Raw genomic sequence first — 112,660 nt, 5'->3', positions numbered from 1 at the left:
ACAACCTCTAATACGTGCCCTGCATGCTGTTGCCACGTCTTGTTGCTATGGTGACAGCATCCGACTGCAGGTGTGCAGCAGCGAGAGATGGAGTTGGCCGAGCGCTCTCCCTCTCTCTCTCTCTATACACAGCGCTGTTATCAGCACAGGAGTGGACATGAAAGGACATCGCAGTTGTCGGGAGAATAATTGTCAGCAATTAGAAGGATTTTAATAGGATGAAAGGATGTGTTTTTACTGGCACTGTCGATGTGCTTATTAGAAATTGAAATGCCTGAAACGGTGGGAGGAGGGGGAGGAAAGAGAGGGGCGGTGGGGGTGTTTGTTCAGCTTCCTTTCTCAGCTCACGTTGCTGATCAGTACAGCAGGACAGGAGACACTTGTGCACGCACCTCATAATTAATTCCTATTGGCAGTTCCCTTAGAGGTGCATGCATGACTCTCCCACCCAATCCATGAGGTGATCTAATGTGGTTTGTGATTCATCTTCTGAAATACTGTGGGAAGCACTTTGGAAAGCAAACTTGTGATTTACAGTTTTGAAACTTGCCATGATAAACTGGGGGAAATCCTGAAAAAGCAAACTCATGGTATAAGCTTATTACAAGCATGTGTCAAAATTCTATGTGAATACAGTGTGCTAAACATTCAGGAGGATGAATCTCTGAAGACCTGGCACAGCACAGAGCGGAGTCACCCACTGTCTCACCCAGACCCACACAAGTATTATCTCAGTGCTGTTACAAATCGTTCGTGCACTAACCTTCATCCAGCAGTGGTGTGTGTTAAGAGGTTTTGGGCAGGGTCTTTAATGCAAAGACTTTTATTACAGGCTGACCCAGGGGCTGTTCAGCTGTGGGTCTCTTTTTTGTCCCAAATGGAAAGGGAGCGAACCCTGACTGGCCCTCAGCAGAGAGGAGATGCTGTAATAATAATGTGGAGTCACTGTACTTTACAATGCTATTAGCCCTTAGGCACCACACAAAGCTAAAGCCTGGAAATTGAAATACTCTATGTAAAGAAAGTGCACAAATTATTGCAGACATCTCCCAGCGAACCATATCTTTCTTTATTCTGCTTGTGGAAATCATCCCATATCGAAGCTATAATCTCTCCAGTTATGTCATGTCTTCTTTATGTACTACAGCCATGGCTGGATATCCTGGGGTGAACAAACAGAACTGAATACATTAGGATCGCGGCTCTGCAGTGCAGAACATGTACAGTAGCTCAGATGCAGTAGTGGATTGTTTTTATAACATGAGCAAGCAGATAGGCTCATAGAATTTAGAGGTGTCCTCTTATTTTCTCAGTAATTCATCTGGAAGGTACTGAAAAATGTTGAACCTGCTCTTCCTGAAGTTAATGCTGTTGACTTTTAATGCAAACCTCAGGTTTTGGAGTGGTGTGCTGCTCCAGTGAGTGCACACATGTGTGCAGAACCTGTGTGTGCGTGCAGGGCTCCCCGCTCTCAGGGTGGAGCTGAAAATGAAAGCAGCCTGTCCCTCTTTCATGTGGGAGTCATGTCTATTGAATGAAATGGGTGGCAATGAAGTTGAAACCTTTTCCATTGTCCGTGATCACAGCTGTCTGATTTTCTGCTACTTCATGTCAGTTCCTATTAAAGGGGATCAGCTCCAGCTTCTCATGTTTTCCTTTCATACATCACGCAGCCAAAGTGCTGTCATAAACTAGAGCCCATTCTCTTGGCTGGGGACGCCCTGTTATCACCTGCAAAGCTTCAAACAGCCTTGAAGCCTTTCAAACTTTAAATATCAATTTAAATATTAACAACAATGCACAGGTAAAGATGCACAGGTTGTTTTTAGAATTTGGCATGATGTACTGCTCTTGGTAGGAGCATGGCACTTTGAACTTCTTGTGATACTGTGGATGCTGAATGTGCTTTCCTCCCCCAATCAATCCCAGTGAAGATGCTGCATTTACTCAAGACTGAGAGCCCTTTATCACCACCATGAGTAAGGAGCTCTTTTTAATTGGGGAATAGCTAAACCTGCAGGTACTGCAGCACATATGTATAATACATTTACATATACTGTAGAACTTAGAACTATTAACATGCTATAATATTTCAACAACAACAATATTATACACTAATTTATCAAGTGCAATCACAATATTGTTTCTAACACCATATGTACTCTTACTGTACTGTATGTTCCTCTTTTTAATGGTGGATATTTTTCCTTGTATTATTTCTACAATCTTATTCATACAGATGTTTCACCTTCCCTTCCACATTGTCTTCAATAGCTTAGGTTTCTGCTTGAAGTATTCCTGTATTCCATCCATCCGCTTTCTAACTGCTTCTTACAATTCTGGGTCGTGGGAGATCTGGAGCCTATCCTGGCATGCAGTAGCTCCAAGCCAGGGTATACCCTGAATGAGACCTCAGTCCATCGCAGGGCAGACAGACAGAAACACACAAACTCACACAAGGGCCAATTTTCCCAGAAGCCAGTTCACCTACCAGTAGGTCTTTGGACTGTATGAGGACACTCCTGTGAACACGGGGAGAGCATAAAAACTCCAAACAGATAAATCCCCAGGTCTGGAGTTGAACACAGGGCCCCAGTGCTGTGAGATAGCAATGCTAGCCACTTCCCTCCACCATGCTGCCCTTGCTTCAGTTTGCCTTGTTTTGTATTCATTTTGCTGTCTTCCTGTATTTTTTGGTTTGTACCGTCCGCGATGCCCAGAACTCCAGGCCACCTGAAATGTACAGGAGCTGGAAATGAAGCCGAGCCTCAGAATCCCTCTGTCTTTCAGCTTCGCATATTGGCTTCAATTTTCCATCTTTGTCCAGGAAGTAGCAGATAGTAGTAGTAATAATAATAATAATAATAATAATAATAATAATAATAATAATAATAATAATAATAATAATTCCTTACACTTACAGTATATGGTAATTTTCTGGACATTCCACTCAAACACGCATTTGGTGTCACAACACTGTAGCCAGTCTTAATCCATGCATGACAAAGATGCACCACAAAGGGTTGTGCAATGTCACAGAGGATTGTAGGATGTGATTTGCCATTAAGCCGTGAGATTTACACATTCCGCTGTCGCAATAACGCCTCATCATTCGGGATCCCAGGCATCCTGGCCACAAACTGTTCTCTCCCCTGCTCTCTGGCAAGTGGTACTGCACTATTAAAGCACAGACCACTAGGCTTAAGAACAGCTTCTACTGTCGTACGCATCTTCAACAGCTAACAGCAATACCTGACTCAATGCATGTCTGCACCGTACACTTTTTGCATGGTCTACCATGTTTTTTTTCTTTCATTACTTCATATTTGTGGTTCTTGTTGTATTATTTGTTATGTTGCAATGTATTGTCTACATTGTGTGGTGTTGTCTGTTGTACTGTGTATGTCCTGAGAGATCAGAGCAAATAAAAATTCCAATGTACATACTGTATGGCTATATACTCCACCACCACCAATGTGCAGCACCCACCTGGATAACAGCAGCCATAGTGCGCCCATACACTCCCCACACATTAGCTCTCAGTGGGGAGGAGAACAAAGTGATGAAGCCAGTTCAGAGATGGGGATTACTGGGAGGCCCTGATTGATAAAGGCCAGGGAGTAATGTCAAGATGCCGGGGTAACACCCCTTCTCTATTCGAGAAACACCCTGGAATTTTTAATGACTACAGTTTTACATCTCGTCTGAAGGATGGCTCCTTTTTATGGTATAGTGTCCCCAACGCTATACTGGGGCATTAGGACCCACACAGACCGCAGGGTGAGCGTACCCCCGCAGGTCGCACTAACACCTCTTCCAACAGCAAGCTTAGCTTTCCCAGGAGGTCTCCCATCCCAAAGACACTCCACTGTTATCTGAGCATTAATTAATAAAATGAATTCACCAAACTTGCCCCCACTTGCATAATACACACTATTGTGTAGAGATCACTGACACATGTTCAAACACACACTTTGTTCTATCCCATGATGCTCTTCATGTCAGCAGCTTTCTGTCACGAAATTAGTTCCCCCTCCTTAAGGGTGCTCCAGCCCTATCACTCTAGACTTTATTCCATGCACCTGCGCCCTATTCCCTGCCCACCTTAAAAGCCAGGCGCTGACGCTCTTCCCGGCTCTGCATCTGATTTCCATATCGTGCGAGTCCGGGACCAGGAAGCGCCTGGTCCCGTTAAGGTTTTAACCCCCCTGTTCCTGTTCCTTGTCCCTGTCTGCCGGTTCCGACCCGGCCTTCGTGGTTTTTAATTCCTTCGTCGGATGGATCTCCTGGTTTTGGACTTACCCTTGCGTTTTGGATACTCTATGGATTACTCTTGGATCGTTCGCCTCGGCCACACCTCCCCCGTGCACCAGCGCACCTTGGACACGCCCCCTGTCTTCTGCCCCGTTTTCCTGCATGACATTTCCCCAATGTTTCCCCACTCCGTCGGACTGTGTCGTCCGCATAGGGTCCGGAAAGAACTGTTCGTTACACTTTCTACATGTCTGAATTAATAAATCTCCTTACAAATCTGAAACAATAGTACACAATGTAGCTATATTCCACATTAGGTAGCATAATAAATGAAAAGTGTTATGTGTGAAATGTAAGCTATCATAGACGCATAGTTCCATCAGGTGACTGATTGCTCAGATAGGACCAAAGTCTACTGTATGCAAGAAGGAAGTTGTATACTCCAGGTCTATCTAGATGCAAATAAAAATGTACATCAGTAGCTAATAGTGCAGAATAATTGTATACATCTGATTGATCCAACTGAACAAGGGAAACTGCAAAGGGTTATATTGTAATCCACTATTACAGGTAGAAATTTAAGTCTTTTTTAAAATGTAATTTTCTTTCCCTAAAATCAGTAACTCTATACATTGTACAATCAAACTGTCCAAACTTGTCTCTCCACTCCCATGATGGCTGAAGTAGCCATTCAGCTAATTTGAAGCCAGGAAATTTAATCCAGATATGTAGGGTTTGACCACAGGCTAAATGGTCTTTGAGGTTAAAGGATTAACCATCAGCTTTGTCTTAAGTGTACTAGATACCACATTAGGTCACATCTCTGACCCCAGGCCATTATCTGATTGATAGGTTTATTTTACAGAAATCGGTCAAAGTGATTGGGGCATGCTACTTGTTGGTGTTTTACTGGGATCTTTCTCATTTCAAAATCTATTTGTTCTTCCCTTGAATTTGTTGAGCATTTGTCACAACCCTCTTCTCTCACTAACAGTTTCCAGTGTTGTTAAGGCTGAAAGAGACAGACTGCTAAGTCAACAAACAAGGAAAGAAGGTTTTCTGCGACTCCTATTCTGTCTTTGTCGTGTTCGGCTTTCCTGCAGTGGGGATTTCAGGGGTTGCTGTGTGTCAGGTAAATCTGTGCTCTTACATTTTCTAACTCCAGCAACACAACCTTATTTAAACGTTGTCCCCAGCTTTCATGTGTAATTAATGTCATTCACATTTAAAGCATCTTTTAATGGTGCAAGAAGCCCAGGTCTCTTTGGAGGTTTATCAAGATAATGACCCTGTGTAACTATTCTGAAATCAGATGTTAGTCATTGATAAGTGTTACTTTGGGAAATAACCATCTTATTTCGAGGAAGAGGTGTTTAATTTGTATTAATTTACTATTGTCAATTTAGCTACTTTTATTACCTCTCATAAGAGACTGAATTTCACTAGCAGGGTTTCACAGGCTATAACAGTATAATCTGTAAGTTACTTGTTTTGTTTTAGAAGGCCTTTTCTTCTTGTGTCAAATGACTGGTGATTTGTTATTATATTAAGGTCCTGATAATCCGTACTGAAATTGTAAATTAGCGTTGACTGCAGGGAGCTTTGTAATCACATTTTATACCTCATAACTAAATGATTATACTTCACCATACTATTTAACGCTCCAGTTCAGAGTGCCACTCTGTTTACATATAAATTATAATATTGTAATTCATTTCATCATAAAAAAATAGAAGCATCCATTTATATTTTATGCAAGTTTAAACTCATGGGTACACTGGCTCTTGGAATTTCTCAACTCCAAAAGCTGTATTTACTGTTACACTGGTGTCAGTGCAGCTGAAGCTGCCTGAAAACTGTTACTGTTCAACAAATTCGAAATTTAAACTACGGACCCATTTTACTGAATTTCCAAGGAATATATAATCCAATACCAAGCATTTTTTAAATTATACTGAGGCATAATGGGACTGTTCCCTCCATTTTAAATTGTGAAACCTTTAAGTAACATAATAAGTAAAAATCAAACATGTAAATAATACTTTCTGACATTAACGGGCATACTTTTTAACGACTAAAAGCAACCACAGAAAGCAAGAGTCCTTGCTTCACAATCATTTACATTTCCCATGCCAAGGGAAACATGAGATATTAACTACACTTTTAGGCTACTGTGCAAAAACTGTTTTGAGGGTGTAATGTAAGTAGTTTTTTTAAAAAAAAATACTTTGCAAAACCTGTTTTGAGGATGTAATGTAAGTAGGTTTAAAAAAAACAAACATTAATACAATACGGCCGCTGATTTTTTTTCTCTCTTGGAGTCTGGGCGACGCGCGTCGACTTGTCCAGTTCAATCAGTTTGCGAAAGAGTGCCGCGCCCCGCGGTCAGCGAAGGCTCGGGTCTCCTTCGGCTCTGAGACTAACCGGCGGAGCCTGCAAGAGGCTCATGATCGCCCTGCTGCACGTCCCCTCCTCGGGCTGCTGGGACAGGGAGGCAGAGGGGGCACGGAGCCCTAAATAGCACTGTAAATGGAGATGACCGTGTAACATGCAGAATAGAGATCTGAGTGATCCTGCTTAGGAAAGAGGGGCGGAGGGGGTTGATTTCACGCTAACTGAACGTGGCATTTGCAACACATGACTTCTAGCTTTGTGTTTGTGTGAGATCGAGTGTGTGCTTGTATGAAGCTGACTCTCAGTCTTACTCTCCTAACCTACCCATTTTGTTTCATGCCAGTTAGGACCGTTTATGCAGACTTTATATCCTTTAGATATCTAAGAGGTATCTCTTGGATACACACTTGGATGGGATTAAGTATTTTGTTTGGTTTAAAATATGTTTTATGCAACAATGCAACAGGGTGGTGGAGTGTTTAAGTGACTTAGTGGGCAAGTCTCTGTACTCATGACTATCAGGATGTGGACTCAAGTCCCTGCTGTTCTGACTTGAATGAGAGATTTTATCCTCGTTGTTCCAGTCCACCCCGCTGTATAAATGTGGACCAGTGTAACTGGGGGGTGATCGCTGAGATTGACCTGTGTCCCGTCCAGGGAGGGAGTCGTGTGCTCTCTAGCCCGTTTAACAGTACTGAAACCAGGATGGACTTTGCCCAGTGAGCCTCTTTGGCTCTGGTATGGACTTTGCCATACCAGACTATTAACTCAACAGTGAAGTTCATAGATTAATGGAGAACAAGCACAAACAGAATTTGTTATTTCAAATACATTGACAGACTAACAAGGTACAGGATCCAATTATTGGTTCAGAACAGACAGTATATGCATTATTTAAATCAAGGGATCCCAATTCTGGTCCTAGGGGCCCAGGCACCTGCTGGTTTTCATTCCAGCCCACCTTAATTACTTAATTGGAGCCTTAATTGAACTAATAGTTTACTTGACTGGAACATTTTATATATTTTTTTCAACTCAAATGTTTGGGATTTTCGGTTACTTATGAAATGCCATAGATAAAAGGCATCTGTTGAGAGCTGAAAACAAACAGTTCAAATTAATCCTGGTATTAAGTCAATTAAGGGATTGATTATGTAACTGAGAGCTGGGTTACAACAGGTGTGTTCAGTTCACAAACAAGAAAACATTCTTCTTCTGCAATTCAACTGAACACTGACTAAAAGAGAGACAGGTTTGAAACAGCACACAAATTAATGTTAGTTGTCAGTTGGGCATGATAAAGTTTTCCTCTAGAATACACCAGCAGTAGTAGGATTTTTCTGACTTAGCCTCACATGCAAAACCTGTGAAATGTGACTTTACCCCTCCAAGATACCAGACCATTAAGACTTTTTAGGCTCCACTCCACTGATACTCTGATAAAAGCTTGGAGAGGTGATAGCAGAAAACAAGGTCAGAACATGAGTCCTGATTTGACCTCGCTAACCCTGCATGATTGACAGCTTCTTTCATCGCTAAAGTGATTTGATTTCCTAGCGATTGAGTGCTTGTGGTTGTAGAGTGATAATAACTGCAATTGGTCCATTCTAGTATGCTGGAAAGAGTAAACCTGTGGCCGGTACAGATGAATTGTGTCTCATACTGTACATACCTCTTTACTTATTTGGTGTGCATTGTTTAAGATGTGTTCAAATTCTAACATATATTGCAGCAGAAAAAAAGTAAGATTTAACAGATGCACACTCATACACTCAACAAGTGCTGGGTGTTTCAAGACTCCTAACTGCTATGAAATAAATGTTGTGTAAGGAGACTTACACAATTAAAGGAAGGGTAAAATACTGCTTTGTCAGTTTGGACAAGTTCTTGATTGTTATAAAGACTAAAATGGATTAAATTACAGTGCAGTAGGAACCCTTTCTACTTCCCATAGCCGTTGGGGAAATGTATAGCTATTTGTTTTCCACGTTTGCAGAATAGCATGTACACTTAATTTATTCCTTCAATTTGCATGCAGATTTTATGTCAGTGGAACACAAAGGGCTTTACTTATAGAAAAAAGGTCCCACATTATCCACTAGTGAAGAGCAGTACCCAGCTGGTTGACATGTGGCAGGGGAGTTTTTAGGTACACAAGATTGTGTCTGAAACACACACCTGATCACACTAGAACAAAACAGTACTTTGTGTTGTGTGGACACATTGATTTACTAATAAAGTATCTATCTAGTAAATTTCAGAGTGTAAAAGTATTTAATTGCATTTCCTTTTGAAGCAATGATGGTCATGACTCATGATGCCATTATGACGTTCACCTGTTATGATGTTCATGACCCATGGTGCTCATCATGTTTTGTGCTCACCATCCTTTTGCATATTCAAGCATTTGGGATGTTTTGCTGTTGCCACTTTGAGTCCTTGCCTGGCTGTGGCATATTCTGACCTCAATTGTTTCTTCAGCATGTATTGCATAATGTGTGCTCAGTTGAATTTAAATCTGGAGGTTGACCTGGCCAGTTTAAGATTTTTCTGTTTTTTTTTTCCTAATGAACTTGTTGATTGCATTGGCTGTATGTGTTGGGTCCTTCTCATGCTACATGGTGAGCATTACCCAATACATACGGTAGCATTTTCTTCTACCTAAGCATATTTTGTTACGTTCAGAATTTACTCTGTTGTTGCCAATATTAGTTACATCTTTAGAAAAAAATGAGCCAATTCCAGAGGTGGACATGTATGATCAATCCTTCACATTATTACCACCACGACTGAAAATTTACTTTTTTCAAAACATGTTTTGTGGACAGATGAGACCAAGATAAGCTTCGACTAAAGTAATGGAAAGGCTAAAATGTGGAGAAGGAAAGGAACTGCTGATGTTCAGAATGCCACCTCATCTGTGAAGCACGCTGAAGATAATACTTAATGAAGAACAAACATTCTCTTTCATTAGAGTAAATTTAATATTCCTAAATTACATGTAATGTGGAATTTTAAGATGTCCTTCAATTATGAAAAAGTACTTTTTGCAAAATAAGGTTTGCATGATCTTATACCTTGTAAATCCAGTGGTATTTTGAGAACCACAGAGAGATAAATAACTGCAAATAAAAATCTTTGATTTCTAGACTCTTTGTTTGAAAGTCTGATATCCTGAGTTTCAGTTTTTAGATCAATGCACCCTCTCAAAAAGACCTTTCAATAATTCTGCTCCATGTATCTACAAAACTGTCTTCTTTGCTTCTGCGATCACTGGGGTGCCTTTGGAAATGGCAGAGCCTTAGATGACCCATAGGAAGCACACAGAGAATGTATAATGCAATTACATTTCACAGCCCATCTTCCTGGGAAAATCAATGCAATCTGTAATAGCATTTGATCAGCCAGCTGGAAATGTAGCTCAACTGTCACTAAAACAGAAAGAATTTTTCTCTCATGCTGAAGAAATCCTACCTATTTTCACTGCACACAAACTTACTTGTCATTCTTAGTTGGAGTTACTAACGTTTAGCTATCCAAGCATGTGCGCCATGATTTTTTTCTTTATTACCAGCTGCCCATCCCCAGTTGTATATATACAGAAGGTTGGGGGGGTCTGCACAAACTGCCTAGCTTTGTTGTTGAAGTTAATTCCTTGGGGTACGTCAAGAAATGTCTAGCTGAAATTCTTGGGTTAGTCAGATACTAGCAACCAAACAGACTGCACCTGTAATGCAAAGAGTGAACCATGCATATGTCTTCAGCCATTTCATCAAAAATGCAGAGGTGATTTTTACAAAATAACTTTCAGTCTTTGATAGTTTATTTATTCTTGCTGGTGTGGTCACAGCCTAATAAGAAACAAAAATATCGCAATCACAGAGCCATAGACGGTAATGCTACTAAAATGAAGCAATTCTTTTTTTTGTGTCTACAAAGAAAATGGGTAATTTCTTGACTCTTTGTGTTGACAGGAAACTGAAAACGTTTGGTTAAATACAGTTTACTGCCAACATTTTAGTGGTCCTGTTTTGTCCAGACCCTTCTTTTTTGATAGTAGGTTTCACCTCCTGCTCTCTAAATGAAATCATTAGCATTTCATTAGCATCTATCACGGGAGGAACCATTTGTTGCTGCAGTGGTAAGAGTGTACACTGGGCATGAAAACACCTGTTGCATAGAAGCACATCTGCTGGCCCATCATGCCTGGGTTCTCTCACTTGATTTTCGAGTGGTCAGTGGGGGCCTGGCAACCTCAGCCACCGGCAGAATTAATTTGTTTTAATATGGAAAAGAGCCTCTTGAACGATTACCTTTCTCTGTTCCCGCTTTCTTTTTGTGTGTGGTTTATTATCGGAGGGGAAGGAATGTGGTCTTGGCGAATGTGTTCATACGCTCTATGGAGAAAACAAAGGATAAATAGTGTTGACATAATGGTGCCATGGGGATGAAAGAAAAAATCCATAAAAGATACTGGAGGAAATCTATGTATCCCGATTTTTTTAATGTACTGCAGGGACAAAATAATAATAACAACCATGAAATACATATCTACAGAGTCACCAGCTTATGTATTGGCACCCCATCTGAAGTCAATCAATTCAACAACCATCTTTACTGGTGCTTTCCTGGGTGTTCAATACATGGTAGTCTGGCAATATTTATTATAAAGAGTAGAAAATTGTCATCATTTAAAATCAGTAAGATTAAGATAGAATAGTGACATAGTTTCCAATAAATTCTTGGCATGTCCCCAGGACTCAAGGGCTGCCCTTGTTATAGTTCTTTTGAGCTTTTCTGCATGTCAGCAACAATAATTTTACATACGTCACTAGAAGTTCTATTTACAGTAGCAGTGGAAGTATGATCTGTGAACTAAAAGTCATGTTTTTATGTTGCAATTCATTGTGCAACACAGGTACTCACTGTAGGTTATGGATCTGAGACAGAGAAAGCACCTGGCAGATGATATTGAATACGGACAAGTGCAAAGTGTTATATACAAGTTGAAAAAACAACCTTTAAATACAGCATGAGAAATGCCGAGCATGAAGAATTTACCTATGTAAAATGTTTAGGTATTTATACTGACAATGTCATTTTCTTCTCTAGAAACAGATAGGATGCTATAATGCTGAACAGGACATTAGGACATACATACAGTGTAGGATACAGAATTAGTTAAAAGTGTAGAATGTAAATCAAGATATGTAATGTTAAATTTATAATAACATGATCATTTTTAATATTGTGTACAATACTGGTCACCGCTTTACACAACAATATATATTGTTGCTCTGACATTCAAAGAAAATATACTGCCTTCTTTCCTGGGCTTAAAGGAAGGCCTTACACTGTCAGGCTAAACGAAAAGCTTGTCAAATATTTCGCAGGAGGGTAAAGCTAAGTGAAAAATACAGTACAGGAATCCAGAGTGTGGTGCATTAGTGAATGATATAAGTCCAGAAACAAGGAAAATTTAAAATCAGTATATTATCTCTTGATCACCAGTGGATCAAATTTGAATTCTGCTAGTTATTCTCTAAGTATAATGTTCATTTCTTAGCAGAGTTTAATTCTACAAGATTTCCAGATTGTTACACCATCAGTGCTTAGGGTTGACCACTACAAGGTAACCTTGTGATTTTAACTGTATATACAGTATATATACTTAATATATGTAAATATACTTTTTGCAGTGGCAACAGCTCAGATCTTGTAACAAAGACCGAAGAAAACACAAAGTATCCTCATTCTGATGTTTTTGTTTTTCATTTTTGTACATGACAAATTAATTTTGTGCCCTGTACAGCTTGTTTTCAAAAGATAATTTAATTTGTAAACCATTTGTGGTATTTTATCTCTCACTTGAGGCCCCGGAATTAGCAATTTAAATGTAGCGCACCATTTAATCAAAATTCTCTTTGATGGTTATGAGGAACACAGTTAATTAAAAAACACTTTTGCTTTTTGTGCTAATTTCAGGACATCCACTGGAACTAAAGCCTGCACACTGGATTATCACTCTGTTTATCTCCTCACAATGGCCAATGTAATCAGAGACTTGTTATTCATCTGTTTCATGCAACAGTACTAGTGGGTAAAGGAGGAAACTTCACACAAAGACTCTGAACCTCCCAACCAAATGATACATATCTTTCATAAGTATTTATAGCATTAAATCAAAGATTTATATTTCCTTCTTTCTGCAACTTCTGAAATAACCAATTGAGTGGACCTTTTGATGATCCATTTTGAGATAGAAACCAGAGGATCCGGGTGGTATTGGAAAGAAAGCAGTTATACTGGTGAGCCCAAATAATATTGAAGGATCAGTCCATGGATTCTCATTTTGACTTATATAAACAAAAGCAGAATCAGAAGGTTAGATGGTTGTCTCCTCCTAGTGTTGTGAAACAGTGAGAGCGAATTAAATTTTTATTTCTTATAATTTATGTTGATTGCTTCCTGTTAAAACCCTGAAAGGTGTCCTTGTAAGACACAAATAAATGACTGGAAAAATGATAATGTTTCAATGTTGGCAACATGATCAAATGTTTCAAATAATTTTTGTGGGAATATTTAACAGAAAATTAAAAAAGAAGAAGGCTCCACAACCCGAAATGATGTGTTTCTTTTCTTCTCTTTTCAGCCTGGAATAAACCTTTACTTGTTCCATAGATAGATATATCTAACAGATTCAACTTTGCAAATAACAGATTCTGTATCTGATATCTAAAGAGAGAGAGAGATAATTATAGAAATGTAATGTTGTACAGAATTCCAGTATGAGGTCTAAATTGTGTTCTATTTACGGAAGGGTATGTAAGTCAGCGATATTGAGAATTTAAGCTTAGACCTTCACTTCACAGGGGAATCAAATGCCAGCCCCAAGTGTAAACTGCCTTGTCTTTTGTGCTGTCTTAGTATGAAATCCCCTACAGCCTTGCTCTCTTTTAAAGAGAGGGAATTGTTGTAACATGAAGTCCAAACACTGCATCCTCCCAACACTGTTTGTAAATGTCTATTGTGCTCAAGCTGATGGCTGTGAAAGAGAAGGAAAGGAAAAAAAGCCACCAGTTCTTGTCAAGTGGCTAGAGGTTTTATTTATAGCTTACAGATCAATATCTCATTTTAAATTTATAAAGATGCCTTGTCTCCTTCTGTAAGTAACTTCGTTGTGGCAGGGTTTTGTGCTAATTTCAGGACATCCACTCTGGGGAACAAAATGCCTAATATACAAAAAGTGAACTTCACAATTAATGGATACAGTTAGTTGCTCCTTGAAAAGGCTGACACAAAGAGAAAAAAGCAAAAGCACAGGAAAAGCTGTTTTTTTACTGGGGCTGTCCCCTGTTCACTTCAGACAGTAAGGTGATGGCCTACGGTCTTTGGTCAAGACGATTTTGCAATAAACATAATCTTCACATCCGCCAACCTGATGATGAAATACACCAGCCTGGTTTGATCTCTATGTGTTTTGCAAGAGATTTAAGTATGTGTATCTCTTTTCTTTTTTGGGAAACCTGTTAAGTGCTTTGTAAGGCACGGTATAAGTGAAATATAAGTGCCCATATTCTGTCTCATGGAAACTGCCAAGAAAGGCATCTATTCCCTGATACATGCTGCACCATGCTGCACCCTGCTCGGCACATTCATGAGGGTCCAAGAGATGTCTGAAAAAAGAATCAGTGTATTATATAACTGAGGAAAGGCTTTTGCCCGAGCTATGCTATATTCGTATTAATAGTGGCTGATGTAGAGAAAAAGGCTTTAAGACACCCTGTGTATCTCGGTCTCAGGCTATGCCACTTTGCATTAATGTCAGACATCACGGTCACTAATAATTGGCCTAGTTAGTTTTCATCTTCCTCATTTTCTAATACTGCATACTGTAGAAAGGGAGTACATGTATTGCAATACAGCCACCAACCCCCACCACCACATGCATAAGCTGCACATAAAATAACAATCACTTCTTGTGTTTCTGCAATGCTTTTCATCCCAAAGTGCTTCCTTTACGGAACAGGATCCACTAATCCACAAATCCAGACCGCGCAGAACCCATTTGGTTGACCAATGGAAGCAGCTCCACTTCACAGTCATCAGATGAAAAAACTAAACATTTAAAGGGAATAAAAGAACATGCTCACCATTTTTATTTTTTCTGTCAAAAACCTTTATTGGTCAGCCTACATTAATTGACATGCAAATCAATGGCCACAAAAGATCTTTTAATGAAGGATTCCAACACACAGAGCAGAAAAATACAATTTTGGATTGATGAAAAGTTAATAATAAAACTCTCTCTGACCAGGGCCACGCATCTTCTAATGTTACTTTTCAGTACTGCAGACCCCCCTGTCCCTGGAGCTCAGACATGCCCACAGGCTGCAGGAGTGGTTTACACAGCACAGACTGGGACCTTTCCTGAAGGGACAACTGTGCGGCTGTGGAAGTACAGAGGGAAGGATCACCTGCTTCAGGACGGAGTCCAATTATCAATTATCAAAGCAAAAAAAAAAAAGGAAAAGATATAGAAGTTTCTGATTTTTTTTTTTACCATGTACAGTACAAGGTTTTCCTTTAGTTTTCTGAACAAGGTGCTTTTGAATGGTCATTAACCATCACAAAATGCTTCGGAACCTATTGATATAATTCTTATAAGATGAACATGCATTGAATTCCATTTTAAAAAGCATAGAAAAATCATTTGTAGAGAGCTGGACCTAGGAAGCCCAGGCCAGGTGGACACCCAGCAGGTCATCTGCCATGAGAGTCTCCTCTTGACAGTCTGCCAGGGCAGAGCGGTCCTGGCTTCTGCCTGACTCAGCACAAGGCCCAGGCCTGTGTGTAGGCCTCTGTGCGCAGTTGTGGCGAAAGCTGTCTTTTTGTTTTCTGTGGACTAATATTCATCCGGGGTGAAATTGGCCTGCCTTACTCAAATCATTAGTAACACGAGCCAAATTAGATTCCTTTCTTTCTTTGTTTAAAAAAAAGAGCACCTCGGAATCTTTCTAATGTTGTGTATCATTTAGATTCTGAATTAGTTTTTTTTCCTTTGCCGATTCAAAAAGCTCAGCTCTGCTGTTACGTACGGTATTCTGGTTTACAGTTTAATGGTCTTGCAAAAGCACCCTTTTTGTACTGTATTTTATTAACATCACCAGTGCGTAGTTTCAAATTCAGTTTATATGAGAGAGGAGTGGAACCAGATCAGCTGTATCTCTTGGAAAGCCAAATACCTGATTGAGACCCAATACCTGAAGCGCATGCCTTTTCAAACCCTATTATCTTAAACGTGAGTTTGGCAATTTACTGTATCTTAAGTGGTAAATTCTTTTTTACAGAAAGTCACCCACTTGGTGGCACTGTTCTAGTAAATCAATTCTGCACTGGCATCAACACCTCAAAGAGGCTGTGACTGCAAATCAGCTTTGATTGCTTGGGATTGCTTTGGTTCTGATAAGAAGCTACCGTATAGAAGACAGAGTACTTTGTGTCTAGAGATGGGCTCTTTCTGATTCCTGTGACCATCAGCCAGTGCTTGGCAGTGCAACCAGGCACTGAGATCATTAGAACAACCCCCTGTTTCACAAACACTGCTGTGCAGGAAATGAAGCACGAGTTGGCTGTGTTGATTTAAATGGGGCAAAAAAAAAGTGACAGATACACTTTCTCAGTTTGTGTATGTGAACAAAATTCTCAGATGTATCTGTAGCCTGTCAGTCCTCACCAGCTGCACAGGAGCTTTGTTGCTGGGTGTTTATTTTGCAATGCAGTAAGAAGGAAAGTTCAGAATTGTGTTACATGTGAGGCCACTTCATAGACTACTGTAATCTTTAGTGTTGTGGTAAGTCCGGATTTACCACACTGTGTTTGTTTCACTCCCTTCTGGATTCTGCCGTCTGCATAGGGTTGTCATGACCGTAAACCCCTCCTCTTAAGGACACTCCGCCTTTCCTTGTTTATTCTCGATCTCCTGCACTTGCCTCCGGTTCCTGCCCCCATCCTATATAAACTAGACATTCCTGCCAATCTGGGCTCAGCTTTGGAAGATGAATGCCAGGAAGCCCACCTACCAGCGAGTCCAGGAGCTACTCTATGGCATCGGCTTCACAACAGCATCCTGACCATCTGGGTCCGGGGCTGGGAGTGCCTGGCCCCGTTACCCTCTTTTATTCCCACGACTCATCGCCAAATCCCACGCCGGCTTTTAGCTCTTGTCTTGTCTGTTAGGATGGATCACCCGGCTTTGGACTTTGGCTCGCTCTGGATATTCTCACGGACTCCCTTGGACTAGTTCGCCTTGGAACACTCCCCCCTGAACACCAGCGCACCTTGGACATGCACCCTGTTCTTCTTCGAGCCCCTATCCTAGTCTTTTTCCCTCATGTTTTCCTCACTCCTCTCCAGGCTGTCTGCATAGGGTCCTGAAAGACGCTTCGTGACAGCATCCTGATCTCTGCTTCATAACAATAACCAAACAACATTTCTCCAACTTAATGTCCACTCCAACCTCCCCTGAAATGCAACTCAAAACTGTCACCCAAAAGGGAAGGACACACTCCCTTTTTTACAGATGATGGTCAGCATGTAATTCTGCTATGGGCAGAGATTAAATTTGAGCCTTGTACTTATTTTCAGATGGATTAAAACATATTAAGATATGGTTACATCTGTTCATTTCTGTCTATGACAATGTGTCTCACCAGCTGTCCACAATTATCAGGATAATCATTTCACCAGAGCAGTACCGTTGGTTTCTATGCTGCTACAAGCATTATGAAGTGGCTAATTTTGGTAATGTAATTTAGCTACATTTTTTAACTGCATGCCGAAAAGGTTTTGACCTCCCAAGGGGTAATTTTTAATTCTTAGAATAAGTATACTAAAGACCTTGCCATCTTTCCAACCTTCCTTCAAGCTCTTCTTCCTTCTGTAACGTTAAAAAACCTATTGACTGGTACAATGCATTTGTCTTAATGTGTCTCTCAACAATTCAGGTTAACAGCTGTAAAGCACTGTCCAAAAATAGTATTCTGTGACGTTAAAAGGAATTATTAGCCAGACCACTTGGATTATTGAATGTGTTTAATATGCACAAAGGAATCCGTCTGATCGCATCTCTGAGAAAGAGAATGACAGCACAATTTAAATTCCCTTGTGTTTTTGCAATTGAGCACTTTTTGAGAACTGGAGGTACATTATATGTCTGGCTGCCGGATTTTCTGGCAGGTTATCAGCATCATTATTGCATTAATAACACATCTTTTCAGAGTTGAGTACTGGAACAGTAAAAAAAAATGTTTATTGTAATAAATAGAAACCTGCTAGTTCTGTGGTTTCTATTTAATGTGGTTTAGCCAAATACAAAACAAATATGAATGCATTGAGTCTCTGTTCTTAGATGGAATTAATAGCATACCACTTCACCTATAATCCATTTCTTGTTTTGTTTTGTCTTATTTGTCTGTCTGGAGCTAAAATGGTGAGTAATTCTTATGCTTTGTGATTTGCTTAGGTGTAAAAAGTCATGAGATGAGAGAATCAGGTCTTCCAACTGATAAGCTGTATAACTTACCTAGTTGAAGGATGGGTTATCAGTACACTCATAAAACACCCAGTCATCAAAACATGCATGAAATCAAACACAACTAAAGTGACTGTCACTTCTATAAATAAGGAAACTGACATTAAAAGAAGCCAAGAGATAAGAGAGAAATGGACTCCATAGTATCCATAGATCTGTTACCAGTTTTACAGATAACATATCAGAACAGCTGCATCTTGTTGAAGATGTCTGTCCATTGTGACACTACACACGAGGGGCATGATCAGTGTGAAGGCGGAGCCCTGGAGGAAGGGCCACGCCTTGCCTTTGTGCACCAATCAAAGATGAGCGGCAGCTGTGGGAGCTCTGTAAAGAAACGCTGAGAACCCCCCCGAAGAGGACGAGCAGGGCTAACCCCGGAAAGAGAGGATCAGTCCACTGGCAGTCCCAGAGGGGGTTAACCCCGGAAAGAGAGGATCAATCCACCGGCAGTCCCAGAAGGGTGTTGTACGCGAGCATGTAGTTGTCATGCTCATAAACCCCTCCTCTTATGGACACTCCAGCCCTTCCTTGTTTTGTACTGATCCCCTGCACCTGCCTCCGGTTCCTGCCCCCCATCCTATAAAAGCCAGGCATTCCTGCCAATCTGGGCTCAGCTTTGGAAGATGGACACCCATCGGCTTCAATGGCGTCCTGACCTTCTGAGTCCGGGACTAAGGAGCGTCTGGTCCTGTGACCCCCCTTTTATTCCCCCGACCCTCCGCCAGATCACGCTCCGGCTTTTAACTCTGTTCGTCTTTGTCATGATGGATCACCCGGTCTTGGGCATTGCATCGTACTCGGATTTGCCTCGGACTCCTTTGGATAGTTTGCCTCGGACACACTCCCTGAACACCAGCGCACCTTGGACACACCCCCTGCTTTCCTTCCAGCCCCTTAGCATGCCTTTTTCCTCATGTTTTCCTCACTCCTCCCTGGATTGTGCTGTCTGCATAGGGTCTCGAAAGAACGCTTCGTGACAGTAGTGCCACACCATGCGGTTCAGCGAGGACATACTGGTTAACACTGCTGCCTCACACCAGTAGTGTCCTGGATTTGAGTCCAGCTGTCTGCATGGAGTCCACCTATTTCCCCATGACCACAGGGCTTTTTGTCAGAATGTTGCACTTTCTTCCAACCCCAATGACATTCTGTCTAGTTTTGATTTGGCTATATTTAATTGTTTTTATATATGTAGCCTAAAGCGTCTTATACAAAATAGACTCAACTCCAATACAATAGCAGTTCCACTGGTGGAATCTTAGAACTGGTCTCCTCTATTTATTGCTGCATGATTCCAGCTAAAATGAGCCTAACAACAGTCCTGACTTTTGTACGGTCTTCCGGAGTGACAGGCCTTCTAATTTGTTTTTACCCCATTGTTTTTCTAGTATGATAACATGTAGTATATCATCAATATCATCTCACCAGATTAAGTCTTTTTGCAAATATTTTTACACTTTCATCGTAGTAAGTTTATATGTGTGTAAGAGGGAGTAAGAGACATACTTGAATTAAAATTCATGAAGCAGATTGTTTGGTGTCATTGAACTGAAAGCTACAATACTTGCCTGTCACAGACAGTCACTTACAAAAGCTATAGAGCATTACCTCAACTAAAATACATTAAATACTGTACAAATTTAAGACAATAGAATACACAAGGCTTTTCATGGTATTTTTATTTTTAAACATGATTCCTCCCAAGGTATCAGAATGGTTCCACACATGAAGAGTCCTCAATTTTTCCAGTTGTTATTGTTTGCTTGTTGTGTGTGTTTTCCTTTTCTACCCTGTTATTTACTGTCTTCAGCATCTTCCAAACGCCAGCTCTGCTACAGAATGGTATTAATCTAGGTGTTGTAGCTCTGCCAGTTCTGGTTCAGCATGTAACTTGTCGTGTTAGCTCATGCTGAGTTCCTGCTATTATCCTCTGCTGTGAAAAAAAAATGAAATTCTGTCTTTCTTTTTGGTTCCGGCACTGCGAATGTGGAAAAATAACGACTGACTGGGAGATTAATTAATTGGCTCAAACAGTGTTAATATGTGGTAGGAAACAACTGTGCCCTCCGATACGCAAGTGAAACCAGGGTGTCCTGAAGACAATGCTGTTTCCTTTGCTTCTGAAACCCTGTGCTGTTTAAGATTTGACAAGGGCCAAGGTGCTTGCAGCAGTCACTTCAGGATTGCTGGTATGTTTCAGATAGAGTGCAGGGAAACAGATTATGATAGGAAATTATTACTGCCATGCCGCTCTCTCTCCACCTCTCTCTCTCTCTCACACACACACACAGTGTACTTCTTTCCTGTCTCCCTCTCCCCAGCTCTCTCCTTCTGTCTCTCAAAGTAGAACAGGTTTCTCTTAATATTCTGGTAAAAGTATATGTCTTACGCATTAGCTGTGTTTAATCTGCTGACAAAGGAGCTCTATTCTTTTAATGTACCGTACGTGTCTGGTCCTTCAGAGCAGGCCATGGTCCTCTGTCTCCAGCTGTTACAATCTCAAAAAAAGAATGAAACAGGGAACCAAGAGCAAACATGACTGTAGAACCAGTTAGCAGAAACAGTTTAAATAAGGAGCTGATGAAATGGAGGACAGCACTGTTACTATAAAAAGCAGGTAGCAATTACAGAATGTTGTCTGAGAAGAGCAGGGGAAATTAGAAACCAAGTGGATCATGTAATTAGGGATAGACCAGTCTCCCACAGCACTAGGGAGCTCTCATATGAATAATTGGGTGATACAATGTGTGTCCTTCGAGCTGTCATGGGTTTATAATATAATCTCGGGTCTTCTAGATTAAAACTGAAATTCAACGTCTTGTGGTTTGAGGACAGCCAGCACACAATTTTACAGATTTTCAATTTGGAATTATTATCGTAAGAGTACTATGACATTGCAATTACACATTGATAGCTTGCCCCTGTAGCCATGGCTGGAAATCCCTTCCGTAATTCCCAGCCCCTTTTGAACTCAGAAAATAAGGTACACTGCCAATGTTTAAATATAATAAAACTTAAAACAATTCAAAACAAAATGCCTTATTCTCAATGGTCTGTGACAGCAAGTGACAAAGGCTGTAGTCGTATAAGCTGTATCCCTTTTTATAGGTGGATGGATGAGGGTTGATCTTTAATCCTGAAAGAAAATAGTGTCAGGCTGTTGGTCAGGGAGTCTGGGAGTGCAAAATCCTTCAAGACTTTCTCTAGTGTTCATGTTGCAAACCTAAGTTTGTGTTTGCTTTTCCACTTTGTTTTTGCAATGACGTTTTGGCTGCAAGACCAGAACTTACTGATTTGACCTCTCTCTAAGGAGTTCTGGATGTTTTGAAAGATTTGGGCCAGGCTGAGAATGTACAGTCTCCCCTCCTTGAGACGGAGCCTTGTGAAGGAGCATTGGGTTTTCACAGGTTTCACCCTACTCTTTGATACAGAGTAGCTGCTGATTCTGTGATTTGAAAAAGTCAGGGGTGATGGCAGCCATTCCCTCAGCCCAGAATGACTAGGAAAGATAGGTTTATGATGACTGGGTTTCAAGGCTTGAAAAAGCTCATATCCTGACCTGTTCCCACATAGATCAACCTGGTATTATGCACAACACCCACCTGCCCAGCTGAGTGGGTATAGAGGACCACCAGGATATCGGCTGCACTGATTAAACAGGCAAACACAAAGACAATTAAAATGTTGAAGAGGACACCGCAATCTCTAATCTATTAGATTTAATAAAAGGCCTTACAGCCATTGAAGCATTTTCATTAATGAATTACACCTACATTGCATGATACATATCGCGCTTCACTTATTTTTCACAATTTTGGAAAAAAAACATATTCACACAGCAATGTTATGTCTTGGTGTACTCCTGTCACCTCTTCATTTAGACAGAACCCACCTGTCAATAGGAAATAGACTGCCAGTGTAGCACTACCATGTTACAGGTACTGTGGAAAGGAAAAGGCTCATGTTAATGAGCGTGTATGAGCCTGCCTCACTAACTGATTAGTAGGGCGTGTTTTGTATAATGAAGATCATTGGTGTGTAAATCTTGTCCAAGTCTAATTATTGTTTTTATCAGCATAAGGAGATCGTTATGGCTTTGCTGTTCCTACGGGGATAAAGAATGGGATAGGAGTGTTAGTGATCCCTGTTGAAATGGTCTGTAAAACAGGCTGAGAGGAGGTCGCACAAGCTAAGCTCTGCCCTTTACTTTGAGTACCTTGCAACCGTTTGAATGAGTTGAGCAGAAGACCAGGACAGAAGGTAAGAGACCAGGGGGCTCTGCTCCATCCTCTTTACCCCACATACCTCACACAGATTTCCAAAGTAAAAGTTGATATAGAAGACTGTGCAGTACATTTGAAACAGGAAAGAAAAACGAGGTAAATCGAAAACTTAAACCACTCATCTGACCCCATACCGTTAGAAACTGCAGTGTTTTTAAAATGTGTTGAAAATACTGCATGGTCATGTAGGCATGGGGAATGACAGATCTCAAGTACAGCTGCTTCTGCAACTTGTATAATTACCCTGAAATAAAGCTTGCCTGACCTGTACATACAGTCACATGTGCTGTTCACTTTGCCATGTGGTGTGCAGTACAGTATATTGAGAGGGTTGCTGAGAGGTTCCAGTGAATTACCTCAGCCCAGGCCCTGTGAACGATTCTTCCAGCCCAGCAGTAAAGAAGGAAGCAGCTCCGTTAGCAGCCGAAAGAATGCAGATTCTGACTCTGTGACAAATGTTTTTTTCCTTCTAACTGTTAAAGGCAAACAGCACATGATGTAAGACAGGGATGAGAATTCCTCTCTCTACTAATTCTACCCCACAGGTTCCTGGCAGAAGCCTACTAAATTCCCAGAGCTTTGCCTCTCCAGTCTGCTAGGTTCTTACTGAGGCTGAAAATAGTATGTTCTGTTTTCAGATTCTTACAAACCTGGATTTCAAGATACAAGCAGGGACAAAGGAATTAGTCTAGCCTAAGAAGTGGCCTGAAGACAATAAATACACATCGGTTTAAAGGTTGTGCTGACTTTTAAACAAATTGGATGGGCTAATGCCTATAATTTTCTTTACGAAGACACTTTTTGTTGTGTGAAACATAGCCTTGTAGTCACTCATTTCTAAGAGTTGTACACATATAGTATGTGCTAGTCCTGAGCAATGCAACTCTTGAACACACAAATACGCGTTGAGACAATCATTTTTCTGTCTCACACTACCATTTTTTTGCTTTAATGTCCATTGCATTTTAAAAGATGTATTAAATACGAAGCCTAGTATTGTTTTATGTACAATATACAAAGGGTCTTGTTCTGGAAGAAGATTAGTGGTGCAAGGTCCTTCTTCCATAAAGCCTTCTCCTCTACTTGTTTTACTGGACCTAATGAATTTTTCCAAGAGCTAAAAAGATGCTAAATTGACTGAATTAGGTAATTAATTAGTCCATTTAAGTAATTTCAAGCACAGATGGAGCTGAAAAACAAGGGTGCTTGCAAATTTGGCTTCTAGCCACTATCTCCTTGCTCTATTTCTTTATCAGTTCAACCCACCACTAAGGATGTCTATACACACATGAATAGAGTTAAGCTCCAATACTCATCTCCCAGTCCTTGTGAGGGGAAAAGCTACTGTACGATCCATCGCCAGGATCCAGGAGGGTTGATTTCCATTAACCAGCTGCTCTTCACAAAAGGCAATACGGTACAACTAACCTATTTCAACACCACACTTGCCCTGCAGGGAGCTGGGCTCAATTGTAATTAAATTTTACAGTATACTGCCAGAAAGGGGGGTGGCACCAGATTTTCCAGCATCATTCAACAGCTGGCTTTACCGTGAGACAGAATTCAGAAGTATTCTGAATTCTTCTGGAAGAATTTGAGATTCGGTCTTTAGAACGGTCTTTTTCAAGCAGTTATACTTCTGTAAAATGGCTCTAATATTGTCCTGTTTGCTGGTAATTCAGCTTTAGATTTTCTTTTCTATGCAGTGAATTACTACTGCACCCTTGTCGTTCCTTCTATAGTTCCCTAGAGCGATGGGAGTTTGCTGTTGTAAGTAGCAATCATTTTAAAAGCAAATTAACACCTCACAAGTGCAATGTTTTTAATAGGAGCAATTAATGTATCAACATACAGTACATGTCAACATACATGATACTCAGCCCCTGAAGCATGAAAATAATATTTTGCTGCACAGCAGTGCAGGTACATGGTGTGATACAAACCTGCACAGAGTGTCACTCTAATGAGCAGAGTGTGGCACTCCTGGAGGGGGACAGGCAGGCTGGGAGGAGAGTGCCTGCAAACCTTCTCTTTGTCACAAGCATCTGTATGGCTGTGCCATGATGTCAAAATATGTAAGTCAGTGTGTAAGGCAAGCAATGTGGTTGCAAAAAACATAATTGACAGTTCCCTGAGTGAAAAATAATCTCCACAAGATCCATGCATAAAAATCTTGCAGGACATTTTAAATGCCTCATGGATTCATGCAGTAGATGCTCCAGGCACTGTACTGTATATCCTTCAGGATTCTACCCAAAATCCTTATATTAAATAATCCACTAATGGGGTATGTTCGGTATAATTATTCATGGGCAGACATGGACAGAAAGCATTCTATACACAAATACTAATGTATTATTTGGCTTCTATGAGAACTTGTCGAAACAATTCTGGTGAGTTGCTTTTACTGTTTCTTTCTTTTAAACACCTCATACTGTAAGTTTCCATAACTAGCAGAGAAAAATATCAAAGAATGCAAACATGTACAGTAAAATATATAAGGTGACTTAAATTAGATCATTAAACCATGGCTCCTATAATGTTCTGGATCCACTGGTAAACTGATGGACCTGGTGCTGTCAGCTGACATTGGGCTAAATATGTTGTCTCTACTCTTATGTACAATCACTGTGCTGGCTCAGGGAAAGATGGGAGAGGCTGATGGATGGTTGGCCATTAGCATAAGCTTAAGTACAACCTCTGAGGGAGGCAGCACCATAGCAGAGAAGGCAAGCAGAAGCTTAGAATTCAATGCATCTTCTGTGAAGTGGAAAATAAAAATCCCTTCATTCTATCAGAATAAGTCATTTGATTTGCAACTAGTATATTACTAGAATATTACGTCCAATGATAATGACTTACAGTACATATAGAAGGTTTTTGATGTCTAAGATGAATATTCAGATTTGTCAAATGGTCCTGGTGAAGTGTTATTTGCTTTCAAAAAGGCCTTTCTGCTCTGCTGCTTTGCTTGTGATTATTAAATCAGATGTTTCCAAGGACAGAGCAGAAAAGCTGACATGGAATAAACTAAAGTTCATTGCCTGGTGCAATGCTTCTGCCTCCAAATAGGAAAGTGTCACAGTTTTAATAATCCTGTCTGCACATTAGTATCTCTCTCTGCACATCTCTTCTTATTTAAAGTCAGATTATGTCACTGTTGTTGTTATAACATGGCATCTAGGTTTGGAAAACAGTGTGCTTTCATGACAAAATAAAACTGCATTCCTCTCTGGCTGTACAGGCATTGCATGATGGTCAACCTCAAGTGAGACACCAAAAAGATCCTGGGAACATGGCCAGGAAACAGACAATGAAGACAATAAGCCAAGAGGGCACTGAGGGCTTGTATTGGTATACAACTGCAGCACCTGGTGAAATCAGCAGGCAGATAAAATTGTTTAGGAGGCTTTACCCGCTTGTGCTTAATATGGAAGATGTCAAGATATGATGCCACTGATCTCCACTAACACTGATATAGAACATTCACGCCGCTAACAATTCAATACTATTTAGAATTTTGCTTCATACATTTAGCTTATAGTTAAATGCCAGTTATACAGAACTGATAGCCCTCCGGGCAATGATCTAAAACATGGAACAGGTTAAGACGCATACAGTGTATGTGTGGAGCAGTCCTGAAGACTCTGAGGACCATCTAGGTAAGCTCATCCTCTTCAGAGAATACTAAACTTCTACACTAGTATATGCTATTTTTTTTAACTACTCTAGATTTCAAACATTGTTAAATTAAGAAATTTATTAAGAAAGCACGCATCGCTGTACAAACTTTAAGAACATACTTCAAAGGAAAGCAGAGGCATCTGCGGTTCAGTCCAGAGATTCATCAGAAAGGCTCTAATTTCTAGGAGGGGGTCAACTTTGTCCAGTCGGTGAGTATCCCATGATTAGCCACACCAAATAATCCCACACTGGCCAATATCTGCCTGTTGTCATTGGGCACTAATTTACTGTGGCAAACACTAGCTGCTGTGGGATCGATTCTTACATGGATACAATCAGCTACTGTATATAAAGAATGACTCAGAAATAATTAAACTGATAAACCCACGTCGAAACAGTGTTTTTGATGATAACAAGAGTGTTTTCAATTAGAGTATTCGAACGTTACACATGTACTCAAGCTCGTTCCCATTGGGTGTCGAAAGCCACAGTATATAACACACCACTTTTATTATCGTCTCACACACGTGTATCGTTCTCTCTGTGCATGTAAAAATCTGATTTGGAGCTACAAGTGTAATAAATAATTGATATACATTCTATATTCAATCTCAAGTTAAGTAGATGTCACAATTTCTCAGGTCTTGTAAGAAACCTTTAAATCCAATTTGCTTCACTATCACAGTGCGATTTAGATCAGACGTTATCATATGGACGAATACATTATGACTAACATATGTTCACATAAAGGTGTGCTGGATCTGGACTGTATGTACAGTATATAAGAGGATGACCGTTTGTTGGGCGTAGCCAGCAGCCCGTGTCGCGCAACAGACTGGAGCTCTACATCTTTCGAGCAGTTGGTTCAGGGACGGATGGTGCTGTAGGGGAACATGCGCGTCAGGCTGAGACTGTGACAAGGCAATCTACAACGGGACGTTACTCTTCGAGTTCAATTTTCCGTCGTATAGCCTAGATTTACCTGTCCCTGCATTTGTGTTGGTAAAATGACAGAAATTGACAAGCAAAGAGAAGCATGCTTACTCACGTCTAAAAAAAAAAGTATTATGTAATTAGTGCGAACCGGATACCTAACAGATAACTTACTTTCCCCAGTGCAACTTCTACAATCCGCAGAATCTGTAACAGTCTCCAAGTTCTAACACGTCTGTTACCATTGCATCTCTACAGAGCCAATGTACAAACTAGGATATAGGAACTGGACAAAGTTTTGCAGTCCAAGACATTGAATACAGATAAGACCGTTTGTATCAGAAGAACACCGCCTCCTAGTTCAGGCCAGGCACCCTGGTCACGGAGTGGAGCATTTGTTTCTGGTTTTCATTCAAGCTCAGACTGTATTGTCTCAAGAGAAACAATTGCTATGGGGTCAAATCAACTGTATTTCACCCCATGTCAGAATATTGTGCAGATTTTATTATTATTTGGACTTTGATTCATTTCTTATTAAAGCGGGCACGCGAAACCCAGTAACTTAAATATCATTGATTCAAGTGCTCCTAAAACCCCTAGTGTTTTCACACCTCCCCAGCGATTAAAATCAGTTTTAATTGATACCAATTTAATGCAATAATTGATTGAAATAACTCAATACTTATATCGAATGAAAACTAGAAAGGTTTGTGACTCTTCGGGACCTGGAGAATCGGTATCATCGTAGTACAGTATTTACAAAACACCAAATCTTGGTTTTACAAACTCTTTAACTGAAAAGGTGCAAATTTCCACAGCTAACCTTGTTGTCGTCATGGTGCTGGTTTCAGGCAAAGCGCCCAGAGAATGTAACAATTACAAACTAGATAGTAAGAGGAGTGAAACGAGCAATAAAGGTCAGACAATTACTTTGGAAACACATTTTACAACAGACGTGTGCGTTATTAAGCCCCATCGTTTGCATACCAAATATTGACCTATCCACTTCCATGCAATTAATTGTTTGCCGTGGATATCTAAAATAAATATTACAGTTCCTGCTTGGAAGTAGATATTCAAGCTCTATTTTTTTAAAAAAGTATTGAGGTAAAATCTTGATCATCGTCACCCCCCGATATTTTACCATATCGGGATACTATTACGGGCTGTGCAGAACGAGGAGACAGAACGCCTTTAGCAACAACACAGACATTATTCTCCTTGAATCAGATAGGACGAAGAGTAATAAAGGCAAGGCAAATACGTGGGCGAGAAGCTTCTAAAAATAAAAACGGAATAACTGTCATTAAGGTTTCCCACAGCCTGTTAGGCGTGTAAGCTAATGTTCTCCTTACCTGAGGTTCGCTTTTCACGGTGTTTATATAAAGTATTAAACATCTGATAGATATTGAGTTATAATACTATATGCTTTCTCTAAAATAAATTTAGTTTTATTGTAGCTCTCCGATTATAGAGAGACACGTTGTTTTATAATGGGGATCATATCTTTTAAAAACACGTATGAAAAAGTCCCGTAATTTTTTTTACATAAATAAGCGTTATGTGGTATTCATCACTTAGAAATGCGATATATATATAAGGACATATGACTGAGATAAATGTTTTTTTAAACAACGAAGAGACAAGTGAAATGATGCGGATTTTAAGTGTATTCATCCTGAAAGCTCGACTGTTTTCTCCAATGATCGGATCCAGCACGTAAAAATGCATCACGTCAAAATCAGGCTACCTCGAGTGTGCCTGGATCAGATTTTTAAAGTTTTCCTTTTCGTTGGTGTTCGATCGAACCAAGTCCGTGACATTTCGACACGCCAAGTTCACGCCAATGTGGATTTCGCTGTCCGAGGTACTGAAATTCGCTTTTCCAGAGACATATCACATGACTGCTCTGCTTCTCTCAATACTGTAAGCTCTGGATTCTGTTAAGACTTTAGCAAGAGAACGACAAGCCACCCAGCAAATTATTCTGCTCAGTGGCACGGTTGTACTGCAATTGTGAGCGTTATGATCTGGCCAGAGATGTGGAATTTGGAAATTCAGCCAATTCAAGTCTCATATTTTGGATGGTAGAATCATTTTTTTTTTCCAGTGGCGTGATTCCAGTGGATGGGTACAGCAGGCTATAGTTTCCTGCTAATTAAGAAAGTGCACATCTATTTGGAGATCTGACACGGAGAAGATGTAAGGATCAACAAGCCTTTTTCCCCAGTGGCTCCAGAACAAAAATGCAGAAAGGAATTCGACTTAATGATGGCCATGTCACCTACCTGGGTCTTTTGGCAAAGAAGGACGGCACGAGGCGAGGATGTTTGAGCAAGAAGAGCTCGGACAACACAAAATGGCACACCAAATGGTTCGCTTTGCTGCAGAATATGTTGTTTTATTTTGAGAACGATTCCAGCTCTCGGCCCTCAGGATTATACCTGTTGGAAGGATGCGTTTGTGACAGGGCACCGTCGCCGAAACCGTCTCTCTCAGCCAAGGAATGTTTAGAAAAACAGGTAAGAAGGCGTCGATGCAAGAAACCTAAACGTTTTTTTATTCTGTATATTTCTACTTTCTTGAGGGAGGAGGAGGGGGTGGCCAGCTTTCAAGAAGTATATACATTCAATAGATCATAGTTTATTTTCGTGAATATAATATAGAGCCCGTACGTCTTGATCTCCCCCCACCTTTAATTGCATGTGGGACAGATGATCTGATGCGTGCGTGTGTGTTGCAGACACCTGCAAACCGCTGCCACTGCAATGAAATGCGAGGAAGGCGCAGGCAGAGCAGCCCAGAAACAGGTCCACAGGAGACCTTTGTAATTGTGCCGCACTTAGACGTGTACCTGTGTTCGTCCTGAGTGATGTGCGTTGAGCTCACTGGGTTTCCGGCGGCCGCGCGCTCTGATTTTCAAGGCGACGCAGAGGAACCGCAAACCTCGCGCCTGACCTCAGTTCAGCAAATTCATCTGTGGCAGAACGTAATTACATCAACTAATAGAAAACCAGACCCGCTAGGAAACGTGTAGGAACTGTATAAACGTACAAATAATTTCAGGTTAAAAGCTCTTATCAAAACATCGATGAATGTGACATCTCATCTAATTGCTTGGTTCAGTGCGTTAACTTACACGGACACGTTTGGATAAAAAAAAACACTCGCCTATCTTTTCCAACGAACATAATCGATTTGTTTTTAATTAGCATAATTTAACTGTAAATAACTTAATTCAAAAGTATTCTCGACACAGTGAAGTCAAAAGAACGTATGTAAATCATAGCTTCAGATATCGTAAAAATAAACGTTGCTTAGCTAATTAAGTTCTGATTTTTCGGGAAATAGTTGTTCCCCTATTTTTTACGGGTAATAAAGTCTAATTATGCACTTGGACGAGTCTCTAGAGTGCCATCTGGCGGGAAATGTGCAATGATCTCCCTTTATATCGTTTTCCAGTCTTAATAATCCTCTATATTAATATCGTCCTACAGTACATGGACATGGTCAATCTAGAGCCCAAAACAAGAAGCCGTTTATTCGAGATGTTAATAATCAGTGTGTTTCTTTTAAACCAGCCAAGCATGTAGTGGTCCTTTTCTGAGATGGCTTAATTTTAGAAAATGCTGCTATCTGCTATAGGGTCCACGTACTCATTTCTCTAGTCTGTTGTCTTCAATTGTCTTCGACAGAGATAGACTACCATGTGTTAAAAGGCTTTTGCAGGGCAAATGTGAAACGCTCAACAATAGGTTCCAAAACAATAGGTTTCAGGACACTGTAAAAAGTGTAGCATTAAAGTACATAAAAAACTTAAATAGGTACGATATCAAGTAGAGGGGTACACATAGCTCTTGTTTTTAATAGAAACTAAAGGAAATGTTTGAATAACAGAACCTTAAACTCCACACATTGCACTATTTCAAACAGCCATTGTGTGAAATGTTACACAATAAATAAATGTAAAATACACTTTTATAAAGTGAAGCAGTGCTTGTGTGACATTCTTAGTACATTATACATTATGTAACAGTTTTCAGCTTACATGTATATAATATTTGTATGCCCCTAATATAACAATATCAATTCTAATAGTGCTTCTTTTCAATAAAATGCCTTTCAGATCCTGTCTGCCTGCTTCACTACACGCAAAAACATCCATTTAAATGCGGAGTGTGAAAAATGTGTCTCCTGTAACAATCAGCAGAGGCTGTGATGACACATGGTGAAAATGAATCCAATATTGGGACAGAATCATTCGTTAGATAGGTTATTAAGGGCTTGTTTACCTGATTATTGGAAATTGCTCTGGTCTCATTTTGCAACAGCACACAGACCACGGACTCTTAACTGTGTGTCTGCCTGTGTCCTGGGCCTTTTTAAAGGGCAATAAAGTGTCTCTCCCTCCTTTAAATAGCAGGTGACAGCACACCCTGATGTTAGTTATATTTTGCCACAATCCATCTGTACTTAAACTGGAAAAAAAAGTGAAAGGCTGCCCTGAGATTACCGATTGATTTCTGTTGTCTCATATCATGCAAGGCTGTGGTTTGACATAATCCAAGGAGCTAGTTATAAGCTGGAATAATACAAGAGGGGATCAGTGTTCATTGGGAGTTTACTTGACATCAAGGTCTGCACAGACAGTTTGTTTATATGCGGTAGTCTGTTGTGAGACAGGCGAGATGTTGGACAGTGCAGACACAGCCTGACACAAGGAGCGGCTCCCCCTGGAGGTGCCCCTCTGCAGCTGGCTGCAGGGACTGGACGATGGGAGAGACTGAGCAGCGAGGAGGGAAGGAGTTGCTGCCCCACAGGTTGCAGAGCGTCGGGAGTTTAGAGGACTGCAGGGGGCTGGAGATAAGAGCCCTCGACTGATGCTCGAGGGACAGCAGTGCTGAGAGCAGGCGGCACGGTCCCTGCCCGTCTCTCCTAGAGGCAAGGGGCACCAGGTGTGAGGCCGGGGGTGTGTGGAGAGGCGGGGGGGCTGTTCACCCAGAGAGGCCAATGACAAGGAGATCCCTCAGCCAATGCACTGTCAGCATGTGGGCTGAAGGGCTGTCAGCATTTCTAATTAAAAGGGCATTAGAGCAGCTTCCCAGGAGCAAAAGAATAATCACCCTTCCATTGATTGAGTTGTACAATTAATTGATAAATAAAGTAAAAGAAAAAGTATATTTTCTGGTCCCTTGTACACACACACACATCCACCACCCACTCCTTCTCTTTACTGAAAGGAACAATGTGAATATTCAGTTCTGTGACAGTGATTATTTTATTATTAATATTATTAGCATCTGTAATGGTCTGCACTGAAAACCACCTTTAGCAGAACATTTTATCTAGAAGGCAGGAAACCTTAACAGACCAGTGTGTTATGGAGAAGCTAGCTGACTCGCTGTCCCAGACATATTGGAAAAGTCATTCAGTGTGGGACTTTTTTTGTTCATCCACGTACAAAACATAAACTGGAGAAAAGACAGACCCCAAGACATGGAGCTCGAAAAAATCAGTGTGATGTTTTTGTTTTTTTTACTGCAAGTGTATACAAGCACGTCCATTAATCGCGTTGATCTGCCCAGTGTATAAACAGTTTCATTAGAAAGGCTCATCACGAGCAAGAATACAAACAAATCAATGCCTTTTTGGCAAATGAGCAACCTCACCCCTCATCTGCAATGAGAATTTAAGCTAACACCAAGAACCTATTGCTGACAGCATCTCTTTTAAGCATCAGAGTCCTTTTAAATTAAACCTGATTAAAAGTGAGAGAGAGCTATCTTGCTATAACACCAAGGGCCATGTTTCATGTTCCTATACTTGTTTCCTCTGCTTTATCAAGTCTTTAAAGCGTATTAGTATTAGCTTGTCCATGGACATAGTGCAGGTCTTGTATTGATGCTGCAATAGGGATGCAATCAGTCGGGAAGCAATACGTGAACAGAGACCTGTTAGGATAAATGACATGCGATGGCAATACTGGTAATAAAAAGTGCGGAAAAGTGCACAAGTGCAGATCTCCACACCATGCCAATTTGGTTGCTTGCATCTTTCTCACATAATACTCAATAATCTTTTTTACTTCTAAGAGTATATCAAAAACCTGGAAGTGCTGTTTGTCAGTGCATGCATAAAACACATAATTAAAACAGTAAGAGAGGTAAAACATCACACCGTAAACTGGCCAGATAAAACTTAGAGTAGAACAAAATGTTCATTAAACCCTGTCACAAAAATACAAATCTTTAAGCCATTTGTAAAAATGCCCACAGCTACTTTGTAAAAATGCCCATCCAGTCTTCTAATGGATTCAAGTAATGCATTTCACAATCATGGAGCTGAACAAGGAGGCTTTGCCTCTCATTGTGTGGAGATTGGCTTTTGTTAAAAAATGACCTGTAGATGAGCAGAACTATGATTATGATTAACTTGTCTTGTACTCATCAAATAAGACTTCAAAAATACATGGAGCTAAACCATTCAGTGCCTCAAAGACGAGTATGGACATCTGAAAATGTACCTTAAATTTCATAGTGTAGCCAGTAGTTTTAGTTATCAGTTCAGGTCTGGATATATTGAAGCTTATTTAACACCCTAGCAATGGCAGTAGTTTAACGGTGATTATATAAAAGCATTTATCAAGCCTTTTGTTCGGAGAGGGATACAATACTTCAATTTTCACAAAATAAAGATGTTGATAATTGTTTTAGCATCAGATAGAGATATAACTCAAACCTGCCAATGTTCCACACAAGGAAAAATGTTTCTGGTACGGAGAACACACCAAGCTGACAAAAATAATCATATGTTAATTTAATACATTCATCAAAATAATGATGTTATTAATAACTGAAATAACTTCAGTCCAGAGTTTCAGGTCAGCATCCTCAACAACAGTACTGATGTCAACTTCATTTCAGATGAAGAAAATCCTGATGAAGTTTCTATCCAAAATTAATATGCACTCCATCCTCTATGTAAACTACTCAACAAAAGGATTTTATAAACCTAGTTATTATGTCACTGCAGCAATCACTTCATAGTATATAGTGTTTCCCAGAATTCCAGAGAAGAGCAGGGTCTCTAGAAGGCAAAAAGAGAAGAAGCAGAGAGGAGTGTAGTGCTCACTGGAGGCTGGTGAGCCATGTTCCAGCAGCTCTTGGGTACCACAGACTGCTCTTCACGGGTTTATGGTAAGAAAGAAAATGACCAATGTGTCAACCAATGGTGGTTGACAGTGGTTACAATCAAATCAAACATTTATGTACAGAACACAGGACTCAGAACAGACGACTACTTTCAAAGACTTCTTAGAAAGTGTAAACTTACAACACATGAAAAACTAAACAAGCTTTCAAAGTTCAAGGGAGTGGTGATTATGGTCCTGAGGAGAGTGTCATTGGTTCAAATTCCAGGTAATGTGCTGCTTTCAAACTGCTGAGGGAGATCCTTCCTTCAGATTGCTGTAGTAAATACAGCTGTAATAAACACAACCGATTCTGCGTTCCAGCATGGTAAACGAGAATTTATTGTTGATTGAGCTAGACTACTCGGTAAAATAATGAGACAAAAACAAGCTGGAGAATTAACTATAGGCTCTAAAATTCTTTAGCATGGTGTGTGAGAAAGAGGGTGATCTGAACAGCTGAAGTTTCAGTGAATATCGAGCCATCCCCCCCCCCCCCCAGCGCATCCAAATACCACATCAAGAGACAATGAAAACTGGCCCCAGTATAGAAATTACAAATCGTCTTGTTTTGTGCAACCTGGGTAATCACTGGGCTGAAGAGCCAGTATTATCTCTTTGGCTAATGGGGGGCAAATGGTCAAAGGCTGAGACTGTCAGGAGGCTCCCTCCAAGGTGCTCTGTTCCTTATGATGTCGCAAAGGGTTTCTTTTTTTTTGTTGTTTTTTTTGGGGGGGAGGGTTATATGCTTGGACTGAATGTTCCACTTTTTAAATGTCTTTTTTCCTTATTTAAAAATAACTGCATTAGAGACTACAGTTACTATGGCAACTCCTATTTGCATCTGAAAAAGCAATGTGGAGGGGCCAATGAGTGTGCAATGTGGCTTTGCATCGCGCCTCAGCTATTAATGCAAATGCAAGCTGGGTTAAAGATGTTCTGCCTCTTCAAGGGGACTGTTCCTGTTAGGAAGTGGGTACACTATGCTTTTCCTCCTACCCTCCCTCTGAGGGTGGGCTCACTGCTCTCTCCATGCCTGTAATTTAAAGTCCATTTTGTACAGCGAGGTCCAGTCATTTCTGAGTTTGTTTTTTGTAACATTGAGAAATATGAACTACTTTATAACACTTTAACATAAAAGGAGACAAATTAAATATACTGCCATGAAATTTTTAATCGTCTAATATTACTCTTCTGCTCATGCTTTACTCACCTCTAAGCATTAGGTTTTGAAAAAGGCTTTTCAATAAAACAATCGTCTTTGGTTGTGTTCTTCTTTTAGATGGATATTCTCCAGACCTTTTCAATATTTCACATTCCGAACCATTGTCTCAAAGTTGATTTCCACTAGCAGAATTACCATTGTACCATGCTGTACCATGTGCAAGTCCTAATTTATTTGGCTCAACCTGCCTGGCTGAGGGCTGACCTCCTGGCCAGAGGACAAGGAGACCGGGCCCCCATGCTGGGTGACCAAGGGGCAGCTGCAGAGGTGGAGATTGGGTGGAGGTGGGATGCAAAAGATGTACGTGAGAGAGAGAAGGGGATTAATTACAGTATTTATAATGATTTAGGTGAGGAAATTACTGTATGTCAGGATTGAATATGAATTATTGACAGCTTGAACATGGCTGTTGTCCTCCTTCACACACATTTGTTAAAAACTCCAGGAAAATGTAACCACAACTTTTCACCAAAGGAAAAAAAAACCTATGTTATGGTCCAAAGACTGTGATATACTCACCACCCAAAAAAAACAGAACTTGAAGACATATTTAGCAACGTTGGTACTTAAGGGAAATCTAGAGTCAAAAGTGTCCTTATAAGAATATACATTTGACATGAGAGTTGGCCATTCGGCCTGTCTGGGCTGTTTGGTAGTTAGTAGATCCCAGGATCTCATCCAGCCATTTCTTGAAAGAAGCCAGAGTATCAGCTTCATCCACATGGCTGGCTAGCTTAAATCAGACTCCCTCTACCATTTGTATGCAGGTCAACGTGTGAGAAAATGGAGGAGGATTCTGCAATATAATTTTTTTTAACATCCAAATGGTTTCTTCTAATAAGTCTAAGCATCAACAATTAGCTGCTTTACTTAGTTTTAGTTTTCAATAGAGAATAAAACAGAATGAATGAGAGACAGTGGAATGTTGCTACACATTAAGAGATCCAGACATGTGTGTGATATTTGTGTGTGGGGTGATATGCTATAGAATTGCCACGTCCACATGCACCCTCAAAGCTCTATGGAAAGGCAGTGTCCCTGGCTGATATCTGTGACTCTGGATTCCTCCAGTCCACACATTTTATCATCTGAAAATTTACAAACTCACCACTTAAGCTAATTCCTGTACCAAATATGATACTTAAAAACTCTTGATCCTTTACAACTGAAAAGTACAGAGCTAAAGATACTGTGATTCAGGAAGTTGTGCAACGCAGGTGTGGAGGGAGAGATACAGTAAAGCAGCAAAATTCTGAGCACAGCGTGGTGCATCATCTCGTCAATACAGCCTGAAGGCGTGACACTAACAGAAGCCGTGTAGTTACTGTACATGATGGGCTTTTTAAGGGCTTTCTAAAGCTCCACTCGTTCACCTCACCGCATAGAAAGACAGGCTGTGATCTACACTTTCAAACATATACTTGGACCAGAGAGACTGTTTTATGCTCAAAACCAGGACTAGGCCTCTGACAATGATCACTATAAAGCATGACTTGGGTCCTTGGGTTTAGGGTCCGCCCTGGGATACAGTATACAATGAAAACTGGATAATTTTCATATGTTATCTAGAAGAGCTAATTCTGACTTTACTTTACTTTAGTCACTTATAACACAAGTACCGTACATAAGTACTGACCTTGGAAGTTATTTCATTCACTCTACAGATGTCCCTAAATTGTAATTCAAGCTGTTATTAATCAGATTAATTATTTATCTGTAAGGACCTTACAAACTGGCATACTGTAGTTGTTTTTAAAACTGAAACAACAAGCTCTTTCCCTTGTTGCCATCCTGATCTGTGTGTATGCTCACTGGATTTACTGTTAGCTCAATACAATTAGTCATCATCTCAGTTAGATATGGTTTGATACATGGATTTAATTAATTCTGTTGACCAGCAGAGCTGAGCTATAAGGAATTCACATCTTTCTTACTCCACTCTGCTGGACATGCTCATGTGCTGTGATACTTTTTCCATTATTTCTTTAGTAAGACATACATACTATCAGAAATTATTTTTTCCCTCTTATTTTAGCTTAGTTGTTTAACCAGGAGGACCCTAACCATTTGAGAACATAACCTGACACGGATGCTTAGCACTTAGCTACAGGGTTGTGGGTTCAACTCAGACAGGACACCTGTACCATGCTTGCAGGGTCAGCATGTTGGCTACTTAAAAAGGGGAACTGCAGTCCCAGTTCTTTAGACTGGTGATAAATCTCGGTAACAAAATGAATTAATTGACGTTCTGGGGAAAAAATGACAAATTTCAAATTAAGCACCGAATCGCAAACTTTGTGAAAGTGCTGTAAATGTCTTTTGTGACTTTGTCGTTGCGAACTCGCATCTGAGTTCCCATGAATAGTGCCATGATTTGGCCCTTCCATGGGTTCATTACCATCCATCCCAGTGAGGAAAGGAAGCTCATCACCACACCTCATTTCTCTGCGCTGTTAGGAGTGATTCTGGTGAGTCTCTGCATCTTTAATGCAATAGAAAGAAGACAGGATATTTTAAGATACTGCTTTTTATTTGAGTAATCAATTTGTTGTTGCTGAGTGACTCTGTAACGGAGGCGTTCTTTCCAGACCCTATGCAGACAACACAATCCGGGGTAGAGTGAGGAAAACATGGGGGGAAAAAGAGGGGGTCAGGAATGAAAACAGGGGGCGTGTCCAAGGTGCGCAGGTGTTCTGGGGGGTGAATCCAAGGCAAACTGTCCAAAAGAAAGTCCAGAGGGAAATCCAAGATGTGGCAAATGTCCAGAGTCGGGCGGTCCATCGGAGACGAAGACAAACGGGATTAAAATCCGGAGCGGGATCCTGTGGAGGGTCGGGGGGAACGGGACCAGACGCTACAGGTCCCGAACTCGCCTGGTACAGGAACTAATGCAGAGCCCGGAACAGAGTGAGCGTCTGGCTTTTAAGGTGGGCTGGATAGGAGGCTGGAACAGGGGGCAGGTGCACAAAATCAAGTCAGAAGTGAAAGAGCCGGAGCGCCCTTAAGGGGGAGGGACTACAATCATGACTGACTCCACGGCACTAGAACAATACTGTTTCATTTACAGCACCTTGAGATGTGCAAGGAAAGGTATTGTATAAAATAAAGTTAATGACTTGGATGAGGGTAGTATGATTGTAGAAAAGATGCAGCTGTGCTGATAGTCGTCCTAGTATATTGAGGTCTTCCAAGGAGAAAGCTAGACAGAAGTGGATGATGCTCGAGCAAGGATCTAATAAAGATTAACAAGCAAGGGGCCTGAAAATTGAGTAATGGGGACAACACACTTACAGGCCTTTGTAACATTGGGTGTGCTGAACTGAAGAGTAAGGTAACTGCTTCCACTGAGCAGTGCTAATTCATAGTAGACGAATCATGCTTTCTCACCAGGTTAGTTAGACCAAACAGCAATTTTCCTAAAACAGTAATTTTGATCTGATAAATAATTTCACATTTTAAAGACTGTAATGAAATAAAAATGAAAATGGTATGTTTTATATTGCTATACACATAACATGCACTTAAGAGTTTGGATTTCTTGTGTACTTTATTTAATGTACAGTATTAATGTATGTCAGAATAGGATTTAAGCTTGTGTTCCATCAGCACTATTTGTTAATGGATATGTCATCACAAAAACAAGTTTTTTTAAAATTTATGTTTGAGCCAAATATGGGACATTGTGATGAGTGTTAAAGCAGTGCTATGAAAATGAAGGAGAAGAAACATGTCTGTTATTATGTGTATTACTTGAGGTGATCCTTCTTTGAAGTTAAAAGAGTGTTTTCTGGTGAACTCTCATTAGATTTGAGCAAATCCAAGAGGGAAATTGAAAATAGGTTCGTGTGAGCCTTCGTGCTCTGAAGCCATTGCTCAGGTGTGTGTTTTGTTTTATTTGGGGCTGGCAATGGGCATATTTAAATGCTATGATATCTCCTGATAAGCCACCAGCAATGAGACCAACAAGATGGGTTGAAAGGTCATTTAAAACAGTCCTTATGCTTTTAAATTTGCACATGGATAATGCTGAAAATAGTCTTTGAAATATAAATAGGGCATGCAGAGTCTAAGTCAATATGAAACATCCTTGAGAAGCTTTCAAAAAGCACAAGGACTCAATATAAAGGCATTGTTGTATCACTGTGTGATTGTATCATGTGCACAGACAGATTTGCAGGAATGTGGAATGGAGTCACTTACAGTATTTCAGTGAAAGAATATAAGGTGAAAATAGATCATGTTATCATCTTCAAACACTGTGCGTGCTCACTGTGGAATACTTCCCATACAGAGGATATTCAGTCTTATGTGACCCTGAAAATATACAGACTTTTCCTTACCAGGTTAGTTAAATTGAACAGCTGATGTGGAGCTCTACCAGTAAAGAAATAGTAATAAACTTCTATTCATCCAAAGTTTGATGGAATATGCGAATGTTATTGACTGTCCTTTCTGAAAAGATTTAAACCCAAAGCAATCGATGATAATGACAGGTTTGTGCTGTAGAGGTACATTAGTATAAATAATATTTCTTTATCGGAACAGGATCCCATCATGTTAATTCATACTTCACTCCAGCTGGCCTTTCAGAGCAAGGGTGACAAAATATTTCTGCAGTATCCAGCCTAATTCAATCAAATTGTAGTGCAATTTACTTGCCTCTACATAAAAATAAAAACAGGAAAATGGATCCTGGAAAGCATTAACCAAATTATGTTTAGAACACAATTTAGAAAAAATCCTGCTTAACCTACTGTTATCTTTCTGAAAAAGAAATAGGAAACCTAGGTACCATACGAATATGATTTATTAGCTGTAAATTTAATCTTCATTTCTAGAGGCATGATGAATATTAGCTTGAAGGCGAAGATAAAGAGATACATAGTACTTGCATCATCATCATTAGTTGTTGTCAGTCCGTTCCTGGATGAAGGAATTCTCAGCCTGTTTTCATGTGCTATCATCTAGTTTATGAACTTTGATTTCGCTTCTTTAAGGGAATCCTGGTGATGGTTGTTTCTTATCTTTTGATCCTCTCCAGTGTTTCTTTAGTCCATTGATGATTCATTCTTCTTGGAATTCTCTTGCCCGTTCCAATTTTAATTTCTTTCCTCTTTTGGTAATTATACTTTGTTCCACACTTCTTTTAGTTATCTTTTACACCTGTAAAATTGTATGCATTCTGAATCTGTGTTCTACAGTATGTCTATTTTTTAAGAAATATTGTCGAATTAGGCCCATATAACCATCCATATCATTATCCATCGTCAACAATCTAGTTGTCCTGGTGACAGAAGTAGGGTTTTGTCAATCACAGGGCCATTTTTGCTCACTAGTCTACCAGAGAAAACCCACAGGAACATGCAAGCTCCTCACAGACAAAATCCACTTTTTAAAGCAAGATCCCTTTCTGATCCATGTGCATGAAACATTATGAGAATCCTGGGTGGTTCATTAGTAGGCTGGGAGTGAGGAGGAAGGTGGGTGGCTGTAGTTAGTGCAGGTGTGAATCTGTGACTGCTTCAAAATTAGGCTCCATTTTGTGCGGTTGCTGCAGGCAGTGCAGATAATCTATCAGAGCAGCCACATTCAGTGAACTGGACTAGTTAGATGCACATATAGGAAATTGCACTTGAAAAGGTTAAAGCTGCACCGTGAGTAAGGAGCAGTCACCGTTTTACAGAACAGGTTTTATACAGAAGCTGAACTGATAGCTGGAGAAAACTTTGAGCGGACACCTGAGGAATCTCTAAATGATTTTATAATGGTACGAGATTATTTACATTTGTTATTCATCTTTCCAGATGAAAGTCTATCAAATACTGTGTGATGAATCTCTATGGATATAGGCATACAACTGACTGATATCAAGGACTACCAGGGCACTAATGAGGTTACAGGGGGCAAAGATCATTTCCACCCAGCCCAAGAATGATGCTACAAAAGGCTGTGCTGGAGTGGAGCTGTGATTTCATTTTTAACTCTGTGGCTTCAAATTTTATTTACATGTATGAAATGCACAGGGATGTATTGTGCAATATAATATATGGACATACAGTATACAACATGAGTTGTACATGAATTTGTATTTGCTTTTCATACACACTCACACGTCCCAGAGTGACAGTCACTCTAAGGAAGTAAATTTATGCCTGAAAAAGACTTTTCAGATTTCTTTTAACTTAAAGACTTAACACATGATTTACATCTTCTAAACATTGTGGAGAAGCAATAAAAAAGTAAACAAAATGCTAATATATATAGTTAACAGAGTAGAATTTATATCAAGGGATGTTATGTTTAAATTGGATAAGGCATTAGTAGGGCCTCATTAGAATATTGGGTACAATTTTGATCACATTATAAAAAATATATTGCTGCTCTAGAATCCATCCAGAGAAAGGCAATTCAAGGGCCTTCAGTAAAAGTCCTACACTGACAAACTGAAACAACTGAACCTACTTAGTCTGAACAAGAGATGATTATGAGAAGACCTGATACAAGTATTGTATCTTCAAAAAACTGGCAAAGTCATCCCTGCAGACTTCTTTGGACTTTTTTGGAATGAAAAGTAAAACACTGACCAAGGGGCACAAGTGGAAACTATATGAAACTGCATTTAAAATTAAGAACAGGAGTCACTGCTTTATCCAGAGGGTTGAAGGTGTATGGAACAAGGTAACCACTCATGTGGCTACTGTAAGTGCGCAGAATGGCCCCTTCTTATCTGTAACCTCGTCAATTGTTAAGAAATATATAATCCCAAAATGTCATAAAAATGCTGTTTCCCATTTTTCTCTACTATTTTCTCAGTTAGCTATGTTTTAAATTCAATGTTAATGAAGCGTCGATCCTAACTCATAGATTGTGTGTGATAGACAGATATGGTTCATTATTCACAGATGTCTTGAATAAGTCTACTTTGCTGTGGTGACATTTCTTTTGAAACACTGGAAGATTTGTAGATACAGCTTGTATTTTCAGCACAGTAGGTATCAAAGTAGGATTATATTTTTTTCTTTTCACCTAAAAGATCGCATGCCTGCTACAAAATGTTTAAACTAGAATTGAAAGAAACATACTAATAAGTAATAATAATTAATTGGGGAAAGGCAATTGTAGAACATAAAGAATTAAGACTTGCTCAAAATGGAGCAAAGCATGATCTGCCAAGAAATAAGTTGCTAGGTAACAGGTAGCATATAGTTATGTAATGTATTTCCAGCTTATGGATCTAATCACTTTCCCTCACGGGAGATGAGCAGGGAGACTGGAAGGAGATATTTTTTTTTCGTGGCTGATGCTGTTTTATTTTTCGATTGTTTAACCTCAATGCTTTTGGTATGAATAGAAAAGAGCTGTGTAGGTGGACATGCAGGAGTGCAGAAGCACACTGTACACAGTGCTGTCCTGGGTTTGAGCAAGAGGTACAGAGCTGCGTGCAGGTTTAGAATGAAAGACTCATGACGTTCTTAAATGGCTGTTCCTTTAGCTGTAAATAAACAGTACCTTTTATATAGCTCTCATAAGCTGTGGGTGAGGTTTTGAAAAATAGATTTGGTGGTTTCTGGATGCTGGTTTCCGATCTGTGTTTCCTAACCAAAAGCTTCCCCAGGCTGTGGCGCACAGTTGGCAGAGTTCCCTAGAGTAGGGTTGGGAATAGATGGCCAATTGTCCAGCTAACAGAGGCTCCTGAGACTTTACCAGGCTTGTAGAGACATCAGAGGCAGACACACCTCTTTTTCAATTAGCAGCAGCGTTCCTGTCAGGTTCCATGGAACGTGTAGTGTGTCATGTCAAATAATGACTGCTGGTGATTGGGGGCCAAATTGGAGGATTTGGGGGTTATAAGGTGGAGATTCCATAGTACATACTGTAGAGTTATGTCAGTAAACTAACTTTTAGACATTCAAAATATGGTGACCTTGAGTCAAAGCAGTGCATGGGTGGAAGACTGATTTTCTTTGCATATAATAATAATAATAATAATAATTGCTTACACTTATATAGCGCTTTTCTGGACACTCCACTCAAAGCGCTTTACAGGTAATGGGGTCTCCCCTCCACCACCACCAATGTGCAGCATCCACCTGGATGTATATATTGTTCTTTTGATAAGTATCAGTATAGGAATCATGATAAGAGTCAATCCTCCTGACAGGATTGTGGTTAAGGAACAGCTGGAACAGCTCCCAGTCTGGTGCCCCATTAACAAAAATGCTCCTCACTTCTATGTACTTCAGTTAACTGCATGACGTTTTCCTTTGAGTGTCTTCAGCACACTCAGCAGAGGCATCGCTGAGAGCAATTCAGATCTCTAGTGCCTGTCGAAAACCCCCTGTTCCTGCTGGAAATCCAATCTGAAGAACATCCAATCTGAAGAAAAAACTGGAGAACAGGGCGGGTTTCAGCCATGTGAAAAGACAACTTAGGATGGAACTCATTCAGTTCAGGAAAACAAAACAGGTGCCCTTGCAAATTTAAACTGTAGGTAAGAGAGATGCACTGTATTAGAGCCACAACAGCTCATCAGGCCAGAGCTTCTCCTGGTTTCCAAGGTGTTAAGTGATCACAGAACACAAGACTTCCCCAGCTGGATGGCAGGCCTGTCTATCACAGACCGTGCTTCACGCAAACAGATCTCCACAGCTGGCTGAACCACAGCTGTCAGGGTACAGTACCTTGCTGGAGGGTGCAACAACAGCATCTGCCACAGGGACCTGAACCCACAACCCAACAGTTATTGGCCCAGAGACTTGCCCACTATGCTGCAGTCTATGTCCACAGAATAAAACTGTACAGAACAGCATCATTTTATATAGGATACACAAAACTGGATGATTATAAATGATTGGGAAAGACGTTTAAGTGTAGATAGATGAACAATAGAATACACTATACAGTATATATTATTTTTATATATTTTATATAACAATTCTAAATAAAATAAACTTTATTATTATGTACTGTATTAGTGTGTTTTTTATTTCAAAGTTGAAATCATTTCTTTGATTTCCTGCTAAGGCTTATAATCAAAAGACATTTTTACCAAAGGCTAATTCTTTATTTTCAATCATGGCACTCAATACCAACACCACCCTCTGCCTTCTTTAGTTTTGCATGTGTATTTGATTTCTCTTTCATTCATACTCTGAGCAGAATGATGACTGCAAATGAACACTGTACATATCCAGCATTGTTCATGTTAAGATTTTTGTTGTGGGTTATTATAGCAGTTATTGGCTTTCTTACTATTGTATACGATTAGATATTAAATTCTAGAGCTGAAGTGTATTATGTACGATTAATGTTTTACTAAATTTAAAGACATTTGTGTCACGGATGTCGGAAGGGACGAACCGTAGAATGGCAGGAGAGCGGAAAAAGACCCTTTGAGTGAAGGTGAATGATAGACCTGGAAATATATAGCCCCAGAGAGAGAGAGACTGGAAGGACAGCAAAGCACAGGAAAGTAGGGACAGGACAGAGTAGGAGCGCCCTCTGGCTGCAGAGGGCGTGACAATTTGTACTTTTTAAAGTCATTCCTCTACAATGTAACACAGGACAAGTCATTGTTCTTTCTGTTCAGGAAGAAACACACAACTAAGTTTTGTCTTAATTTAGTTTTGTTGTAAAGAAATGTCACTTTCCACATTTCTTGTCATGGCTTTGAGTTATACTGTGAAATTTAATGGGACAGGCTGACATTCTACAAAGCAGCTTATTTTCTTGATACGGTGGTTTGACATTGATGTGTGTCATTTGGATGATTGTGTCAAAGAAAAAAGTCAATTTGTTGTAAAAACATATCACAAGATAAACAGTTAAAAAAAAACTCAGAGTTAAACTAAACTAAACCTTAAAAACTGAAGTAAAAAGATGGCTTACTTTACGTTTTAATCAATGTGGACAGTCACAGAGCGTCTACTGGATTGATGCAGTGACTTTCACAACTGGGAAGCTTCCTTAAAGAGAACTTTATCATTCTACTGGCTGGTTTGAGGTTGAATAAGAAGGCCCAGATCGGCAGATATTTGACTAAGTGATGAGCTGTACTGAAGATATACGTGCAAAAAGCTCTTAAGGTGACCAGGAGTTGGACTATTAATTGGAGAACCTTAAAGTTCACTCAAAAGTTTGCATGAGGCCAGTGCAGTTTACACAATGCAGGAGTAAGAGTTTATGCCAAGGCAGAGCCATTATCGTGAGCATGTGAGTTACACAATTCCAGCCATTCTGAAGCTTGTTGAGTAGTCTACCTTAGTAGATGCCTTTTCTAGTATTGGAGTAGTTTAATTGGGATGAAAGAAGGAAATGTAATGTTGCCATATTAAGGGCATTGCAGTAGCACACAACATTATGCAATATTCTTCAAATAATACAGTGACTCGTTTCATTTGCCTTACTTTATGGAAACAGCTGGGTGTGCACAAGCCAGGAGTTGTCTGTAGGTCAGTCACTGACCACTCTGCCTGAAGAGCACAAACCCCAAACCACTGATCCTCTTTGTTCCTTTATTGCAGTACTACTTCACTGTTAACTTCAACCACGACAACCAGAAGGCACTGGAGCTGCGCACGGAGGATGTGAAAGACTGTGATGAATGGGTGGCAGCAATAACACACGCAAGGTACAGAGAGTGCTTTCACCCACCTCTTCTCACTTCTCTTCCGCCTCCCCCTCCTCTCCATGAAGCTTTGCTTCTCTCCTCTCTTCACTCTGTCAGGCCCCTCCCTCTCCTTCAGTGCAGCACGGAATGAGAAATCTGGCACAGGGAGCTTGAGTGGTTCCAGATGACACAAGAAGAAAAGCCAGGTCACCAAACAGGGAACAGAGTCTAAGCTAAATAAGTGCAGAGGGTTGCATTCTCCTTTGCAATTTGAGATCTTTTCAATTCAGAAACCAGCATTATATCTCTACAAATGTTTTTGCTTTCACCTTTTCCTCTTGTAGAGTAAGATGCCATTGTTAAAGGGCATGGTGGATGGTTGTTCTGGGTTTATTTTGAGTTATAATATTTGTAATAATAGTTAAGAAAGCTGCTCAGATTACTGCCAGCACATGATTAAACAACCCATCAGTGAACCAAATCAATAATCTCCATACTATCACTGCCTGAATCACATGTTAATACAGGATTTGGCAAAACCACTAGTACTGAGTGCTTTAGTTCAGCTCTCTATGAGATACAAATCTGAATTTAATCAGGCTGCCTAGTGAGTAAGATAAGGCAACTCATTAGATGTGAACATGGCAAGGATATTCTGCATAGGCTGAAGAAGAGATGCAAAAGAGTGAACAGAAAATGGAAATGTACTTTAGTGATTGTTACTTGTATTTCAGCATTGCTGGGTATTGTGGATGGTTAGGCAACAGAAAAACCGAAATCATTTTTTCTTTGCTTTTCATCTTCTTCCTCTGTACTCTTTGTTATTTTGCTCTTTTTAAAATTCTTTAGAGCAACTTTTAATTACCTGGGGGCAGGATTAAATAATTATAATAATTGTTATAATTGCTTACACTTATACAGCGCTTTTCTGGACACTCCACTCAAAGCGCTTTACGGGTAATGGGGACTCCCCTCCACCACCACCAATGTGTAGCCCCACCTGGATGATGCGACGGCAGCCATAGAGACGTTCTTGGAGGGAGTGGCATGTCCCCAGAGAGTGATTTGTTCAAAATCGCACAGCACGATCGTTAAACCAATCATTGCAGAGAGGCAGGCAAAACTGTTGGCCAACAGCCAGCTATTAACATACCTTTCAAGTGGTAATTTATTACAGCTATTGGATGCTCAGAAAGGAAAGAATTTTCTGCATCTTACAGCAGTAACCAGAAGCATCTTTTCAGCAAAAAACCCATATTCACATCATTCACATGAAGTTCACATAGTGTCCCTGCTGTGTCCAGCATAGATGGATACAAGGAAAACAAGTAATAGTGGCCCATGAGATTGCTCATTGTCATTTTGTCTGCATCATCGATATATCAAATAAAGTTATTTTAGTTAATAAGTGACTTAAGTGACTAAATTAACTGTTTGGGACTTTTAATAGAACATCAATGCAATGTCTTTATGTCTTGCTCAAGGGTATGGGGGTATGTAACACTACTGAGTCTCTCTTCACCAAAGGACACCGTAACAGTTTCTGGAGTATAGGACAAGCTGCCCAGCCCTGTTGTCAAAGCTTATATCGAGGCTTTTTTCGAGAAAGGGCTGAATGAGGTTCTTGGAGCAATCAGCCACTAACTACCCAAAAGTGTGAATTGTCCTCCTCTAATTTGTAACTTTTCTTATCATCCCTATCATTCTGATTAGGTTTGTATTGTAACATAAACTGTACATTTCTAGTATATTACTGTCTTCTGTGTACCCTTTTTGCCTGTGTGTTGTAAGCACATGGTACATTTGGTTCCTATTGCTTTATAGAAGTAATCAATAATATATTCCCTTTTGGTATTCATGGTACAAGCAGTAACTGCTATACCATTACAAAACATCCGTTGAACATCAAGTGCAACATATAGTAATTAGATATCTGGTTGCAATACTCAAATTACAAATGTTTAATACTGAAAGATAAGTTCTATTACTTATTTAATGAGTCATGGTTTGCTAGTAGCAGCATTAACAGAGCATATGCATTTACTGTATAAATTTGTAGAAAGAGACTCATTCAATGTTAGCTTTACCTTGAGAATAGTGTCCACACACAATGGAGGCAATATACAATGTATTCACTTAGGGTGTTTGAAACAGACACATGGCTTTAGATCTCCCTCTTCTTCTTAATAATATACATACAGTGCTGTGTAAATAATTCACCCCTTTCCAATGATGACCTACTTCCTTGAATTACAAACGATGAGTACAAAACTTGAATGCTCAATCAGAGCACTCTTATTGGTAAAGGAAGTTAAAAAACTCCAAAAAAATCAAAAGCAGAACATGTAAGGTACTGTCTGTCATTTATGTATCTTTATTTCTGATCAGTCATTGTATATACTGTATAGTATTTTTACATTCAGTCTATGTACTTCCCTCTTGTTTGATGTTCGTGGCGTTCGTGAGTTTTTCTTCCCTGTTCAACAGTTCGTAGAGTAGTTCAGAATGAGGGCTATGCTGTGAAAAAGGGTCTCAGAGATGGTTCTTTAAAAAGACGGATGGATGTAAGACACTAATTAGATGGATTTGCGCCTTCATCAATATCACTTCACAGGGAAATGCTAATGGGCTCACACCTCAAACGCTGTGCCAGCTGCTGCTGCCAGAGCTAGTGCTGCAACCCTGAACAGACCACGCTTTCCAAAGTCACATTGAAGCCCCAGTAACGTTTTGGCCACACTTTGAAGTCGGTAACTGGGCTTTGCCTGTTGCTAGATATGTTTTGCCTGCCACGATCTGGCCCTTTAAGTTCAGCCACCTGAATTTCTAAAACACATACTTCTTGTTTATTAACTTATATTAAGGCTTCTCTCCAGATAAAAAGATGAAATAGGAGCTGCAATGGATCAGTGCTATAACTGGCAGTGTCTTGGTGTGGACAAACTTTGGGCCTCAATACCTGAGACTCACTAGCCATTAATCATCCAGGAGGGTGAACTGTTGTGTCTGGTGTAGAAAAAAAATATATACTTAATTTGAAAGTCATGGTACTTTCCCAGTCTGATGTGGATATGATAACATTGTTATGATAACATTGTTCAAATAACATTAGCAAGGACTTTGTGCTCATGATGGATTGTCCTTCACTAAGTACAGTAAGTCTAACAACAGTTCGTGCCAAGCTGTGAAGGACAGAAGCAGTATTTTCCATTATCCTTGAAAATACTCTCACACACCGTATAATAAGTATCATTGACAAGATTGCTCGTTAAAAGCAGAGATTGCCTCTAAACAATTCACACATGCAGAAAAGGCAGAATATCTGTTGTCACTCATTACCAACAATTAGCCTTGTTAAGGATGGAGACTTGTTGTAAACTTAAAACTAAAAGAAAATGGGTAAAATTATGGAAATTCGTTTTTTAATTTATTTTAAAAATACTTATTCTGTGAGCTTTGATATAGAAATTCAATATACGTGCAGCTTTGGTATAACATTGAAACTGCATGTTTCTGATATTGCTCTGTATAAACCCTTTGGAGTGAAAATAAAGAAAAAAACTCTTCATTTAAAGTTATTGCTGTCTGCAATGCCTACCATGTCATAGACATTTATTTCCTTTACATCCATCTGGATTCAGATTTTTGGATCAATATGTTTCTACCAGCTCACTAAGTGAGACGGGTCTACTTGCCTCCTTTTATCTAATATACATGTTATCTACAGTATGAGACTTTCTGGTGCTAATGTAAGCAGCAATGAGAACCATACCTGATGCCTAGGCACTCAGGTCCTGCACTGCACTTACCTATATTCTGCTAGGCCAACACCACAATATCAGTACACAAGGCCTCAATTTAATGTCTTGTCCAAAGGACATCACTTCTTCCTGCTCTGTGTCCTATATTATAGTGAGGGTTTCGCCTAGAAGTTCTAGATCAAAGGGAGTAGTGCTTCCACCACTTTCAACAGCAACATGGCACTCTGTGAAGATGTCCCTGTACTGGGCAGACCCAGCCCTGCTTATCTTCTGAGGTGTGCAGAGATTAGGCTCCAAGGTGGCAGCACGTTTGTAACCATGGAACCCTGTTTTCCTGAAAATGATCAGTAGACATCACGCTCTTTGGGCAGCTCAGCAGCCCCTGAATGGTTTTGACACTGAAAGAAGAAGAAATGGGTCCTGCCTTTCTGCGTGTGGGGTTGGAGATAGTGTGTCCTGCTCTTGACTGGCCTACCAATGACATTGGCATAAAGACACAGTCCATCTTCAACTTGTGGGCAGCAGTACCGCTGATTGGTGACTTCTCCTCCACGGAGCTGGGGTAACAAGAATAACCTAATCTTTTGTCCACTGGAATCAGAAAATAATACTTTGCTTGAGTGCTGAAATGTTTAGCTGGATTTATGGTGGTAACTGTAAGAGATGAGCTGCTGTATTTACATCAGCAAGAAGAGTAGTGTTAAATAGTAAACTATTTATGTTTGAGTATTTTTGTCTTTTTTTTAAATAACCCTGCAGTGCGCTTTACTTTTTCAGTTAACGACAAGTGTCTTCTCTCTTCTAAAACATCTTCCTCAGCCTGAAGCAGACATTAGCATGTACAGTAGTAAGGATACTCCACGACAGCACTCCAGGAGTTTCACAGCTGCTCACAGCCTGAGGGAAGAGGAAAGGAGCGCTGCATGTCCTCTAACGGTCACTCTGTTCATACAGTTACAGAAACCTCGCCACAGAGCATGAGACCCTCATGCAGAAGTATCTCCATTTACTCCAGATTGTGGAGACTGAGAAAACAGTTGCTAAGCAACTTCGACAACAGATTGAGGATGGGGAAATAGAGATTGAACGCCTAAAATCTGAGGTAATTAAAAAAAAAAACTTCAATTCACTCTACTTTTGATACCCAGTTAAAATGGAAATCTCACAGCCTTGTGATGAGGAACCCCTTATCCAGTAGTAAGCCTATGGATATAAGGTACAACTCATTAGTGAGGTCCTTTATGTGTTTCATGCCATGAAGTATTAAGTGCTGTGTTAAACCACCAATATTATTATTTAAAAACTAGAATGTAGTGGAAGAAATGATCCTCTTTTATGCATTATAGATGTTTTAGAACATTACCTCAGTAGTTTGTGATAAAAAAGAAAAAATACCACAAAACAAGGTATTGTGTGTTTGTATGTATTCCACCATTACCTATTTTTTATGACTGGCCATTAAGTACTGGGTTTCAGAACTCCACTGAATCTGTACTTATAAAAAACTCCCCCCAAGCAACTTAATTTTCCCTGGAGTATTCTTTGTAAAACAGATCAAATAGTCATATCACTTTAATGTGCAAATGTTGCACTTGAAATAAAACACTTTTCCAGTGCTGAATATGTATTAACATATGAACACTTTTGTACCTGCTGCAGCTATCTTTGAAAAATGGTAATAAACCCTTTTAGTCCATATGAGGTAAATAGGGATAATTACAGTAAGTTTGTGCCAGCTGTGCGGTATAAATTGCTTTAGTTCATTTCCCATCTCTTAATGTAACCCTGATAAATATTCGCAATACCTAACATGCATAGCCAATGTGCAAATGGTATTAATGATAGCAAAAATCCATAATGTAGCTTCCGAGACCATTTCTTTTTTATTTTCCACAAATGAGGAGATTTCTAGAGGCATGGTGCAAAATCTTGCAACAGAAGCATCTATTTGTAAGACATCCAAATCAAATTAAATCAAGTATTTAAACTCCTCGTAGGCATGAGCAAATTCACTGCTACGGCCACCTTCAGAATCAGCTGTAAAATGAGTACATTCTGGGATACAGCATTTAAAACAGTACAGGAAGAACCTCTTTACATAACTGTGGAAGTATGGGATACAGTACCAAGCCACAAGCCTTTAAAGAAACAACTTGATCCCCAGATCGTTTAGGTGACAGCAAAGTCAATTCAAATGAACTAGTTCAGTCAAATGGCCCATCTAAAGGCTACATTTGTATGAATCCGTTACCTACAGCTGCATGAATTGGATAAAATCATTCCACCACCTTGCTGCTGTATCTGTCCTTACCCAGACTCCTGGCAATAACATCAAGTGCCACGTTGTGATGTTCTAGATCCTAATCGAGTCCAGGCCACTTTTTTTATTCTCTTCATGTAGCCGGATATATTAAGATTATATGACACGTACATAAACTAAACACTTAATTTAGCTCTGGGACCAAAGCACCTTAACACCAATATAGGCATAAATCCCACAATAACAGAAAATGCACAGAAGGAAACTATTTTACATCGGTGCTCCCTGCACCTTCCCCAAGGTAAAAGAAACCCACACTCGGGAGGCTTTAGTGTGGAACTGATCCCTTGTAAGGGGATGAAAACTAAGAACAGTGAGGGGACTAAAAGGAGGAAATAGTTGCTTTCTTTTCAGAATTCAAATTGAAAACAAAAAAAAATCCTTTTGAAATCTAAAATTACAAGTGATCATGTTGTAGAGGACTGTTTTGTTTTCTGATTTTTTGAGTCACACCCACAGCACAAGATTCTGTTCTTCAAAGCCCTTCTCTCACTCACGGTCTCTCTCAGATTGCGGGTTTGCTAAAAGACAATGAAAGGATTCAGTCCAATCCAACAGCTGCCCCAAGCGACGATGACTCCGATATCAAGAAAATCAAAAAGGTGAGCATGCTGAGGGCTCATTTAAGAGCACAGTAAAAACTAAACATGTGTTCTATAAAGGGTTAATGTTAAGGGATGGTGGAGAAAATGCACTGCATTTCATTTTATTCCCATTGGATAACTTAAAATGAATCTCATCCAAAAAAGTTGAGATTGTAATCATCATTTATGTATTATTTTTCACACAGAGCATGACACAACGTGAATTATAACAATCATTATAGAAGCGATAAGTGAGACTGTATTTAAAGTCTCTTTGGAATAAAAAAATGTCCTTGTAGGCTTTCTTTGCTCTTCTTTTTAATTGTTTTGCTACTGTTATTCTTAGCCGTTAATGCTAAATTACTGGTGTAAATATACCGGAGTCGTGTTTTTTGGTCAAAGTCCCTCAAACGAATTACAGACTGCTATGGAAAGAGGGCCTATACAGAAAGAAAAGCTCTCCCTTGTGCAATGTATACATAATTCATATGGATACGTGTGCAATCTGTATATACAAGGGAAGAGAGATTGACATGCAGCACATTGTGTGCAACAAGGGTTCTGGCCCATGTGAGTAAGTGACTGGCATGCGACCGCCCTCTGATTGTCAGGTGCAGAGTTTCCTGAGGGGCTGGATGTGCCGCAGGAAGTGGAAGACCATTATCCAGGACTACATCCGCTCGCCCCACGCGGAGAGCATGCGCAAGAGGAACCAGGTAGTCTTCAGCATGCTGGAGGCCGAGGCCGAGTACGTCCAGCAGCTGCACATCCTGGTCAACAACTTCCTGCGGCCCCTGCGCATGGCCGCCAGCTCCAAGAAGCCACCTATTACCCACGATGACGTCAGCAGCATCTTCCTGAACAGGTGCCATCACACTTTCCCTTCCTCGGTCCCAGCACTGCTCGGCTCCTCACAAGCAGATGGCTGCGTGCTGACATGAGACACAGTGCGGGACGCACTACAGTTTCAGTCATTTCAAACGGGAGAAAACAAAAGTTGTCTGTATGTTTTTAGCAGTTGCTTTTAGATACTGGTGCTCTTCTTCAAGTTGCAAGTGGCTTGGTATTTTTAATGAGGTCGTTATGTCATCTGAGTGAAGGTCGAGTCTACTGCTTGTTTCTTTTTACTCCTCCACAGTGAAACCATCATGTTTTTACACCAGATCTTCTACCAGGGGCTGAAGGCGAGGATAGCAAGCTGGCCAACATTAGTGCTAGGTAAGAAACAAGATGGGCTACCTCTCTCTCCTTTCTCTTTGACCTTCCTTACTCCTCTCTGGCTAAGCAGTAACTCTTTCTGAGATCGTATAGCTCCTACAGATCACATTTTCAGAGACTTTCTCCATGGATTCAGAACTCAAAAGCAAAATTCGTGTCCTTATGCTGCTGGATGGCCTCATAGTCTCCCTGTCCCACACCTGCTGTAAGGCAAATCTCCAGTTCTGACATCTCAGCAGTCATTAAGCTTCCATATATCTCTTTGTCCTTAAACTGTGATAATGATGATGCTTTTATTACAAGAAAGCTTGCCTTTAGTAAGCAGATTAGATACTACAAATGTTATTTGTGCAGAAATAATTTCGGAAACTTATATATACTGTACAGTATACAGTATATACAATATTCATCTCTATATAGATATCAACCTCTCAAATAATGTCAGGAGATTATGTTGTGGGACATGTCATCAGGTTGCTCCTAATAAAACTATGCTTACTGAAGTTCATTAGAATATTACTTTGCCCTAATACTGTTAATGCATGGTGGACAATTACATATGACTTGAGAATAGGCAGAAGAAGTTCATTTTGAGTCAAAGCAAGGTGAAGCTTGCCGTGAAAGTCTAGTTTTAAACAGAATCTTAGCTCTGAGCGAATGGCGTTGGAATCACAGCATGGAAACAGTCTGGTCTGCGTGTCTCTTACTTTCCAGCTGACCTCTTCGACATCCTGCTGCCCATGCTGAACATCTACCAGGAGTTTGTGAGAAACCACCAGTACAGCCTCCAGATCCTGGCACATTGCAAGCAGAACCGGGACTTTGACAAGCTGCTGAAGCAGTACGAGGCCAAGCCAGACTGCGAGGAGCGCACACTGGAGACCTTCCTCACCTACCCCATGTTCCAGGTGCAATCCCAGTCCTGCAGACACCTGTAACATCCCCTGGGATTTTCTCATGGGAAAACATACGAGATGACCAAGTCACATTTTTTTAAGTGCTATTTTTGTTGTAGTTATAAAGACATTTTACCTAGAATTCTGCACATCTGAATTTCAAATGCCGTACTGAGCTCTCACGAGAGTAGTTTTTTAATAAACACAGTGTATACCCTGTTGTCTGTCAGTTCTAATGACTTGTACAAGTGGCACTTGCTAGAGCATACTGTTGCACAATGTCCTCTTCAGCTAAGGTCTGGATCTTTCAAAACTCAGTTAGGTGTAGTATACACAATACTAGCATGCCCAGCGAATCCACTGCAGCTGTTCTGATTTGAGGCACTGAAGAGATTGAAGATATGCTCATGGTGTCCCACAGTGCAGCTCCGTCATGTTGTCAGCTTTTGTCCCAGCTTTGACTTACTGGTTGCTGTTTGCTCAGATTCCCCGCTACATCCTGACCCTGCACGAGCTGCTGGCTCACACCCCACACGAGCACGTGGAGCGCAACAGCCTGGAGTACGCCAAGTCAAAGCTGGAGGAGCTGTCCAGGTGCGTGATCTGTCTGGAGCTCTCCTTGAACAACCTGTTCCTGGCACTTCAGAAGACTATCACGCACAAGATGCATGCTAACACAACTTGTCAATTCATGCATTTAAAAAAAAATTGCAATACTGAAGTGTGCACAATATTTCTGCATTTTTTGATCAAACTATAAGAAAGAGAAATCTTTATGTTCACAGATTTGACAATGTTTATCTAGGATTCAGAGAAGCAGAAACAATACTATTATCTGATATAATATTAATTGTGAAATAGATTGTTTACATTGGAAACTGAAACTTAACATGGTAAAAGCAACAGAATGTCATTTTATGCAAGTCGGCTCCATTAGAGTACAGTGAAGTGTTACAGTCCCATGAAGTTATTGCTAAATCATACTTTTGACATCTACTGATGGGAAATGACCATACTTGTCTATCTGCCTTACAAACATGTACTGTTCTTTGAAGAAAGAGGGAAAGTGAGTGGCTAGATGTTTTCTCCCAGAATCATGCACGACGAAGTGAGTGAGACAGAGAACATAAGGAAGAACCTGGCCATTGAGCGAATGATTGTGGAGGGATGTGAGATTCTGCTAGATACCAGCCAGACATTTGTTAGACAAGGTAAGTCTTACAGCCACATAGACATTTGCACATTCAGCTACTTCACAGAAGACACAGAAGCAGTAAATCTGTGGAAAATCATGTCACATGCACAGTAAAACAGACATATACTGTATCTGTGTATATGGTAATCATGGATATAAAACATGAGATAAAATAATCATAGGAATACTTGGAATAATGCAATATTACCATAGCTAACATTTCTAAATGATGTCTTCCTTGTTTTGTTTACTCTTTGGTTTTAAGCAGTGATTATTCGAAAATAAGATGAGAGAAACAAAATTTGTAGTTGCCGATCTTCGAAAGCATAATTTCATTTTTTGAAACCCTGTTTTGAATTGGTGAATGTTAGCCATCACCAAACAGAAGAATTTTATTCATTGTAGACTAAACCATCCATTTTCACTGACCTATTCATCCTGAGGTTGCACAAGCTGGAGCATATCCCGGAAGGCACAGGGTTCAAGTCGGTTCTCCTCCCTGAATGGGACACCAGTCTGTCACAGGACACACACACGTATTCGAGACACCGGTTCACCTAAACATTGTATAAATGAATTGTGCAAGGAAACCAGGGAGCCTGGAGAAGACCTAGCTGGACATTTGGTAACAAGCAGACTCTACACAGACTGAACGCTGGACCCTGGAGCGTGAAGCAACAATACTGTCCACTGTGCCTCTGTGCTGACCCAGTAGAATAATTACTTTTCAAAACCCCTGACATGTTATCAGTGGTAAAGTGGTGTACACAAAAAAGTGAGTTGTTTTTTTAAACATTTGCTGCCAAATATAATTAGGCTTAATTAGGCTGAAAATAGTTAATGACAAGTCATAACCAATTATAACACGAGTTAAGAATTTTAAATGTCAGATTTTTGGTCGGCTATTACATTAATCATCATGTATGTAGAAATCACTTAACCCTACAAATCCTCTGTCAGGTGTGCATTAATAGCTCTGTAAGCCCCATAATCAGTCTTTGCAGGTCTGCTGGTCACATGTGGGCTGATCACTATTCTTTGTGTCCCCTATGATCCAGGTTCACTCATCCAAGTGCCAATGAGTGAGAAGGGCAAAATCACTAGAGGGCGTCTGGGGTCTCTTTCTCTGAAGAAGGAAGGGGAGAGGCAGTGCTTTCTGTTCTCCAAACACTTAATCATCTGCACCAGGGGCTCAGGAGGAAAATTACACCTGACAAAGGTGTGCACAGACTACTAAAACTGCGAAGTGACGGTTTATCACACATTTAAAACTGTAAAGCAGAGAGAATGAATCATGCCTCTAAGGCATGTCAGTAAGCTCTGTTTGTGGCATGGGACGATTTCTTAGAGCAGCAAAAAAAGATTTGAATAGTTGCTACGTGAATTTTGTATTGTACCTATCAAATAAAGATTTCTGAAAGTCCATATTTTTCTGTGAAAGCTGATATACAGTATGGATTGATGCATAACCCCTGTAAAGAGCCAAACTGCATAAAGCAAAGCTGCTACATGCAGCACATCTCCTATTGTTCAAATATTTAACTGTGCTGGGTTTCAGACATCACCCTTTGATACGGCCCTAGTATTGCTAATGCAGATGGAGGTTTATTTTAGCTAGTGGTATTAAAAATAGAGAGAAAAGAAAAGGAAAGATTTAAGCGAAAATAGTCAAAGAAAATAGTTTTTTTTGCTTCAGAAGGTTTAGGCAGTGGTGAATACCAGAATGTGCTTTGCTGATGCACTGATTTGTGTTTTACAGAATGGCGTGATCTCACTGATTGACTGCACTCTAATGGAGGAACCAGAGGGGACAGATGATGAGTGTGAGTCTGCAGTGGGGCATTGTTGTTGTGGGGTTAACACATACTTAGACAAGACACAAGGCAGCAATGGCTGCTTCAGCTCACCGACTCCACAGCTTTAGTTCTGAAGGAGTCTTAGAGGTGAGAGAGCTTTATCTCTCTGTCAAGAACACGACTTGACATCTCTGCCAGTTTGGTTACTCTTAACTGAGGTGTATTGTTTTCACATGCTGATTTTTATCATGATATAAGCAAAAAGTGCTGGAAAAAAAGGACTGACACAGAAATATATTGCACTGTATTAGGTAAGCCGTTTTTAGAAAACTTTAAAATTCACTTTTATTAATAAAATGGACCCGTGTCAGCCAAGCCTCTTACTAACACTAAAGCATAACAACTTGGTTCATTCTAAAAGTGGAATTGCTCAGTCAAAATGAAAGAATAGATCATGTGCTTTTTTTTACTCTGTCATAAAGCAAAACCCGATAAGAGTGGGCAGGACATGGAGCACTTGGATTTTAAAATCGTCGTTGAGCCAAAAGACACCCAGTCCTTCACTGTCATTCTTGTGGCTTCATCTCGCCAGGAGAAGTCAGCGTGGACGAGTGACATCAGCCAGGTCAGCTGAGATCCAATACTGTGGTCTTAACAGTAGTCTGTAGAGGAATGATTCAAGCTGAGCCTGCAAGCGATTATCCCTTCTTTTTCTGTTCAGTTTACATTATACAGTTGTATCTGTGCTTTTGAATTTTTCTTTGTGTCGGATTTTCCCAGTGCATCGATAATATCCGCTGTAACGGTTTGATGATGAACGCCTTTGAAGAGAACTCGAAAGTCACAGTGCCGCAAATGATCAAGTGAGTAGCTGAAGCAGGAATGGTATCTGCTCTAGTAATAGCATAGCGGTGCAACTCTAACATTGCTCTCCAAAAGCACAGGTAGTGATCCCTGCTTTTGTCCAAGAGTTCTTCCAACAAGTAAAGGTTGTTTCCCTGCCGAAAGGAGAGACAACAGCTGTGGAGCCCTTTTCAGGTGTCACACCTTTGTGTCTCTTTTCTTTTCCTCTGGAATAAACCTTTACCTGCTCCTTTGCAGCCTACACATGCTGACACAGCTCCCTACTTGAAGATCGATCCAAGTACTCAGTTGACCTCACCAGCTGTCCATCCTGCTGCATTCCAGTCAGGATGATTAAAGCACTTTATTACACCTGTGAGGGCCGCTGAGCTAGGATTTGGAACCTAGCATTGTGGACTTTCATGCACAAATGAGATAGAAAGTGTGTCAGTGCAGGCGAGGACAAATGGCTGGCCGATGCCATTGATAAGAAAGAAAGGGGGTGGTTAATGATGCCTCTATCCCGGATGCCAGGTCTGATGCCAGCCTGTACTGCGACGACGTGGACATCCGCTTCAGCAAGATGATGAACTCCTGCAAGGTGCTGCAGATCCGCTACGCCAGCGTGGAGAGGCTGCTGGAGCGGCTGACCGACCTGCGGTTCCTCAGCATCGACTTCCTCAACACCTTCCTGCACTCCTACCGGGTGTTCACCACAGCCGACGTGGTGCTGGACAAGCTCATCACCATCTACAAGAAGCCTATCAGTGCAATCCCAGCAAGGTACGAGCACCCTGAACTCACCTGCGGCTGCAGGACACCTAACAAGAAATTCTGAAGAGGGGATCGGTCGGGTTAACCCTTTTGAGAATGCTCCCAAAAGAATGATGAAGCCCCTTGCATCTGTTGTTCTACCTCGGCTCTTGGCTGTAATGAAACCAGTTTATTACCACAGTGAACCAATTCAGGCTGTTTTATAGGCTTTATTAACCCGCTGGACTGGACGGCCTCCTGTGTGCTATAGCTCTTCTAGCATTGTCTGCTACTGTGTGTATAATTATTTCAGTTTCATTGGGAAGCATTTGATGCTTTATTAACACAAGACTGCATTGCATCATGAGTCTTGACTGAAGTCAGAGCTGCAGAGCTGAGGAGAGAATGGTGTTCTAGTCAAATAATCGCGTGCTGTACATGTGGATTCACACCAAGATGTTGGGTGATGCTGAATTGCAGCGGTCCAAGGCTCGTGCATCTCAACGCAGATTTGCTTGCCTGCCCTGACAGCTCACTCAGAAGTAATAACAACAGCTATTAGTTTTGATGCACAGCACTGTATCGCCCTGGGTGTCAGGGGCTGCGCACGGGGTGGAGCACAAACAGGAACCAGACTCGGAACACAGGCAGCAGCAGAACTGACAGACAGAGAGCCACAGGGAGGCTGTAAAACACCCCCTAATTAGGGACAGATTCCTCTCCAGTCTGACAGTGCTCCGACACCGCACTACCCTGCTGCTGCCTGCCGTTGCCATGGAAACCCGCGGCTGTGCTGCAGGACCCCACCCCACTCCTTCTCCAGGCATCTGCAGAGGATCTATAGTATTAAATATTTATCGCTGCACTTTGCATCCAGACCTCGTCTGTAATCCAGCGGAGAGATAAGAAGAGACAAGGCTCTGCAGATAAAAAAAAAAAAGAAAGGGGGTGGTGAGTGGTGTGGGGCATCCTACACATCCACTCTCAGAGGCGCCCACTCCTTGGAAATCCAGGCAGAGGTTTGTTATGCAGACATACAGGGTATCTCCACAGGCCACCTCCATTTCATTACTGTTGGCAGCACCCTTGCCACCCTCGCTGTCACTTGATAGGCTATTTATAGACAGCTGGGAAGGTGGCCTGCGCTGTGGAGGGGAATTGCTTAAAAAACAAGTCTTGAGCAGCAGGCAGTGCAACTTTGTAAATTATACTGTACTTTGGAATGGCCCCCATGTTACAGCTTCCTATTAAATTTGCAATATGATGTAATTGTTATCTTTTATTAACAGCCTGCACAATGCACCTCTCCTAATTCCGTGTGCCTTTTTATGTGCCATCCAGTTTCTAGGACTTGATTCACATTTTGTTCTGGAGCATCATCGGTTCTGCTTCTGTCAGTGCTTTCAAACTGGAAGATTGTAGTTGAACAGCACAACTGTGAGCTGTACTGAAATGGCCAGACTCGCAGCAACTGTCTTAAGACTGGCTAGAGGTTTCCAGCTCTGGAAAGTAAACCTTAATCCGACAGAGAACTTTTCATGTGTCACAATGCACCTCTCTTCCCTGTCTTGTTTTTTTTTTTTTTTTTTTGGTGTGCGTGGTGTCCAAGGTCTCTGGAGCTGTTTTTTGCCAGCAGTCAGAACAACAAGCTGCTGTACGGAGAGCCTCCGAAATCCCCCCGGGCCAGTCGCAAGTTTTCCTCGCCTCCCCCGCTCTCCATCACCAAATCCTCCTCTCCAAACCGCCGCCGGAAACTCTCCCTTAACATCCCCATCATCACCGGGGGCAAAGCTCTGGACCTGGCAGCCCTCAGCTGCTCCTCCAATGGCTATGCAAGCATGTACTCTTCCATGTCCCCCTTCAGCAAGACCACCCTGGACATCAACAAGCTCTACGTGTCCAGCTCCATCCCCAACAAGATCCCCGACGAGGCCGACGGCAAAACTGACAAGCCAGAGGAGTCCTCCCTGAGCAAGCAAGGTCAGTCTGCCCTGCTGCGCCCATCCCAACAGGCAGGGGAGATGGAGGCAGAATTCAGAGGCATTGTTGGGCTGGTGTTTCCTTCACAGAGCCAGAGCTGAATACAGACCTGCTCTCTTGCTGGAATCTGGGCCCATCAGGTCAATTCCAGGAGAGTTGCAAGTTTAGTTCTCCAGTGTTGGCACCTCTGTTGCGATCACAGTACAGTACTTTTGTACAGTACTTTGCTTCTTAACTGAGTTACTGAATGCAAATGGTAATAAATATATTATTTGTTGCAATGCTTAATCTAAAACGTAGCAATGTAAAATTGAAGATTGGGCAAACACTGGGCACGATTTCGCATACAGGCATCAAAATCCACAGATACAAAATGGGAGACATTGAGCCAGAAGCAGATGCTTCTGAAGAATACTTACTGTAGGTGTTTATGTTAACACACAGCTTAAATGCTCTAACGATATGGAGAAGCAATAAAAAAATGACATGTATGGATGTATAGTTAAAAGCACAGAATTTAAATAAATTAATGTCTTGTTAAAATGTTATAATGCACTAATATGGCCTTATTTAGAATATTGTCTACAAATTTGGTTACCACATTATGGAAAATAAATTGCTGCTGTAGAGTCAGTCCAGGAAAAAGAAACCAGATACATTCTGGGTCTTAAGGGAATGTTCTACACTGGCAGGCTGAGGGACCTGATCACTTATAGCCTTGAACAAAAAAGACTATGAGAGGACCTGATGCAAGTATTCAAAATTCTCAAAGGCATTGATGAAGTCAGGAGTATAATATATTTGGTTCTGTAACGGGAGAGTTCTTTCAGGGCCCTATGCAGATGACACGATCCGGGGTGGAGTGAGAAAACACAGGGGAAAAAGGCATGCAGGAGTCGGGAATAAAAACAGGGGGCTTGTCCAAAGTGCACAGGTGTCCAGGGGGGTGAGTCCGGGGCATACAATCCAGAAGTAGTCCAAACGGGGAATCCAAAACGGGCAAAGTCCAAAGCCGGGCGGTCCATCTAAGACTAGACAGGATAAAAACAGGAACCGGATTGGAACCGGTGGGGAACAGGAACAGGAACAGAAAATAAAACCAAAACGGAGCCAGGCACGTCCAGGTCCCGGGCTCGCACGATACGGGAATCAATGCAGAGCCCCAAACTGAGTGGGCGTCTGGCTTTTAAGGTGGGCTGGGAACAGGCTGAAATGGGGCAGGTGCACAAAATCAGGTCCAAAGTGAAAGAGCCAGAGTGCCCTTAAGGGCGAGGGACTACATTCATGACAGGCAGACTTTTTTAGAAGACAAGTGTAACCTACATGGAAATGCACTTAAAGCCCTGTACAGAAGGCACTTCTGTATGGAACAGACCCGACATTGTTGCTGAAGCTGATACCCTGGCTTCGTTCAAGAAGCAGCTGGATTGCATCAATCAGAATCAGTGCAGCTGGGAAGACCAAATGGTCTCCGTTAATCTGTAACTGTTCTTATTCCTATGTGCCATCCAAAGAATCTTTTGTATTTTATTTTAAATCACTGAATACTAAAGATACAGGCAGACCCTGGACACTTCATTCCCTGTTGGCCACTCAAACCTATAACATACTGTTTGTTAGCCTAACATTACCAATTAGAATGCATACTTCAATTTACTGTATACTGTATCTCGCCAGACAGTATGTAGATCCCTGCTATTTTGATTAAAAATAGTCAAATCACATTACTGGGGCAGGCAGACAGGTGGTAGGGATGATGTGGTAAATGTGTCAATATATTCAGAAAATAATTGCCTAGATTTATTCCAATTTTGCAATGCAATCCTAATTTATTTCTTATGAAGCTTGCTGTTTGAAGTGCTTATCTTTTGCTTAATTCTTCAAAACTGTATATATTAGCGACGCAGTTTGGACTGAATTAGCATGCAAGTTATGGCTTCCGAATGTCCATCAAGGTAAAACATCGGACCAGAACGAGACCTGAGAGAGCTGGTGGTCACCTGTCAAGTGTACTCAGTGCCAGTGGCTCTGGAGTCCCAGAAGTCACTCTGAGTCTTTTTCAGACACCTCTGTGAGGGAGGAGTGTGACACCGACCAAACCCAAAGTGACGAGGCAGAAACGGAGACATCGCCAACGAAGTCCCCAACTACCCCAAAAAATGTTAAATGCAAAAATTCCCCAGGTATGCTGTATCAAGATAGCATGTCTTGCATGTTTGCCTGTTGCATAGGGAAAGTGTGCTTTCTGAGATAATATTCACAGTGGTAAGTGTTGTTGTCTAAATGCACCAGGTGCATGGACTGAAGTTCAAATTGCAGTCTTCCTGTCATAATCAACTGTATGAAAGACCCAAGGTTCTGAGCCTTAAGAATAAATATTTCAGTTAAATACTAGGGTTTTGTCCTGTACTGTATAATCCTTGTTTTTAGATTCCTTTTCATTCATCTAAGAAATATTTTAGTTTTTAACAGCCTCTAATACTGCACTTGTAAATAGGCATTACATAATAATTAGTCAATTGGTTAAAGGGAAGGAATTACACTTTGCCACATGGTGGTAACTGAGTCTGTTTGGGATATGGGGGTTTCACAAGGCACTGTGAGTTTTTGAACAGCAAAACCTGTTTATACTGTAGCTGTGAAGATTTTGCTACAGTAAATATTTTAATAATAAGGACACAGCTTAAATAAGAGCCACCTTATTTTGGTTGGAGCCTGTCACTCCCATTTAAACTGTAGGAAGCATTTTAGACAGGGAACTCCAAAGCCATGTGTGTGTAGGTGGAAAAATGGAACTTGTGCCTTAGCAACCATCTGCTAGCTTAGCAACCACCCCAGCAGCAGGTGTGCCATAGAGCTGTGTCTGGGTGCTACTATGAGACACTGCTGACAGTTCACAGGGTGTCGAAAGACAAAGTTCAGAACAGAGCCCCAGAACATATGGTCATTTTTGCTGTGTTACTTACAGCATGACTTTGCTTCAGTTTTTCATTCCATTTCCCGACATATTGAAGAAGTATGTTCCAGTGTCTAATTCAGTTCCTTTCTATCGTTTTTATTCAGCATTTCTAAGCTGTGCAAGCTGTGTAAGGGTTTAGTGGGGAATAACATAGCCAGTCCCTCCTTCTTCTTCCATTTCAGATCGCTAGTGGTTACTGTACAGAAGGATGAAAGCAGAAAATAGTTCCAACAGCATTTGAAGATACATTTCAGCACAGGCTAGATTTGAAGTTTAATTTAAAGTGTGTAGTAATGTTTTTTAGCATCAAGGAACTGTTTTCAGAAAGATACAAAACGGGCAACACAGGTGTTTTACTGTAAGTCATTAAAGGTTAAAAATAAGCAATTAATCTAACACTTAATAACAGGAGTACATCTTTAGGGTATAAGGTAAATCATCACATTAAATGAATCGAAATTGGAATAATTTGTTGGCTATACCTTGCTGTCATGGCTCATTGATACGATAAGACCACTGTGGTGTCCTCACACTCTCTGAGAGGTTGAGCAGAAGCAGTCTGGCAAGATGAAAGATTGTACTGTGCAATCTGATCATGAAAATAGGTTTATTCAAAATACACGTTTTCAAATACAGCAACCTCTGTTTTTTAAAACTCTTATTTTGTAAAACTCACCAATGCCCATTGCAAGCATTGGTGCTCTGGAGGAGTAAGAGTTTCAGTTGTAATGGGCTCTGCTGCCCTCACCTGGTCAAATAAAAACACACATGAGCTGGGCCCTGATTCTATCATAGCCGCAACAACTACAGAGCTCTGGTTCAGCTTGCAGGGAATCTATGATGAAATGTGCTCCATAGAAAGCAGCAAAGGACTTTGTAATGGGAGAAACTGCTCGTCTTGTCCTGTTAATGCTGATTCAAAACGGTCCCTCTGAGACTGTCAAGTGGCTCAACAAGTAAAGACATTGTGTCTGAGAGCAGGTTGGGCTCTATAGCTCAGGTACCATGAGTCTGTGTGTGGATCCTAGCTAACCTCTAGCTGCCCTTGACAGGAACCCTCTCTCCCTCTCCCTAGACTTTTCCTTGTTCTCCTACAACAACGGCGTGGTGGTGATGTCTTGCCGGGAGATTGACAATAACCGCAGCGCGCTCTCAGCTGCTTCTGCCTTCGCCATTGCCACTGCTGGCGCCAACGAGGGCACGCCCACCAAGGAGAAGTACAGACGCATGTCCCTGGCCAGCACAGGTCAGTCAGCTGGCAGTGTTTCCAAGATCTGTTGGGTGAATAAGTCAGGTTTGATTAGTTAACGTAACATCACAGGTTGGAGTTACTTAGAGGTAGGGTAAGACTTTGGGTAGTTGAGATATGGAATACCTATGTATTCTCAAATGTAGCCAGCTATGAACCACCAAAGATACTGCTAGCACAAGTTATAAGATTTTAGTCCCTGACCACTTGTAAATGTTTTTTGTCCCACATTTTTAATACCCAAAGGCATAGCAGATTTTAAAGGCCCAGAGCTTTAAAACACAGCAAGGTTTGTTCTGATGGTAAGCAGCTTGTTGTGATATGCTTGTTGAAACATGCTGTTTGTGCTGTTGGATTCCGGCATTTGTAATGCGTGTCTGTCTGCTGGCTTCAGGGTTTCCTACGGACCAGAGGAATGGAGACAAGGAGTTTGTTATCCGAAGGGCCGCAACCAACCGTGTTCTGAATGTGTTGAGACACTGGGTGTCCAAACACTCACAGGTACACCCTGCTGAAAAACGAGAAACAGGCCAGAACCCTTTTCAATGTCTGCAACACCAGATACCATAGGAGGTTACATATGTTAGTGCAGATTATATTGTAATAGACTAATTTTTGTAGACTAGAATTTGGCATTTTTGTCACAGAGCTTTCTGGATTAAACAATAAACAAATCTTCTGACCAGCAGTAGCAGAATAAAAGTAATGAGAGAAGGCATGAGATCACCCAAGAACATCTAGATTATTTTCAGATCCGATAATGGATCTTATAAATCCGAAAAACAAAACGATAAACTGTGCTGTTAGGGTAAAATGTGTAGAATTAAAAAAAGACAGGAGAGAGTAATTTTAGTGTGATACCAATGCTGTTGGCATCCAGAATTTGATCACCACCTGGCAATAAATTGACAATAAATCAATGTCTATCTATCTCAACCCTCCAGTCAATAAAACCACATGGGTGGTGACATGTTTCAATGGCCCACATGGTGTGACTGGATTCAGAGCATTATTATCACTAACTTTAATATAAACTCCAGCTCTGGTCTCTGTACATGTTAGGACTTTGAGGCCAACACTGATCTGAAGCAGAAGGTGATCAGTTTCCTGGAGGAAGTGATTCACGACCCTGAGCTGCTGACCCAGGAGAGGAAAGCCGCAGCCAACATCATCAGGTACAGGAGCAAGCTCTTTCAGTGTACCCTGTTCTCCAATATTCAACAGCTAGATCAAACACATTGAAACCACCTCTATGAATTTGATAACTTTGATCATCCTGTCTAATCTTAAAGTATCCAGTGGACCTGTATACAAATCGGCAAAACATTCAGACATCTGTGAAAACATTGATTAAGAAATGGCTTGAAGCTGTGAATTTACATTCTTTAAGTTTTTTTTTATTAGCAATGCAATTAGAATATAAACTGAGAAGAGAAAGAAACAAAACACAAACAAAGATCAATACATGGATAAACAGAAGGCTCAATAGATAGATACGTAGCTCACAAGGACACCTTTGAAAATTTGAGTGTCTTTTTTGCAGGGTAAGCAGTTGTTATGAATTGTAGGAATGTGAATATTGGGATAATAATGTGAATTGTTGGAACATTAAATGGCTCCAGAAAGTTTGATTTGATACTTGCAAAGTGTAATTTCAGACTCTAGTCTTGTGAAAATGTCAGAGGTTGTTAGTATGGGAATATAAATATTGGGATAATAATGTGAATTTGAATGTGAGGTTGTTAATATGGGAATGTGGATGACCGATGGGCAGGCCAATAATCAGGCCATTGGAAGTTTGTTCAGATCGATGGATTAAAAACTCCTGAGAGATGTTTTTCACTGCAGAACTCTGACCCAGGATGACCCAGGGGATAATCAGATCACGCTGGAAGAGGTGATACAGATGGTGAGTGTGACTGGGTGTGGCATCACATGGGGGCATGCGCATTGTGGAGGCGGAGCCCAGGTAGACGGGCGACGCCTCGCCTTTGTAGTTCCAGCTGCCCCAGCTTCTAGATGATGAGCCACAGCTGGGCCGGTCCTAGAAAGACACACTGGACACCCCCCAATGGGACGAGCAGGGACACCCCCGGAAGGGGGATTTTGACACCGACAGTCCGGGGCTGCACCCGCATAAAGTGTTCTTTTGTTGTTCTTTTTCTTTCTTTGCCTGACCCACAGTGCAGTAGTACCCCCAGGGCAGGCAAGTTTTTATTTTATTTTTAGCCTTACATGCTCCGCTCTACCAGACTGAACCCACGAAAGAGGGTCCGTCCAGTCTGGTCACCGCTGTGCTAGCAGTTCTTTTTTTTTCCTAGGCTGGACCCCTTTAAATAGGGTAAGCCCAGCCTGGAGATCACGAGGCACAGCGCTACACTTTCCTTTGGCCTTTTTGTTTATTTTTCACTCTTTTTGTGTTATTTTTGGTCCCTGCTAGCCTCACACCGGTGCTTCTGTCCCCTCACCCAGTGCACCCACTCCACACTGTCACAGGGGCTGGGTGGGTATGTGGGGAGTGGGAGGTTGCAAATGCTGTTGTGGGGTAAGCAGGGAGTTTTGGTATCACTGTTATTACTTGAACAGTCACCATAATATCTTCCATCCCCATTAGGTTTTTCATCCCAGCAGTAATGAAGCATTTTTATTATTATAACTAATTTCATTTTAATTATCACGTCATTCTTACATGAGCATTCCGCAATTCTTACTGAAAGTTTAAAGACCGCGAAAATCCAGGAATCTTAGGAGGGTTCATTTTCCATTTAAAAATGGGTCCTTTTTTTAAAAATGAAGATCATTTCAATACCATCTGACATTTAGGGGGGATTGTGAAAGGTTAGGTCTATCATATACAGCCCCTCTGCTGTAGGAGGCGGGCTGTGAGACTGCTGCTGACTGTGTTTTACTGCTGGGTGTTTCCAACAGGCTGAGGGAGGGAAGCCTGAGGCCTTTGAGAGCCACTCTGCCCTGGAGGTCGCGGAGCAGCTCACTCTACTGGACCACCTGGTGTTCAAGATGATCCCCTATGAGTGAGCAAACGGGGGGGGGGGGGCAAGGCGTTATAGCTGATGGGGTGCGTTCAAGTGCAAATGCTCTACTTAAACAAGCCTTTAACCCCAACTCATCACAGCTCTCCAGACGCCTCAGCCAACCAGTCCCCTCAAAGACACCGGGGCTCTGTTACGGGGAGACTGTTATATCTCTTATATAGGACAGCAACGGCTGGTGGTAAAGTGGGTTTTTATTAAAAAGACCCATCTGGATGTTGAAGTTAATTATTTTGTTTTTTCATGTGGTGTTGGTGTTGGTGTGGTGCTCTTCCCTGTGGCCCAGGGTTTCCGAACCAAGGCCCCAGTATGTTGACAGGGGACGATGGGTTGTAGGAGGTGCTGTCCTTCATTTGGGAAATTAAGCTGAGGTCCTGACTGCTTGGTCATTAATGAGCCTATGGCAGTGTTTGTAGGTTAAGAGGTGTTAACCCTAGCTAAAATCCTCTATAGGCTGGTATAATCTTGTTTTCTTTACGTTCCCCGTCATTGTGCCTGGTGAAGCAGTTAGTGATTTCACTGTCTGATCTGCTGTACAGGAGGGTGTCACTGCTGTACAGGAGGTGGATAATCTCCTAAGTTATGTAAAGCTTTGGAATGGGTAACGTTTGTAAATAGCTTTGGCATTCTGTGGGATGGAAGGGGTATATAAATGCAAAGTTTTTTTTTGTATTGTTCTTTTTCTGTGAAATACAGTATGTTGGCAAAATTAACTTTCCACAGTAGCAGTTACTAGCTGTCTGGCCATGTTCATGGTATAGGGGCTGATGCAGAGGCTCATACTGTATATACAATTAGCTGATATTTCTACAATAGGCATGGGTCTCTTGTGTAAAAAATGGGAATTTTCTTTAGGGGTGCTTATTTTAATATGACCGAAGCCTGGAGGTATAATTTCCTATGACAGAGAAAAACCCAAAATAATTTAAAATGTCATTGGAAAAACAGTATACAGAGTTAAGTACAGTTACAGTTTAGCTGTGTACTGTTTAGGTAGAATATGTTTTATTTGTTTGGGAGAAAAGGTATAATTTAATGAAAGACTCCAGAAAATAAGTATCTTCTGTTTTAGTGTGTGGGGGGAATCATAGATGCAGTCCAAAGAGTACGTTGCATTCCTCATTCAGTCAGACTGTAGTAGTATCACAGTTCCTTTTGATAAGAGTCAATGCAATGATCCAGCTCTGTTGTATTCATCCCATCCGATTTTACAGGTTTTAATTCTTGTGTGTAATACAGGGAGTTCTTTGGGCAAGGTTGGATGAAACCAGACAAAAATGAGAGGACTCCATATATCATGAAAACAACCAAACACTTCAATGATGTAAGTATTGATGAATTCCCTTTAACAAAAGGATAAATAATATACCTCTGTAGCTACAGTATACAGTATGTGGCAGAGGTTAACCATGTGTGTTATCCTGTGTATCTGACTACATCTGAGGTACTGTAGATATAATTTGGTGGTTCAGGCCTTTTCAGGCAACACATTATCAAAAAAGCAATTGATTTCACTTCTACGTCTACTGAAAAGTACAGTATAAAAGAAAGAATTGAGCAAGTCAGTTGTTCCAATCTCAGTGAGTCCTAATTCAGTGGAGTATCACTTCAAGGCAGGTACAGTACTAGATCCTCACAAGAGCTTTACAAGGACAGATTTCACAGGACACGGCTACAGCGGTTCGCCCCATATCTGCAAGGAGAGCCAGAGAGAACAGCCCGCTCTGACTTGTCTCCCCCTTCCCACGTTCCCACGTTCACCCCTCTTTGTGCCACTCTCCTTAAAAGATCAGCAACCTGATCGCTTCGGAGATCCTGCGCTCCGAGGACGTGAACATGCGGGTGGCCGTGATCGAGAAGTGGGTGGCCGTGGCTGATATCTGCCGCTGTCTCCACAACTACAATGCTGTGCTGGAGGTCACCTCCTCGCTCAATCGCAGCTCCATCTTCCGCCTCAAGAAGACCTGGCTCAAGGTCTCCAAGCAGGTAGGGGCACCCGAGCTGGAGTCCCAGCCTTTTACTCAGCGTGCTGCTGAGCTAAGTAAAGTACATTGTGACCCATGCAGATGCGGTGAGTACAAAGACATACTGTAGACCAGCACCCCTGGAAAAAGAGATTTGTCATACCTCTCTCACATGAAAGGCAGTCATTTCATTTCTCTGGCTGTAACAGTGATAGGTTTGTGTTGTACAGTATGTAGAACTTCAAAAGAACAGTATAAGTCTCTTGCAAAAAATTCACTAAGTTATGACTGAAAAATGATCATCTTTTTTTGTAGCAGGTGCACTGACATTTTATTAAACTGGTGTGACACAGGTACACTCATTCTGCTGTTTCTCTACTGTGAAGGCTGGGAGAGTGGGCAAGGGGAATTCTTTAACACTCTTGCTAATTTCAAATTGGCCCTCCCTGTAGATCTTGGTAAGGTGCTTTGTCTTCTGACTTCCCAGATCAAGGTTGGGTTATTGTCAGACTACGTATATCTGTGATATCTTACTAGGTTACTGGGTTTTCCTTCTTGATTTTTACCAGCTTGAGATTCAGCAGGTTAAATGGCCTTGTCACCTGTGCCCAGTCATCTCTCTTACTAATGCTTATTTAGTAGTCATAAAACAAAGTCACTCAAGTGTCTCATGCTCAGTCCTGAATCATGTACCTGTATATATTTTTGTAATGCATTAAAATCAAACAAAATGAAGCCCAAAACTTCATTGGTGGTGCAGTGGTTCTGTGGCTAAGGATCTGCGCCTGTGGCTGGAAGATCGCTGGTTTGTATCCCGTGGCCAGCAGAGGAATCCTACTCCGTTGGGCCCCTGAGCAAGGCCCTTAACCCCAACTGCTCCAGGGATGCCATATACAGTAAATGGCTGACCCTGCATTCTGACCCCAAGCTTCTCTCTCCCTGTCTGTGTGCCTGTGTGTATCAGGGAGAGTAAGTTGGGGTATGCGAAAAGACAATTTCCTAATGCAAGAAATTGTAGATGGCCAATAAAGTGATCTTATCTTCAGAATATGCCTACCTTGTTTATCCAAAAACATGTATTAGCAGAGTCATATTTCTTTTGCAGCTCAGTATATTTCCATATTTCTACACATTTACCATGCTTATACCACACATTTACCTTACATGGCTTCCTCTGGATTTTATTGTGACTTAACATGTTAACAGTGCTTTATTATACTCTATTTTACTACGGTTTTGCTATGCCGTGCTACTGATTTTATTCATGAAGGACTGCCTTATATCTGCTTATCAGCTAAAAACCTAAGCATCTGTGCTGGAAAGAGTCACACATGCATGTGACATAATAATACACTTTATAGAAAATTATTAAGTTATTGCATAACATTCCAACCAAAGTGTTCTGTGAACCCTTTTTTTGTCTGTGATGAAACTTAATTTCTAAATAAACATAAATTACTTTAAAAAGAGAAAAATCATGCAAGTCACTGCCTTTATACCTTCAAGCTCTCTAGCCCATGTAGAAAACAGGTGTCCTCATAATCATAGCATTCACTAAGAAGGAGAGGAGTCCTGTCAGGTTTGTCCCTTCCTTTACTGTGGAGTGCTACCATAACTAAAAGAAGGTCTGTCTTCTCTCTTGTAGACCAAGGCTCTGACTGACAAGCTGCAGAAGCTGGTTTCATCCGAGGGCAGGTTTAAAAACCTCAGGGAGGCTTTGAAGAAGTAAGTGTTTCATTGACCTCTAACCAGACAAACACAACTCTAATGTCTCCCTGAGTTCTTTGCTTTGCCATCCAAAACCTAATCTCCAAGCTATGTGCCAGAGTGGTACAGAGACCAGATCGAACTGGCCAAATGTTTGACCTTCCTTTGCCCTGAGCCATTACTTAAAGAATCCAAGAAACCCAGCTGGAGGAGTGGCAAAAATGTGCTGTGTGTCAATAGAGTTTAAAGGAAAACACTGAAATATTTTACATAAATAGTGAAGAACGTTATCAAGTCATTTTCTTAAAGGACCCCACAGATGGATGGTTGTACTGTATCTGATCTGCTCTGCCTCTCTGCTCTCTGTGTTTCAGCTGTGACCCTCCCTGTGTTCCTTACCTGGGCATGTATCTCACAGACCTAGCCTTCATCGAGGAAGGGACTCCCAACTACACTGAGGACAACTTGGTCAACTTCTCTAAGATGAGGATGGTAAATGTGTTCCATATACCACCCATTCCAGGTTTATTTAGCAATACCATTTTCCCTCAGATGAAAATACTTTGGAAAATGTAGTGTTGATAACCTACTACTGTGACAAATTTTATTGATGTCGTTTATCTACAGTACCTCACAGCATGCCAGTATGTGTTCACAGTCAGTACAGTCTATGCTTCTTAGAGCACCTCTTGACCACAATTTCAAAGTCAAAGTCTCCAGTAAAACTTATTTTATATTTGCCAGTAGGATGTTTTGTTCTGGTAAGTCAATATGTTTGATCATTTAGGTGCAGGCAAAGTTGACTCAAAATCCAGATAACAAACTGAGAGGTCTTGCGCAGTCTTAGCTGCACATTCCATTGGCTTTATTCTATGTGTTGGCTCAGTGTTGGAGAATGCAAATAATTAACAGTAATAGAAAGGTTTGAAGATGTGCCAGTTGAGAGGCACTCTCTCAGTTGCACTGCTTTATAAATGCATACTGCAGAGTGTTGAAAACTAAAAAGATCCTCACCCTCACCCCACCCACCATCTCCCTCTTAACCTTGATTTTAAGATAAGATCTTCCTTTGTCCCCAGATTTCCCATATCATTAGAGAAATCAGACAGTTCCAACAAACAGCCTACAAAATTGATCACCAGCCTAAGGTAAGCATTTTTTTAGCATGTGACAAAATGCAGTGAACTTTTGCATTTGTGGATGTTAATGCTACAGTTGCAAAGTAATTTTGTTCTGAATCATGACAGTATCTTACTCTGATTTATTAGTTATCTAAGATTTTTCTGTCCCAATGTGTTTTTGTGAGTCATCCTAAGGACCTGAGAAAAGTTACAAACCAAAGGAAACTCTTTCTTTGGCTGCTAGCAGCATAATGAAAGAATCCCATCAATCTAATTTATTAAAAGACTATTCCTATTTTCTGTCTCAAATCTTCCCAAACTGATCTTCCACATCTGATTTTAGATAGTTGTGTATGGGCTGATCTTGATGATCTCCCTCGCTTTGGCTCAGTCGGCACCTTTTAGGACTTTTTCATAACTGCATTACATCTTACATATAATCTTTCTTCTTCACAATTGTCACTGATTGCTTAGAGGTGTAGTTGCTTTCCTTTATATTGCCTTAGAAAAGCCATGTGAGTGAATATCGTAATTTATTTAAATCCTATTATGCTACTTCTTTAGGTGACACAGTACTTACTGGACAATAGCTTCGTTCTGGATGAAGAAAGCCTGTATGAAGCCTCTCTCAGAATAGAGCCAAAAATACCAGCCTGAAGAGGAACATGAGGCCCACAGACTGTACAAATACTATATTATATGTACATAGGCTATTATTTGTATTAGATAACCTTAGACATATCCTTCTAGTATGTGTTGCTGAAAGGAACAGTGTATCCTTGTTATTAGAAGTTAACTAGAAGCCTAATGAGAATTTATATGTAAAGATAAAAGTTTTTCGGGGGGAGGGAATATATTTAGAAGCTTATTTGTTATTTATTGTTGTTTTTTTGTCTGCATTTGATCATACAATCCAGTTATTTTCTACAACAATAAAAAGGAAGATTAAAGGAAACAAATGACAGCAGTTATTACTGGGTACCCAGCTGTGCATTGTTAAATCTTACTGATGGGTGGCATGTGTAAAGGTGTATTTTAATACTATACCATTAAAAAATATTTCAAAATTATTTTTAAATCAAGTTCTTTATATAGAGTCAAATCCTGCACTTCCAGTAAGATTCAATAAGAGCAGATAAATACTTATTTAGGGGAGGAACATTTACTTATTTTCATTATTAGCTAGTGCAAAAATATGTAGCAATGTAAAAAATAGGAATCAAATATTAATATAAAACTATAACTAATATACTATATATATTATAACTAACACATAAACGTGGTAGTCTAAACCATGAAGCTTTGTTAATCTAATATGGGGACAGGACAGTCAAGTTTCCCATAAAACAAAAACATTGTTTAGTTTTGTTTGCTTTTTAGTGCTGATTAATGTTTAAAGCCAGCATCAATGATAAAAAAACAATGTTTTATTTGTATTGCTTGAGCCAGATCTGTCTCAGCTGGCCGTGATTACACATTGCAGGATCTCTATTTAGTAGTAAATTGATGGCTTTGGCAGCAGTACCCATTCTTAAATATCAGATTCCCCCTTTGTTCTAGATAGGTAATATGACAGACTACATCACACGTGAGTAGTCGGAATCTTGTTAATTGCAGATATACTGTATTATTTCCAGGTGCTCCTTTGACAATGGCTTTGGGCATTTATATTTTGTTTCAGGACAGGGGTCCCAGATCCTGGAAGCCCACACACCTGCTGGTTTTTATTTCAGTCCACCTTCGTTACCTAATTTAAGCCTTAGTTGAATTACCACATTTGACATTCAAGATCTCGTGTTACTTGTGAAAAACAATAGTTAAAATGCAACTTCCAACATGTTGAAGAGCTGAAATCAGTCAAACAGTTCAAATTAATCCTATTATTAAGTCAATTAAGGGTTGATTGGGTAACTGAGAGCTGGGCTGCAACAGAAACCAGATGGTACTGTATGTAGTTCTGGTTCTGGGAACAGAATTGGGAAGCCGTGTTCTACAACACAGGCAGTTGACCCTTCAAGCTGTCCAGTCCTTCTTACTGGAGAGAATAGATCATCACTGAATTACCTGTCATTATAGAACTCAGTAGTAATCCATTTAATTGCTTAGAAAGCTATTGAACTCTGATATATGGCAGTAATAGGTATTACTTAAGTAAAAGTTATAAAGTTACAAAGTTATCTGAAGGAAAAAAGGAACAGTAAAAAGACAAATTATAAGGTTTGCTAATTCAAGTTGTTTGAATAATGTTTTTATTGCCATGTGTAAGGCAATTTCTGCAGTCCCTGGGATTGAAGGAGGTCTTTGCATAAGCCTTCAGAATTATTCTGTGAGATATAAACAAGTTTTCACTCAAACCAATCCAGTACAATCCAGTATTATTCTCTTATGTTCGTGTTCTTGTTGTTGTTGATATCGTGAGTGTTGGTCACCATAATCTTTGGAGAACCTTCCTATGATCTTCCTATAATGAAGTGTGAGCTGGAATAAGGGGCTCCAATCCTTAAAGGCAAATTTTACAATACATTTGGAAATAAACTATTTTAAATGAATTTAATTAAATTAACATAAGAAAATATGGGAATAGTGGATAAAGATGCAGTATTTCTTGTTTTGGCAATAAAATTGACAGAAATAACATATTTTCTACAAGGATCTTTTTATTCTGAGGGCAGAGTGAAAAAGGTGTAGTGTATATTTCTGGAGTTCGGTCCACATTGTTAAGAAGCCCCTTGTTTTCTTTCAGAGATGATTTTGAGACAAGATGGCCAAATACTAAAGAGCACAGAGTGTGGTAACACTTGATTCTTGTCTCACACCCTGAAACTGTCAGCAAAGTAACTTACAGGTTACAGAACTGTCTTGTGCTCTGCCTTTCAAATGAGACTTGAGACTGGAGTCCCATTGTCAAAGACTCTGCAGCAGTACTTTGTAATCACATGCAGTGGCTAAGTGGACTTAGACAAACGTGTGCGCTAAATAAATTATATTATTATTCTACACTGCAATGGACTGGTGTACCATTCAAGAGGTCTTCTTTCCTGCATCTGTTGTCTGCCAGGGTATGTTATCATGACCCTACACTGAACTAAGCAGTTATAGACGATGAGTGGATTATTATTGTAGATTGCACTGAGAAGATATGATAATAAATCAACATTAGAATATACGTTAAAGGAAAAGTGCTGCAGTTGCTATGAAGAAAAATAACGTGAATTAATAATACTGTATATTTTAATGAACACCTCTTTTCTTCCTAACTGTAGAACACTATCATTGTCATATGGATTATTGTACAGTATAAAGAAAATGTATATGCTTTTCAGCTTGCAGCATTTTAAAACGTAATTTTGTAATAGAGCTTAAAGCAAAAGTCTTGGAAAAACTGAAGGGATACTGCATCTTTGAGTATTTTTTTGTAGAATCTTTCCAGTTCACTTAAAGGAATCGTATGCTGTATATTTTCTACATACAGCACTATATATTTCTTAATGTGTACCAGTGTGAAGCACACTTCTTTACAACATTACATGCTGAAAACAAGCTTAGTTAAATAAAAATGCTAAAGAATTTGTGATTAAGTACCACAATGTAGAAGTAGAGGACAACTTTCAAGTGTTTTACATATACTGTAATCCTGTCTATAACGAACTCTTTTAGCAGGAATATAGTAATGTAGTGCTTATTCTGTGAATATTTGTATGTATTTTTACAATGTACAGTACAGATACAATACAGCTAACACTCCAGTGGCAGGCATGCTTCACTATATCTACCAGAGGTTTAAAGAAAAATAAATAATTTAATTATATATAAGAGAACAAAGACAAACGTTTTGCTGTGAGCAATATCCAGTGGTATGAGAATTATCTTTCAATCCTTAAAACTTATTTCCACTTACAGCTCGCAAAATATTTCCAGTTTTGTATAAAAATGTATGTTTCCTGATTACCTCTTGCTAATAAATCTACTTTATCTCAGGGGGAAAGTTGTCTTTTTGAGTGTTTTATTTTGCATTTCTCTCCCATCGCAGAACCTTTTGATAAGAGGAAGCCAAGGAAATATGAGTCATCCTTGCTAGATTGTTCGACATATCTCAAGCTTTCATTGTCTAGTGTTTTCCTGCAAAGTTTTCATTCCAGAATTATGGATTGCACTGTTGCTGAAACCTTTTTTCTCATTGTAGCCTTTTGTCCATTCTAAGTTGTGAAATACTTTCATCTGTCATAAGCCTTATGAGCTTTGATGGATACAAAGGTGAATTGTGCGAGTGCAAAAACGCTGATTTCAAAGAGATTTGAGTTTGATGTTGAGGAACTGGGTGGAATTTGAAAATCTGGATCTAACACACACACACAAATCCATCAAATCCACTGGAACTCTAACACTGAGACACTTTGTTCTAAATTCCATAAATCTGTACAATATACAGTAACTATATACTGAGAGCTTGTCAGATAATTATTTGTTGTTCTTTGGTAACCTGCACATGAGGCTGGAAGGAAGGAGAGAAACCTATTGCACCTCTGAAATTAATGTTCACAATTTGACTGTCATGTTCCACAATATAACATTCTGATTGCAACACTTATGATGGACATGATTAATATAATAATAAGCGTTTCAAGCAAAAACTTGTTCTTTACAGAAGGAAATGTATATCTGATGAAGTATCATGGAGTTACTGATACTGCTGTAATACTGTTGTACTGTACCTCCTCTTTCAGACCTGTCAACTGCTGGCAGAAATAATAAAGTGACTGTGCTTACTTTTCCTATGTAAGTGGTTCTTACTGCAGTGAACTGTATAAATACATATTTATATATCTTAAGATATTAATATTTATAAATATATATTTATGGCAATGCTATGCCTTGCAATGGATCTTCTCCAGGTGATACAGTTAGGGTAATACTTATTTTCTATAATGAACAACTACTGATCTTAGACTGCTCTAAGTAAAAGTAAAGATGTAAATCATGAGATCCCCCCCCACACACACATACACATTTAAAAACACAACAGGCTTACATAAAACACTGCACAGAAGAAAAAAAACAACTGTTCCACATTACCCAGGCATAAGAAGATAAGAAAGCTTATAAACAAGAGGAGGCCTTCTACTGTATCTCATTCAGGAGTTGTGAAATAGTGTATCCAGCCAAGAGCTGAAGTTCACTTCAACAACATGGCTGTGCAGCTTTTTCCACACTCCCACAACCTTCTGACCAAAGAAATGTCTCAAATGCTCTTCCAGGCAGCTTCCACTTGTGTGAAAACACTTTGAACTGCTTTGTGTTTCACTGTTCATTCTGAAGAAATACGATGTGTTGACTTGAAAACTTGTAATCCCCTCAAAGCGAGGTGATGATTTAGCCGCATATACAGTACCAGAACAAAGTACTTTGCAATCTACTTTAGTGACAGTAAACAATACGTAAGGGTCCTGTATAGTGGATATGCTTAAAGATCAATAAAGCATAGAATTTATTATTCGTTACAGAACAGGATTTGTAATAAATTTGTACACGGTTCCGTCAGTAGTTAAGGTGGCTTTAATTCTGTTGGTTTAATCCTGTTGTGTTAATCATGGTGTGTGAGAGAGAAATACATTGTTTCACAAGGAAATGAAATGGTTTTTAGCTGACTGTTTACGTTCCAGGAACTACAGTGAGACATCGTGCATCACGTGATGCACCCTGAGATAAAATGACACTTTGTAGTCTTGCGAGAAACAGAACGGACCATGGCGTTCCTCAGCGTCGCTTTGTTGATCCTAGTAGGACTACACACCGCTAGCCTTTCCCCGCTGGTGTCCACAGAAGGTAAGCTATACAGTAAATCATATTAAATATCCTAGCGTGGACTGCCTTGCTACAGAAAGACCTGTCGCAGTTCCCAATTGTCCCCGTACACATCTAGACACAGTCAGATACCGGGCAATGTGACGCATAGTACCATAAAAAAAAAAGAAATCGATGTTTCTTAATTAATTTTGATTACGTTATAAAAGCTGATCCTTGTCACACGAATACTGTACACTAATGAAATAACAGATTGCTGGTGTGCTTACAGTATAATCTTAAGGTGCAGCCGGTACTCCTCAGCTTTGACATGAATACCGATACAGTTATACCCTAGCTTCAGCTACAGTATAGCTAATTTTGATAATGGTAACGACACAGATTTTCAGTACTCCCATTGCCTTCGTTAGAACGTCGTTTTCATAACCATCATTATTTATCTTGCAGAGCAATTTCAGTTCAAGTTCTGGATGTCGCAGGTAATACAGTATATTACTTAATCGTCTGTACATACTGTTAAGGCCAGAAAAACCGGGGGCTTTCCGCGGCGAAAAAGCACCAGTCGTCTTCTGTGTCGGATGTCATCGTTAAACCGGTTTTACTGTACGGGAAAATGAGAATGCAGAAAATGTACAATACATTTGAAACAGAAACGAGAATGAGCCACAACTGAATTTGATGGGAAGATACATACAGTACTGTACCAAAGATGCCTGAATAAAAAAATGTTGTGAATGTGATTCTGAGGTACCTGTGAAAGTCATAAAATCTATTTAGTGGATTTACTTAAACAATGGTATTGATACAGGTCATTTGATAGAGACAATGGAGTGTGCGTGCTTTGTAAAATACAATGAATGAAAATGGAAATTTTCACTCTCTTGGCTGAATCCTCTTAGCTTATCTTATTCCTTTTAATTGTACATACTTTATTAGAAAATACAAAACAAATGTTAACATTGACTGCAAGAAAACATTGTTCTTTAAGACCATTTTTTTATTTTCCTCTGTCTTCTGCAGTTCAACAAGCAGTACGAATTGGAGGAGTACTACCACAGGCTGCAGATTTTCACTGAGAATAAGAGAAAGATAGATCATCACAATGCAGGGAACCACAAATTCAGAAGTAGGGAACCACAGCTTACATAATCATTTTTTTTCTCTTTGTCATTATTTAGGATCTAATGAATCTAATGATAAACTTATCTTTTTCAGTGGGTCTTAATCGGTTTTCTGACATGACCTTTGCTGAATTCAGGAAATCCTTTCTTCTGACCGAGCCCCAGGTACTGTACTGTATTGCACATGTAAAACTGTCCGGTTAGTTGCCCTTGTCTGCCCAGAAGATCAAAGAACTGTATCAGAAAGATGAAATCTAATGTTTCAGAGCCACATTCACTGTTGCAGGGCTTGGCAACAGTACTACACCCTATTTCATCAACCTCAGTGCACAGCTCGGTCCCAGTCGTGTGTGCAAAAAAAATCAGATCCTGATTTTAAAGTGACATATTAGTCCCAGTGGAATTGTACTTCTTTACAATTGTATCACAGCTGCTCTATTGTTTTGTATTATAAACACTGATGATTACCTAATGAATAGAGGAACTTTCCTTTTTCAGAACTGCTCTGCCACTAAAGGGAACCATCTCAGCAGCCGTGGGCCATACCCAGATTCTGTAGATTGGAGAAAGAAAGGGGACTTTGTAACACCTGTTAAGAATCAGGTACAGTACAGCTGCTCACAGATCACACACAGGGAGTGGGGTGCCTCTAGGATGTGCAGACACAATTGACAGAGCCCTGCAAAATTACATCAGGTGCACAAAAGATAGCATTTCACCAGAAACCAAGAGATAAAACAAGTCATTCTAATCTGATTTCCTCTCGTGATCACTCCGGCATGTTAGCCACAGTATCACAGTGGCCACTTCCTCTAAGCAGCTGGTTTCTTTTGAAGGGGAAAGAGAGTAGAATTGAAGGAGAACCGTTTGTATATGTGTTGCATACATACAAACAATTCTTTACGGAGTTCAAGTAGAGAGCTGTTTCAGCACATGTAGGCTGCAAAGCAACAAGTACAGGGTTATTCTTCATTGAAAGGAAAAGAAAAGAGATGCAGTGTTTCACACCTGAAGAATGTTCCGCAGCCAAAACGTGTGTCTCGATTCTTTTCCATTCCGCATGGAATAAACCTGTACTTGTTCTCTTGCAACAGGTCTTTATATCTGCATTCTTTGTTCATTTTTGTAAAGTTGTGCTGATTGGGCAGTATGATTCAGTACAGTACCAAGGATTACCACACTGTGTGAGTTTTATGTCTGCACTTTTCCAAACAGAAAAATAACTCGGAAGCAATGAAATGTACCATAGGAAAGGTTTAGCATCATAATTTAAGAGCTCCAATTGGACAACTTAAACAACTTCTTGTAAATTTGACGATAATTTTTTTTTAAAATGTATCTGAGGTATGGTGGTGGTTAATGTTTAATGAAAATGGCCCAATGAACCTTGCACAGGTAGTGTACTGTACTATAGGGAAGATCACAGGGGCAGAGGGAGACAGACAAAAGGTGGAGAAGTTCAGCATGACCATACTTTCTGCTCATTCACTTCTGAAATGAGTGTGCCCATTTGTTGAGAAGTTCAATCATGTATGATGCTACAGGGGCCTTGTGGCAGCTGTTGGACATTTTCTACCACAGGCTGCCTGGAGTCTGTAATCGCCATAGCAACAAAGAAACTTCCCCTTCTGGTGAGTAAAGTTCTGCTTTTTTTGTCAGCAACTTTCCCAGAAGATACAACCAGATGGTTAAAAGACAATAGATCGCACTCTCTAATTTAGCCATTTTAAAATACTAAGTCTTTAGACCTGGGCATGTTATTGGTCTGGAAAGATAATGGAATAAAACAGGAACAGCAAACATACCTGGATAAAAACTCTCTCTCTTGTGACCTTTTTTAAAACAAATGGTCTGTTTGTTAGCATTTTTTATTTGGAAGTTTTTCTAAAGAATATAGACTGGGAAAAATGATACCACATAATAAACTGTTAGGATAAAGGATAAACTGTTAGGCCACTCTCCCCCTGATGCTGTTAGAAAACTGTGATGTTTGGTTAAATTCTTACATATCTGAACACTAATTGGCTGTTCCTTCTACTTCCTTTGTATTCTTCTGTTTAAAGTCAGAACAGCAGCTGGTGGACTGTGCTCAGGCTTTCAATAATCATGGCTGCTCTGGGTGAGTATGCATTCCAAGAAGGTCATTAGCAGTACACAGTTACTCGGCTCCTCATGTTTCTCTTCATGAATAAAACTTCACTGGCCTGGTCCGTTTTCTGTTTCTTTCACCATAACGGTACAGGAAAGCTTTTTGTAGATTGTTTTGTAATCATCTCCCAACATGTAGTGGTTAATGGCCATTTATCTGTAGTCTTTGGAAATTTTGTTGACCATAACCATGACAATGCATGCTACAATTCAATGTCATCTGTGTGTTAGCCGTATTTCTACCCAAGGAAAATGGGGAAACCTTTGGAGATATTTGCCTACAGGAAAAATTATGACCAAGGTTTTTAGGCACCTGGACACTGAATTTCCATTGTCTGTTTTCCCTTATTTTCCATCTTAATGTTTTTAGTAGTGCTTTACAACATCCAGATTCATGTTGTTGCCAGCCTTAGTGAATATGATTGATGTGGAAGATCACTCAAAACCCCTAGGGGTGTTTGGATCACACTAAGTGGCAGACAGTGCACCCAAATCTCCCTGTGAACCTCAGGTTTGCAACTGATTAACATCACAAGACAGTTGCCTCTCCTGTATTGCTCAGTGGGCATCAGTCTGCATTGCAAAGACACAAAAGGATTCACCCCAAAGCACAACTACAGTATGGGCTGCTGGTATCTTTGCTAGTATGAGATTATAGACTTACTGTCTGCCTGGTTTCAGATCAGGGGTAGCAGCATGGAGTAGTGGTTAGAGCTCAGCAGAGTCATTTTAGTAATTTCAATCTGGACTGTTCCAGTTAACTGTCCTGCTGTATACACTGTACATGGGTCTTGCCTATTACTTACGACACCAGGTGGGGTATCAAAGTGTTGTGCTCTCTTTAAATATGCAGTGCTTTAGGGAAATGGACACAAAAGAGCAAAATAGTGATTTTATTTATATAGTGTGAAAACCAGTCTAGAAAAGCAAATCGCCTCTAACAGCAGGTGATGGACCATCTGCAAAGGCTTCAGGAGTTCATAGTAAGGGCAAGAATATCTCCTACTCCCGTGACACCTTGTAAAATAAAATAACATAAATAATATCAGAATATTACAGCAGCATAGTAAGAATACATTTTAACATATTTCTAAAGGAGATGTTATATATACTGTCAATGCTCTTCACAAACTATGAGTAATCCAGTACCATTCTTCTTTCCGACAGTGGACTTCCCAGTCAAGCTTTTGAATACATCAAATATAACAAGGGCCTTATGAGTGAAGCTGACTATCCATATGAAGCAATGGTAGGATTTCGGTTATTACTCTCGGCAGTAGAAGCTGTAAATGTGGCAGAAAAGTACTTGTAGGGACAGGTGCAGGAAGTTGAGTGGTCAAGTGCTTAAGGTAAAGAGTTTTTTGATGACAGTTTTTATGGTTGCCTTTCTAGCTATGCATAGTTTGGCTTCTACCCTCTGTGTGTTGTTTTAGACACAACTAAAGGTTTACTTCAGGTTCATAGAGAAAGCATCCTATTGCAGGCGTTGAAGTGTATTCCATGCCAAACTCCATACTCTTTTTATCTACTGCTTACAGAATGGAAGCTGCAAGTTCAAGCCAGAGAAGGCTGCTGCTTTTGTGAAAGAGGTCGTCAACATAACAAAAGTGAGTTTCCACCTGCTGCTCAACTTACACTGAAAACCCTGAGGGAGAGTGGAGATGGGGTGACATTTGGCTGGATATGACCTTTTCATTATATTATATACTGTCATTATATTCATTATGTTATATACTGTATAATATTCTTCTTGTTTCCCCCTCAGTATGATGAAATGGGAATGGTGGATGCTGTGGCCAGATTCAACCCGGTCAGCTTTGCCTATGAAGTGACCTCCGATTTCATGCACTACAGCGATGGAGTGTACAGCAGGTGAGCTGAGCTGGCCTGCAGAGAGTCAACAGGCAACTGCCCTGTCCCTCTGATCCTCTCAGCCTGATGTCGTGGTGAACAACATAGTATCCCTGCCTGCCTGCTCCAGCAGGACCCCAGTGTGCAGTGATTCGATCCATGGAAGAAAATGCAGTTCATGCAGCAGATTCCTTGTAGATATGAATTGTGAGGTGCAGCACACAACAAGAGAGTGATGTAAATGCTTGGTACAAGGGTTGGAAGACAAAGAGAAAATGATAAAATTAATGAAAAGGCTTTTATTAGGGGCCCTAGGTTTACTCTTAACAGGGGCTTAGAACTTTTTTTCTAATATTGTGCTAATACTGTGCTACACACTGTGTTCGTGTATTAACTTGTTAGCCATTTAAAGGGGAACTGTAGTCCCAATTTCTCCGACCGGTTATTAAATCTCGGTAACAAAATAAATTCATTGAGGTTATAGAAAAAAAAATGAAAATGTCAAATTAACCATAAAATTGTGCACTTTGTGAGTGTACCGTAAGTAGCCATATTGTCACAAATTTGCATTTGAGTCCCCACGAATAGGGACATAATTTGGCCCTTCCTCCTCACTAGTCTCTGTTATGACTAATGTAACGTGATGTACAAGTGAATCAATTCAGGCTGTGTAGCAGACATTTCACCTCAGAAATATTCCAACTTGATCTGCATGCATAGTTAACAAGTAGTATTTTTGGCAAATCCATCTCAAAATCGAAAGCAATATTTCTATTGGAGATTAAAGAGATGTATTCACAAACCGGCTTGTTCACAATATCATACGTCACCGGAAGTTTTGTTGCCTCGTTCTGGATTGCAGAACATAGCACTGTGCACACCTTGAAATTTTGTGGTATCATTTGGAGGTTTTACAAGTTACTGTGCACATTTTTCTTTCATTGTGGTTTGAAAAGCGATGATCAGTGCCGATTCTTTCTAACCCCGAAATTTAAAAATAGGGTTACAGTAACCCTTTGAGTTAGGAAGTATTCGCCTCCTACCACACAGAAGCAGAGGCTTGGTGTTCTGTGTCTTGTTTGGGCTACCGGACACTGCCAGTCCTGTGGATGACTCTGCCCTTTTCTCCTGCAGCACTGAATGTCACAACACTACTGACAAAGTAAACCATGCTGTGCTCGCTGTGGGTTATGGAGAAGAAAATGGCACCCCTTGCTGGATTGTAAAGAACTCCTGGGGAAAAAACTGGGGGATAAATGGGTAAGGTTCCATATGCTACCATGTTCTTCCAGGACATCTGCAGTGGGTGTCAGTATAATCAAAACATATGAATTCTGTTATCCATTGGCAGAAAAAAAAGAATTTGTTAAGCTGAAAATGTCTTAATCTAAAGCAATTAAATTACATATCTGCAAGTACATCCTACAAAGCATAGTGCTGATGAGCAATGTACAATGCTTAGAATGTAAACTAAATCAGCAAATAGTACAGTAAGCAAAACAATCAGTGATTTGGACCTGGTTTAGACTTATTCTATTTATTGATAGGTGGTAAAAAAATACTCATTATAAATAAGCTGATTTTTCCCCCCAGGTACTTCTACATTGAAAGAGGGAAAAACATGTGTGGGCTGGCAGGCTGTTCCTCTTATCCGATCCCTCTGGTGTGAGCTGTGAAGATGGGCAGACTTGAAATGAGGCTGGGAGGAGAAGGGATGCTCAGTGCTCAATCTGTCTTTCTGCACACCTTCTTTAGAAGTTCACGTTCCCAACTTTTATTAACAGCACTACAGCATGTAATCGAACTAAATGACACTTAATCAGTTTTGGGGGAACTGGAAAAACCTGTGGTGTTTAAAAAATATTTTTAGCATTTTTAAATTGCTGTTGTGCAAATGCTGAGCCAGAGTTGCTGCTCTCCACTCTTAAATTTGGCCATGTGATCTTTGTAGCAAAGCCAAACACAGGAACCTTCTAACGTTCAACAAAGATTCCCATGCCTGACCTGCCAAATTATTCAGTGCCTTATTCTCTTCCTAAAAAAAACATAATGTAATCAAACATGATAATAATGCATTATTAGGCTATAAGTTAAAGAATCTTTAGGATGCTCACAGAATGCGTCTGATGTTGCAGCACTTTTTGAATGGAGCTAGCAATAAGTCTGTTATGTACTGTTATTACCCTTTCTTTCCTTTTACTAAAGTCATTTACACTTTGCCTAATTTACCCTTTTAGCCTAATTAGTCTTTACAAAGACTACATTCAATTGTGCAATAATTGGAACACTTGGTAGACTATGAAATACCATTAAAACAGATAATTGACAAAAAAAAAGATATTTTGCATCAGTCCCATTACTGCACAATGTATTTGTTTTGTTCAATTTCTGGGTTATTGTATTTTTTATTTTTGTGATTTTATGAATAAAGTCTGACTTGATATTTTTTTTCTCTATAAGTTCAGTAATAATGTTTTGATGCAAAGCAAATAGTTTGGAGCAGGCGATTCCCAATCCTAGGCTTGGAGACCCACACACCAGCTGGATTGTGTTCCACCCACATGCTCAGTTAAATAGTTGAACCTTTATCCAATACAGCGTTGCAGGTTGCAATGGGCACAAGGCAGGGTACACCCTGGACAAGACGCCAATCCATAGCTAGGCTCACAAACAGACTCACACCAGGGCCAATTTTCCCCAGACGCAAATTAATCCAACTGTATGTCCTTGGACTGTGTGAAGAAACCTCAGCACCCAGAGGAAATATATACTTAAAGATACATAATATGATTAATTTCAACTCTTTATTTTCAGTCCCTTAACATGTTAATAGTTGTTTTTTAATGATTACATTTGCTACGTAACTTAAATTCTCCAACATTTAAATAGAAACAAAAGAAAACTTGGAAGCTTACCGGCTGGTAGGAACTCCTGGTTTAGAGCACCAGTTAATTTCAGTTGTTAGAGGAATGCAGAACACTAGGTGTTGCAGGAAACAAATAAAGGACTGGAAACGGGTGATTAACTCAATAACTGATTCCATTACAGTCATTAGGGGTCCACCGAGAAAACAAAATGAGACACAGCAGCCATCCAGGAGAACTAGGAGTGAATAATACGGATGGAGTATATCATTGCATCGTGATGAACTGAAAAAAAAAATGACTGTCCTTCTGGCCTACTTTAAGTATTTTAAATAAGAATGCTAACTTTACTAAATTGTGCCTCAGATAAAATAAACCATTCCTGTTATAAAAGATGTAAACAGATTTTTAGTAAATTCTAGTAAAACATTGGAATATTAAGGGAATATTACACGCTGGCGTTTTACGTAGAATGTTTTCAATACTTTGTGGTTAAAACAAAATCGGCAAACATTTGACCTGACACAGTTCAGTATTTAAAAACAAATTTTATTGCTCTATTTTACCAGTAGGTCAACAGAGAATTCTCATTTACAAAAGTCGTCCAGGAGACGGATAAAGAAGGACATCTGCAGAGAAAGTTCGAGTGAATTAACAGAACATAACATCACATCACTTTATTAGCCCTATACAATTACTCGCATTAGGAATTCGTCTTTTTCGCATACCCCAGCTTGCTTTCCATCAGACAGACAGGGAGAGAAGCTTGGGGTCAGAGCGCAGGGTCAGCCATTTACTTTCACACCAGTAAATTCTATAATTAAAATCCACCAGGGTCCGAAATCCAGAGGCTAATCCACTACCTTACACTAATTCCTTATCATAAATGAATACAGTAGGACCGCAACCCGTATGCGAAATACAATAAAATCATGCATTCGCCTCATAGTCAGTGTGTGGTAGTCATCACTTCTATTATGGCATAATCTAGGGTTGTTTTTTCGCTATTGTGCTCTAATTTGCAAGGCGATTTATGTAAAATAATCTTTACTAGTTTTACGTTTTTTCACGGTAGTTAACTATCAAGACTAACAGTCTCCTCTTAATATTCTTTATTTACAGTTACGGCGTTCCCATGTTTATATTTCCTAGGACCCGCAGTATCTAATAGTTATAAACCTTGAAATATAGTACATATATACACTGATTGGTACAACGAGACGCATTAACCTAAAAAAAACATTTTTGATTCGCATAATTTTCTAAAGATCTTTTTTTTTGTCGTATACTACCACAATACAGGAAACGATTCTCTCGAAGCCACATGCATTCGAGTTACACCTCCATAACACAGGAATGTTATTTTTTGTTTGTGAAAGTACGTCTTTTCTAAAGCATTGTTATATCGCAGTGAACAAAACAGAACAAACCAAAACAGAGCCATTTCCGTTTTTGTCCGAAAATGAACCGGAAGAACTTGTCATGGCAGTCCGCGGCAAAATTGTAAAATACAGAAATGTTGTTGAATGGGTAGTGCTGTTACGTAAGGTAAAGTCTTTAGTATTTTGTTTTAAATGCTGTGTGTTTACCTTAAACGGTAAAAGCATGCTTGCGTTGACGTGTATTTAGTTGACAGAAGAAAAAAGGAATTTAAAACTATGTGTAAATGCTCCTACGTTGTATTATTGTGTGCGAGTTCGCATCGCGTAGTCAGTAAATATTGAGCAGTCATCTTTTTACTAATCACTACTTTTTATTTGGACTTCTAAGAACACCTCCTGTGTAATTTAAGTGAGATCTTTTTTATCATCTTCAAATGTCGACACTGAAATTAAATTTTGTTCTTTTTAATCGGAGTTAAAAGTGTATTTGCACAGCCAACTTACGCCAGTGCTGCATTTATTTACAGCTATAATTTACACCATGCAAGCTCTTCCGCAAAATAACCTACAGAAACAGCTGGAGCTGCATTCCAGTAAAGCTGTACAGAACAGGCTGTCCTTAAATAAACCCAGATCAGGGTAAGTACGCCAGGTTAATATTCCTCTGTAGTAACACACTCTACAGATCAGTAGGAAGCTCCATTTGGCTTCTTTTGTTATCTTTGCTTATAAATCTATACACGTGTTTATTTTAATACCAGCGTCCTCGTTAATTTGTCATTGTACTGTATAAAATATGTGTAGCATGGTTTGACTTAGATGGTAGTTTACTATCAGCACCTAAGTTGCTGGTGTCTGATCGTTTTATTCCTGTTTTAAATCCAAACAAATTAGAAGTATCCAGCTTCTACAAATTAGATAAAATAGCTTCTTAAAATTTAAGTTAAATTGCATATGTAGGCTCTTTATCTTTCTGCACTGCCATTGTTTATGCATTGTCTGCTTAGTAGGTGTTTCAAATTCATATTCAAATCTCTAAACATTAACACCACCAATGAAGGAGCTATGTTTCCTGACAACAACCGTGTGAACAGTGTTGTGGCAAGTACTGTATATTTCAGTTACTCACTGATGGGATTTTCTTAGGTAAATATAGGATTAAGGTCTGGCGTATCTGACTACTGAGAACTTTCACTTTTGAAAGGTGCAATTACCTCTCAAATGCATCAGAGCCTTGTATGAGGGATTACAGTTATGCAGTTAATTAAATAATTAGACCAACTATGTAAATTAAAGTTCTGATGGGAGGGAAAAAACAAGAAACACCAGACCATCAAAATGGACTTTGGGATCTCCAAGTTGAATAAACCTTTCTCATTGATTTGGCTGTGGTGCTTTGTAAAATTTTGAAAAAAATAAGTAATTGATCCTGTAATGTGATTGCACCTTAAAGTGCACTGTTATCTATTGAAAAAAACATTTTCTTTCTTCCTTTCAAATATACTGCACAAGAATTGTAGCTTTAAGTGGAAACTGAAGCCGCACTATTTGGGTTTTCTGACAGCTCACATGCCTGTATCCGTTAAGGTTCGGTTGGTTCCGTTCTGTTGATAACCAAGAGATTATCAAGATTCTCATAGGCTCGATAGTATTTTTATTTGATTTTTTGTGGGTTAATTTTCTCCCTATTATTTTGCACAGGACTTTTTCTTTTAAAAAGAAATCTGCTTCAGGGATTACTAAAGTTGCAGTCCTCCCCAAGGTAACAGTTTCTAATGCTTTAGTGGACAGGGATGTCAATGCATTCCACCATAGTAAAGTGACTAAACCTCTGACATCTTTAAACAAGCCTGAAGAACAGCAAGCAAGAATCAACAGTTTCTTTGAGCCGACTCACAAAGCCAAGTCACAGAACTTTACACCTGTTGTAACAAGACCTGCTGTGAGCAATATCAAACTAAGTTTGTCCACTACAAAAGCTTCTCCGCAGTCAGCTCTGGTGAACACGGATGTTGGAAAGAAAGATGACAGCGAAAAGGCAGCGTTGAATAACTCCCTTAGCGTCAGTATAGATGACTGGGATGATTTTGACGATTTTGACTTTGGTACGCCTGTTAAAGACAAAAGTGTTACACGGCTGAGCCAGAGTCATTCTGGAGAGAACTTTAAAAAGGAAAGTGCCTCAAATTTAAATAAACCGTGTCTGAAAACTAGCAGAGCTGCCGAAAAGATTCTGTCTGAGTCTTCAGATCACAACATTAGCAACGGGCTTCAGAATCAAGAGGAACCGCTTGGAGCCCAGAACGGCCCTGCAGCTCTGCCAGTCCAGTGCAGACCTTTACCAGATGCCTTTGCTGCTGTCGAGAAACCTCAGGGGTGCGTCGAGGATAAGGAAGAGGAAGATGATGTTCCCATAAAATTTGCAAGAAAAAGACATTTATCGCAAATTGCTCAGATATTGAGTGACAGTGAAGATGACTGTGTTGAGGAGGGAGATTTCCCCAATAAAAAGAAAGGTAAGCTTTGTTCAGCACCCTACTGCTTTTATCTCTCCTTTATAACGAGGTAGTTTAATCATGTTAATTGATCAAGTGTTTATTTGTCTACAAAATGCTTAAGCTGCAAGGAAATTTGTTGGGAAGAAAAAGGCCATTTTCAAATTAATAACTCAAATTATGTTTTTTTAAGATTTGCAGAGTAAGCAGATAGACACCCCTATTGCAGAAATTGACAACAGGTCTGAGAATGACAACGAGGAACTTGATTTTGTCCCTCCATCTCCTGAGAGTGAAACCATTTCTCCACTGCTTATGAAGCAGCCTTTCAGGTAAATCAGGATCTTACGACGTGCAGTTAAATGTTTCTTGTCTCATTTACAGCGATGCAGCAGTAATTTTGGTTCTCCATGTTTTATACACGAAACCGAAACCAAATTCTGAAGCTTTTATATTATCTTTCTATACAAAATGTTAGTTTAGCATTTCTACAGGGAATCCTAAAAATACTTTAAGTGTTTTGTTTAAAAAGTTTGGTGTTTTGGACTTGTGTGCATGATGATTCTGAGTTATATCCAACGAACGTCATTTCAGTGGAGCTGAGACTCATGAATCAAGTTACAATGGACACTTTTCATCAAAGGAATTGGTTTCCAAGCAACAGAAACATAAAACAGCTGATGATGGAGATTCTGAAGAGATAAAAAGTAAGTGTTTACTTCTGTGAAAAGATAAATAATACCAGAGAACATCAATCATCAATTTTTGATCCCAATCACAAAATACTCTACAGGCTCCAGGGACCCTTATCGAGACCCATATATCATGAGGTGTGCTATGACATTTGAGATCCATGGTTTTGACATTTGCAGGTGTGAATATATGTATTTAATTAATGTTGTAAGTAATGTTTTAGGAAAATAATGTAAAGGGATTTTGGATTTGAAACATTTTTGGTGTTATTTAATTGTGATCATTCATGACGCTAGAGTGAGTTTGTTGTATATGCACGAAGTCACTTTATTATTGAGAGAATTGATTGGGCACAGATTTAACCTGTTGAAAGTCACGCCTCATGTAATTAAAAAAAAATAAAAGCACTGGAGAACTGCTATTTCCTTTTTCTCATAAGAACGGCATCTTTAAGACATTGGTAAATTTGAAGCTGGATTAAGTCTGTGGACTTTTGCTCTCTGTCTGTGGTGTTCACTTTCAATTGTAAGGATGTTAGGATGTTATAGCTAAACAGAGCAGTCCATCAATGACAGACTGCACGTCACAGCACTTCGCCTGTGGTGATGGGCAGGTCCAAGTGTGATAGTCTGGCAGTAGTATCTGGTGTTAACAGAACTCAGTGATTTAACAGAAAGTGATTTAACCACTCTGACTGCATGGAGCCATGTTAACTATGTCTTGGGACCTCACTTGCTGCATTTCCTGTAGTTGCATTCTGACATCAATGTATCCCATTGTCCCAATGCAACAATACTGTACATGTCTTGTAACCATGGGTTTCTCGCAATATGGCCATGTGGCAGTTCAAGCATAGATGCTGTGTTTGTGGGAATTGAATTCTGTTTAAAATTCATGGGATGAGCTGTGACATTATGTGAGGATCAGTGAGTAGGCACATGCCTCACCAGGTTTTAAAACAGGAATAGGACAGAAATAAAACCCAGAACAACTATGCTAATAGTCGATCATCCCTGTCAAGGGCAAGTGTCAGTTGGTATACAACATAATTAAATTATTTATCTATTAAAACAATCTGTGAACCTGATACAAAGAAGATGATTTCCTTGTTAAAAAGTTTGCAGTTATAAGGCATAAGCTGGTTTCATGCTTTGTATATAGGTGTTAATATGTACAGAGAGATATTTACTGAAATGTAACAAATGCTGTTAGTTAATTTACTCTTTTAAGTTTATAATGCCTCCAGGTGTATATGTGTTATATGAATATAAGTATTAATTATAGTCTTTTATCAACAGACTTAATATTTGCATATATAAACCCAAAATTAGACCATGAACAGCTTTTCTGATGTTTTCAAAGATAATCTGCCCTTATATAGCCGTACATTTTTCAGTGTTGGGAGACAAATCTTTTGTAGTCAGAAAAACATTCATAGAATTCAACTAAAATGTTAATAAATTAAGGACACTATGTATCTACATCCTACTGTGTAACTAAGTCCTTGACATATGTTTTTTTTGCTTTATGCAGTCAGTGGGACAGATTCAGAAAATCCGCTGTTCAGCATCATGGAAGAGATATGTCAGCTGGTGGACTCAATACCTGAGCATGAGCTGACAGCACTGTCCTGTGGTAGAGATCTCCTTTTCCAGCGGGCTCGTAGGTACGTGTCTGAACAGCTGTTTTAGGGAATTGGTCAGTGCCATTGACCAACTGCGTGAATGATATTCTGTCTAGTTTTGCAGTGGGGTGATTTTTGTTTGTAAAAGTTTGAGATGCATGTGTTTGTTGTTTTGAAGTGTCACCTTAAGAAAAATGTTAATTAAGCATTTTGGACTAAACAGTATCCTCCTATTCTTTTTTCTGATTTTGTAAGTCACAGTCTGGTTCATAATGAGATTGCAGCTCAAAGAAGAAGTGTGATTCCTTAGTCTAAAAAAATGAGTTGTTGAGACCGTTCAGAAAGCTAAAAAAAAAAAACATAACTTTTCAACTGTGCATTATTGTTACGTATGTCCTTAAAAGATTATTCATAGTGGATGATTTTGTTGAAAGATCTGAGGCATCCGATTTAAGTGCAGGGATATTATTGAAGAGATTGCATATAAACCTGAGAAGGCAAATCCCTTTTATTATGATTTTTTTTGTAGGAGTTAATAATTATTTGCAGTTATACACACCCACTTCACGGGGAGCATGAGAAGGGGCAGGCGGATTTCTCTGACCTGCCCACCCATGTTCCTACATAACAGGCCCCACCATGACTTACAGGAGGTGGGGTACATCTCTCACTGCCACCACCACAAGCCTTTGACAGAGCCAGGGAAGTGGTGTGTGACCACTCTGCAGTGCGCCGCCAGCTGTGGTCAACACTTGGAGAATCCTGGTCCCGGTCAGCTTGTGGCACGGCCCAGGATCAGGAAGCTCAACCTGTGCTCAGAGCAAGCTTCTTTACTGGTTGAGCCATTTGAGATTCCCTCCCTAAACAAACCCATTTAGTCAGTGTATTTGTGCATTAAAAACATATATGAGTAGGTCTGTCACTTGTCACTCTTCAGTAACACGTTGTTTTTTTTTTCTAGGAGAAGGTTTTTTGCAGAATCATGTCGAACACCACAAGCGCCAAGATGGACCGGCAGTCACGAAGCCTCCAACGCCAAAACTGACAACCAGTGGTCTCACTTCAAGACCCCAGTTTCCCACTCTTCCTCATTCAAAACCATTCCCAGTGGAAAGGATCAATCCTCTGCAAAGTCTTTCCGTTTCAGGAAACACTCCTCCGTACCTTTTGCAGACGGTGACGGAAGTGTGTTCGAGGAGTCCGACTTGAGCGATATCGGTGGGATTCAGTCTCCGAGTCCCTCTTATAGGCCGAGGGGTGTCCCTAACGTGAGTTTTAACGGAGAATCTGACTCTCGAAAGGAGAAACTTGGCGTCGGCAATAATGGTAAAGATTCTCGTTCAGACACCTTTTATTCAAAATTCCCCTCCTTCAGGAGTGCCAGCAATCAAATGCCCAACTTGGAAGAAACTGACGACTGTGTCTGTCTAGCAGATACGCCTTCGCTCAGAATTCAGAACAAAACGAACACTCCCGTCTCGGATTCCCACGGTGTGGACCCATCTTTGGATGACATCGACAACGAGTTCACCTTTGATAACTTTGACATCGATGACTTTGATGAGCAAGACATGGGGGATTATTTTGAAGGCAACGATTCTGCCTCCAAGAAGCAGGGCACTGAGGGGGTTCAGCCAGTAAGAGAAGGGCACCCCAGCAAATCACTGTGGGAAAAGAAAAGTCCTTCTTCGTCTTTCTTGTTTTCAGCTGCCAAACCCTCGAAGCCTACGTCTGAATGCAGTCTGCCAGGCAAGTGGTTTCCTATTTGCCATGGTTATCTGTGCCTTGCTAGTATGATCACACGTCAAATTGGACAGCAGAAATAAGGGTTTTATAGGTATTTAATATTAAAGATCAATATACTAAGTTCATGTACTTAGTGTGTACTACATTGTACTTAGAATGTACTTGTACTTAGAATGTTAGAATTAGAATCTTAGAATGTTTAAGGTGTTTCTCAAAGTGTGTACATGCCGTGATTAACATATACAGCACACGCTAATCTTGTTTTCTTTTAGTTCAGCACAATGTACTGTAGGATCAAACCAAGACTTCTTTTTAATATCATTCTTTTGTGTACTCATATTGTTCAGCAGGTACACAATTCCATTTGAGACTTGTACGTTTAACTATATCGATGCCATTAGCTGTACCAACTGGATTTTTAGTGAGCAGCATATCACATATAAATCGTGCACGATCCATGAAGTTGCTGTCCTTTTTTTCTCAGTTGTTATTTATCACCATTGTTCTTGTAGAGCCCATAAACAGAAACCCGGCACATGATCGCTTCAGGGGATGCAACTTCCCTTATTCACAGGAAATGATGAAGATTTTCAACAAGAGATTTGGTCTTCGTCAGTTTCGAACCAACCAGCTGGAAGCCATCAATGCCACGCTGCATTGCGAAGACACATTTGTACTGATGCCAACTGGTATGTATAAAATGCGTGCTGAGCCAAGGCACACTGATTTCATTAAAAATGATTTAGTGCAGTGAGTATAGCAACAACATTGCAGGTTGCAGTGCAGTTGCATTGCAATATATACAATATCTACTGATATATATCTACTTATATATACAATATCTACTGAATCCACCCACCTTCAGAGCAAACTTGGGAAGCAAAATGCAAACAAAATTAAGTAAAAGAAACTTACAAATGTAGTATGTGGTTTTATATAGGCAAGAAAAAATACAAAACTCCTATATTTATGCACCTGTAGCTTCTTTGAATTTGGTATTTTTCATTATTTCCAACACTTAATAGTTCTAATTTGTAAAAACAATGTGCTGTGATGGCCCAGTTCCTAATTTGATCTCTTTGTCCTTCATGTGTTTTAGGAGGTGGTAAAAGTCTTTGCTATCAGCTTCCTGCCTGTGTGTCTCCAGGAGTAACCATTGTTATTTCTCCTCTCCGGTCTCTGATAGTTGACCAGGTGCAGAAACTCACAACATTGGATGTAAGTTGTATGATAAGTGTTTGTGAATTGAAGATTTTTTTAATACTACCGACCATCTAAACTCACTTTTTTTTCATTATTGGGCATCTTTTGGACTACTATTGAAATCGCATTTGTATTCTGAATTATTTCCTTATTGTTTTATTTTTTGAAAACCACAGATTCCTGCCGCAGGTTTAACTGGATTCAAGAGTGACAGTGAATCTGCAAGAGTTTACATGCAGCTGTCAAAGAAGGATCCCATCATTAAACTCTTATATTGCACCCCAGAGAAGGTAGGGGATAATTTCTACAAAACAGAAAGTTATTTGAACTAAACATAGTTTTAAAATGTCATAAGTCACACATTGATTTATTTTTATATTGTCGTGTCTTGAGGTTTTATTTATATTGTGTTGCACCTGGGCTGGGAGCGGCTTTCTTCCCGATATTGCCCCAGGCAACCAGCACCTTCACACGGGCTCTCGGCCTCCTTTCGACCCCCTGTGAACTCACTCGGGATGCATCTCTCAAAGGCCGCCAATCTTTGAATCAGGCTGACCATCCCAAACTCGTTCAGGCGATTGAGAAGGCTTTTTAAGGCTTTTTCCCCTGCTAATGAGATTAGAGTACAGTGCTTGCCTTGCAGTAATTGAGACGCAGACCTGAAAAGCACCCTTTTCCCTGTTTTTGCTCTGTGTCCCAAGCACTGCATCGACGGGGTTATTCTGGTCTCGCTGTTTTTTTCCCGGTTTGTGATCTTCGACCCCTTTTCCTTCCTTGATTCACTCTCATCTCCTCCCCTGCCTTGTCCACTGCCACTACCAGACAGTCCCGTTCTTCAGGGAGTCTTTGCCTGGTTCAGACTAGCTCTGTTTCCTGTCTCCTCTGCAGCCAAGGCAGCCTTTTCCTGCTCATTACTAATCCGGCTCCTCTGGCTCTTCCTATCAACTTGCATCATCTCTCACTATTGCCTCGCTCTCGCCAAGCCTTCCCAAAGATTCCCAAGACTCCTCTGACTTCACATATTGATGCTGTTCGGTTTTTATTCACAGAGGAAAATTGCCATACAGACAGATATGTTAAATCAAAGAGAACTTCTGCGAAGGTGCACTGGAACAAAAGTAGCAGAATTTTAAATGAGCCAGATGTTTTTTTTATGTTTCTGCTTTAATTAGGTTTGCGCAAGTAACAAGTTTATCAGTGCCCTTCGGAATCTGTACGAGAGAAGTCTCCTCTCGCGCGTCGTCATCGATGAAGCTCACTGTGTTAGCCAGGTAAGTTTTTTTTTGTTATTGTAAAAAAAATGTGTTTATCATACGTGATAATTTAAGGGCTTAAAAATATTTTATGGAGCAGAGCATGAGCCAGCTGAGTTGCGTCTTAATTGGAGCTCATTATGGCAGCTCTGGAGAAGTTCTCTGGCTGGGATAGAAATACAGACCATTAGGCTGTTACCTGCTGAATTCAGGATGCCGATACCCTTCCTCCATCCCCAATGCACCAGCCCTTTGGGTGATAATACGGGGATTTTGCTGTTCTTGTCCATACAGCCAGGCGGTTGGTCCTCAGACCAAACGGTCAGGCCAAAGCCAAGCATGTCAGCCTTCTGAAGAGCAAGTGCTCTTCTCGCGGGGTTTGTCCACGTCTTCCCGGTGAAAAGTCGGGGGGTTGACGGACACCGTTCTTCTTCCAGTGGGGCCATGACTTCCGGCCGGACTACAAGCGGCTGCACGAGCTGCGGCGGATGTTCCCCAGCGTGCCCATCATGGCGCTGACGGCCACGGCCAACCCCCGAGTGCAGAAGGACATCCTCAACCAGCTGCAGATGCTGAAGCCACAGGTGTGAGTGTCCCTGCACCGCTGCCCGGCTCGACGACCGCGTGGCCGGACGAGGACGGCGTCCTCCTTTTTCCTCCTCTCGTAATGATAATAATCATGGGGTGGGAAGGGCAGAGGCACCTCCTTCCATTGCTAGCCTGTCCCTGCATTCCTTGTGATGATATTTATTTAAAAAAACACTGTTTAAATGAAAGCAGCAGTATCGATCTGATGAACTGAAAATGGCATTATTTACGATAAAATCTAGCATGTCTTACTCTACATGTCAGGGAATTCAGTATTCTCTCACATCTGCCACCCAGCACATGGGTTTGGTGATGTATTTATCAAATGTTTTTTGTTTTTTCACTAAGTGAAATCTTTCATTATTGTTTATGTTTATAGATGGCTTTTTGATTTGGCAGTATTGAAGACGTTTATTCAAAAAAAGAAAACTAATGGTTTATTTTTCTCTTTGTAGCTTTACAATGAGCTTCAACAGACATAACCTAAAGTATGCGGTATTGCCTAAAAAGCCCAAGAAGATTGCTGAGGACTGCCTTGAATGGATCAAGAAATACCACCCACGTATGTATGCTAGCTTCCACAGGGTCGTGCACTCGGTAGCATCGTACATATGGTTAAGCGGCTGATGAAAATGGGGATACTAACAGTTCAACGTGTTTACTTTATTTTGAGGTGAAAAGGCTTTATATTTTTAGCTTGCAGGAAAGAGTAATGCTTTGTATAATCCTATAAATTAACTATAAAGTAAAAGCATGAATAAATGAGGTTCTCATTGATATTTTAAGTTTGATTTATTGGAACATGTCAGCATTTATCATATACTGTACAAGCCCTCATCATGATACAGATGCAAACTCCTTGTACTCCAAAAAGTATTATATTATTTTAACTGATTCTTACTGATCAGAACCCCAGCAGTTTTGGGTGGGCTTTTCTTGTCTTTTTATATTTGTAGATTATTTTCCATTTTAAGGAAAGATTCAGTTAATTAGGCCTATCTTTATTTTTTTATCCGCATACAGGTGATTCTGGGATTATTTACTGCTTATCTCGAAACAACTGTGATTCCATGGCTGAAAGCCTGCAGAGAGGTGGAATTACAGCTTTAGCATATCATGCTGGGTTGAAGGACAGTGACAGGGATTATGTACAGCAGAAATGGATTGAGCAGGATGAGTGCCAGGTGAGTAGGCATTTTAATTTATTTTATATATTAATCAATTTCATTATTAGCCTCGAAATTAAATATTCTTCTTAGTTTATAACTGCATATCTTTTAAGAATATATAATTAAATTGCTCCGTCTCTTATTGCTTCTAGTGCCCTTTTCAGAATGTAAAAAAAAATGATTTTGCTGATTTCAGCTTTTTTGGTCAAAAGAAATTCATGTTTTACTTCGAACAAAATGTGGGCTTTGCCCACTGTATTAGTGGTTTTCATTTTTTTTATCTGATCATCTGATTTCATGTGCGTTGTAGGTTTCTAATTGCATAACAATACAAGTTATGTTAATGGATTTGAACTCTGTGTCCATCAGGTAATGTGTGCTACCATTGCTTTCGGAATGGGCATCGATAAACCAGACGTGCGGTTTGTGATTCACGCCAGCCTGCCCAAGTCTGTGGAAGGGTATTACCAGGAGTCAGGCAGGGCTGGCAGGGATGGTGAAATCTCCCATTGTGTCCTTTTCTACTCTTACAATGATGCTATTCGAATCAAGCGGCTCATAAACAGTAAGTCCCCGAAAACCTTTCTTGAGCAATTTGTGGTGCAGCGAAGTGTGATTCTGCAGTCTGACTATGATGATGAAGATGATTTCGGATGGGGCTGTGAAAACTGTGCCACGTATTTCAACTTCCAGATTTTAGATTTTTGCTCCTAAATTATTTCTTCTCTTAACTCCTCTTGTACACAGTGGAGAGAGATGGCAACAAGGAGACCAAGCAGACTCACATCACCAACCTGTACAGTATGGTGCATTTCTGCGAGAATGTGGTCGAGTGCCGGCGAACACAGTTGTTGGCATACTTCGGGGAGCGCACATTTAACCCCAATTTCTGCAAGGAGCACCCTGATGTCACCTGTGACAATTGTGCCAGAGCTAAAGTAAGATGTGTTTTTCATTTTAAATATATTATTATTTCACCCCACTTGTATAGGGCTTTTCTGGATGATCCACTCAAAGTGCTTTACAGGTAATGGGGATCCTCTCCACCACCAGTGTGTAGCTCCCACCTGGATGATGCAACGGCAGCCAAAGTGCGCCAGTACTCTCACCATATACCAGCTAGTAGTGGGGAGGAGAGCAGACTGATGAAGCCAGTTCATAAGTGGGGATTATTAGGGGCCATGATTAGTAAGGGCCTTTGGAAAATTTGGCCAAGAGTCTGGGATTGACACTCTCTCTTATCGAGAAATGCCCTGGGGTTTTTAATGACCACGGAGAATCAGGATCTCAGATTTACATCTCATCTGATGGATGGTGCCTTTTTACACTCTAGTGTCCCCATCACTATACTGGGGCATTAGGACCCACACAGACCAAGGAGTTAACGTTAACGTTAGCTTTCCCAGGAAGGATCACATCCAGGTACTGGCCAGGCTCACACCTGCTTAGTTTCAGTGGGCTGCCAGGAGTGAAAATGAGAAAATTGTTATATTCAAGTTTTATACTTTTTTTCTCCAGTCCTTGTGAAGCTAGCCTTGGATTAAGTGTTAAAATGCGATTGGCCTCTACATTACTTTTTGTCTTGGGAATAGAACACCAACGATACACTTGTTTCCCATCTGGTTGAAGGTGAAACTTGCCTTACTGTTTCTTGTTGTAAGTCGTGAGTCTTACAATAGGAATTTTAAAGCTAGCCCAATGGAGTTGCATTGTTTTGTTGTGGAATTAAACTGTCTTTTCAAAACCCGTAACGTTGCAGCTATACAAGTCAAGGAATGTGACAGAAGAAGTGAAGAACGTTGTTAGATTTGTTCAGGAACACTGTGCAAAGGTTGGAGTGAGACAGGCCAAGTCAGCGCAGCTGAACCGACTGACTCTTAATATGCTAGTGGATATTTTCATTGGTAAGTGGAGAAATCACTGTAAAAGAGACTTAATTCAATTTATGAAAACTGTGTGTGAGACATGATCAAATTTTGTTGTAGTGATCCTGTACTAAGTTATGTTGCACGTGAATGCTTTTTATTAAAATTATCAATAGTTTCTGGTACCTGAATGTATGTTTTTGTGTCCTTTATGCATTTGCAGGTACGAAAAGTGCCCGTATCCAAACGGGCTTGTATGGTAAGGGAGCAGCCTATTCCAGGCATAATGCCGAGAGACTCTTCAGAAAGCTGGTGCTGGAAAATGTTTTAGAGGAAAGTTTGTACATCACAGCCAATGACCAAGCTGTGGCATACATCTCTGCAGGCCAGAAAGCTGCAGCTGTTCTCAGTGGCTTCATGCAGGTAAGAAAAGGCTGGGATAGGGGGATTTGCTGTAACTGAAACACGTTATTTCTCTTGAACCTGTTGGGTGAATGCTTTTCTTTAAACTGTTGTTGGTAGTTTACCAGATCTACCGGATGCATAAAGAATTGTCTAACCTGATGTTTATAGGTATCTTGGTCATATACAAAAACAAAGGGTTGCTGTTTTGTGTTGATCACCTTGCAAATACTGTACGTAGGCAACTTTGTTGCAAGAAATGCATACAGACAAAATGCACCGGAGCATTACCACCTTGTAGTGCCAAGTCTCTGAGATCTTGGCTAATGTTCTTGAGTCAGTTTATAAATGACAACCCTGTGTTTTCTTAAATGTCTTTGTATTTGTGCATCTTCACCCACAGATAGAGTTCTACGACACTGAAAGTGCCTCCAGCATCAAAAAACAAAGGGCGTCAGTGACCAAAAACATGTCGAAGCGGGAAGAGATGGTCCAGAATTGCCTTCAGGAGCTTAACGATCTGTGCAAGAAGCTGGGAAAAATCTTTGGGATACACTATTACAATATCTTTTCTACTGCCACTCTAAAAAAGATTGCAGGTAAACCAAATCTTTGTAGAGCGTGTTTTGCAATGTGGGCTTTTTCTTCTGAGTCTTCACCTACTGGCGCTGATTTTTAACTTCTGGTTGCATTATGGTATGTAACCTCATGTAACGCTCTTTTGCAGAGACATTGTCCGCTGATCCTGAAGTTCTCCTTCAGATTGACGGAGTGACAGAAGACAAACTGGAAAAGTATGGAGCTGAGCTGATTCAGCTTCTTCAGAAGTACTCCGATTGGCAACTGCCTGGTAAGAGAACACCGGAGAATATCATCAACGTCTTCTGTTTCCTTTGGCTTGCATGCTTAACCACACCGTGGTATGAGACACTCTATGGCAGGTATTTCTGTTTTATGCTATTTCTTCAGCAGTTGTAGAGGTGTTGCTCCTTTATGTAAAACAGCTTGAGGTTCCTTTTGGAGATTGTTAATGAGTTAAACCCAGTCGTCAGCAAATGGGTGTGTTGATTAACGTGTTGCATTAATTGCTTTTCCACAGTTTAGCTCCTCAGATTAAAAGACTTGTTTCTCGATCTGTAGTGGAGGAGCACACGGAGAAGCCAGTCGGCAATGATGGCTGGATTGATGTGGAGAGGAACAGAAGGGAGGAGCAGGAGCTCTGCGATGAGGACGCAGGAGGGTCCAGCTATTTCAAGAGCACAAGTGAAAGGGGAGGCAAGCGAAAGAAACCTTCCTATTTCAACAAGGCCAAGAGGAGAAAAGGAGGCTATAATTCCTCCACCAAAGGGTAACTGTCATACAGTCTTAATTCCCAGAGTATCATTTATCTTTTAATGTAAAAACTGTAAAGCATGTAATTTATTGAGCTAATGTATACATTTCCCCGCTTTCTCCTAACAGTGGTTAAAGTTGTGAATTGTCTTCATTAAACAGAGACAGAAAGATTATCCTTGTTAAATTCCATACTTTCTGATGCCGGTATTTTCTTTATATCCCCTTTTGTTTGAACGAGTTATGATTTTCTTGTGTTTATGCTTTCCTGTAGTGATCCTTTTGTTTCTGGACGTTCCCAGCTTCTCAGAGATGTGCGCCAAACATTAGGCTTATTGGTTTTCTTTGTTTCTGTGTAAACGTGTTGATTTCTTTTCCTCTGGTCCAACAGCAACAACGCCAGGGCATCATCCACAGCTTCCAAAGGTGGGTCTAAAGACAGAGGTCAGAATTCAGCTGGAAGCTCTAAGCCAGCGATGGCCACCAAGAGACCAGGCTTCATGGCACCACCAGTTCCACGATCCAACCAGCGTCCCTTTCTGAAGCCTGCTTTTTCACACATGTGAAATATGGAACATTTTCACAGACCTTCTCATAAGGAGCAGCACTGTTTAAAGGATTTACATTAAAAAAATGTGTCTACCTCTTCCTTTGATCGGAGCGAGTGACATTGTAACACCGGTGTGTAAGTAAGTAGTGTTTGTCTTTCAGAACTTCTGAAGGCGAGAGTGGATACGAGCCTGTAGGGAACTTTCAGATAGAAATTGTAAACTTGTTGTTTATGGAATGTTAGTATAATATTTCCAAAAACCTTTCTTTATTGAAACCTGGGGATCCAATTTTGAAATCAGCTTCCATTTGAAGTACATTCTGAAGGGATTTTTTTAATGACTTGACAAACTGGTAAATATGTAAGTAAACCAAATCCGTATTAATGGAACATACGATGTCAACAGCGTTAGTAATATTTATGTGTTCAGAGAAATACATATACTGCTCAGCTTGTTTATTTTGTTCAGGTTATTTTGTGTACAGTTTATATATGTGCCCAGCAATGGGCATTGTAGCTGATGACCCTGGCTCAATATGTTACCTTTGTAATGTATTTTTTTTAAATATTGCCATTCAATTTTACTAAGCACAGTTATGCTGTGCTTTTGGTTTTTTAATATTATAATATGTATATAATAAATCTTATTTTTTAAATTTGTCTGTTTTAATAAACTACCTTTTTGAGCTATGACTTTCATGTTAGGATGATGGAGCCTCATTGTAAGCAGGATTGGAGAGCCAAGGTTCTGACTAGGTTCTGACTCATTTTTCAAAACCGTACTTTAGTTGGTGGACTAGCTAAATTCCTCTTCTTACACACTCTGGCTTCCCTTAGGCTCTTCTTTAATTCAATTGGTGAAGCTGTTACTATCTAATTTGTTGCATTTTGAGGCAGCTGGTGCAGAAAGCCTGCCTCACACCACCCAGGCTGGGTATTGATTTATTACAGGCTTCAAGAAGAAACACAGCACTCGGTAATGTTGAATTATCATTTTTTCCTGACAGTAACCTAAAATAGTCAGGATATAATACTAAACAGAGCACACAATAGGCATTAACTGAATCTGTCACAACATACTATAAGATACTGTATATTTTACCATTCAGTAACAGTTTTCTAAAAATGAATCAGATCAAAACTTGTAAGAAAATCTATTCTATTGGGTAAACCCTTATTAATTTTGTCATTTAAACTGCAGCTAGACGTATAACTGCAGTCAACATTTAATGATTCTTGTAACCCTAACCCTACACTATCCTGAAATATAAAATGGATTTTAACAGTGTTTTCCAGCTGATTGAAAGTTAACCTAAAAATAAAACATTATTGAAGAAGATTAATTTTCAAGAGCTTGGTTTTGATTATTTTAGACTCCTAGTTATGGAGGATTGAGAAACGTTTTCAAATTTGATGATTGGAGGGCTTTTGTAGGCAGATTGCAGAATTGCTCATTTGAAATGCCAGCTAGAGCTGGATTTTGGGTCCCAAGTCAACTTTAGGTCGAGCGATAATTTGCTCCTATCTCCATTTGTTTTCTTTGAGAGAAAGAAATGACTGCTTATGTTATATATTGCACCGTTCAGTAATAGTATTCTAAAACTAAGTCATATCAAAATTTTTTAGGAAAGTTATTCTGTTGGGTAAACTCTCTTAAATACCATTTTACCAGCATTTTTCAACGTTTGATTGAAAATGTACCTCAAGAAGATAGATAATTGAACATAATTTATTTTGCTAGACGCTTTATCAATGGTTTTGATTGTTTCAGACTCATATTTATAGGTTTGGGGAACATTTCAAAATCAGATGACTGGAGATCTTCAGAGACAGATTCTGGAACTCCCCAGTTGATACCTCAGCTAGGGTCAGGGTTAGCATTCCCAGATGACTTAGACAATCTTTATGCTCAGCGCTGGATTTTTGTGCCAAGTCAGCACTAGGACGAGTGACAATAGGCTCTTATCAGCAACTTACAACTTATTACAGTGCTCAGAAGTTATATTCCAAAACCGAGTCAGATCAAGAGTTGTAAGAAAACCTGTTCTACTGAAGCCCATCAAATTCAAACAGCTTTTTTCAATGGTTTTGAGTGTTTTAAACTTGTACATTTTGGTTTAAGGAACATCTGCCAATCTGATGCCTAGAGGTGGTCAAAGACAGATTGCAGAACTGCTCAGTTGAAGCCCCAGCTATGATCAGGGTTACCATAACCACACTCCTTAGACATTTTTAAGCTAAGTGCTGGTTTTTGGGTGTAAGGAGAACATGAGTACGAATGATAATTTACTACTGTCTGAAACTTTTATTTTTGAGACTTTTGGCTGTGGTATATTGCAGTGCTTCGGAATTGTATTAGAAAACTGAATCGGATAAAAAATACTTTTTGGTTTGAGGAATATTTTCAAATCTGATAACTGGAGCTTTTCAGAGACAGATTGCAAGAATGCTCTGTTGGAGCCCCAACTAGGGTTAGGGTTAGCATTCACACACTAATTAGACACTTTTTATGCTCAGGGTTGGATTTTGGGGCCAAAGTCAGGTTTAGAATGAGTGTTTTTTTGTCCTTATCTGAATTTTTTTTCCAGAAACTCTGGGGGGCCTGGATGGCGTGGTGCACCTAGCAGTCGTTAAATCAAGAAACTGAGTTGTTCAGATCAAAAGTTGTCACCAAGCATTACCAAATCTCTTTCAATGGCAAGAGCTTTGGTTCAACGGTCTTGAATGCGTCCCACTCGTGCCTTTTGATTTGGAGAACACGTAAAAATCCCATGATCAGAGAGGCTCAGATGCAGATCGCAAAATGCTCAGTTGACACTGAGTCAGTCGGATCTAAAGTTGTAACCAAGCATTGTTGAATCTCATTCCCTTGCATGGGCATTGATCAATGGTCTTGATTGTTTCCCACTCATAATTTTTAGTTTGGGGAACATGTCAAAATCTGAAGCCTAGAGATGTCCATATATAGATCGCGGAAATGTTCAGTTGACACCCCATGTAGGGTTAGGGTTAGCATTCACACTCTAATTAGACATTTTTAAGCCTGGTGCACAGGTGAAGTTTAGGACAAGTGATTTTTTTGCTCCAATCTGAATATTTTTTTCAGAAACTCTTGTACCTGGATGTTGCGGTACAACGTGCAGGAATTGTATCCCAGAACTGAGTAGGTCGGATCAAAATGTGTAACCAAGCAATATAGAATCAGACGAGTGATTTCTTGCTCATATTTGAATAGTTTTTTTTTTGGGATAACTCTCTGGGGCCTGAATGTCACGGTGCACCGCTCAGTAATTGTATCCCAAAACTGAGTCAGTCGAAACAAAAGTTGCAACCAAACATAGAATCTCACACATTTGAAACTTTTTTCAATGCTTTTGATTGTTTCACTCTCATTCAAACTGTTTTGTTTTGGTTTTGTTTGGAGGGCTTCAGATATGAATTGCGGAACTGCTCTGTTGAAGCCACAGCTAGGGTTTGGGTTAACATTCACACTCTACTTAAACAGTTTTTATGCTCAGTGCTGTATTTGTGGCCAGTTTTGACTAAGGAGAATCTTTAGACTTTCTCACTGTGGCATTCAACGCACAGAAGTAAACTCCAGCATCAGCAGGCTCCACTTTGTCAATGCTGAGAGCTGTGCTCCATACTGTCTTTCTGGAGACAGTAAACCTGTTGAAGATGATGCCACGCTTTTCAGAAACTTCTGAATTTACGGTGAGGTAAACCAGCTGTAGCTCACTGACGTTCTTCAGTTGAAACCAGTACATGTAAGAATTGGAAGCACTCTGGCTGCACATCTTAAGAGACTGGCCCAGACTTGCTATCAGAGCCAGAGGTGACTAGGTGAGTCTCAGAGTGGATTAACTCATAGCATGTATTAGGGGAAGAGCACATTGAAGAGACTGCTAGCTTTATAGGCTTACAGGCAAAAACAACAAAAGTATACTTATTATAAATCCATGTCAATAATTTAAAAAGGATGAAGACATTTTGAAAAGTGTCTTTATTGATGGATACAAAGAAGTTGTTTTAAAACTTTTAAAAAACATCTGTCATTTAACATTCTGGATTTTAGAAACGGTGTTAAATTAGGCAGTATCTTCATTAACACAGAAAACTTTGAACATTAGTCATTTTAAAAATTATGAATTATGTAAGTAATATATTTAGTTCCTGACATCAGTATGTCAGTATGTTGATAGTACATTGATGTACAGGTAGTAATGTGTTTTCAATATGTAGAGCTTAACTGCTGACCAGAAGGCAATGCTACAAAAGTTTCCCTTTGCCATATACTATGGCAGATTTCAATTCTTATGTTTCAAATTTCTGTTCACAGATTGGCTCATGACATGTGAATGAAAATGCACAATGTTGGACTGGTTAGGATTTCTGAAGCAGAATTTCAGTTAACATTATTTATTATGAGTCATTTATTTTAACTCACCTTTATGGAATCAATGTAACCTGTGGAAAAAATGCAAATATTTATCGAGCCAATTTTAAATTTATTTTTACATTTTCTTTCCAGGGTTTTCTCAAATACCCAACCATGCATTCTCTGCTATCAGAAGAGCATATCAACTGACATTGAGGGTCAGCAAATGATTGCAATATATTGTCACCATCAATTCTTCAATTATTTGTTTTCATAGTTAATATAACTATATTTTGAAATTTAGACATTTCGTATTATAAATAAAACAAGATACTCTGTTAAAATGGCTAGGAATTAATGATATTTGCAATAGGAGGATTTCAGTTGTCCCAGGTTATAAAATTATAGATTTTGTTAACTTTGTGAAGTTAATTTTTGCTTGGATGTAATACTAATACCCACTGACAGATGGCACTCTATTTTCATCTCTTTGACAAGATAATAATAATTCCTTTCACTTATATAGTGCTTTTTTGGACACTCCACTCAAAGTGCTTTACAGATAATAGGGACTCTCTTCCACCACCAACACTGTTCAACCCCACCTGGACGATGTAACAGCATTCATAGTGCACACAGTAGTATGTTCACCTCACATCTGCAGTGGGGAGGAAAACAGAGTGATGAAGCCAATTCATAGATGGGGATTACTAGGAGGCCATGATTAGTAAATGCCAATGGGAAATTTGACCAGGAGGCTGGGGTGACACTCTACTCTTTTCGAGAAACACCCTGGGATTTTAATGACCACAGAGAGTCAGGACCTCATGTCTCATCTGAAGGACAGCACCTTTTTACAGTATAGTTGTAGCAGATCTAGTTTGGACACAGTGACATGATCGCCCTCCCTGGCAGCTGACAACTCATGTAAGCTCATGTAAGCTGCCAGCTCATGTAAGGGTAACTAGAATCACTGGGTTTACAAGCTTTTACTGTAATACAAAGTATTTCTCTGTCATCTTCAGCTGATCATATAACCTCATGAGGTGTTTGGGAGACATCAATTCCTTTAACATCTATAAAATCTATATCTATAAAATAAAATAAAGTTGATATAAGGAAAAATCATGAACGAAACTTTTAACATGAAAGGCAGGATTTAATCAACAATTATCATACACAGCATAAATCCATTTATCATACACAGCAATGGAAAAATTACAAATATACAGTACATAAATTCAGTGACTTGCTCTTATCCAACGTCACAAAGTAAAAACATATTCAGGGTTGTGTGTAAAATTAGTGTACATGTGATTCTACCTTATATAAGGGAAAATAAAAAATGAAAAGCCAGTGTAACAGCCAATTAAATAAAATAATTAAATGAATAAAAACATTCTGCTCTCTTACAATAACACCAAACAGATATACGTATCAGGCAGTTGTACAAAAGAAATAAAAGCAGCTGATAACTGATGCCTCATGATAAAGGTTCCCTTCAACCCTTCTCTCCCTGTTAATAATGGTGTGAGGTACTGATTTTGGCTATTTTATTTTAATTGAAAACGTTACAGGAAGTGACAGGTCCACCCACTGACTTAAGAGCTTACAGAAAGGAAACTGCAAAGCTCTACTGACTTTCAACACCCATAGATTAATGTCAAACATTCACTAGCTTTTTAAAGATCTTCTAAAACCTTGGAACTCAGACTAGTTCAAATCAAACTACACATAAAAAAAGAATTCACCAACAGTGTCATTTAGATCACATTTAATTTGTTATCAAATCTGAAGTCAGTTTGAAGTCCGTGAAACAAATACTAACTCAGGGTATATGGGATTTTTGTTTTCAATTATTGGACACCACCAGGATCAAACTGGCCTTCTTGTTTTTGGGCTGCTGTACGTGTTTGAGATCGAATTGGAGCTCAGTAGCACCCTGAAGGAAATATTGTGACAAAATGATTGTAGAGCAGTTTAAGCTGACGTTCCAGTTCAGTCACTGGTACAACCTTCGCAAAACCATTAGGGTCATTTTGTCCTATGAAGGCAATATTGTATCCATTGCCAGAGCAGCATATTGCTGACCAGATCCAGTCAGGGACATTGACCCGACCAAGTGCAAACCGGTTGGAAGGCACTGCCCCAGTTACAACATAAGCAACAAAAGGAGGAGGGCAAGCTGTGAGAAGACCTGACATCATTACATTCTCATAAGCTTTACTCCATACAACCCGATTAAAATTCTCGTACATGGGCACTGCGTTGGTGAGCGTAAAAGTAGCATCTCGTCCTTCAGCAAATTGGAAGCAGTTGAGATTGAGGGGTCCTTTGTCAAAACCAGAAGCGGCATAGTCACAGTCTGTCGCTTGGCTGTCTGTAATGAGCTGGCAAAAATCACTCTTTGGCCTTGGCTTGTGTTCAGAGTTATAGAGGTGTTCCATTAGCATCATTTCTGGTGGCCGGTTGCTGTAAGTGAGCTGAAAAACATTAAACAAACAACCTGTTACGTTGTACAAAACAAGAAGTCTAAATATGCAGGGTCTTGGCATGCTTACAGAATGACTAATCTGTTATAAGTATGTATAAAATAACTTTATTGTTATAATTATAGTTTTTATTGATACTTTAACAGCAGGATTTTCAAATTGTAATGTAATACTTTCCCTATGACTAAATATACACAAACTTTCTGTGCATTTGATTAGAAGGACTTCTGTTGCATTTTGTGGCAGTTTGGGAATGCACTTAGAATTAGATTTCCATCTAAATTCACACAATGAAGAAGAAAAGGAGAATTACCTGTGGTTCAATAAACCACTCTTCCCTCCTAGAGAAAAGGCAGGGCAGTGGCCCTGGGGTGAAGATGAATGCAGAATAGACAGGAATGCGATTTTCTCTGTCATACAATGTTGCAAAACGGGCAAACTTGCCATAGACCTGGCATATGCGTGCAGGTCTGTTAGGCTCCATTCCGATCGGTTCCAGAAAGCTTTTGAAGAAAAAGGTGCAGTTTGAGGTGAGGAAAGTCTTAACTACCTCTCCGCTTGTTTGCAAAGTTTCCAGGAAAGAACACAGCAGCAAGAGATGGCAAAAGTACATTTTTTAAGAAAAAAAAAGAGTACTACTGGTTTCTTTACGCATTTTACATAAAATGGCTTTGAAATTAATTGCAGATCTGCCATTCAAATCATAGCTGCATATTGCTTTCATGAACTAGCAACAGTTAAATTATAGCCTGAGGCTGATTTGGCCCCTCCCAGGGAATACAGGGAATACTGCCGTGCAAATGTGCCCATCCCATTCTGACAGATTTATCTCACAAAAACAGGGACAGTATTGTGGATGCATGAAACCTGAAAAGAAGTGAGTGAAGGACTGTAAAAACTATGTACATGTAAAGGAACTAGTACAAAAAGATTAAACGAGGTGAAAACAACAAGGACAATTAAAAAAACGTGATGGAAGAGTGAGGACAAATTGGATGTATTAAAGTATGCTTCACCTTTCCAAATATAATATCAACAGTCTAATTTTGCAAAGCCATGCTTATTTATGCTTGGTATGCCTGCGAGACTTTATCTGAGACTCTGACAGTAGTACAGATTTGGTTGACTTGTCTGACTGTTAGCTAAAAAGATGTTGGTGATGAATTCGCTGCCCTGTCATCACTTGATCCTGGCTTATACCTATATTTTTATATAGCATATTCTACTCCTCAGGAAGGGGGTGGGTGTGGTTGTCTGTTTCCTTTTTTAATTTTTTTCTGTGTTTAACATTTTAAAATACAGACTTCCCGAAGAGAAAGTGGAGGATGGAGAATTCCCATAATTTTCTCAGAAGAAGGATCAGAATGATAATGAGAGTGGCTGAATGCTGCATGTGTTTGATAAGACGGCACACCAGAATATGAATTTGAATGTTTCCCCATGATTAACGTAAAACAATAATAGCAGTATTTGATCTATAACAACATGGTGGACATCAATTTGGTAGTAGTTACTTTAAAAAAAGGGTTTTAGTAACTTTTATTTTAGTTATTCATTAGTATTACTTTCCATGTGTTTTAATTATTAAATAATGGAATTCTAAATCAGATTTGTAAATTCATTCTCATTTTTGTCTTTATTCTCATCATACACAATTATGGTCTTTAATAAATAAACTGTCCTTCCGTAAAAAAATACTTTTTAATACATTGAATTGTGAGTCTGATGGACAAAGAAGGTTACATGGCTCAAGCAAAACTATTATTTCATTTTATATAAGAACTGCAGGACAAAACAACTGTTTGTAGTATACTGTATGTAACAATGCTTTTTCCCTATGACTCTTACCAGAGTTGTTGACTTTAGGTTCACAAGGTGCTGAAATATTGTGGATTTAAAGCAACAGTCAAAATAATAATGAACATTTCTTAAATAAATACAAAAAAAATGTTTTTGTAATGTGATTTTTTACTTTGAGGCTCAAAAACCAGCAGTTCTCTCACACTGCAACTCATAACAAGCTACCCACTGAAACTAAGGAGGTGTGAGCCTGGCCAGTACCTGGAGGGGAGACTCCTGGGAAAGGTTGCTGCTGGAAGAGGTGTCAGTGGGACCAGTTGGGAGTGCTCATCCTGTGGT

The 112,660-nt window shown here is 40.0% G+C and overlaps 3 protein-coding genes across 4 annotated transcripts; all 3 read left to right on the top strand.

The window, feature by feature from the left end:
* Nucleotides 1–28,407: 28,407 nt before the first annotated feature.
* Nucleotides 28,408–77,548, top strand: rasgrf1 (Ras protein specific guanine nucleotide releasing factor 1). The gene is made up of 27 exons (XM_088641319.1): nt 28,408–29,666; nt 46,082–46,188; nt 50,883–51,030; nt 52,758–52,850; nt 53,444–53,697; nt 53,971–54,050; nt 54,765–54,958; nt 55,431–55,540; nt 56,039–56,157; nt 57,200–57,360; nt 57,901–57,964; nt 58,420–58,562; nt 58,718–58,800; nt 59,315–59,563; nt 61,143–61,513; nt 63,577–63,696; nt 65,548–65,718; nt 66,116–66,222; nt 66,784–66,896; nt 67,570–67,630; nt 68,650–68,753; nt 70,011–70,095; nt 70,560–70,757; nt 72,381–72,460; nt 72,817–72,934; nt 73,522–73,590; nt 74,128–77,548. Exons 1-27 carry the CDS (start codon nt 29,391–29,393, stop codon nt 74,218–74,220), a joined length of 3,771 nt encoding a protein of 1,256 aa, XP_088497445.1. The 5' UTR covers nt 28,408–29,390; the 3' UTR covers nt 74,221–77,548.
* A 1,683-nt stretch (nt 77,549–79,231) lies between these two features.
* Nucleotides 79,232–86,931, top strand: ctsh (cathepsin H). The gene is made up of 12 exons (XM_088641318.1): nt 79,232–79,386; nt 79,813–79,844; nt 80,386–80,491; nt 80,581–80,651; nt 80,985–81,089; nt 82,031–82,117; nt 82,550–82,605; nt 83,802–83,883; nt 84,173–84,241; nt 84,400–84,506; nt 85,620–85,745; nt 86,079–86,931. Exons 1-12 carry the CDS (start codon nt 79,308–79,310, stop codon nt 86,152–86,154), a joined length of 996 nt encoding a protein of 331 aa, XP_088497444.1. The 5' UTR covers nt 79,232–79,307; the 3' UTR covers nt 86,155–86,931.
* A 527-nt stretch (nt 86,932–87,458) lies between these two features.
* blm (BLM RecQ like helicase) lies at nt 87,459–104,311 on the top strand. 2 transcript variants are annotated; one of them, XM_088641317.1, is made up of 23 exons: nt 87,459–88,897; nt 89,259–89,370; nt 90,433–91,247; nt 91,420–91,558; nt 91,821–91,933; nt 93,453–93,585; nt 94,505–94,869; nt 94,978–95,292; nt 95,802–95,978; nt 96,389–96,507; nt 96,669–96,782; nt 97,665–97,763; nt 98,183–98,331; nt 98,789–98,895; nt 99,357–99,517; nt 99,872–100,067; nt 100,250–100,440; nt 101,262–101,406; nt 101,591–101,790; nt 102,173–102,368; nt 102,497–102,619; nt 102,910–103,117; nt 103,493–104,311. In XM_088641317.1, exons 2-23 carry the CDS (start codon nt 89,273–89,275, stop codon nt 103,665–103,667), a joined length of 4,338 nt encoding a protein of 1,445 aa, XP_088497443.1. In that variant the 5' UTR covers nt 87,459–88,897; nt 89,259–89,272; the 3' UTR covers nt 103,668–104,311. The 2 variants fall into 2 exon arrangements, with proteins under 2 accessions (XP_088497443.1, XP_088497442.1); XM_088641316.1 differs by having other exon boundaries at nt 94,505–95,292.
* Nucleotides 104,312–112,660: the final 8,349 nt, after the last annotated feature.

Source organism: Lepisosteus platostomus, chromosome 7, assembly GCF_059453375.1.
Source record: "Lepisosteus platostomus isolate fLepPlt1 chromosome 7, fLepPlt1.hap1, whole genome shotgun sequence".
In the NCBI taxonomy this organism is placed as follows: Eukaryota; Metazoa; Chordata; class Actinopteri; order Semionotiformes; family Lepisosteidae; genus Lepisosteus; species Lepisosteus platostomus.
Note: the sequence above shows the minus strand (reverse complement) of the source record. Positions and strands in the feature narration are given on the sequence as shown.

Coding starts and splice junctions, on each gene's coding strand:
- rasgrf1 (XM_088641319.1), top strand. CDS start 29,391: ATGCAGAAAGGAATTCGACTTAATGATGGCCATGTCACCTACCTGGGT. Junction 59,564..61,142: donor ATCAGTGCAATCCCAGCAAG/GTACGAGCACCC, acceptor GTGGTGTCCAAG/GTCTCTGGAGCTGTTTTTTG. Junction 72,935..73,521: donor ACTTCTCTAAGATGAGGATG/GTAAATGTGTTC, acceptor CTTTGTCCCCAG/ATTTCCCATATCATTAGAGA.
- ctsh (XM_088641318.1), top strand. CDS start 79,308: ATGGCGTTCCTCAGCGTCGCTTTGTTGATCCTAGTAGGACTACACACC. Junction 82,118..82,549: donor CAAAGAAACTTCCCCTTCTG/GTGAGTAAAGTT, acceptor TTCTGTTTAAAG/TCAGAACAGCAGCTGGTGGA. Junction 84,242..84,399: donor AGGTCGTCAACATAACAAAA/GTGAGTTTCCAC, acceptor TTTCCCCCTCAG/TATGATGAAATGGGAATGGT.
- blm (XM_088641316.1), top strand. CDS start 89,273: ATGCAAGCTCTTCCGCAAAATAACCTACAGAAACAGCTGGAGCTGCAT. Junction 96,508..96,668: donor AGAAACTCACAACATTGGAT/GTAAGTTGTATG, acceptor TGAAAACCACAG/ATTCCTGCCGCAGGTTTAAC. Junction 98,896..99,356: donor GATCAAGAAATACCACCCAC/GTATGTATGCTA, acceptor ATCCGCATACAG/GTGATTCTGGGATTATTTAC.